General features: G+C 39.5%; 24 non-coding genes across 24 annotated transcripts; 9 read left to right on the forward strand and 15 right to left on the reverse strand.

Annotated features, from left to right (window-relative positions):
• Positions 1-10199: 10199 nt before the first annotated feature.
• TRNAT-CGU lies at positions 10200-10273 on the reverse strand. The gene has a single exon. It is a non-coding gene; the product is annotated as a tRNA-Thr (tRNA).
• A 7971-nt stretch (positions 10274-18244) lies between these two features.
• Positions 18245-18316, reverse strand: TRNAA-AGC. The gene has a single exon. It is a non-coding gene; the product is annotated as a tRNA-Ala (tRNA).
• Positions 18317-24043: 5727 nt separating this feature from the next.
• TRNAA-CGC lies at positions 24044-24115 on the reverse strand. The gene has a single exon. It is a non-coding gene; the product is annotated as a tRNA-Ala (tRNA).
• A 4994-nt stretch (positions 24116-29109) lies between these two features.
• Positions 29110-29182, reverse strand: TRNAK-UUU. Its single transcript has one exon. It is a non-coding gene; the product is annotated as a tRNA-Lys (tRNA).
• A 4037-nt stretch (positions 29183-33219) lies between these two features.
• TRNAA-CGC lies at positions 33220-33291 on the reverse strand. The gene has a single exon. It is a non-coding gene; the product is annotated as a tRNA-Ala (tRNA).
• Positions 33292-37608: 4317 nt separating this feature from the next.
• Positions 37609-37715, reverse strand: LOC118904562. Its single transcript, XR_005022016.1, has one exon. It is a non-coding gene; the product is annotated as a U6 spliceosomal RNA (small nuclear RNA).
• A 731-nt stretch (positions 37716-38446) lies between these two features.
• Positions 38447-38519, reverse strand: TRNAF-GAA. Its single transcript has one exon. It is a non-coding gene; the product is annotated as a tRNA-Phe (tRNA).
• A 2482-nt stretch (positions 38520-41001) lies between these two features.
• TRNAA-AGC lies at positions 41002-41073 on the reverse strand. The gene has a single exon. It is a non-coding gene; the product is annotated as a tRNA-Ala (tRNA).
• Positions 41074-43493: 2420 nt separating this feature from the next.
• TRNAA-AGC lies at positions 43494-43565 on the forward strand. The gene has a single exon. It is a non-coding gene; the product is annotated as a tRNA-Ala (tRNA).
• Positions 43566-45769: 2204 nt separating this feature from the next.
• Positions 45770-45841, forward strand: TRNAA-AGC. Its single transcript has one exon. It is a non-coding gene; the product is annotated as a tRNA-Ala (tRNA).
• Positions 45842-52222: 6381 nt separating this feature from the next.
• Positions 52223-52294, forward strand: TRNAA-AGC. Its single transcript has one exon. It is a non-coding gene; the product is annotated as a tRNA-Ala (tRNA).
• A 5449-nt stretch (positions 52295-57743) lies between these two features.
• TRNAF-GAA lies at positions 57744-57816 on the forward strand. The gene has a single exon. It is a non-coding gene; the product is annotated as a tRNA-Phe (tRNA).
• Positions 57817-58293: 477 nt separating this feature from the next.
• Positions 58294-58405, forward strand: LOC118904648. Its single transcript, XR_005022095.1, has one exon. It is a non-coding gene; the product is annotated as a U6 spliceosomal RNA (small nuclear RNA).
• A 4580-nt stretch (positions 58406-62985) lies between these two features.
• TRNAT-AGU lies at positions 62986-63059 on the forward strand. The gene has a single exon. It is a non-coding gene; the product is annotated as a tRNA-Thr (tRNA).
• A 922-nt stretch (positions 63060-63981) lies between these two features.
• Positions 63982-64054, reverse strand: TRNAF-GAA. Its single transcript has one exon. It is a non-coding gene; the product is annotated as a tRNA-Phe (tRNA).
• A 706-nt stretch (positions 64055-64760) lies between these two features.
• TRNAA-UGC lies at positions 64761-64832 on the forward strand. The gene has a single exon. It is a non-coding gene; the product is annotated as a tRNA-Ala (tRNA).
• A 3981-nt stretch (positions 64833-68813) lies between these two features.
• On the forward strand, positions 68814-68885 carry TRNAA-CGC. The gene has a single exon. It is a non-coding gene; the product is annotated as a tRNA-Ala (tRNA).
• Positions 68886-72450: 3565 nt separating this feature from the next.
• TRNAA-AGC lies at positions 72451-72522 on the reverse strand. Its single transcript has one exon. It is a non-coding gene; the product is annotated as a tRNA-Ala (tRNA).
• A 3790-nt stretch (positions 72523-76312) lies between these two features.
• TRNAR-CCG lies at positions 76313-76385 on the reverse strand. Its single transcript has one exon. It is a non-coding gene; the product is annotated as a tRNA-Arg (tRNA).
• Positions 76386-77570: 1185 nt separating this feature from the next.
• Positions 77571-77643, forward strand: TRNAK-UUU. Its single transcript has one exon. It is a non-coding gene; the product is annotated as a tRNA-Lys (tRNA).
• A 3494-nt stretch (positions 77644-81137) lies between these two features.
• Positions 81138-81209, reverse strand: TRNAA-UGC. The gene has a single exon. It is a non-coding gene; the product is annotated as a tRNA-Ala (tRNA).
• A 3377-nt stretch (positions 81210-84586) lies between these two features.
• Positions 84587-84659, reverse strand: TRNAF-GAA. Its single transcript has one exon. It is a non-coding gene; the product is annotated as a tRNA-Phe (tRNA).
• A 9575-nt stretch (positions 84660-94234) lies between these two features.
• On the reverse strand, positions 94235-94306 carry TRNAA-UGC. Its single transcript has one exon. It is a non-coding gene; the product is annotated as a tRNA-Ala (tRNA).
• Positions 94307-98638: 4332 nt separating this feature from the next.
• TRNAA-AGC lies at positions 98639-98710 on the reverse strand. The gene has a single exon. It is a non-coding gene; the product is annotated as a tRNA-Ala (tRNA).
• Between the last annotated feature and the right edge of the window lie 8127 nt (positions 98711-106837).

The following is a 106837-nucleotide window of genomic DNA, read 5'->3' on the forward strand; positions in this document are numbered from 1 at the left end:
TTTGTTCTCGGAAATCGTATCAGTAGGAATGGAACATCCCACTATTGCCTAGATTATCTGAGCCACGTGCCTCAAAATACTTTGGCCTTGACTAAAACTTTGACTATGACTTTGACATAGAAACTCAGATTTGATTTCCAACAATTTCCAGAGTTTTGGTAAGGGTTTTCAGAAATATCTTCTAATATTTATCTTAACACTGTAGTTTTAAGAAAACAGGATATGATTCCAATTCTCATGCAATGCCTGATACAGCCACTTTATACATAGCCCTTCTTTGCTTTGATTCTCTAAAATGCTGTTTCATTTAAGTTAAATTAAATTAAACTAAATTAAATTAAACTCCACCCCACCTAACAAATCCTATAATAACTCTATCTCTTGCTTTGTTTGGTGAAAGCCTGTATTTCTATTTGAAATCCTCCGTTTCTTTTTTATTTCTTATTTATTTATTTATTTATTTTAATTTTTGAATTTTATTTATTTATCTTTTTATACAGTAGGTTCTTATTAGTCATCAATTTTATAAACATCACTGTATACATGTCAATCCCAATCTCCCAATTAATCACACCACCACCCCCAACCCCCACGGCTTTACCACCTTGGGGTCCATACGTTTGTTCTCTACATCTGTGTCTCTATTTCTGTCCTGCAAACCGGTTCATCTGTACCATTTTTCTAGGTTTCACATATATGCATTAATATACGATATTTGTTTTTCTCTGTCTGACTTACTTCACTCTGTATGACAGTCTCTAGATCTATCCACATCTCTACAAATGACCCAATATCGTTCCTTTTTATGGCTGAATAATATTCCACTGTATATATGTACCACATCTTCTTTATCCATTCGTCTGTTGATGAGCATTTAGGTTGCTTCCATGACCTGGCTATTGTAAACAGTGCTGCAATGAACATTGGGGTGCATGGGGCTTTTTGAATTATGGTTTTCTCTGGGTATATGCCCAGTAGTGGGATTGCTGGGTCATATGGTAATTCTATTTTTAGTTTTTTAAGGAACCTCCATACTGTTCTCCACAGTGGCTGTTTCAATTTACATTCCCACCAACAGTGCAAGAGGGTTCCCTTTTCTCCACACCCTCTCCAGCATTTGTTGTTTGTAGATTTTCTGATGATGCCCATTCTAATTGATGTGAGGTGATACCTCATTGTAGTTTTGATTTGCATTTCTCTAATAATGAGTGATGTTGAGCAGCTTTTCATGTGCTTCTTGGCCATCTGTATGTCTTCTTTGGAGAAATGTCTATTTAGGTCTTCTGCCCATTTTTTGACTGGGTTGTTTTTTTAATATTGAGCTGCATGAGCTGTTTATATATTTTGGAGATTAATCCTTTGTCCGTTGATTTGTTTGCAAATATTTTCTCCCATTCTGAGGGTTGTCTTTTCATCTTGTTTATGGTTTCCTTTGCTGTGCAAAAGCTTTGAAGTTTCATTAGGTCCCATTTGTTTATTTTTGTTTTTATTTCATTACTCTAGGAGGTGGATCAAAAACGACCTTGCTGTGATTTATGTCAAAAAGTGTTCTTCCTATGTTTTCCTCTAAGAGTTTTATAGTGTCCAGTCTTACATTTAGGTCTTTAATCCATTTTGAGTTTATTTTTGTGTATGGTGTTAGGGAGTGTTCTAATTTCATTCTTTTATGTGCAGCTGTCCAGTTTTCCCAGCACCACTGATTGAAGAGACTGTCTTTTCTCCATTGTATATCCTTGCCTCCTTTGTCATAGATTAGTTGACCATAGGTGCGTGGGTTTATCTCTGGGCTTTCTATCTTGTTCCATTGATCTATGTTTCTGTTTTTGTGCCAGTACCATATTGTTTTGATTACTGTAGCTTTATAGTATAGTCTGAAGTCAGGGAGTCTGATTCCTCCAGCTCCGTTTTTTTCCCTCAAGACTGCTTTGGCTATTCGGGGTCTTTTGTGTCTCCATACAAATTTTAAGATTTTTTCTTCTATTCCGTAAAAAATGCCATTGGTAATTTGATAGGGATTGCATTGAATCTGTAGATTGCTTTGGGTAGTAGAGTCATTTTCACAATATTGATTCTTCAAATCCAAGAACATGGTATATCCCTCCATCTGTTGGTATCATCTTTAATTTCTTTCATCAGTGTCTTATAGTTTTCTGCATACAGGTCTTTTGTCTCCCTAGGTAGGTTTATTCCTAGGTATTTTATTATTTTTGTTGCAATGGTAAATGGGAGTGTTTCCTTAATTTCTCTTTCAGATTTTTCATCATTAGTGTATAGGAATGCAAGAGATTTCTGTACATTAATTTTGTATCCTGCAACTTTACCAGATTCATTGATTAGCTCTAGTAATTTTCTGGTGGCATCTTTAGGATTCTCTATGTATAGTATCATGTCATCTGCAAACAGTGACAGTTTTACTTCTTCTTTTCCAATTTGTATTCCTTTTATTTCTTTTTCTTCTCTGATTGCCATGGCTAGGACTTCCAAAACTATGTTGAATAATAGTGGCAAGACATCCTTGTCTTGTTCCTGATCTTAGAGGAAATGCTTTCAGTTTTTCACCATTGAGAATGATGTTTCTGTGGATTTGTCGTATATGGCCTTTATTATGTTGAGGAAAGTTCCCTCTATGCTCATTTCCTGGAGAGTTTTTGTCATAAATGGGTGTTGAATTTTGTCAAAAACTGTTTCTGAATCTATTGAGATGATCATATGGTTTTTATTATTCAATTTGTTAATATGGTGTATCACATTGATTGATTTGCGTATATTGAAGAATCCTTGCATCCCTGGGATAAATCCCACTTGATCATGGTGTATGATCCTTTTAATGTGTTGTTGGATTCTGTTTGCTAGTATTTTGTTGAGGATTTTTGCATCTATATTCATCAGTGATATTGGTCTGTAATTTTCTTTTTTTGTAGTATCTTTGTCTAGTGTTGGTATCAGGGTGATGGTGGCCTCATAGAATGATTTGGGAGTGTTCTTTCCTCCTCAATTTTTTGGAAGAGTTTGAGAAGGATGGGTGTTACCTCTTCTCTAAATGTTTGATAGAATTCACCTGCGAAGCCATCTGGTCCTGGACTTTTGTTTGCTGGAAGATTTTTAATCACAGTTTCAATTTCATTACTTGAGATCGGTCTGTTCATATTTTCTATTTCTTCCTGGTTCAGTCTTGGAAGGTTATACGTTCCTAAGAATTTATCCATTTCTTCCAGGTTTTCCATTTTATTGCCATAGAGTTGCTTGTAGTAGTCTCTTAGGATGCTTTGTATTTCTGCAGTGACTTTTGTAACTTCTCCTTTTTCATTTCTAATTTTATTGATTTGAGTCCTCTCCCTCTTTTTCTTGATGAGTCTGGCTAATGGTTTATCAATTTTGTTTATCTTCTTAAGTAACCAGCTTTTAGTTTTATCGATCTTTGCTATTGTTTTCTTTGTTTCTATTTCAGTTATTTCTGCTCTGATCTTTATGATTTCTTTCCTACTCCTAACTTTGGGTTTTGTTTGTCCTTCTTTCTCTAGTTCCTTTAGGTGTAAGGTTAGATTGTTTATTTGAGATTTTTCTTGTTTCTTGAGGTAGGCTTGTATAGCTATAAACTTCCCTCTTAGAACTGCTTTTGCTGCATCCCATAGGTTCTGGATCGTGGTGTTTTCATTGTCATTTGTCTCTAGGTATTTTTTGATTTCCTCTTTGATTTCTTCAGTGATCTCTTGGTTATTTAGTAACGTATTGTTTAGCCTCCATGTGTTTGTGTTTTTTACGGTTTTTTCCCTATAATTCATTTCTAATCTCATAGCATTGTGGTCAGAAAAGATGCTTGATATGATTTCAATTTTCTTAAATTTACTGAGGCTTGATTTGTGACCCAAGATGTGATCTATCCTGGAGAATGTTCCCTGCGCACTTGAGAAGAAAGTGTAATCTGCTGTTTTTGGATGGAATGTCCTATAAATATCAATTAAATCTATCTGGTCTATTATGTCATTTAAAGCTTCTGTTTCCTTATTTATTTTCATTTTGGATGATCTGTCCATTGGTGTAAGTGAGGTGTTAAAGTCCCCCACTATGACTGTGTTACTGTCGATTTCCTCTTTCATAGCTGTTAGCAGTTGCCTTATGTATTGAGGTGTTCCTATATTGGGTGCATATATATTTATAATTGTTATATCTTCTTCTTGGATTGATCCCTTGATCATTATGTAGTGTCCTTCCTTGTCTCTTGTAACATTCTTTATCTTAAAGTTTATTTTATCTTATATGAGTATTGCTACTCCAGCTTTCTTTTGATTTCCATTTGCATGGAATATCTTTTTCCATCCCCTCACTTTCAGTCTGTATGTGTCCCTAGGTCTGAAGTGGGTCTCTTGTAGACAGCATATATATAGGTCTTGTTTTTGTATCCATTCAGCAAGCCTTTGTCTTTTGGTTGGAGCATTTAATCCATTCACGTTTAAGGTAATTATCGATATGTATGTTCCTATGACCATTTTCTTAATTGTTTTGGGTTTGTTTTTGCAGGTCCTTTTCTTCTCTTGTGTTTCCCACTTAGAGAAGTTCCTTTAGCATTTGTTGTAGAGCTGGTTTTGTGGTGCTGAATTCTCTTAGCTTTTGCTTGTCTGTAAAGCTTTTGATTTCTCCATCGAATTGCTGAATTCTCTTAGCTTTTGTTTCTCTATAAAGCTTTTGATTTCTCCATCGAATCTGAATGAGATCCTTGCTGGGCAGAGTAATCTTGGTTGTAGGTTCTTCCCTTTCATCACTTTAAGTATATCATGCCACTCCCTTCTGGCTTGTAGAGTTTCTGCTGAGAAATCAGCTGTTAACCTTATGGGAGTTCCCTTGTATGTTATTTGTCATTTTTCCCTTGCTGCTTTCAATAATTTTTCTTTGTCTTTAATTTTTGCCAGTTTGATTACTATCTGTCTCGGCATGTTTCTCCTTGGGTTTATCCTGTATGGGACTCTCTGTGCTTCCTGGACTTGGGTGGCTATGTCCCATGTTAGGGAAGTTTTCGACTATAATCTCTTCAAATATTTTCTTGGGTCCTTTCTCCCTCTCTTCTCCTTCTGGGACCCCTATAATGCGAATGTTGTTGCATTTAATGTTGTCCCAGAGGTCTCATAGGCTGTCTTCATTTCTTTTCATTCTTTTTTCTTTATTCTGTTCTGCAGCAGTGGATTCCACCATTCTGTCTTCCAGGTCATTTATCCGTTCTTCTGCCTCAGTTATTCTGCTATTGATTCTTTCTAGTGTAGTTTTCATTTCAGTTATTGTATTGTTCATCTCTGTTTGTTTGTTCTTTAATTCTTCTAGGTCTTTGTTAAACATTTCTTGCATCTTCTCGATCTTTGCCTCCATTCTTTTTCCGAGGTCCTGGATCATCTTCACTATCATTATTTTGAATTCTTTCTCTGGAAGGTTGCCTATCTCCACTTCATTTAGTTGTTTTTCTGGGGTTTTATCTTGTTCCTTCATCTGGTACACAGCCCTCTGCCTTTTCATCTTGTCTATCTTTCTGTGAATGTGGGTTTTGTTCCACAGGCTGCAGGATTTTAGTTCTTCTTGCTTCTGCTGTCTGCCCTCTGGTGGATGAGGCTATCTAAGACGCTTATGCAAGTTTCCTGATGGGAGGGACTGGTGGTGGGTAGAGCTGACTGTTGCTCTGGTGGGCAGAGCTCAGTAAAACTTTAATCCGCTTGACAGCTGATGGGTGGGCTGGGTTCCCTCCCTGTTGGTTGTTTGGCCTGAGGCAACCCAACACTGGAGCCTACCTGGGCTCTTTGGTGGAGCTAATGGCAGACTCTGAGAGGGCTCAGGCCAAGGAGTACTTCCCAGAACTTCTGTTGCCAGTGTCCTTGTCCTCATGATGAGCCACAGCCCCCCCCCCCGCCTCTGCAGCAGACCCTCCAACACTAGCAGGTAGGTCTGGTTCAGTCTCTTATGGGGTCACTGCTCCTTCCCCTGGGTCCCAATGCGCACACTACTTTGTGTGTGCCCTCCAAGAGTGGAGTCTCTGTTTCCCCCAGTTCTGTCAAAGTCCTGCAATCAAATCCCAGTAGCCTTCAAAGTCTGATTCTCTAGGAATTCCTCCTCCCGTTGCCGGACCCCCAGGTTGGGAAGCTTGACGTAGGGCTCAGATCCTTCACTCCAGTGGGTGGACTTCTGTGGTATAAGTGTTTTCCAGTCTATGAGTCACCAACCCAGCAGTTATGGGATTTGATTTCACTGTGATTGCGCCCCTCCTACCATCTCATTGTGGTTTCTCCTTTGTCTTTGGATGTGGGGTATCTTATTTGGTGAGTTCCAGTGTCCTCCTGTTGATGATTTTCCAGTAGCTAGTTGTGATTCTGGTGTTCTTGCAAGAGGGAGTGAGAGCACGTCCTTCTACTCTGCCATCTTGGTTCCAATCTCGCAATCCTCCCTTTCTTGAGCAAGGATTAAATTAGCCTTTTACATGTTAAGATTGAACAATCGTGATTTATTTAACATTTTGAATATAGAAGCTAAAAATAGGTATTGTGAGGTTACGAGGTTAGGAAACAGAAGCTGGTCTTTCAATAAAATAAAATTACAGTTAAAGTTATTGAACTTAGCATAGGGAAGGTCTACTTAAGACACACAAAGAAACCACTACATAAATAAAAATATTGGTTCACTTGCCTAGGTCAAATTTAATGTGACCTTTTGACAAACTGATAAACCGTTTATATTTATATAAGCTACATATGATGAAAATTGTTATTAAAAATAAATAAGAAGGGCTTCCCTGGTGGCGCAGTGGTTGAGAGTCTGCCTGCTAATGCAGGGGACACGGGTTCGAGCCCTGGTCTGGGAAGATCACACATGCCATGGAGTGGCTGGGCCCGTGAGCCACAATTACTGAGCCTGCGCATCTGGAGCCTGTGCCCCGCAACGGGAGGGGCCGCGATAGCGAAAGGCCCGCGCACCGCGATGAAGAGTGGCCCCCGCTTGCCGCAACTGGAGAAAGCCCTCGCACGAACAGAAGACCCAACACAGCCAAAAATAAATAAATAAAGTAGCTATAAAACGCAGCTTTCTTTAAAAAAAAAAAAAAAAAAAAATGGAAACCCTTTGAAAAAAAAAAAAAATAAATAAAAAAAAAAATAAATAAGAAGCTTCTACAAATCAATTTCCAAAGGAAACCAATTAAAAATATATAAAATAGTTTATTTTTTCTTAACTAATCAACAATTCGGATGAAGGTGGAACTTATGTAAGGCAACCTTGATTGTTGAATATATTAACGTGCAGTGAAATATGTAATTGGGTGTGTGTGGTGTCTGTGTTTCAATCTAAAAAGAAATGCAAGTGCCATTTATTTTGACTTAAAATATTTTGGACAAGAGAATTTAATATCTTGTCCCAAAACTCTCCCGTTAGCCAATAGGCACTTATTTTGAATTCAATCTGATAAATTATAGTACCATTTATAGCTTTATACTTCAAGTTAGAAAGAAAGAATGGAAAGATGGAAGGAAGGAAGGAAGGAAGGAAGGAAGGAAGGAAGAAAGGAAGGAAGGAAGGAATTTCATGTTGTGTTTTTGCCAAAACAAAATTTTAAAAAATTTAAAGGACATTACTGGGACAGTTAGCAAAGTCTGAATAAGGCCTGTATATTAGATAACAGTACGATATCAATGTTAATTTCTGATTTTGGTACTGTGGTTATATTAGAGAATACTATTATTAGGAAACATACACTGAAGTAGGTAGAGGTAAAGGATCATCATGTCTGCAATTTACTCTCAATGATTTATATATATACATATATAATAAATTAAATGAGATAAAATATTCATATTTGGGAAATTTGAATGATGATAAATAGGAATTCTTTGTCCTGTTCTTGCAACTTTTCTGTAAAAATAAAATTACTTTAAAAGTAATAGTTAAAAGAAAAAGAAGAATAAAATATAAGTTAGGATAATCAAATCCCTTAACAAAAGCCCACATTTGGTTAATGACAGATCCAGGAAATGGATAGATACTTTATCATCTAAAACTCAATGCTCCTTTCTCTTCTGTGCATGGTCAGTCACTTTATTGCCAGCCTTTTCTCTGCATTCATATATAGACAGATTTTGTTTTTTTACAATAACAATTTGGTCCATTGAATGAATATTGCTTTCTTTAGAGGGAAGAAAACATCTCTGAATTGAATTGAGAGCCACTTCACTTTTTAATCTATGCCCCAGTGCAGAATCTTAGGAGTTTTCTGTTGAGTTTGCACTGTAAGGAGACCAACTCAGTTCTTTGCTGAGTATGAGGAGACTACAAAGCTCCATTAAGCCTCCTTACATAACCCCACTTGGGGTTCAAATAACCTTAGAAGAGTTGACCTCCAATTTCTCTTATTTTGGTAGTTAAGAACTTCCAATAAGAAACAGAATGGAGAGTTAAAATTTTCAAAGAGAACTCCCTGTTAGCACAAATACCTTCTCACTAAAACATTGGTGAATTCATCATCATTAGATAGAGAGAGAAAGGATAGGATTATGTCTTATTGATCTAAAATTAAGGAAAAGGAATGGATGCATTTACTTTATTTCTGTCAAAGTTTTACTCTAAAAATGTCTTGGAAAAAAAGTCACTGTCAGCAATGCTTCCCCTGGAGTTGCAGAAATAGGTTCTTTCTCATTTGGGGTGATTTTCTCCCTAAAACTTGATGCCAGTTCCCTTTTACTATTTTTTACATTTATGTTTTCTGCACCTCTGGTTAACTTGCTTAAAATCTACTCTTTTTCATTTTAAATCTATCTTCCAAAAAGTAAACAATATGCTCTGCCTCTCTTTCCTACATAATTCTTCCCCTTTTTTGCAACTCAAGTGTCCCCCTCTGTGACTTCCCGGATTAAACAGAATTTCTCATATATGTTCTCCTAAATCTCAGTCATTCTTTTTTGTAGCATTTATCATAGTCATGATATTATATTTCTGTCTGTGATTATGTAATTGATTTCTATCTCCTCCTTCCTTCCCACTAAGCTCTTAACTCCTTGGAGGTGGAGACCAGACTTGTTCAGCTCACCTTTCCACATGCTGAATGAGTAGGCATAATTTTTGGAATGAGGGGATGAATGAATATTTCATAGCTATCAGCTAAAATAGATAAAGGTAGATCTTCTGCTGCTTGGGGCCAGCTGTAAGAGTTGTTTGTCTACACAGATTTTCTTTCAGAACTCATTTCAGAGATCTCACATCCAGAAATATAACTTCTTGAAACTGATATGCTGGCCCAGAGTCATGACACTGACGACCAGATGTTTGCCTCTAATGGCCCAATTTTAGTCAGCTTAGGAGAGGGAATAATAGTCCCATAAAAATCAACATCAAGAAGTAAAATATGCCCCTATAACAGCTATGTTTCCTTAATACCCATTTGTGATTTACTTTATTGGTTTATGAAAGTCAAGGATTTTTTTTTTCAGTGGTTCATGGACACCTAAGAGTTTAAGGGGATCAGTGAACACCTTCAAAGAATATAAAAAATTTATCCATATGTCTGTTGGAGCACTTTTTGGTGGTGGTCATTGGCAAGTTTTCATCAGATAATCTAATGCGTTTATGTGCCATACAATTTTAAGAACTATTATTTTAAACCATACTGGATACTGTTTGATTTTATAAATAAGATTATTTGACATTTTAAACCATGACTTTGAACTGGAAAATATTAGGTTTAGACCCTAATTTGGTCATTTATTTCCTAGCTGTGATTTGGGCAAGTTACTTCATTTCTCTCCAATTCTCAGTTTTCTCATCTCTAAAATATGCATAATAATGCTTACTTTCGTGAGTGTTTTTAGGGATTTAAAGGTACGTGAGGAAACACAAAAATGCAACATAGTAAGTGTTCGATAAATTGCAGCCATTTTTCATCTATGTATAACTTAAGTAAGATTGCTTGGAGTTTGAGAAATCAGCAGAATATATTTGTAAATGCTTTGAATAAAAAGTTTTCCAATTTTATTCTGGAAATCTCCATTCATAATTGATCTTGAGCACCTAAGTAGTTAAATTCCAGTACAGTATAACCATATGATAGACCATCAGCAGAGAGCCTGAGGGTCACTGAGAATGCAGGTGTAGTTAGAAGAGCCTCCAACCAGTGGATTTGATACTGTGATTAAAGAAGATATTGGACAAATGACTTTAGGAGGAAAAGCTGACACCTCACCAGGCCCCGCTGGGATTCGAACCCAGGATCTCCTGTTTACGAGACAGGCGCTTTAGCCAACTAAGCCACAGAGCCTGCTGCCCGGAAGTTAAAACCTCCTTTCCAGTCAAATTGTACTCAGTTAGGTGAAAAGCTGAGTTAATTATAGTCACGGCTCACTCTCTTGAGTAAGTCGACCTTGCAGAACAGACAGACCCGCGACGGAGACTCCTGGAACTTAAGACTCCCATCAAGCCTAACAAAACGCATACACGCACTCACACCATAGCAGAGAAAATGTACTTAGAACAACCATGGAATGGGAAAGAGTAGATACGAGCCGAGTGTTCGTTGTGGAAGAGGGGAATTCTCTGAATGAGGCCAGAGAAGTTCTTATATTCCATCCGATTGTAGTAATTTAGAATCCTCAAGTAAGTGGGTATTCTAAAAGTAGAGTGAAAAGCTTTAATAGCAGAATAGGTCAGTTAGAACTTCAGTCAAATTAATGGCATTCCTGGTTGATAGAAGAGGGCACACTTGTGCACTGAAAAACAAACAAAACGGAAACAAACAACCCAAAATTCCAAACACATTCAGAACCTGCTAACAGCTGTCCGCTTGTGCTCTGCTTGAGGAAATAGGAGACGGTCATTCAGGAGGCGGCTCGGTCAGAGTTCACTTAAAGGTTTTATGATTCAAATCCCAGGAGCCTTTGCCTGCCCGCGGCTGGGAAATGACCTCTGTTTCTGCAGCTCTTAGGAAGGTGCACAGATGGAAACCACAGCTCGGTAGGCTCTGGGAGGCGTCGCAGATCGGGAAATTCCTCCTTTTCTATACTACCTTCTTCTTGTTGTTTCTTCAAAAGGATGTTCTTTAGTATTTTCCTCATGGACCCTCAACTTGTAGAAGCTAAACAAACATTTACTGATTGTACAATTACGAAATTAAGAATCTATTCTTAAGCTGTTAACGCTTGCATCCTGGTTTTCTGCCTTTAATTGGAATAAGGCTGGCGCTGAAAAGGGAGTGAGTTCATCAAATGAGCAGATGCCACGGCACATCTACCCAGCTTCTGCTGCCTGGTTAACATACAAAATGTGAGGACTCCAAAATTCTTTATTTAACCAAGTAAAGGCTGAAAGGAGCTCTGGGCCTGATAAGACCTTTGAATCCCAAAGTCTTTTTTAATTCCTTTCTTGGGTCAAATGGTCTGGCACTGTCATTTTCTATCCCATTCAGAATGTTTTTATAGTGAATATAAACTTATTTTCTTGCTAACCAGGATAGTCACTTTTTAATTTAATATATACTAACAAACTTCTATGATAAGACTCACACTACTACTCCATTCACAGTTACTGTATATTTGGAAAATATACAGTTTGGAAAACAACACCTTCAAAATAATAATGGACAAGGAATCATGGTGTTTCTGAATTCTAATTAGCTCAATTGTTTATGATCAGGACGGTATAAATTTCAGTTACAAAAGCACAATTGGGATGACAGCAGTTTTGGCGAAGTATTGTTCAAGTATTGTCCAACAAGAGTGATATTACTGAGTACCTACTATGTGTCAGGGGCTGAAATGAGTTCTATGGATACAACTAGGTACCAGATGGCCAAAGATGATAGAAAATAGAACAAGAAATTTTAATAAAAATTTAATATGATAATAAAAGAAGCACAAGGTGATAGATGAGCACCTAACAGGGCTTGTAATACTCTGTACTATGAACACTGCCCAGTTCAATACATTTTTTGATGATTTCTCTTTAATGTATTTGATTTTTTGTAGAAAAAGTATATTTTTTATATATATATATATAAAATGTATAACTGTACAATTAGTACTTGGAAACATCTTTTAAAACTTTCATGTTAATCCCAGGTATTTAACCAAAATAGGAATCTCTGCCAAGGTGGAATGAAATAAATCTGACCAAGGCCCAATAGTAGGAAGGTCTGCAAGGTACATGAAATAAAATTATCATGAGAGTAGAAAGAGGCAGAATCCATGGAACCTATTCCAATGAGGTCCTCCCGGAAATAGCCTTGCACTCAGGGAAGCAATATGTGTGAGAACTGAAAGAGCAAATAGCATATGAGACCCCAGGACAATTTGATGCACAAGTGCTTGATTAATATTAGACCCAAAATAACTAAATGAGGGATATGAATATAGATAGTGGAACAGGGGATTTTTCATAACTGCAATGATTTCTCATTACCCTAATGAATGCTTCCTCTGTTGAGAATTGGGTGATTCAACATAACACTAGCTAGTAGATGTTATCAGTTGAATTTTGTCCCCCTAAAAATTCATATGTTGAAGTCCTAATCCCCACTGCTTCAGAATGTGACTGTAGAAGTAGTTGAGAAAAAGGGTCATTACTAATGTAATTAGTTAAGACAAAGTCATCCTGGAGTAGGGCAGGCCTCTCTATTACAATATGACTGGGGTTCTTGTAAATGGGGGAAATTTGGAAACAGACATGCACACGTATGAACATGAAAGCAGAGATTGGGGAGGGGGATGCACCTATAAACCAAGGAATACCAAAGATGGTCAGCAAACCATCAGAAGCTATAGGAGAGGCATAAAAAGATTCTCCCCCATAATCCTCAGAAGGAACCACCCTGCCAACACCTTGATTTTGGATTTCTAGCCTCCAGAATCATGAGATGATAAACTTCTATGGTTTAAGCCATGTAGTTTGTGTTATTTTGTTACAGTAGCCCTAGGCATCATCCTCTGAGTATGAGCTAAGTTTTTTCCTAAATTTTGCCCCAAACTTAACTGAAAACAATTTATTTCAAAAAGGGCTGAGAACTATATTCAATTTTCTATGATAAACCATAATGGAAAACAATATATATAAAAGAATATATATATATATATATATATATATACATTCTTATGTAATATATATATATTTCTATATAGATATCTGAATCACTTTTGCTGTACAGCAGTAATTAACAAAACATTGTAAATCAACTGTATTTCAATAAAAAATAAAATAAAAAGAGAGCTAATGAATAAGGGGTGATAGGAGGTAAGTGTGAGAGGCTCATGTACACTAACTAAAAAGCTGAACAAAAATTGCTATAAATTTTTTATAGATATACATACATGTAGTAAAAGATTAAAATGCAGATTGAAAAGATACTAATGGACTTCAGGATGGTGGTTACTTTTATGGAGAGAGGAAGGGGAATGGAAAGTGAGGGGTGATGCTTCAACCATACTTCTAAATTATTTCCTTAGGGAAAAAAAAAAGATCTGGGTAAAGGGTACATGACATCTATTATAATATTCTCTGTATTTATACTTTAATACTTCATAATTAATTTTAAGTTCAATAAAATAAAATATATTTGCATAAACTTTCACATTATCGTATTAGAAAAATAACAAAAGTAAAAGTAAATATTAGTGCACGTGCAAAGCCCCAAGTATTCACATATTAGTTTTACATGTAATAGAGCCTCTTCCCTTAACAGATATTGCCAGAATTTCTATAGTTTCTAGAAAATAACAAAGAGCAGAGACATAGTCTTTGCCATTAAGTTGCTAAAATGTTAGTTGACAAAACAAAATGTATCTACGGGTAATGATACTGTAGCTTTACCTAGGCCACATGGAAATGGGCTTTCCCTGCAGCATAGTGACAGACATAAGTAAAGACAAGCCTTCTAACATTTTATGTCAAACAAACATACCAGAAAGCTAATACAAGGGGAAAAAATAAAGGCAATGACTTGGAATAGCAATCTAAAGCTTCCTCACTTTGTGAAACAACCATTCAAAATAACTTAGAATTTACCCTAAAAGAAAACTTTGGGGGAAAAAAGTAGTAGGACCCCTTAAGGATTAAGCACAGGAAGTTCTATGTGACCAAATTAGCTCTCCCCAGTATAACTTTTTTCTGTCTCTTCAGTTTATTTTCATTTTTAACTTTTATTGGTGAATAGCTTATTTAGAATACCAAAAGATATGAATATTGTATTTTTATGCATCTAGCACATTTGTTACTTTGTTCATTACTAGAAAGTTAATCCTTTTGTTGCCATTTGGTAGCAACTGTGAAATAGCTATTCCAACCCCCTTATCCAACCCTCCTCTCCTTTGATCACCTCACACTATATGAATTCAAAAAATGATCGTCAGATTGCCTTCCCTGAATGTTTAAAATCTCCCAGATTTAGGACATTTTCCTGAGGTCCTGTTGTCTAGAATGCACTCTGGTTATAAATGTCTTTGTGAGGAGAAGCGCTCTAACTGGCTTCTTTCCCCTGATCTGGTTTGTTTTCTCTTTGGATCTGAAGGGCCAATATAGATAAGAAAGAAGAGAGATTAGCTTTCTTTACTACTTACAAACAGGACAAATTTTATTTCAAATTACTGAGAGGTCATTAGTCACAATTTAAGATTAAACTGTGCAAGGACTGCCCTCTGCTACAATGTAGGTCTGTTGGATCTCATTTCTCCTTGAAATGAAAAAAATAAGGTATATTCTTCACTGAATGACCTTGGTTCACATCTACTTTTCTCTAGCCACAAGACTTTGTAGAAACTACTAAATGGAGTCCAACTCAGGGTAGGCTCGGAGGAATTCCATTGGTGGTAAATAAAAGGAGTGTTTTTAGTCTTTTACTTCAATGTTAATGTATAAAGCTCAGCAAATAGAAGACTTTTCCCCAGCTATCTGCTCTCTTATGTTCTTAGAAAAATTTCCTTTTCTTTCTATCTTTGCTCCTCTTAATACTATCTGGGGGACAAAAAACCCTACAGAATATGAGATCTAGTTTTACCTATTTAAAATAGTCATCCCTTGAAATATTGTTAAAAACATTATTACTTTCCTCTTAGGGACCCAGAGTCATATGATAAATTAAAACGAGCCTTTCAAACCATAATTCAAAAAGAGTCATGTACCACAATGCTCATTGCAGCACTATTTACAATAGGCAGGACATGCAAGCAACCTAAGTGTCCAACGACAGATGAATGGATAAAGAAGACATGGCACATATATACAATGGAATATTACTCAGCCATAAAAAGAAACAAAATTGACTTATTTGTAGTGAGGTGGATGGACCTAGAGTCTGTCATACAGAATGAAGTAAGTCAAAAAGAGAAAAACAAATACCATATGCTAACACATATATATGGAATCTAAAAAAAAAAAATGGTTCTGAAGAACCTAGGGGCAGGACAGGAATAAAGACGCAGACGTAGAGAATGGACTTGAGGACATGGGGAGGGGGAAGGGTAAGTTGGGAAGAAGTGAGAGAGTGGCATTGACATATATACACTACCAAATGTAAAATAGATGGCTAGGAGGAAGCAGCCGCATAGCACAGGGAGATCAGCTTGGTGCTTTGTGACCACCTAGAGGGGTGGGATAGGGAGGGTGGGAGGGAGATGCGACAGGGAGGAGATATGGGGATATATGTATATGTATAGCTGATTCACTTTGTTATACAGCAGAAACTAACACAACAATGTAATGCAATTATACTCCAATAAAAATGTTAAAAAGAAAAAAAAAAGCCTTCCATTATAAAGTCTTAGCCCCAAGTTATCAGTATCAAATCCCCTTTTTCATGAGGAAATTTTATTTCAGAAAATGTAGTGTCTTTCCTTGCTTCAAGTCTAGGTCAGAGCCATCTCAAACCACTGATAGATATCACCAAATTTAAATTTTGGCAGGGGGCGGGGCGGGGAAGCTTAGAGTATATTTGTTCTGTCCTGGAAGGCACTGAATTATTAAGTGATCTACTTTCTTCCCAGTGACCAGCTTTGCAAACGCAGGGATCTCAGGAAGTAACAGTTTTCATTTCACAGTCCTTGAACAACTGTGGTAAGATAAAGAGAGAGAGAGAGAGAGAGGTGCTTCTCTTTACTTAGCAAAATGGTATGTGAAATTAAGTTATATCCCATGGATCACCCCTGTCTGCCCTTGACCTGGCCAGTCTGGGGGCTGCTCCTGTATCTGTGACTACCTCAGTCACCAGTGGTGTCTCTAGATAAGCTTAGACTAACTGAGAAAGGGATAAGCCTGCAGGTATACCTCTCTTATGCCTCCTCCTACCTTTGTGGATATTTGGAGATAATTTAAATAGAGAATTTCTAGGCCAGTGGTTCTCAACCTTAGCTGCATATTCAAATCACCTAGGGGGATTTTTAAAACGCTGGTGTCCATTCCACACTCCAGACAAATTAAACTGGAATCTCTCAGAGTGGGATCCAGGCATCAGAAAATTTTAGAGCTCTGCAGGTGATTCCAATGTGCAGCCAAGTTGTAGAACCACTGCTTCACTTTCAAAGAAATTTGGGGCTCAGGGAAACTGTATTGATTTTATCTTTCCCTCCCATCACCCAGTACACACTTTACCTACCAGATAAAATAATTTAGTTAGGACACTGTTCTTGAATTGCACCTAAAACATTTTTATTGGTTAAATTAAGGTGAGTCTTTTCATGTGGTTTGGAATAGAGAAATCTTAAAAACAATCTTTGATGAAGTTGATCATAGTCTGGTGACCTGAAGTGACAAAAAAATCAGGTAGTAAGTCAGAATTACAACTCAAAACTGGTTCCTAGGTAGAACTGTTGGTATCTCACCACTGCTAGACTTGACTGTGGGTAATATGGCACATTGAAAATGGGAGGAAGAAGAAAGGATAAAGTCTGTGAACTATTTCCTTATTAACCGCTCAGCTGGTAGATGCTATGGCTACTATTTTAAGCTTGTTCGAAGTGTTCTAATATCTTTAGAGCTACACCAGAGTTAAACTATTGTAGGTCTGTAATAAATATTGGCAAGACCAATTGTTCAATACATGACAGCACAGGATGATTTAGCTAATAGAATGCAAGCTTCAGCGCACCACACTTTCAAAGGCCCATTTTAAGACCCATACTTTACTTTTGTGGTTTTTCTTAAATAGTCAAGAGGCACAAGCACTAGATCCACCCATGAATGACAGACCAAATCATTAAAGAGTCCAACATAAAGGATCGTAGCCATTATTACTTTTTAACACTGGGCTCTTGTACCTCTAAGAATTTGGTACATTCCATCCCCTAAGGTTCAGGAGCCCTTAACTGCAGCCAGGCAAGGGATGCCTGGAGCTGCTGGAGGCCTTGCTGAGAAATAAACGGAACAACAGAAAACTGTTTTCTAAATTTCCTTCACTTGCTAATGTGACAAGGTGTCACAAATTGGAAGTTGAGACAAAAGCACCAAGATACAGGAGATGCTGCATTCCAAAGGGGAATAGCCCTTCAACAAAACACACAAAGGAGCTAGCCAAAGAAAGTCCTTACCCACATGAATGGTGTAAAAGGGCTAGGTTTAGAAAGAGAAGTGGATTTTTGGAGAGAATTAAAGTCAGTAACTTTAGAATCAGTGAGGCAAATTCAGAGATTACAAAAGAGATCAGTATAGAAGGAATCAAATCCACAGCGATGTGAACGCTGCGAGCTCTGGCAAAACGCACTGAGGGGGAAACATGTCTGCGTCAAAATGTTTCTACTTCACTCCTTTGTGTTCGATTTCTGAGAGAACTGTCACGTTTTAAGAAGCGAAATTTACCCAATACTTCCACAGCCTCCGGCCTGGGAAGAGTGTATTTTCTTTCTAGGGGAGCTTCCCGTGAAATCCATCTTTCTTATTGAGCCTCAGAGTATGAAACCTGAGACAGGAGCTCAGCCTACCGTCCCATCTCCCATTCGAAACGCCGGCAGCAAAATTAAGTGCAAATACTAATCCGTTCGCAAATCTTCCATTTAGAGTTTACATGAATAACTGTCATTTTGTTTTTTCATGGAACAGGGACTAAAGTCACTCTTGATTTCACTTTGTGGAAGACCATCTCTAATCCCTGCTGAGGATGGAAAGGAATAAAATTTTTAAACGGAAAGGTTACTAGCATAACCCGAGCAAACTGTTAAGTACCTGGAGGCAAGATGGTTAATCTTCAGATTCTGCAGGAATGGGCTGTGACCGTAACGCAGAAGAGAATTGTTTCCGGAGCTAGAAAACAAGAGCATGGAGATGCTGGGGATCGAACCCGGGACCTCATGCATGCTAAGCATGCGCTCTACCACTGAGCTACATCCCCAACGCGCTTCCGTAACCTTTTTTAAACTACCTTCATGAAATAAAACAAATTTACATTTTAAAACAAAATTACTTCGTTCTTTTCTAAACGATACAATTCTCACCTTCTATTTCATAGAACTCTGTTACCAAGGAATTCTTATTAACCTGTATCTTGCAAACATTCAGTGACTGATGAGAATACACTGATCTCGGAAATCTGAGTAGGAAACAGTCTCACAGACCCTCCTTTTCTAAGTGCTTTTCTCGTTTGCCAAAAGATATGTGGGACAAAGGAAAATTCCTTACAGGAAGGATTAAAAAAAAATACTTTGCCAATGACTGTCTTTAATTATGAAACCTACCAAACTATCCCCTCCCCAATTCCCCTCCCCAATTCTGCACCCTAGTCCCGGACTCCAGAAACCGCTATGCAACTATTCTTAGAAAACAAGGAGCCAATGAAGGTATTTCTGTTAGAAAAATAAATTCCTTCCACTCTTAGCAACTGGGAGGGCTAAAGGGTAAAGATGTTGGATTGCTTCCTGAGGCCTCTGATCCTCATTTTATCCAAAGAATACAAATCAAATCCAAGGAATACGAATCCTCGGATCTTGTTCTGATTCTCTGGAAAGAAAAGCCAGGAAGTAAGAAACGTGTTACTTTTAAGACTGAGGCAAAACCTCTGCTTCCGGGTTGCTTTATTTTTCTGCAGAGGGAGTGGTCCTTTGGAATTCAGATCACTCCCTCAACAAGGGTCTCAACAAATCAAGAAGGTTTTATCCCTGCCTAGCTCTGGGAAGTCCCCGGATATGGTAACCTGTGAGCAAACCTGGCAGAATGAATAAGAATGTCAAATAGAAAGGAAACGAAAACTGAGGATACAACATGCCTACAGGAGTGGAAGTGTATGTAGTTCAGAACGGTTTGAGTTGGGAGGTGCAAGGTGGAGATGAAGGCAGAGAAATCAGCTTGACCAAGATGACACCAGCATTTCTCATCTTTTCACCTTGCTAAGAGAACCTAAATTTTATTCATGTAGTAGAGATGGTGGTCCCAGACAGTTTACATAAAACATGAGTCATCTAAAATAATTATGGTTTTTCCATTTCTTTTTGCCAGGGATTGTTTTAATGGTAGATCCATGACCCTCTGGTGGATAAGTTACACTAGGCAATCAGCCTAAAATCTTCGGATTTTTTTCAGGATAAAAAGAGAAACACGTGAGGAGAGCCACACATCTTAATTTAGCATTGCTATTTGATTTTCAAATAGTAGTCTGCAAGCTTGAGAGAAACAGATAAAAATTGTATATTTTTTGTAAATAATGATTATTCCTTTAAGAGAAATGTTAAAAAGGCTTGCTGTGAATATTAGTTACCTATTGCTGAATAATACTCCAAAATGTACAGGGTTAAAAAAAATAATATTTATTATCTCAGATTCTGTGGGTCAGGAACTCCAGTGTGGCTTGGCTGGGTAATTCTGGCACCAGGTGTCCCTTGAAGTTGAACTCAGGGTGTCTACTGTGCATGCAGTGCTCTGAAGGTTGGACTGAGTCTGGAGGATCTGCTTCCAAGATGGCTCATTCACATGTGGGTAGGAAGCCTCAGTTCCCCGTCATGTCTTGGTGACTGACTCAAATGGGAGAAGACTGCACTAGGGTGTGATTACCAGGAGGTAAGGATCATAGGGGGTCTTCTTGAAGGTTAGCTAAGACACTGTGTTATCCTTAATTGTATATCAGTACTTATTACAATACCCAGTGTAAGTAAATATTTGAATCATTTTTAAAATGTAAATGAGTGGAGGGATAGAGAGATAGATGCTTGCATAAATGAATAAACAGGAGAATATTTTCAGTGGCTACTTAGGAAATTTTAAAAGTGAGAAATCATGAAATTTGGCTTCAATCCTCTCAATTCCATTCAAAGAAATGGAAAATGTATAAAAATGTATAACTTATCAAAGCTAACATAAAAAGTTATAGAAAATCTGATTTAATATATTACCATTTTAAAAAACTGAATCAGGAATTGAAGCAAAATTTCCATAAAATTTGATTTCCAGTCTGAGATCAATTTACTGGCATGTTCTATGAAATCATAAAGGAAGCATTAACCTCTGTGTTGTACAAAATATTCTGAAAAACAGAAAAACTATAAATTATTTTAGGAGATTAGTATAATATTGATACAAAAACCCAGTGGAGAAAATACAAGAAGGAAAAATTATAGGACCATTTCACTAATAAGTACAGAGACAAAAACGTATAAAAAACTAGCAAACAGACTTCCAGTGTCTGGTTCCATATATAAGGGGCTGGGAAGTCACCACTCCATTCTATCAAGAAGGAAAAAGCTGAGCAGACTGAAAAATCAACACCTCTTCTTGAATCTATAAGAGAGGTGCAGACACAGGGCAAATGGCTGCCCCCAAGATTGGAGAGATAGACAGGTGAGAATAAAGGGAGTGATGACTTACCTGAGCAGTGACTCACAAGTGGAAACCACAGGAAGAACCAAAACAAGAACTGTAATTGATAAATTGCTTAAGGATCCATGTAAGCAAGTCTGATAGTTAAAAACTCCAGGGACCCTGAGTCATGGCCGGGGCAGGGTGGAGGTGGCATCCCCACACTTCTGCGAGTTTTACCCCTAGGAGTTTTACCAGATTCTAACATTAAATATGCAAATATTGGGGGGAAATTCCTTCATGCTTCCAGCAGAGTGGGGAGAAGAGGAACCATGTTGAGGTATGCCAGAGCACTCTGCTGTTCTTAACAAGGCCTGCCTACTAAAGAATCTACTTAACCAGACCCTAACTTGCTGGGGTTTTGTCAGAGCCTAATTGTCCTGAAGGAAGGGAAATACTCAGTTCCAGCTGGCTCTAGACTTTCACATGAGAGAGGGAAAAACCCAACTCCAGCATACTCTAGCTGTGTTGTCCCACCTAAGTCGGGGCATTTGGGGTGGGGGGTACAACTGAGAAACAGTTGTGAAGTTCACGACCCAGAGGTAAAAGATCATTAAAAGACTAAGACCTAATCATTGGACTAGAGAAAGCTTCTCCTCCCCCAACATCTCACCACTACATTACTAAAGTCCTATATATCCTTTTATCAAGTAAACCATGTCAGGCTATACAGAAAAAATTACAAAACATATCAAAAGGCAAAAAACAATTTCAAGAGACAGAGCAAGAAGAGAACCAGACATTGCAGGGATGTTGGAATTATTAGACCAGAAATTTAAAACAACTATGATTAATATGCTAAAGGATCTAATGAATAAAGTAGATAGTATGCAAGGACAGATAGGCAATGTAAGGAGAAAGATGAAAATCCTAAAACAAACAACGAAAAAAGAAATGCGCAAGATTAAAAACACAGTAACAGAAGGAAGAATGCCTTTGTTAGGTTTATTAGTAGAGTGGACATAACTAAGGAAAGACTCTGAACTTGAGGCTATATCAATAGAAACCTCCAAAACTGAAAAACAAAGAAAACAAAGGCTGGGAAAAAAAAAAAGAACAGAATATCCAAGGACTCTAGGACAAGCACAAATAATATAACATATGCATAATGGGAATACCAGAAGGAAAAGAAAGAGGGAAAGGAGCAGAATATTTGAAACAATAATGACTGAGAATTTCCCCAAATTAATGTCAGACAGCAAACCACAGATCTAGGAAGTTCAGAGAGCACCAAGAAGGATAAATGAAAAAAGAAACAGAAAACTATATATAAGGATATCATTTTCAAACTACAGAAGATCAAATGTAAAGAAAATACTCCTGAAAGAAGTCAGAGGAAAAACAAAACAAAACAAAACAAAACATCTAGCCTATAGAGGAACCAAGGTAAGAATTAATTTGACTTCTATTAAGAAACCATGAAAACAAGAATAGATTAGAGTGAAATATTTAAAGTGTTGAGAGAAAAAACCACAGCCTAGAATTCTGTACCCTGCAAAATTTCAAAAGTGAGGGAGAAATAAAAACTTTCTCGAACAAAAATGGAGGGAATGTGTTCCCTGTAGACCAGTCTTGCAAGACGTGTTAAAGGAAGTTTTTTAGAGACAAGGAAAATCATATAGGTCAGAAATTCAAATCTTCATAAGGAAAGGAAGAATATCAAAGAAGGATATGGGAAGGTAAATAAAAACTTTTATTTTTCTTAGTTGATCTCACAGATAACAGTTTGTTCAAAATTATAATAGCAACAATGTATTTGATTATATGGTTATGCAAATATTGTATATATACTTATGTATGCTTATATATAACTGAAATAAATGATAGCAATAGTACAATAGCTAGGAGGGAGGAAAAGTAGGATTTTTTTTATTACAAGGATATTTACACTACCTGTGAAGAAGTATAGGGTTATTGGAAGGTGAACTTGGATTAATTGTAAATGTATACCACAAACTCTAGAGGGACCACTAAAAAAAGTTAAAGAATTATAACTGATAAGCTAAGAAAGGAGAAAAAAAGGTTTTTGGGGTTCCTCAAAAAATTAAAAATAGAACTACCATATGATACAGCAATTTCACATCTGGGTATACATTATTAATATTGTGATTTATAATAAGAAATGTACATTTGGTCTTCAGCCCTGCTGCTGGCACAGAGCTCCTAAAATCCTCAGAATTTCCTAGGTGATGAGAGAGACAAAGGTGTTTTTGTTATGTTAATGAGGTGAGCTTTGGCCTGCTTCTAGAATTAGGGGCTGGTTGCTAGGAGAACAGTCATGCTATTAAGGGTGCCTTCTATTTCCACAGGCTATTCCTAACCTTTACTACATTTCCAGACCTCCTGTACTGGACTGTGACCAGTTTTTCTGCACAGAAGCGTTGAGTAATGCCAAAGATGCAGTGAGAAATAAAATGGTAACTAGGTTAGTAAGTATGCATAAAGAAATTCCTCTACGGTCATAGGGTGTACCCTTGAATACTGATGTGCAACTACCACATCAATACTAAAAAACATGCTACCTTCTCCTCCCCTTAAAAAAAAATTCCTGAGGGCTTCCCTGGTGGCGCAGTGGTTGAGAGTCTGCCTGCTAATGCAGGGGACACGGGTTCGAGCCCTGGTCTGGGAAGATCCCACATGCCGCGGAGCAGCTGGGCCCGTGAGCCACAACTGCTGAGCCTGCGCGTCTGGAGCCTGTGCCCCGCGACGGGAGGGGCCGCGATGGTGAAAGGCCCGCGCACCGCGATGAAGAGCGGTCCCCGCACCGCGATGAAGAGTGGCCCCCGCTTGCCTCAACTAGAGAAAGCCCTCGCATGAACCGAGCACCCAACACAGCCAAAAATAAAATAAAATAAATAAATAAAGTAGCTATAAAAAAAAAAAAAAAAAAAAAAAATTCCTGAGATATTTTATTTTTACTGATTATTTTCCAGTGGATAGTGGGAATGGATAGGACCTCCTTTAATTGAGCTAAATAATTCTTTGATATGCAGCTGTATTCCCTCTTCCTGGGTGCATTCATAGGATGAATTTACTTGTGAATTGTCCCTCTGGCTTTGTACTACTCACTGCATAATAAGACACCCCAAGGAAGTTTCCAGGAAGCAGGGGAAATGGCGGTGGTTATTTAACAAAACGGAAGAGAAATAAGCACATAGATGGAAAATAGCTCGATTTAAAGGGAATGATAATGGGGGGGAAATGAGAAAGAGCTAAAATATTTTATAATGCAAGGCCAAAGGCTGAATTAGACAACGAAAACGAGAGGACCTATTGGAGATGCCGGGGATCGAACCCGGGGCCTCATACATGCGAAGCATGCGCTCTACCACTGAGCTACATCCCCTGCTGAAGGTCAGGGACCGGGCAGCATTCCTGTCCCTTTAAAATCTCAAAGCGTTGTGCACAATTTTGGGTTTTTTTGTTTCCAACTAGAGAGTAGCCGTCATTGAAGACGAATTACACCTAAAGCCTCTTTCAGATTATATCCAAGTAGCCCCCTTCCGAGACCCGCCGACAACATCCAACTCGTATTGTTACTGCGAACAGAGCCCAATTTTAGTAGCTTCACCACAATTATTCTTATTTTAGTAGTTTCAGCACAATTGTTTTCTCTCCCGTCAGTCAAATCGAACCCCCGGTGGAAAGAACTGAGGGATTTTTCAGGACCCTTTGAAAAATGGTCTACGAGCCAAAACAAAGGCTCATGGAAAATGCGACCCAATTTTTTTGCAGCAGAGTAAGTTGAATGGTCAAATGAATCTTTGGAGCTGCGTCTTCCAACTTGATCCCGCTTAGAGGAGACAAAAAAAAGAAAATTGTCCACATAGATGAAATTGCGAAAATCCTGCCCTAATATTTGTCCCCAGAGGCAACGGCTTGTCCCACAGAGACCTTCTAGCCCACCTGACCACAGATAACCGGAGTGGTTATCTGTGAACTTTGGCTTCATGAAGAATCTTAGATTTAAAGAAGCCCTCATTCCCTTGTTTCCCCCTTTCCTTTATCCAGTGGCCAGCTTCTCGTTCCGCAGGCTACTTTACCCCGTGGAAGAATGAACCTGGACAAGACCTCCTAAACCAGCATCCGGGTTCGGAGCGCTTCTGCACCGCAGCCCCGCTGCACTACTACAATCTACTGAAAGGGCTTTTCTGACCCCAGACCCAGCTGCAGTGATTTTTGTCTCTCACTTCAGAAGTCATACAGCAGAGAACAGAAACTCTTCAATAGTGAAAATGTCACTACCAAAGGCACGATTCATGATGATAAATTGGACTTCATTAAAATTAAAAATTACTGCTGCTCTGCGAAAGACACTCTTAAGCCATGGGCTGGGAGAAAATATTTGCAAAACACGTATCTGATAAAGGGATGGGATCTAAAATATACAAAGAACTCTAAAAACTCAACAAGAAAATGAAAAGCCGATTATAAATCAGGCAACGTATCTGAACAGATACGTCATCAAAGAAGAAACACAGATGACAGATAACCATATAAAATGATGCTCCACGTCGTACATCATCAGGGAATTGTAAATTAAAGCAACAATGAGATACTACTACACACCTACTGGAATAGCCAAAATTCAGAACACTGACAACACCAAATGCTAGGGAGTTGTACAAACCCTACTCCATTAGTTTCCCTCAGATATTTACCTTCCCACAGTTTTCTGCCCTCAAAAGCCTTTAAAACCCTTTTCCTTTATCTCATCACTTCTCTACAAATTTATTTTTCTTTCCGAAGACACTATAAAAGCTCAGGGCTAACTACCCCTTTGAGTCATTTATCACTGAATCCTCCCATGTGTATGCATGATTCATGCATTAATAAACTTCTGTTTCTCTCTTCTTAATCTGTTTTTTGTCGGTTTAATTTGCACAGTTCCAATCAACGAAGCAAAGATGGGTAGAGGAAAAGATGTTTTTTCCCCTCTCCTACACTACTTTATCATCCTAAATCCCAGCTCGAGAATATTGAAGAGCCAACAGCCAACCAATGAGGGAAAATATACAATGTGCCTTTATTGTTTAAGCCACTGAGATTTTGTGGATGTTTTCTTTTACATCATGATCAAGCCTAAGCTGAGTGACACGGGGAAATTATGCCTTTTGTTATATGAATAGCAATTCTATTTTCCCAGTCTGAATTTTTCATTGACTTTGCTTGTGGCTTTTTACTTTGTTTTACAGGAGGCTTTGTTTTGTTCTGTTTTACTCTATTATTATTCAAATTACACATATTTATTGCAGAAAATTTGGAAAGTAAGAAAAGGATAAAACTACTAAACAAACTCTACTTACACTCTTACCACTCTTTCAGAAGCTCTCTTGAAATCAAATTTGTCAAAATTTTCCTTTAAATAATTTTGGAGTTTTGAATCACAATTGATTCAGTAGCCTTCCCCACTCCAAAGTTATTAAAAATTTCACATGTGTTTTTGAAGTACTTGTTTTCATAAATCTCAAACACCATTTAGAATTCATCCTGCTGTGAGTTGTGGGATATGGAGTCAAAACTTTTTTTCCAGGTAACTACCCAGTTTTTGCCACACCAATTATTAAATAGTCCATTTTTATCCATAATGGGGGATTATAACCCATTGTGCTCAGTAATTACCGTCAGAAATAAAGTATGGATACATAATATTTGAATTGTGCAATTTATCTAACAGACACACACAGAACTCCTGATGAGAACACAGTTCCCTCATAATCAAAATAACATTATACCAATTAGAAGACTCTAAAGCCCAACTAATATTCTTTGTTTTACTCTCCTCCCTCCTTTTTTTTCCCTGAAAGATATTGTAACTCTCTTTCTTTTCAAATGTGTATCTGAATTTCCTTTCAGATGTAAATTTTACCTTGTTTATGATAAAGTCCTTTGTTGAAAATATGTATATCTGAATCTCTTTTCAAATATATATTTTATCTTTTTACTGTGACACACTGTTTTCAAAGCATATACGTACTTGAATAGCTTTTTTAAAGTATATATCAACCTTTTGAAGTTGACTTTCTTGTGAACAGAAGGATCTCTCTCCCCAGTGGCTCCCAAAGTAATTCTTGAAAACTGAGGGATTCAGAGTCTTGTGGAAATGTGACCACTGACTTAGAAATTTTAAATATGGCTTTCTGTATACAGGAAGTAATGGGGGGAATATCCACTGGCAGAAATATCCAATGGCATGTTTCCTCTCAAGTCTTAACACATGCATTTTTATGAGTGAATGATTTGGGTAGAAGACAATCTCTGTCATTCACAGGAAAACATATATTAGTCTTTAGGTATAGGAAAGATAAAGGATGGTAAAAGGATATTAAATATTAGCACTTTATCAGAAGGAATTCAGGTAACCTTACAGAGTGGCAATTTACCAGTATTTGCACATAGCCACTCCTGGACTGTAGTCCTCAATAAGTTCCCAAATAAAACTGAAACTCATAGCTCCCGCATTGTGCATTTTTATTTCAGTTGACACATGTCGACTGGAAAAAAAAAAAAAAACACACAATGTGAGAGTTGTGAGTTAAGTTTTATTTGGGGCAAAGTGAGGACTATAGCCCAGGAGACAGTGTCTCAGATAGCTCTGAGGAACGGCTCCAAAGACGTAGGGGGGAAGGTCAGTATTATATAAGATTTTGGTGAAGGGGGTATGTGCAGTTAAGTACACATTTTGGCAGAGGTTTGCTGCTAGTCAGGAGGAGCAGATGTCACCATTAATGATTTTAGTGCTTTTCTAGATATGACAAGATGTAAGAATTTGGGCTCATAAAATCTCCTGAAAATATCTAACTATTTGAAGGCCTGTTGTGCCAGTTTTTCCCAGAGCACCGAGTGCGTCATTTCTGATCTCCACTCCAAACTCCTTTCAGGGTGTGTTGAAGGTCAGTGGCTGCAGTGGCTAGTGATTTAATCCTTGTAGAGACAGACGGCAAGTGCCAATTTTTAGTTGGCACACCTCACAAATATGAGTGAAATTTTGCATATAGATTTTGAGTTGAGTTACAAAACTGCTCTAATTTGCACATCTATATATTTTCTTCTGTTTATTCAAATGCATTAATCCTTAGAACTCTGGTGTCCAATATGGTAGCCACTAGCACATGTGATTCTTGAGTACTTGAAATATGACCAGTCCAACTTGAGATGTACTGTAACTGTAAAGTACACAGCAGATTTCAAAGACTTAGTAAGAAAAAAAAAGAATGTAAATTATCTAGGTAATATGCCTTCATATGGATTATTTATTGAGATGATAATATTTTAGATATAGTGAATTAAATAAAATATGTTTTTAACTTCACTTTTTTTTCCACTGTGACTACTAGAAAATTTTAAATTATATATGTGGTTGGCATTTGTGGCTCATATTATATTGGGCAGTGCTTCCCAATTTACCGTGCTTTTGCTTATATCAGGAATGTACAAGACCCCACTTGGAATCCAGTTTGCTTCTGTCACAATGTAATGATTTACCAGGGACAATGGACATGATCCTAGTTGTGCTTTACACCAAGACGCAGAGGCAAATTAAAGACAGCCCCATTTCCCCACCCCACACATTTCTCTCCCTCATTGAGACCTGTCACTTTTCTGTTTCCTATTCTTTATTCTGGCAGTCAGATGAATCTATTGGACAAACTGAGAGACAAGTTCTTCCCAACAAATGGGGTCCTTCCAAGTTCAAATTCTACTTCATGGGATTTCTGTGAACATGAACAAAACTCTCATATGGTCAGAAGCGGGCAAAAAGGAGATGAGATACCAATCACCTCACCTAGATTTCTAAGCATTTCCCGGGATTTCTAAGGAAGTTCAAGGAACATTATACTATCTGGAGTCCAAGATCAGTCTAGCTTAATACACATTTTTTCTGGGAATACCGTTAATGAGTTCCCAATCTTCAAATCACAATAAGCCCTTTTACATTCTCGCTCTACATACTGTCTCTCTTTTCCATAATAATAAAACCCCTCCCAATCACAGATTGCTGCAGAGTTGCCATCTTAGGGATCACTGTGGTTGCCAAATACCTCCACAAGACTCCATCTTAAATTTGCAGGCATCTTAATCGTGTCCAAACCCAAGCTACTACTCGTTCCAAGCTCGATCTAACACCCACAAAGCAAAAGCACAACAGACTGCAAACATGCAGAAGGGGATTCATTATTCTCCGCGCACATTCCATGATCAGAACCCCCATCCCCACTGCCTTTCCTGTTTACTTGGGCGAAGGTATCAAACATTTAAGATTAATCCGCTTGTTTCTGGCAGTTCACAGCCCAGAGAAAGGACACTTTTTGGGGATGTTAGGGAAGAAAAGCTCACTTTCGCCCGAACAGGGACTTGAACCCTGGACCCTCAGATTAAAAGTCTGATGCTCTACCGACTGAGCTACCCGGGCCCACAGGCGGTAAAATCTCTCACGGCCTAGTAAAGGTAAGTTCGTTAGGTTAGTTTCAATTTTGAGTTCTCAAAGCGTTAAAAAAAAGTCGCCGGCACAAGTACCTCACATACTCAAGCCAAAAGCAGCAGGCAGATCTCACTTCTACACTAACTTGCTGCCACCACAACAGACAACAAGTTTGAAACAATTTGACTTCCCTCAAAAATCCAGCGCTCTGAGGAGCTACCTCAGCTATGGAAAGAGCCCCACGATGCTCTCAAAAGCCAACAGTTTGGGTAAAAATGAGTGGGATCTTCTTGTGGGACAAAAGTTTGCTGCTCACTTCCCTAAAATCACGTAAAGCCAACATTTTCTTATACCTATAGGATGCAAAGAAGAGAGGTGGAGCTTGGACACGTCCTTCCTACCCATCTACCCAAATCCTATTCATGTTTAGAGATCCATATTCAAGCCTTCTTCTCCCTACTTTGCTAACTCCAACCTCGCCTCCTCCCTCTTCCCATTCACGCACTGCTTCGCCTTTCCGCTCTGGTCCACTCTGACACCTCCTGCGTGAGATCTTCCCAATAACTCAGTCCACTCCATCCAGGTTCCGGGTTTTTGACACTCCAGTCAGGGTTTCCCAAACCTGCCAGATTTTGAGTCTGCGGAGCTTTCTAATAGTATAAATTACTGTCCGGCCTCTTCTAAAATATGCTTTCGGACTTCATCCAAAATTCATATCTGGGTTACCTGTCGGACAAAATAGGCGGAAAGTGTTTTTGCGCCTGAGTGCCTGAGGTGTGAGATGCTCTCTAGGCATACAAAGTGCTAGTTCCTTTCCCAGCCCACACATTTCCCTGCTCTCTCACATTCCGGAGAGAATTCCGTCCGAAAGAGGTTGTGTATTCTGTTTCTTCCTCCCTCTTCCCTCCTCCTTCTGTCTTTCAAAACAGAACCTCAATAAGGAAAGCAGTTGCCGGGTCCCGATCGTGTTGCTGCCCTAGGTTTGCTAGACACACTCTGTCGCTCTGCATTTCTTGGTAGGTTTTGTGAATTCTTTCCGCTCTGTCATCTCTTTCCTTCCGGAAGGACCTAAATCCCCTTCTATCCGCCCCATCCCTACCCCACTCCCGCAATATTAACGTTGAGGACTTCTCTGGTGGCGCAGTGGTTAAGAATCCGCCTGCCAAAGCTGATCAGAAGAGTTCGAGCCCTGGTTCGGGCAGATCGCACATGCCGCGGAGCAACTAAGCGCGAGCGCTACAATTAGCCTGCGCTCTAAAGCCCGCGAGCCACAACTACTGAGCCCACGTGCTACAAATACTGAAGCCCAACAGATAAAATACTTAACTTTTCTTCTTTGTTTTCTTCTGCATTATCTCTGTGGTCTTTTAGGCAGCTTTGGAGGCACAGGAGGATGAAGTTGGGGGAAAAGAGGAATTTGAAGAGAAGGAAAATGCCCCATTCCTGGGACTTTCCTTGGTGAGGGAATGGAAATGCCTTCCTGAGAGCTAGCTGTGGAGCAGACTTTGAAGCAAGCTGAGAGAAGTAGGGAAGATACCCGAAGCAGAAACAAAGAGCCGCAAGGTCCGAAATCAATCTAAAGCCAGCCATTCTTTTGTTTTCCTGCAATGTATACCAATGACTCCTAATTCTCCAATTCCAATGGGTCTCTTTCAGTCCGTGTGCTACTCTCATCTCAGGGGACTTCTCTTCCATAGCCACGTGAAAATCCAGGTCTCTAGATGAAAGCTATCTGCTGAATTATAGACTCAGGTATGACCTTGCTTACCAGACATCTTCATCATCATGAAGTTGCTTCCTACACATTCAAATTCATCTCATGTTCAAACAGTGCCAGAACCAGTGATTATCTGTGGCAGACACTTACCCCTTTTCCTTTAGTAGCTGAAGGTTTTCTGTCTTCTCTTTCCATCTGGACCTATATTTCCAGAGGTAACTTTTTGAGTGCTCTTCTTTGTACTCACTGCCCTGAATTTTTTGCTAGGTCTCTGGCAGTCAGGAGCAGTGGAGGTACAGTCCCCTGCTGTGATGATGTGGGAAACTGGTGGTACCATGGAGATGACCAGAGAAGGAGTAACAAATCCCAAGGTCCAAGCTGAAGCCACTTGAGGCACACCGACCATCAGGGAGCCAAAGGTGAACCTTAGAGGTCCTAGGTATTAGTTATTTCCTTTCCCTGGGAAAAGTGCCCAGAATATGGATTCCCTTGGGGGCTACAGTGTCTACAGTCCCAGTGCCCTTCAGAGACTTTCTGTCTTTCATGATTCTGCCCACTGCCTTCATTTATCTGAGACCGTATGGAGGCTCCATGTTTAATCCAGTGAGTATGAAGAGGAAGACAGAGAAGATGCATCAGTGTTCCTGGCACGGAAAACACCAAGGGCAAGCTTTTGTTCTCTGCCAGGAGCTGCTAGGAGCCACTGGAAGGAAAATAAAGAGGACAACAGATAATTCACTCAAAAAGGAATTTAAAAGCAGTCTCTACTTGGCATCTGCCCTAAAATAGACACTGCTTTGTAAAAGCATTTCTCAACTGGGAGGGTCCAAAAACGATGCCCTTGGATGTCTGTGCTTTAGGTGTTTTTAGCAGCTGCTGGGTAAACTGGGCATCCTAAGGTCCAGTGTCTGTGGAGTCCTGTCTTCTTCATCTTCCTCTGTGAGTTGCTAATCCTACCCTCTCAGCCCTCCTAGCCTTTGAGAGGCTAAATGGAAATCTTTTTTGTTTGTACACACGAACAAGCTTCCCTCCCTCCGCAAAATTCAGCTTTTACATTATTCTACTCCTTTGATACACAAACTAGCATCCAAAAAAAAAAATTGAAAATGGAACTGATTTTGATATATTCACCTAATGTAGAATTATGTATAGCAACAAAGTTGTTCTATAATTTTAATTAGCTCTTTGTTTATACCAATAGTGTTTATTTTAGGAAACACAAGAAATTTATGCATCCATCTGTTTTTATCCCTCCCTCTTCATCTCCCCAACCCTGCACACACTACCCCTTTGGTTGCATCTCAGAAATCTTTGGTGTGATGTTAAATCACGTATTCCACCTTATGACTTTATTTAAAATTCTAAAAACAAGAAACTGGAATTCAGTGGGCAAATGTAGGAAATGTAGAAGGGAAGACATTTTAATTCATTACTCGCCAAAATCCTTGCGGTTTTATTTCAGCCAGGAGTGTGTGTATGGGGTTGGGTGTTTTCTACTACATGGCCCGTGAAAATCTCCAGTGAGACCCAATTTATCATCTGCCAAAATCCAGCTTCTAACAAAAAATTTTAACGCCTTAAGCCTAATTTCCACCCAAATCAAACTATTCCTGCCACCTAATAGCTTCCAACCCTGAAACTTCCAACAATGTTCCCAGTGTTCACGTTGACAGTCTCGTCATTCCTTAGCGCTGCTGTTTGGGTTGTTCAATGTTCTCTCAGTCACTCACTCAGAAAGATTTGGGATCCACTTCCCCCACCTCAACTGCTTGCGTCCAGTAATGGATGGAGGGGTGGAGGGAAAGGAGGTGGGGATGAGAAGGGGGAGGCAGGGCAGTCAGGTGAAAGCTTTTCTCTTGTCTGTTAGATGATGCAGATCTGACTGCTCATACAACTAAAAGAACTAAAAGAATAGGGCTGTTTATCTTCCCCTTTATTCTGTCCTTTTTCTGTCCTGTCTTTATTTGCATATGCCAGTTGTGGTGGCAGGCTTCTTGCTTTGGAAGTGAAATGTCTGATGGGAATGTCTTTCTTTTCCTTTCTTCCCTTCTTCCCTCCTTCCCTCTCTTCCTTCCTTTCTTTCTTCCTTCCTTCCTCCCTCCCTTCTTTCCTTCCTTCCTCCCTCCCTCCCTCCCTTCCTTCCTTCCTTCCTCTCTTCCTCTCTTTCTCTCTCCTTCTTCTTGTCTTCATTTTGCTGATGCCCCGCCCTGGGAGGTGGTAAGCCAGAGGCAGTAAAAATGGGAAAACTATAAAAGCAATCCACTGCCCTTTTTCGCAGAGGATATGAGAAAAGGGGTTGATAAAACCTAAGTGGAGGTGCCAGGGATTGAACCAGGGACCTCGTACATGCGAAGCACACGCTCTACCACTGAGCTACACCCCCCTACTTCTATTTTCTTCTGGCTGTTTCATAAAATGTTACTTCTCCGTCTTTTTTTTTTTTTGTAAGCTAAGAGTTGGCTGGAGAAAGTCTACCAGGTTAAATTACACTATTTCTGAAATTACTAAACTGGATACAGTCTAGTGGCTTCTCCCTGGACTGCAGTTATTTAATTAACCCAGGAACAGTTGAAAGAATAATGCTTTCTAAGAGATAATTGACTGAGAATGTCTTACTTTTTTTTTTCTTCTCTCTTTCTGTTCTTTTTCCTTCATGCTCCTCAATAATACTACCAATGGATTTGATTGCTCAAGCTTGATGATGTGAATCTGCCATGTTTGTCGTTTTGGGTTCAGGAAATCCTGAATGAGCCAGATCTTTCTTTTTTGTTTCCTTCAATTAAATGTTCCTTGGGAAGACAGACATCACCAATGATGATGAGGCCTTAGAGTGGAAAGGGATCAGGAGCAAATGGGTATGAAGTTAATTTTGCTATGAGCAAGAAAAAGTGAGTTAGGGAATATAAAGAGGAAAGTGGGAAACGTTTGTGCCAACATGGTTTAAGAGAATAAAAGAAAAGGGCAGGAATAAAGGTGCTAGAAACCGAACCCAGTACTTCATTTCGTGCACTCTATTCTCACATAATCCAAGAAATTCGGAAAAATACCTGTCCCTACTGATTTCCATTATTTGCTACTGGTTCTCCAAGAATAAGTCTAGAAATGAAAAGCAAGGATTTAGAAATTTTAGAGGATCTTGTAATTGCTTTCAATCCCAAGTGCGTGATCAGAGGACTTGACTCATTTTAATAGTGTGTAGCTCTAATGGGGTGCTGTCCAACTTGCTTGGTGTATAGAATGTGGAGAGGGAAGCATACTACAACGGGAGAGACAACACTTTATTCAACTTAGGCTTTCAGCTGGCACTCTTACACATAAAGGTAGGTTAACAAGAGAAAAACAGAGCTTGTTAATGTGTGCAACAGGCATCACGCAGAAGAAACCTAAACAAAAAGTAACTCAAAGTGGCGGCTTAGCACCGCCGCTAATGAAGTATATTCAACAAAGAACAGTAAATTTGTAGACAAATGACAGGATCGAGGAATGCTGTTTTCATCTTCCAAGGGCAGAAAACTGTGGGAAATTAAATATATGGGAGAAAACTAGTGGAGTAAGATTTGTTTGCAGATTCCTCTGGTGTGTCTCTGGGCTGATAAGAGTTTGTCTCCAGTAAAAGGAGAATTTATATCCTGCCTTTGGGCGGATATGGGAGGGTAGAGAGAGCTTTTTTGTATGTTTTTTTGCATCTTAATTAACTTCAGCCCAAAATAATTTTCATGTCAAAGAGGCATATTTTGCATGACATATTCTGGTTTCATACATAGTCATGTGCAGAGGGAGCATGTTACAGTGTGTGATATATTAGAGCTAATTTGTCACTTCGACTCAAAAGTGCATGAAGATCTGAGAAATTATGAGTATGTTTTCTATATCTTATCATATTTAAATCCTTTTAAGTTGCTTTTTAAATTTACAGTTTGATGTTATTAGTTTAAAAAGCCATTTAAAATTACATTATTTCTACTTAAACTAACTTACTGAATGCTAAACTAGATGTATTTCACTTTATTTTATTTTATTTTTTAATTTTCTGGCGGCGGCGCGCGGCTTGCAGGATCTTAATTCCCCAACCAGGGATTTAACCCAAGACCTCAGCAGCGAAAGCGCTGGACCGCCAGGGAATTCCCATATTTCACTTCTTTTTTTTTTTTTTCCCCCCGCAAAATAAGGAGGTAGCTCAATATGGTGAGGATAGAAGTGATTCCAAAAAGCGAAGGCCAGTTTTAGGTAGAAATACGAACACTAGAGCGCGTGCTTAGCATGCTCGAGGCCCCGGGTTCAATCCCCGGCACCTCCAATCGCAGGCGAGTGTTTCTCCTTCCACGTAAGGAGACCAAGGAACCCGGGGCCTCGAGCATGCTAAGCACGCGCTCTACCACTGAGCTACACCCCCTTACTCTTTGTACTTTTGGAATAAAATTTAATGGCAATATTTATCTATCTTTAATGGCAATACCGCCTTGTGTTTCCAGAACCTGAAATTGTTAGTACAAAAATCCCTTATGTACGATTCCATTATTTCTGAAATTCCTTTATTGCATTCTCTTCCCAGGCTACATGAAGAGAAAGGTATCTTCATGCTAGGCAGAAAGGTACATTCCTAGGATCTATTCACACCTGTCAACCTACAAGAGGTGAATAGAAGAAGGAAAAGAAGAGCCTAGAATCAGTGACACTCAAGGAACAACTGGGAGAACTAGCCCCACAACTTAATTTCTTCATACAGATCCCCATTGTAAGAATATGCTGTCACCTAGAATATCATTGTGTCAGAATATAAGAAAGTGCTTAAAGATGATAGAATGCTCAACAGATTATAGTATCTTTGAGACAATCTTGGAAACACTGAGCATTAAAATGAATAAGAAACAATAAAGGAATACAACGTAGTGGATGAAATAAGACTGCTAGACCAGAGAGTTGACTGAAATACTAGGTCTGAGTGAGGAGATGGCCAGCGTCAAAGGATCCTCAACTTTTGCTCTGAGGATGGTAAGAATGACTCTGTTGTCTGTTACAGAACATGGGGACTTCAAAATTTCAGCCTGAATTGAGAGGCCAGTGGCTCAAACAGATTACTCAGACACTTGTTGAATTAAAGTTCTAAAATCACATGTATTTTGGCTAGAGTAAGATTCCATAAGTTCATTGTGGGTTCATTCATAGAAAAATCTAGAGCAATTTTGTGACCTTCAGTGTTGCCTAAAGGATTAGTGGGCTAGAAGACATAAGAAACCCCAAAACCCTTGAAATAAGGCAATTATAACTTTCTCTCTAGATTTCTGTCGTGGCTCCATTACTTGAATAGACAGGAAGCTCTGGGAGCAGCAGTATTTTCCCAGCACACACCAGGCACTGATCGCTAGCTTATCACCTTCTAGAATATGGTGGAGGAAAAGCTAAGGAAACAAAAATGTGGCTCATGTTTTTAGTAGGATGATGTTTCCTTTAAGTGAAATTACCTGTAAGTCCCATGTTCTTCACTATAGAAAATGTACATTGCTTCCCCCACCCTCACCAAACTTGAGGAATTGGGGATGGGTCTTTCCACTTTTTAATTTTTCATATTTATGCCCTTTAATTTATTGATTTCAAACTTTTCCCAAATCTAAGAGCAAGTGCACTTGAACTGAATCAAGAAGCCTCTTCCCAGTGAGTGATAGATGATGAGCATCACTTACTGCCAGGTGTTGGAGAGTTTGAGTTTTGAGGCATTGAAACTTGCTGGGTTTCCCAAGGGCAAGTTGAAATCCTGCTCACAGAATTCTCGGTTGAGTTCTGACTGTGGTCAATATGACACATTTATTTTTTCAAACTTTCAAAATAAAAAACAGTGCTTGTTTAATGTAGCTGGAGGTAACAAGTGGATAATAGTAATAACAATGGGTTACATTAAATGATTATATCACCTCCTTGATAAACAGACTCCCTAAGAGGTGAAGTAATTAGTTGGCCACTAGTTCACAGCCAACATGTAACAGGGCAAGTTTCAAAGCCAAGCAGATTTCCTAGAACACCTGCTCCAGATCCTTCTTTACAGTCAGGAATCCTGAAGTCAAAAGACAGATAGAATGACTTTTGGATTCATTTCCATTTGAAAATGTCATTATCACTCACAGGGAAAGGGGTGGCCCTACATAATTTCTTAATGTTGAGCAGCTCTCAATGCTGTGGGGAAATTAGAAAGAAGGGAATGAATTCATAATATGTACCACGAAATAAAACACCTTAAATGCAGCAATATGGCCTGCAAACCCTGCTGTGACTTTTTGTAGGGGACGCTACAGTTCTGGTTCTGGACGCCTCAAGGAACGGAGGACAGAAAGACAGGAGAGAGGAAAACAAAGTATTCCTGAGAGTGAGGCATTATAGCATCTCTTTCAAATGGAATTTTCTCTGCAATAAAGAGAATGCCAAGGAGTTTGCGACTAGGACAATATCTACCAAATAAATTAGTTGAATACATGTCCACTAGCTAGACCTGTAGATTCGGGTAGTTCACTGGGTAAGTTTCAGAATTTTTAATCTGGGGAAACAAAGTTTGAATCCCTAGGGGTTCAGGTCCCGTGTGTTTACATTTATTCTCCAGTTATTTCTAATTGGCAAAAGGCTACTGAAATCTTGTCTGCTTGATGTTCTGTGTATTTATAATGGACTCTTCTACCCTAGTGGCTGGTAAACTGTTGCGTTCCAGCTCAGAATGGTTTTGGAAAGTTTCATGGATGTGCATGTCATCCTTGCGCAGAGGCCATGGGAATTTTCTCTGTATCTTTCCAGTTTTAGTATAAGTGCTGCCGAAAGGAGTACCGTTTTTTATTTTTAAAGGTGAAAAATAAAACGAAAAATAGTATTGCGTGACACGTGAAGTTTATATGAAATTCAAATTTCGGTGTCCATATATAAAGTTTTATTCGAACACAGCCACTTTATTTACACATGGTCTACGGCTACTTTCGGGCTCTCAGGGAGAGTAATTGCAACAGAGGCCGCACGTGGCACCCTTTTCCCTTCCCACTGCTGCTGTGCGCACTACGCATTGCAGCGACTCAGTGATCTTTCCACAAGTTTTTCAGTGTCCCGTGCATCTCTGAACCATAACATTTTATTGTTCTTACTTTTATTAGTAGTGCTTGCACATCATGTGAAAACAAAACAAAACAAAACAAAAAGTGTGAACTGTGGCGCAACCTTGTTTTTATTGTGCAATTAGGCTTTAGCATGCTAAAGGAATTCAACATTCGTGGGCATCATCCGAGTGAATAGGTACCGGTCCGCGGCCTGTTACGTACCAGGCCGCACAGAAGGAGGTGAGCGGCCGGCGAGCGAGCGAAACTTCATCTGTCGCTGCCCGTCGCTCCCCACCGCTCTCCATCGCTCGCAGTACCGCCTGAACCATCCACACCCCCGTCCGTGGAAAAATTGTCTTCCACGAAACCGGTCCCTGATGCCAAAAATGTTGGAGGCTGCTGCATTACGACATTCCTTATTAATGCCCAGGAAGGAAACTCACCCTTGGCATCAACTAAAAACCCTTAATATGCCGAAACCCGGGATCGAACCAGGGACCTTTAGATCTTCAGTCTAACGCTCTCCCAACTGAGCTATTTCGGCCACCGGGAAAGTCTTTGTTCCTGACATTTCTTTTTTAATATTTAGATTGTTTTCAACTTCCGTTTTTAGACGTTTTCAGATTCCTTAAGCATGGCTGCCTAATTGTCCAATATACTTGCCTATCCGGAAAGACCTGGAATCTATTGCCTTCCACGTATGCCAGTTGCATCCAATTCCTGGCAGTATTGGATGAACACGTAAAGGTGGGAGAATTTGAAAAGAGGTAATAATGAGGGATTCAATAGAAAGCCTTTCCGCTCCTTCACATCCTGTCAGTTGACCCAGGTACGGCTCAGAAACTAAAGAAAATATTATGGGGCGGGTCCCTTATTTTTCTCTTCTTTTCTTTCATCTCTCACAATCTCCAAAAATGCTGAGAAGTGGAGTCCAATGATGCTGTGAATTTGCTAAAAGAATACCATATACATAAATATTACCAGACTAAACACTCGAGACAATATTCCCAAACTGACAGGAAAGCAACTGTCACAAAATTTAGAAAATTTGAAACGGCATATCTCATCATAACAGAATTTCTTCACAAAAATTCCTTCAAAAATGAAAATGAGACTACAACCAAATCAGCTTTCGATTGGCTCCTTCGTTAGCCAGGCAAGGAAATCATTTAGCACTGTGAGGTAATAAACAGTGCACAGCATCATTTCATATTCAAGTATAAATAGAATATATGAGCAGGGCCTACACACATGAGTAATTTGCATGAGAAAGTAGCTTATGTTCCCATGGCTCCTACACTTGGTACAATCCTCCATTCTTCAATCTACCTCTATAGCTTCATAGGGAGTTCCTACAACTAAAGAAGAAGAAGAAGAAAAAAAAAAGAACCAGACCTGGTTTATAGGTGGTTCTGCTCATATACTGGGACCACACAAAGGTGAGCAGCTTCCATAGTACCTGAATGTTGGTGGTGAAGGTAAACTCTCTCAGTGGGCGTTACTTCAAGCAGGGCACATGACTGTTCATTTTGCTTGTAGGGTAGGGATCTACACTAATTCATGAGAGGTGGCTAATAGTTTGGCTGGTGATTAGGGGCTTGGAAAGAAAATTATTGAAAAAGTGGTGACAGAGAGGTCTGGGAAAGAGGCGGGTAGATAGAATTCCCCAAATGTGCAGAGTCTAAGGATATTTGTTTCCATGTAAATGCCCTCCAGAGACCAACCTCCTCAGAGGGGATCTAATAGGCAGTTGGACACGATGACCCATTCTGTTGATGTCTGGAAGCTTCTCTTTAGCCACCATTCTACTTGCCCAGTGAGCTTATGGACAAACTGGCCATGATGACAGGAACAGAGGTCATACACAGGCTCAGTAACATGCACCTCTATGCACCGAAATGATGTAGTTCAAACCACTGCTAAGTGACTAAACTACCAGTATCACAGACAAACTTTGAGCCGTCACAAGCTATCATTCCATGGGGGAAGCAGCTAAACCCCTGGTGTCAGGTTCATTATATTTGACCAATTCTGTATTAGGGGGACAGTGTATATCTCACTGGAATAAATATTTATTCTGGATGTGGATTTTCCTTCACCTCCCACAATGCTTCTGCAAAACCACCAACCATGGATTTACTGAATGTCATATTCAACAGCATCCACAGCATTGTTTCTGAGACAAGAAGCCAGTTTATAGCAAATAAAATTTGGCAATGGGCTAATGTTCTGGAATTCACTGGCCTCACCATAAGCCCCTAACCCTGAAGCAGCTGGCCTGATAGGATGGTGGAATGACCTTTTGAATACTTGGTTATTGTATGAGCTGAGAGACAATACTTTTTGGGGTTGGGGGCTGTGTAATGATATCCAGGATATGGTGAATACTCTTAATCAGTGACTTATAATGGGAATGTGTCTCTCTCATCAGGACTCATGGATGCATGAATCAGAGTGGAAGTGGTCTTTTCACTGTTATGGCTAACAGACACAGGGGCATTTTGCTTCCTCTCTATTCCACTGATAACTTTTATTTGGACTCCAAAGTCTTTAGGTGATTTTTCTGGTGTTTCTTTGTGATTGGAACTTAGGAATAAAAGGCATGATTTTATTTAAAAAGATAAAAACAGTGTGGAAAGGGTGTTTATTGAGTGATGTCAAGGAAAGCTTGACAGCGTAAAATCCCTAATTTCCCTAAATCAGTAGTCTGAAGGATTCACTTTAGGAACTGAAGGGAGGAATGTGTGGTCAGGTAATTTGTGTGAATTACTGAGAGGGGAATAATTCCTCATGACAAAAATCTGACCTCCTTTCATAATCCCAATAAGGATACGTGACTCCTCATGACAAAAATCTGACCTCCTTTCATAATCCCAATAAGGATAGGTAACACTATTTTGACTAGATCAGAACACTTGTGGATTCACTTAACTTCTGCACTTTTCTCAACCCTGGGAGCTGCTGAGCCACTGTAAAGAATAATTAATGTTATTCTGTAGTGGTTCCCAACAAAGAGACTCCTTAAGTGGAGGTGCTGGGGATTGAACCCGGGGCCTCGTGCATGCTAAGCACGCGCTCTACCACTGAGCTACACCCCCGCGGCATATAGTTCATCTCATTCATATTAGAAATTAGTGAGGGCTTCCCTGGGGGCACAGTGGTTGAGAATCTGCCTGCCAATGCAGGGGACACGGGTTCAAGCCCTGGTTTGGGAAGATCCCATATGCCGCGGAGCAACTAGGCCCGTGAGCCACAATTACTGAGCCTGCGCGTCTGGAGCCTGTGCTTGGCAACAAGAGAGGCCGCGATAGCGAGAGGCCTGCGCACCGCGATGAAGAGTGGCCCCCGCTTGCTGCAACTAGAGAAAGCCCTCGCACAGAAACGAAGACCCAACACAGCCAAAAATAAATAAATAAATAAAATTAAAAAAAAAAAAAAAAAAGAAATTAGTGAGGATTTGGTGAGTCTCGCAAAATCACCAATTGTTCTGTGAGTTACCTTAACGAGCTCTAGCGGGTTCACTCCACCCAAAGTAAATGTCTTAACACCAGATTACTTGCTCAGAAAGACTGATGATCCATTGCCCCCTATTTCTGCTGACTATAGAAGATAATCATGCTTGGAGGTAGAAGAGTAGAGAAGCACAGAGAAGGGATCATCACTGGGCAGATTTGCTTCTCCTTAGCCCACAGCTATTTCATTGACCAAGGCACAGTTGAAAGAATAATGCCTTCTAAAAGATAATCGACCGAGAACGTCTTACTTTTTTTCCTCTTTCTGTTCTTTTTCTTTCATGCTCCTCAATGGTACTGCCAATGGCACTGAGTCCTCAAACTTGATGATGTGAATCTGTTGTGTTTGTTGCCTCAGGTTCAAGAGATCCTACATGAACCAGATTTTTCTTTTTTGTTTCTTTCAATCAAATGTTCGTTGGGAAGACAGACTTCAACAGTGATGATGAGGCCCTTGGAGTGGAGTAAAGGGTTATGAATTTAACTTTGCTATTGAGCGGGAAAAGGTAAGTAAGGTAATATAGAGAGGAAAGTGGGAAAAGTCTGTGCAAGCATGGTTTAAGAGTGAAATAGGACAGTAATGGAGGTGCTAGAAATGAAAGGTTGCATCAAAGATGCTGGCTTGGAAATGTTGGATGAATATATGGCAAAATTAAGTTAAATGAAGCGATTTAGTATCCATATCAAGGAATATCAAGAAAGAAGTTATTGATTTAGAGAAGAATCGGATTGTCAAACCTGACTCTTTATGACCCTATTCTTTCATCTGCTTTCAGTTTTCAGTACTCTAATCTGATTGGTGAACTTATCCTTCATTTAATTCATTTAAGAACGCTTAATACTATCTCCTGGACATTCCAGACAAAGGGCAAAACTCTACCAGTGATGGCATGCCAGCTGCAGGGATGTTTTGTCAGTAAGGAAAATGAGAAGGCTCAAGTAATTGTTAAAATGTCCAGTGATGTTCATCTCTTTCCCTCATGTCACTGGTTAATTAAGCAGTGAAATCAAGATACGAAATGTCACATAAATTCTCACACATATATGTCATACATATAGCACTGATACACACACAATAAAGAGATTATTCTTTTATGGGTCATTTCACAGTGACTAAACCTCACAATACTCCCCAATGCACACACACACATAAAACCTCAAAGTAAAATGAAATTAAAAGTGTGATGCTGAGTAGCAAGTATATTGGAATTTCTTATCCTGCAACTTTCCTAGATTTTTCCAAGTAAACTTTATATTTTTATTTTAAAACTGTAAATGAAATCACAACCAAAATAGGTCAGTTAACAAAGCACAATTGTTGGATTATGATAGTTCCATTTGGATTCCAAAGGTTTGATATAAAATTCCTGTAAGAAAATGGGATGTATTAAGAAATCTGGGAGACCAGTTAGTTTTGATGTCACTCCCATGATTACATATGTGTTGTGTGTGCGTGTGTTCAAAACAGAATAACAGCAAAAACGCCTAATCATTGATAACAATGACGGCATTTGGACTGGAGAAGCCTGAGCCGGAGGCTAAATTCTGCAGTGAAGGGGAAGGAAATGATGATGAGAGATGACAGGACTAGGGGAAAATAGAGCGCCAGAAGATAGTATATTAGGAAGGTTTGCCTATCAGAGGAAAGAACCTCCAGAAAGGACCTCTAAGCAGCAACTGGCATCTGTACCAGAAGGAAAAAAAAAAAGTCTTTAATACAATTCACTTACACTGTAGATTTCAAGAACGTGATCCTACAACATATGCTTGGCTGAATCACCAGATGTTAAGGATGGGTAGGCATAGTGCGTCTCAAATCTGAGTGGAAGGAGCGTCTTCTTGGGAGACCGTGACTTTGATGCTATGTCAAGCACAGTGGCACGGAATAGCTTGGCGGAGCTCTTCTTGCAAGAGACATTTACGTTGGGTGGAGTGCGCTCCCTAGAGCGCATGTAAGTTAATTCATGGAACAATTTCTAGTATGAATGAAATAGCTCGACTACGTCGGGGGTGTAGCTCAGTGGTAGAGCGCGTGCTTAGCATGCACGAGGCCCCGGGTTCAATCCCCGGCACCTCCAGTTGGGCATCTCTCTTTACTGAGAACCGCGACAAGCAAACCAGGAGTGTCTTAGGCTTTCTTAGTGAGAGAATATTCAAGTTTCCTGCCTTGTCGTGATGCCACAATCTTCTTTGTCACTGTGGAATACAACGATGCTCGTGTTGAGTTACTCAAACCGTTTATTCATGTTCTTATTAGCCATCTGCTCTCTAGCCATTTTGAACAATCACAGCTGTGCCGTGGGGTACCCACAGCGTAAGGGATGCCTGCCCCCTCCCTTACTATTCTTAGGTATTGTGTGATGACTTCTGAAATAGCCGAAATGAAGCCAGGTACTTCTGATCCTCATGTGTCTTTGGTGGAAATAGCATTGGGCTTAAAGCAAAGATCCACAGGAGAGGAACAGAGAAAGTCTGTTCAAACTATTGCTCTTCAGACTCCCGCTGGGAGAAGTGTAGAATATAAGCAGTAAAGGAGAACACTGAAAATGTCCTAAAAGATATCTAGAAGAAAACTGGGTTTCAGAGGACTGACTTCTGCGTATGAGTAAGAAGCAAGAATGTAAGAACTAAAGAACCTGCTCTCAGAGACTTAAACGGTCGACTTTCAGGTCGAAAGTTTGATGCGCTATCCGAGGTGCTGACACTTGTATTCTTGGACATCTATTCAAAAGCATTCGTTTGTTGTCCGGCTTACCTTTCTTTCTCATTTGTCCCTCATATTCCAAGCCCAATGCGCTAAAAATCAGTTGTTGCCTCAGACACGTAAGCCCAAAGCCACCGGCGGACCCTGCTTCTACGCTCAACATTGCTCCCACTACAGTCACACGGGAATCCAGGTGTGGCTTTCCAGCTGCTCTTTATAAAGCTATCAATTCCAGCAGTACTGCACCGCAAACAAAAATTCAACCACACGAGCGCCCTACAAAGTGCTCAACTTGTTTAACCAGCGAGGAAAAGAGCAACTAGTAGCTCTCAAACTACGATAACTGGAACAAAACAAACTGGATTCTTGTGGGACATAACGTTTTCACCTACTTCGCTTAGAATAATGGCGCCTTCTCTTGCGGTGGACCTGTAGAAATGCAGAAGAGATAAAGACCTTGGATACATCCATATTCTCCCTCATCCAAATATTACTGGTGTTTAATTCTCATTCCCAAACTTTCTTCTAGCGTCCTCGTTCTCTTGCTCCTCCTTGGCTGCTTCTTCTCCCCCTCAACTGTCTCCCCCTCCCCACAGGACACTCTCCGCTCTTCATCCCCTCTCTTCTCCGTCCCCCTTCAACTCTCCCGTTCTCAGCATTAGTCTAGGAACAACCGAACCTTGCTGACCTTTCAGAGTCATTTGGGGGAGTTTTAAAATTACATAATTTCCTGCCCCTCCCCTCCTCCATCTATGACAGGATTTCCTCAAAAAACCAAACCAAACCAAAACCAAACCAACCAATCAAAAAACACACAAAAAACCACGTGTGTCTGCGTTGACAGCGGTACACATTTGAATAAAGGCAGGAAACTTCTACTTTTTTGTGCCCCAGGGACAGATAGGTTTTGAGGACCTGCCCAGATGTGAGGAGGTCTTATAAATAACGAATTTATTTCTTTTGCTTCCTTCGTGTTCGCCTTATTGTGGAAAACATTCTGTCTGAAAGAGGCGCAATATCGACGGGAGCGTCTTTTCTAATCCTCTTTCCTGTCTTCTGTCCTTAGGGGTCTCAAAGCTAGAGACGCAGCGTCCTGGGCAGAATGCTGCTTCCCGCGTTTCCAGACAAAGATGTTGGGCGCAGCGGTTTAGTAAAGTAGTGACTGACTTCGCTCTTCATTTCATGCCCATATTGTGAGTTAATTACACTTCACTCTTATCTCCCTAGTGGACCTAAATTTCCTGAGCAGTTCTCATGGCACCGGTCTTTGTATTTCCCTGCACTATCTTTTATAGTTTTCTGAGAGCGCTGTAGACAGAAAAGAAAGAAGTTGAAGACACAAAAGAATATTCCGTCCGACACTCCCCTTGGTGGTGGATAGGAACTGCCACTCAGGAAGCAGCCCTTGGAGGGTCCGATACTTATGAAAGATTCTACCTGTATTTAGACACCTTTCAGTTCAGAATGCAATGTCTCTTCTCTTGAGGGTTTCAGAAAGAGCAGGGTAGCTTCAATCTTGGAATACCTGCAGGTAATAGTGGCAACCTGCTATATAGAATATTTTAAGTACCCTCAGTAGGGGGTGTAGCTCAGTGGTAGACAGTGTGCTTAGCATGCATGAGGCCCTGGGTTCAATTCCCAGCACCTCCAGGGAGTTAATCTCAGCCCTAAACTAAGGCTCACAATTTATGAAGTCACTGTCAAGTGACTTCATCTTACATTCCCAATAAATTTGCAAAAATGGCAATGGTTGATTCCACTGATATCTCATTGTTCAATGACCTGTGACATTCAAATGTTTACCACAAGTATCTGCAAAAAACCACAGGTTTACATTTTCCACAAGTTTTAAACTTGTTTAACTAAGCCTTTTTTTTTTTTTTTCTGCCACCAGTTCTAACATATTGTAGCAGATTTCACTTCCGGTTGTAATGAATTGTTTGTTCAACTTCCCACAAAATATTCTCACCTGGAGTTTTACACGTAGACTATTCATGCAGGTTATTTCTTTAGTTACTTCAAATGGGCACTGACTCCTTGAATAAACAACTGCGTAATATTGGTAACACCTGTGGACTCATCAGGAGTCAAAAGAAATGATGCCAAATCATTTGTCTTATTTTAAAATTCAACTATTGATGCTGCCTCACAGATGTAGAGAACAAACTATGGTTACCAGTGGAGGGGAAGGGCAATAGAGGGGTTGGGGAGTGGGAGGAACAAACTTGGGTGTAAGATAGGCTCAAGGGGAACAAAGCCAATATTTTGTAATAACTGTAAATGGAAAGTAACCTTTAAAATTGTGTAAAATTTTTAAAATTAAAAATAAATTAAAATTAAAAATTTAACTTGATTTTTTTTGTGAAGAAAGTCTGTTGTAATAAGATATGCCATTTTAAATTTTCTAATTTTTGTGACAGCTTTCCTGTCAGTTGAGAATATTGTGATGAGTGTTTAGTCTGGTAACATTCATGTATATGAATGAGTTCTGTTCCAAGAGTGAGTTCATAAGTCCAATTTGTTCATAAGTCCAACAAATTTAGCCTAGGTACGCAACTAACACAATCGGCTATATAGTACTGTACTGTAATAGGTTTATAATACTTTTCACACAAATAATACATTAAAAAACACAAAAAAATTTTTAATCTTACAGAACAGTAGTACAGTATAACAGCTGGCATACAGGGGCTGGCATCGAGTGAACAGGCAAGAAGAGATACTGACTGGAGGGGGGAGAGGAGGTTGGAGATGGAAGAGCTGAAGAATCGTGAACAATAGGAGACAGAGGGCAAGCTGCAATTTCACTCTCACCTGACATTGATGGGCCGCATGGTCACATTTTTGAAAGTTCGCAACTTGAAGATTCCTACGTAGGGGAGTTACTGTATATACGTACAGTAAGTATATATATATTTTGCAAATTTATAGCATTATTGGATTCCATTTCTCAGCATTTTTGGAGATTGTAAGAGAGGAAGAATCAAGAAGAAGAGAAAAATATGTTGTATTCCATTAGCATGTTAAAAGCTGTGCCATAGTTCAGCCATGAAGGAGCTCACAGCTGAAGCACACTTTTATTGTTTTCAAATGGTTTTGGTTTTGTTTTTAACCAAAGTAATAAGTGCATTTTATGATTTCTTTGAGTTTACATGGTGCTCCAACATATTAATACCCTGTGAGCAGTAAGCACTGCTGATTTTTATTATTTTAAAATAATAAAATATTATGCACGTGACATTGAAAAACTTGGGGAATGGTCACTGAGCCACTGTGATGTGTAGTGTGCACAGCAGAAGTGGGAAGGGAAAAGGGTGACACGTACCGTCTATGTTGCAACCACTCTCTGTTGTAGCCCAAAAGCAGCCACAGACGATGTGTATGTAAATGAATGAAGTGGCTGTGTTCGAATAAAACTTTATATATGGGCACTGAAATTCGAATTTCATATAATCTTCACATGTCAACTAATACTATTTGTTGTTTTATTTTTTCAAACTTTTAACGTTCCCAAACCATTCTTAGCTTGCAGGCAATAGTTTACCAACCACAAAGTATAGGGTCTCAGAACTTGTAAATACTCAAACTTTAAGAACAGGCAAGCTTTCAGTAGCCTTTTGCCAGTTAGAAATAATGGGAGAATAAATTCGAACAGAAGGACCTGAGCCCCTAGGGATTCAAACTTTGTTTCCCTGGTTTAAAAATTCCAAAAGTTTACCTAGTAAGCTACCCAAATCTATAAATCTATTTACTGGACATACATTCAGCTAATTCATTTGGTAGATATTATCCTAGTTGCAAATCTCCTTTGCATTCTCTTTATTGCAAAGAAAATTCCATTTGAAAGAGATGCTGTAATCACTAGCTCTCAGGATTACTTTGTTTTCCTCCCTCTTTTCTGTCTTCCATTCCTTTAGGTGTCCAAAACCAGAGCTGTAGCGTCCCCTACAAAATGTCACAGCAGGGTTTGCAGACCATGTTGCTGGACTTAAGGTATTTTATTTCATGGTGAGTATTATGAGTTCATTCGTTTCTCTCTTCTCAATTTCCCCAAAGAATTGAAAACTGCTCAACATTATATGATTATGTAGCACCACTTCTTTTCCTATGAGTGATAATGACATTTTCAAAGAGGAATAAATCCAAAAGCCACTAATCTCAAGTGGTCTTTTGACTTCAGGATTTCCATCTCTAAAGAAAAGACCTGGAGTAGGTGTTCTAAAGGAAATCTGCCTAGCATTGAAACTTGCCCTGTTACATGTTGGCTGTGAACTGGTGGCCAAGTAATTACTTCATCTTTGAGGGAGTCTGTTTATCAAGGAGGTGATATAATCATTTAATGTAACCCATTGTTATTACTATTATCCGCTTCTTACCCTTAGCTACATTAAACAAGCACCTTATTTTTTTATTATTTTGCAAGTATGAAAAAATAATGTGTCATATTGGCCACAGTCTGAACTCAACCTAGGGTTCTGTGAGCAGGATTTCAACTTGCCCTTGGGAAACCCACCAAGTTTCAATGCTCAAAACTCAAACTTTCCTACACCTGGCAGTAAATGATGCTCATCATCTATCACACAGTGGGAAAAGGCATCTTGATTCAGTTCAAGTGCACTTGTTCCTAGATTTGGGGAAAGTTTGAAACCAATTAATTAAAGGGCATTCAACAAGAAAAAAAGTAGAAATACCCACCCCAATTTCTCTAGTTTGAGGGGTAAAACAATGTATGTTCTCTATAGTGAAGAACATGGAACTTTGAGGTAATTTCAACTAAAGGAAACATCCTACTAAAAACATGAGCCACATTTTTGTTCTCTCAACTTTTCTCCCACCGTATTCTAGAAGGCAGAGAAGCTGATATCAGTTCCTGGCGTGCTCTGGAAAAAAAAGTTGCTCCTCCCAGAGCTTCCTGCCTATTCAAACAATGGAGCCATGACAGAAATCAAGAGATAATTGCCCTATTTTCAAGATTTTGTGGTTTCTTGTGTCTTCTAGCTCACCAGTCTTTTAGGCAACATTGATGATCACAAAATGGCTCTAGATTTTTCTATGAATGAACTCACAATGAATGTATGGAGTCTCACTCTAGCCAAAATACATGAGATTTTAGAACTTTAATTCAACAAGTGTCTGAGTAATCTGTTTGAGCCACTGGCCTCTCAATTCAAACTGAAGTTCTGGAAGTCCTCAAGTTCTTTGACAAGACACCATAACCATTCTTACCATCCTCAGAGAAAAAGTTGGGGATCCTTTGACACTGGCCACCTCCTCACTCACACCCAGTAATCCAGTCAATCATCTTGTCTAGGAAGAAGTTGTTCAAATTTCTAATTTATCAATGATTTGTAAAATAAAAATCTTACCGGCATTTTCCAGTTTACAGGCCATATCTTTTCCCCCCTAGTTACTTTCTACATTTCTCTAAATTTGTAACCTTAAAAGCAATACTTAAGTTTCTTTTTTAATGTTGTAAGGAACCTTCCTTAAATCAACAATATCCCTACAGTAGAACAGAATAAACCACTGCAAGTCAATAGATGTTTGTCTGGTTTCTAGCTCTTCATACTCCTGTTGAGCCAAGAGCTCCATGTGAGGAGGGTAAATGCATGGACAAGATTCTCCAGAACAAAGCCGGGTTGTACTAGTCTTGGCTCATATCTAAGTAAGGGAAACAAACAAATAAACAAAAAACTACCAGGCTCTAAAACGAGACCTAAATCCTGAACCATCAAATTGAAAGTTTAATTTTCTATCAAATTATCCAGGATTAAAGACATTTTGTTATGAAACTCTCTGCAATTCAAAAAATTTAGGTTTCTGCCTAACCTATATATTTTATCCTTTCGTTTGCTTTATAAACCCCATGTGCTAACAAATAGTCACTCCAGACAAATCTTAGGTACAGAAGCTCAAAACTGTCAGCAGATTCCATTTCTAAAACAAACGGGTCTCCTCACAGCTACAATGGGTCGAGAAAATGTGGTTTCTTACTGCTCTCTTTAGAGCCACAAATACCAGTGACTATTTGCCAAAACCAAAAACTCAACTGCACGCATGCCCTCCTATGTACTGTTTGTCTTTTTTTGAAAGAAAGAGCAGTGAGAGATTCTGCAAACCTTGACATGCTTAGAAAAAACAAGCCAAGTCTTAACGTGGAACAAACACTTTCAGGCTACTTCACTTAGGTTAAAGGGAACTTGTTTCCTGTTTACCTAAAGGAAGAGTCAAAGAGAATGCACCCACCAAAATCCTATGCCAACACGAAGTGTTCTTCATCTTCCCTCCTCCGCATTTTGGGTCAGATATTGTAAATTCATTCCCATCTCCCCATCAAGGTCTAAACTCCCAGAGGTAGCACACACAGTACTATGGTTTAAATCACTATGCGTTACCTTTTATGTCTTTCTGGCAGCATTTTGGCACAATGAGGAAGGAAGTTGTAAAAAGGAGGAATATTTAAAACTTTTTTTGGTGATAATTTCAAACATAAAATACAGGTGCAAAAAATATCTTATATATCCAGATTCATCTATTGTAACATTTTGCCACATTCATTGGTTCTCTTTCTCTCTCTCTCACTTGCTCTCTCTCTCCACACATAAATTTTTTCCTAAACCATTTGACAGTGTTGGCAAACATATCCTTTTACCCCAACATACTTCATTGTATTCTTTCAGGGCACTCCCTTATGTAAGCACAGTAAAATTGTCAAATGTAGAGAATTTAATATTGATACAAAACTATACCCCTCATACTCAAATTTTGCTAATTGTCCCGATACTATCCTTTACTCCATTTTTTTTTTTTCTAAATCCAGGACCTCTCCATGGTGACACATTTCATTTATGTTAATGTATTTTTAGTCTCCTTTAATTTGGGACCATTTCTCAACTTTTCTTTGTCTTTCATGACATTTTCATTCATTGACATTTTTAAAGAGCATGTTACAGTTGGTTTGTATAATGTGTTTCAATTTCAGTTTGACTGCCTGATTAGATTCAGATGATGATGCATTTTGGTCAGAATACAATAGGAGTGTTGCTGTGTCCTTCTCAGTTTATCTCATAAGAGGTACATGATGTCAGTGTCCCTATTATGATGAAGTTAATCTGATAATTTGGGGTAAGGTTTTCTCTGCTGAGTTTTTTAAAGGTCAAGTTACCATTTTCATAAGAAATATGTGAGGATAAATACACTTTGATAAATACATCTTTCTTTATCAAACTGTCACCCATAGCTTGGGCACTGATTGATGAATTTTGCCTGAATCAATCATCACAGGACAGTGGAAAATGATGATGCTGTCATTTCTTCCACACTATAATTGGCATACTATGTAGGGTAAACTTTCTTTTCTTTCCTTCCTTCCTTTCTTTCTCTTTCATTTCCTTTTTTCTTTCTTTCTCTTTCCCTTTATCAGTATGAACTCAAGTATTCTTATTTTATCCATCCAGACTATATTCTTTTTGTTTATTACTCATTTTAATGCTCAGTGTTTCCAAGATTTGACTCATAGATACTGTGCTCAATTATCCTTGAGTACTTTCTTACATACTGGCTCAGAAAGATATTCTAGGCTCATCTTGTACTTTTCCTGTCCCAGCCCTCTGGTGACAACAAGTTCTTCCAGGAGCTTTGGTTCCTTCTAGTGGAAATCTGTATTAAGAAATTAAGATATGGGACTAGCTCCTCTCATTGTTCTTTGAGTGTCATTGATTCTAGGCTCTTCCGGGAGACAGGGCCAGGAAAGGGCTCTTCTTTGCCTTCCTCTATTCAAGTTTTGTGTAGCCGGGTCTTTGGGGGTAGGTTGACAAGCGTGAATCGGTCCTAGGAACGGTGACTTTCTGCCTAGCATGAAATTGCTTTTCTCCTCATGTCACCGCGAAAGAGAATGAAAGAAAGGACTTTCAGAAATAATGGAGCTGTACATAAAGGATCTTTGTGCTAACGATTTCAAGTTCACAAAAAAAAGCAATGCAGATAGATATTGCCATTAAATTTTCTTCAGCCAACCTGACAAACGTGTAAGGGGGTGTAGCTCAGTGGTAGAGCGCGTGCTTAGCATGCACGAGGCCCCGGGTTCGATCCCTGGCACCTCCAGCGGGAATACCTTACATCTCGTTCAGCGTTCCTTTGGTCCTTGGCTTCCTTCTTACTCTCCGGTTTTCTTACGTGTTGAAACTTCTTCGTCTCTCGTAATTCAAGCCGATTTGCTCAAACTTATTTGTCCACCTTTAAAAGCCATCCACTCTAGTCACTGAGCAGCCACTCCTATGTTGGCTAAAGTCTGTACTACACAAAAATTAACTACTGGGGAAAATTAGAGTTCTGAGAGCAGGAAAATCACTTTGACCATACCCCCACCTCATCTTTCATCAAACTAGCATCAGGAATCAGTTCAACGGGGTTTTTTCCTGGATTTGGAGAAAGTTTAAAATTAAGAGGCTAGAAAGTCTGAAGTCAACCTGCTCTAGTACTTTGGGGAACAAAGTTCCTTCTCTGGCATGAAGAGCACAGGATTCTCCGGTAGTGAGACGTAGGACAGACTGGCTGCATAATGTGCTGGCCACAAGGCTCTCTGAAATGCACTGGTCACAGACACATGAGGCTGGCCATGATGACAGCTATAGGAGAGAACGCTCCAGCCAAAGAAGCAAGCCACTCTCTTGAGTCCTTGCCCTCTCTTAAAAGCTTGAGACCACTGGATGTTCACCAGTGCCAGGTTTGAGCTGAGAAGGCAGGAGATACTCATTCACCACACAGACTTGCTGGTCTGTCCTGTCCTGTTTGGATCCCAAAAGGAAAGAAGTAAAAAGAGTACAGGAAAACTTCTTTTCTCCTTCTACTTGTCCTGAACTCTCACTCTGGGTATGCTTGGGAGAGCATCACCTCTTGAAAAGGCTGCTAAAGGAGATACACAGTTGAAGCCCTAAGCACTTATGGAAACATCAAAGAACACAGATTTAGGACACTGGTCTCCAGAGATTTGGGATAGTTGCTTGGTACTTGTGGGACGATTCCACCTTTTCCTACAAGTAGTTTAACTTCGCGGTCCTATTAATAACAATGATTTTGATGAATCAACATGAATTTGATTATACAATCCAGTTTACGAAGTAAAAAGTTTTTGTGTCTCACCTAAACCAGGGGAAAATGTTGTAGAGGGAGACCTGAATGCAAAGCAAGAGGTTTGAGGGAAAGAGAAAAGCTATTCTTGGTCACAGAAGAGGTGAATGGTTTGATTTGTGTTAGTTTATTGTTTGTTGCAAACAATTGGCCACTTTCAAGAAGCCAAGTCACATAAAGTGATTGGCCCTTGTAAAAGTTTCATTTCAGCAGTTTGGGAACATTGCATCTCTCTTACCTTATAAATTTGGTTGACTAGACGCGCAAAATCTCCAGTAGTTCTTTGAAATTAACCTACATGCACTCTAGGGGGCGCACTCCACCCAAGGTAAATGTCTCGTAAAAGAAGCGCCCCACCAAGCTATTCCGTGCCATTGTGAAGTCGAGTTCTCCACGGAAGACACTCCTTCCACTCTCTCAGAGAGACTTGAGACCCACTACGTCTGCCCATCCCTTGTATCTGGTGATTCAGCCAAACATGTTCTAGGATCACGTTCTTGAAATCTACAGTATAATTGAATTGTATTAAAGACTTTTTTCCTTCCGGTAGAGGAGTCAGTTGCAGCTTACAGATCCTCCCTGGAGCGTCCTCACTCTGATACGCAAACCTTCCTAACATACCTTCCTCTGGCGCTCTATTTTCCCCTGTTCCTGTCATTCCCCCATCGTCATTTCCTTCCCCTTCACTGCAGCATTTAGTCTCTGGCTCAGGCTTCTCAACCTTAATTGCCCTCACTATCATCAATGATTTCAGCGTTTTAGCTGTTGTTCTGTTTTGAATACACACACACATAATCATGAGGGTGTCAGCAAAATAAGCTGGTTTCCCAGATTTTAAATATATCCCCTTTTCTTATAAAAAAATGTTCGTTTTCGTTTTGTTTTTCCAACCTTGGAATCCAAATGGAAATATCATAATCAACTCTGCTTTGTTAACTGATCTATTCTGGTTGTGATTTAATTTACAGATTTAAATATGAAAATCTAAAGTTCACTTGGAAAAATCTAGGAATGTTGGAGGGTAAGAAATTTCAACACACTACTTAGCAACACATTTTTAATTCACTCCTACTTTGAGATTTTCTTTGTGTGTCTGTGCATTGGGGGGAGGGATGAGTATTGTTACGGTCAGTCACAAGACACTGTCACAAGACAAGACACAAGTCACAAGACAAAATGACCCATAAAGGAAGAACTTCTCTACTGTGTGTGTGTCAATGTGCTATGTATGCTGTATATGTATGAGACTCTATTTGACATTAGGCGATCTTTATTTCACTGCTTTATTAACCTGGTGACATGAGGAAAATACCTGAACATCACTGGACATTTTAATAACTACCCGAGCCTTCTCATTTTCCTTACTGACAAAATACCCTTGCAGCTGGCATACCATCACTGGTAGAGTTTTGCCTTTGTCTGGAATGTCCATATGTTAAGGGCTCCAGAAAGAACAATATTAAGCATTCTTAAATGAAGGATTAGTTCACCACTGAGATTAGAATACTGAAAACTGAAAGGAGAAGAAAAGCAAGGTCATAAAGATTCAGGTATGACAATCCAATTTCTTCTTAATGTCGAAACTTCTTTCTTGATATTCCTTGATCTCAATACTGAATCACTTTATTTTTATTTTATTTTGCCATATATTCGTGCAACAGGTTCAAGCTAGTATCTTTGATGCAACCTTTCATAATGCCTTGGCAGTCATAGTTTTTTAAATTAAGTGCCATTTTATAAAAATCCCCTGGATCACTAATGAAATTATGAAAAATATTAAACATCTACTCCTATTGACCTTTTAATTCAATCTTCCTTTCAAAGAACTCTTTTTATTTTGAATTTATTTCATGTTATGATGTTAATGTTACTTATGTTTTAAGTATGTTGGTAGTTTAGTCATTTTGCAGTGTTTCAATCTGATCTATTTTGGTATACAGAAGTCTATGTTACTGAGCTATATATGACTTCCATTTATGTCACCGTGGCCACTATTTTCATAATCCCATTGGACAAGGACAGTGATGGCTAAGGAGAAGCTTCCAAACATCAAGAGAATGGGTCATCTTGTCAACTGCCTATTAAGATCCCCCTCTTAGGAGGTTGCTCTTTGGAGAGCATCTACATTGAAAATAATCCTTAGATTATTTAGTAATCTATCCCTCTGCCCATTTAGTAAAATCTATCCCTCTGTTTCTTTCCCAGACCTCTCTGTCATCACTTTTCAGCAATTTTCCCTCCAAGTACTAATCATCCAGCCAAACTATTAGTCACTTGTCTTGAATTAGTGTGGATCCCTATGCTCTATCTGTCCTTCCAAGTAAAATGAACAATCACGTGCCCTGCATGAAGTCATGCCCACTGGGGGGATTTACCTTCACCACTGGCCTTCAGGTGCTATGGTAGCTGCTTACTTTTGTGTGGTGCCAGCATAGGGTGCAGAATTATTAATAAACCAGTCCTGTTTTGTTTTTTGTTTTTTTCTTCCTCAGTTACAGGGAACTCACTATGAGGCTATGAATGGGGGTTGAAGAGATAGAGAAAAAGTACCAAGTGTAGGAGCCATGGGAATATAAGCCACTTTTCCATGCAAATGACTCATGTGTGTCGGCCCTGCTCATATATTCTGTTTATACTTAATAATGAAATGATGCTGTGCATGCACAACTTTATGGCTAGATGGATTAGAGAACAAGTAGGTCACGATTGGAAGTTCAAGTCTCATAGTGACTCATGCCCAAGCATTTATTCTCTCTCATAACATAGACCAAAAACGATTTTTTAACAAGAGAATAAAAATTTGAGGAGGATGTCATAGTTTTGCACCAAATCCCAAAGGTTTGTCCTGTGATTCACTAATAGAAGAATGCCAAAAACTCCAAATACCATCTCTGTCTTACATAGACATTTGAGTACTCTGCTGGGTCAATACAGGTAAAGTGATAGTGTAGCTTTCGTACAGCCTGGACCTATTGCAGAACTTTCTCTTGTTCTGGGCTTTAAATAAAACTGGTAGCTTTACAGGCTACTTGTTAAGACCATCACATTATTAGGTCTGAAAGACTCTATATTGCCTCCAAAATTCAAAGAGGTCCTCTAGGCTTACCTTTCTCACAAGTTTTAAAATTTGTTCAACTAAGTCTTTTTCTGTTCCCTTCATAATTTTACCACCACCAGTTGTAACATATTGTGGCAGGTTGTAATGAATTGCTCTTTGTTCAACTTCTCACAAAATAGTCTCACCTGGAGTTTTTCCATGCAGACTATTCATGTAGGTTATTTCTTCAGTCACTTCAAACTGACATTGACTCCTTGAATAAACTACTGAATAATGTCAGTAACATCTGTGAGACTGACTCATCAAGAGTCAAAGAAAATGATGCCAGATCATTTGTTTTATTTTTAAAATCAACTCAATGTTGCTCCTGATGTCCTCAAGGCTCAGTCAGTGGGGTCTTAGATTTCTTTTCTCTAGACTTTTTTTTTTTTTTGGCCACACCCTGTGGCTTGTAGGGTCTCAGTTCCCTGACCAGGTACTGAAACCTGGACTACAGCAGTGAAAACTTGGATTCCTAACCATTAGGCCACCAGGGAACTCCCTGGATGTATTTCTTTGGCTACTACAAGTAAACACTCTGTAATTACTTCTCCGTGATAAATGGTTTCCTTGCACAACTTACAGAGGAGCCAATTATAGAATGACTTGGTTGCAACCTCATCTTCATTAAAAACATTTTTGTGTGTGTGAATGTGAAGAAATTCTGTTGCAATGAGATATGCCATTTCAAAATTTCTAACTTTTGTGACAGTTGCTGTCCTGCCAGTTGGAGTACTGTGACGAGTGGTTATGAACCTGTATATACACTGGTAATGAACCTGTATATTGCATTCTGGTAATGAACGTGTATATTGCATTCTTTTAGCAAATTTATAGCGTTATTGGATTCCATTCCTCAGCATTTTTGGAGATTGTGAGAGAGGAAGGATCAAAAAGAAGAGATAAATAGGGATCCCCAAAAATATTGCCTTTAAGTTCCCTTACTTTCTCAACAATGTCCTGGGTCAAGTGACAGGATGCAGGGGAGCAGAAAGGCTTTCCCTTGAATCCCTCATTATCACCTCTCTTTAAAATCTGCTTTATATCACTTTGTTATAAAGCAGAAACTAACACACCATTGTAAAGCAATTATACTACAATAAAGATGTTAAAAAAAAATCTGCTTTATACCTGTCCATCCCGCGCTGCCAGGAATTGGATCCAACTGGCATACATGGAAAACAATATATTCCAAGTCTTCCTAGGTGGGCAAATATATTGGCCAACTAGATAGCCATACTTAAGGAACCTGAAACCATCCAAAGACCGAAGTTGAAAATAATCTAAATATTAAAAAGAAAAGTCAAGAAATCATTTCTTCAGGTAGCTGAAATAGCTCAGCTGGGAGAGCGTTAGACTGAAGATCTAAAGGTCCCTGGTTCAATCCCGGGTTTCGGCAAGCTCAACATTTTAGTGAATACGAAATGATGCTCACGATACACCATACTTCTTTAGCATGTTAAAGCCTAATTGCAGAATAAACACAATGCTGTGGCCATAGTTCAGCCATGCAGGAGCTCGCAGTTGAGGCCCACGTTTATTGTTTTTAAATGATGTGTAAGCACTGCTACTTTAAAAAATAATAATAAAATATTATGTGTGCGACACTGAAAAACGAGGAACGATCACTGAGTCACTGCGATGTGTACTGCGCACAGCAGCAGTGGGAAGGGAAAAGGCTGCCACGTACCGTCTCTGTCACAAGTACTCTCTGTTGTAGCCCGACAGCAGCCATAGATGATGTGTAAATAATTGAGGTTGCTGTGTTCGAATAAAACTTTATACATGGACACCGAAATTTGAATTTCATATAAATTTCACGTGTCACGAAATACTATTCTTCGTTTTATTTTTCAACCTTTTAAAATAAAAAACGGTGCTCACATACTTCGGCAGCACATATACTAAAATTGGAAAGATACAGAGAAGGTGAGCATGACCCATTGCGCAAGGATGACACGCAAATTCGTGAAACGTTCCAAAATCATTCTTAGCTCGCAGGCAAGGATCCCATTGCAAATACTCAGAACGTTAAGAGCAGGCAAGATTTCAGTTGCTTTCTGCCAGTTAAAAATAACTGGAGTCATATCCCTGCCGCCCCGCCTTCCCCAATAACTAGAGAACAAGTGCGAACATTGCAATACTAAACTGCTAGGGGTTCGAACGTTGTTTCCCCAGCTAAAAATTTGAAAGCTTAACTAGCGAACTACCCAAACCTATAGATCTAGGTACTGCACATATAATCAACTAATTCATTTGGTAGATCTTGTCCTAGTGGAAATCTCCTCTGCATTCTCTTCATTGCAGAGAAAACTCCATTTGAAAAAACTCTATAATAGCTAGCTCTCTGGAATACTTTGTTTTCCTCCTCCTTTCTTTCTGTCTTCTGTGTCTTTAAGAACCAGAGCTGTAGCATCCACTAGAAAATGTCACTGCAAGGTTTGCAGACCATACTGCTGGAACGGAGGTGTTTCATTTCGCTGTAAGTATTGTGAATTCATCCTTTGTCTCTAATTTCCCCACATGCAGTTAAATTCTCGAGGAAGCACGCTACTCTTCCTCACATCCCTCTGCATTATGTTTTTCATTTTTCTTCCCATCTGTGTAAGCAGAGGGGAAGAAAATTGAAGGAGTGAGCATTTGAAGATACAAGGGTAGGTTCCATAATGGGCTTTTCTCTTTGGGTGGATGGAACTGCTACTCAGGCAGTCCCTTGGCAAGCAGACCTCAGAGACCGCTAACTTTGGGAAGACCGTGTGTCTTTTCATCTGGGCTGCAGTGCCCCTTCTCTTGATGTAGCCGCAAGACCAGATTCAGAGTAGGAGCTTCACAAAATAAAGGAGCTGAACAGATTAAACTCTTCTGCCAACTATTAGATCCTCGAAGACATCCAGAAAAGGAAGGTAATTAGTCAAAAACTTTTTCTCAGCAGCCACATGTCTGGGTGGATGTAGCTGAGTTGTGGCGAGATTACGGAGCATGGAAGAAGTCCTAGGTTTAATCTTCCATATTTCCATACTCGCACTTCACAGCTGTAGTTTCCTAACCATGTCAGAACCTCTTCTCTTTTTCTCTCTTTTTTTTTGGTTTTTTCTTACTTTTATTTTGCATTTCTCTACTCATCTTTTCCTGCTCACATTCAAGCGAGACTACTTATCTAATTTAGTTGGTTGCTTTAAGCACTCAAGCATTTCTACTCCAAGGGCTTTGGAGTCCATTACCGAACCTGATTGCGTCAGAACAAGGAAGGCTGCGTGGAGTGGGATAACAAAGGAAGATACTGTTTACCCAGGGCAGTAAACATACCAAATGCACATTCGCGAGCCAGTAAATGATTCATTTGCAAAAATAATTGAGGATGGGGGGAGGGGGGAAGAATGGGAAGAGAAAAAAATAAGAAGACCATGCACAACTTCCTACCCCTATTTTCTCAACTGTGCCTTTCTTGAGAGACAGGTTTCTGAGGAGCAGAAGGCCTGCCCACTAATTTTCTTCCACTCCCTCCTTATCTCCCAGGCTCCACTGAGGGCAACTCAGTGCAGTCACCAGACATTGAAGTCGACAGATCTCAGTTCTATCTGCATGGGTAGACGTTGCACAATAAATCCACTTCTCATAAGAATGCTGTTGTTATCCAAACCTCAATTCGTTAAAATGAATATTTGAGTCAGTGAGTGTAGAGTTTTCTAGTGCGACTGAAATAGCTAGATTGAAAGATCCTTTAGCATAAGAGTACCCGTATCTTTTCCCATAGTTTGGTGGCGATGGTTATGTTTAGTCAATAATTCTTTCCCAATTCGCATGTAGAAGCTTCCTGACCACAGACACCCTCCTCCATCCTTGAAGTGAATTGTCTAGGGGGCTGAAATGGGGGTGGGTTCGAAATTCCATGCTTTGCCATCATATATAGATATATTAAGGAAACCCTGCCTGGTACATGTCAGAAAATCACACAGAAAACACTGGAGAAGCCAGCAGCTAAAGTTGAAAGGCTTTGGGGGGGAAATGGCCATCATCAGCTGCATAGACAGAAGTGATCCCATCTCAGAGGTTTCAGCTATTTAATTTTATTCTTTTGAATTTCTGTGCCAATCTTTCCTGTCAGTCATTGCATTCTCGGAGGGAAAGGAATGTGAGGGCTTTGTTCTCTCTGCTACTCTTACTCTGCTGCCCCGTGTCTGTTCTTAAAAATTGCCCTCCTTCAAACGAAAATGAAGAGTAGGTGCATTTCTGAAGTTTTGTTCTGATGCTATTTGGAACAAAACTCACAAGATGAAGTGTGTAGTAAGAACTGAGAACAATCTCAGAATGTGATAGTGCATGCGCAACAGCCGGAACTTCTGATTCAGCATAGGTGGGGCTCCACTCCAGGCTGCCCAATGGGGTTGAGTTCATGCATTCATGTCGTGGCATTAAATTGTTGAAAACTAACCTTTCTGTTACAAAATTTTAAGACAACAAATCAGCTAGCTTTTTTTATCATTGATAATTCTTTGGCCAGATAAGGAAGATGCCAACAGAATGTATTGTAAAACCCTGCTGACAATATTAGAATCTGGTATCTGGGTAACAGACCCAAAATAAAAGGAGTTTTACGGAACCATTAACAAGCTTTGAAGACTGGTGGTTACTTTCCAAGGAAGTCAGCATTAAACTTTTGGAATCAAAGCTCATTAGTTCATTTTCTTTTTATCATGTGCAAATAATCATCATTTTCCCCCCTTCCCAAAATTTTATAATTCTCTCTTTTTTAAAACTGTCTCATTACTATTGTTTCTAAGCCAAGCCTGATTATTTTAAAAAGTGAGTTACTATGGTAAATCCCTCAACCTCTGTTGCCTACCTTTCTTCAAGAACCCAGGAATCATTCTGCCCACCCCTCTCCCTCCCTAACCACCACTTCCAGATGAAGTTTGTCACCAGATTGTCTTACTTCCACTCACTTAACTTTCTAGACCGATGGTGGTTCTCTAACCTGGCTGGCCATCTGTAAAATCTGAAGAGGATTTTAAATTATAAAGATTCCTGCCTTATTTTTAATTCATTTACGAGTTGTGTGGTGGGCCCAGCAATCTATACTTTCATCAAGTTCTCAAGCCATTCTCCAGGTCGGGGTACTACTGACATTCGTCTACAGCATTTATGTACCTTTTTCTCTCTACCTTGGAAGGTTGCTTGTGGTTGACTTTGCTATTTATCATAACATTAATGTTAATATATTTAAATTTTTATTTAATATATTAAGTGTATATTAAGAAATATTGATATATTTTCATATATATTTCCAGTGACATCCCCAGAGCCAGCTGAGTTTCTGTCTTGTTAATGGGCAGAGAGGGGAACTGACTTGTGGTACAGAGGAACTGGAGAGTTAGTTATGTTATTTCTGTTCTCAGAAAGATAGGACCTCACACTGGTAAGAGAGGTCGGAATGAAACTTCAAAGTAAGACAGAAGATGAAATGATTTAGGATTACCTTAAAATTTAAAAAAAATCTTAAATTCGTATCTGGGTTGACTGACAGGTCAAAATTTGGCTAAAGACAATAGCGTCTACTTTGAGTTTCATTGGTTTTAAGGTTTGGGGACTTGTTCAGTTGCATGAAGGGTGTGACAAAAAGTTAATTTGCTTTTCATTTTCAGGTCATGTCCCCAAGCCATGTATCATCCCCCTCCTGTTGTCTTCTTTTGGTAGAAGACTGCTTAACACAGTCGCAGTATTTGATGGGAGGGTCTATTCTGAGGTTTTCAGAACCAAGTCCTTAAGATCCCGCCGCAGGGTTCCCGATCACCTGCTGGGCCAAGAGATTTGCGAGCAGGGACTGTCTTGCCTTGTCTTCATTTAGCTCCTGGCCGTTTTGTGTCCTCTCTCCAACTGGACCTTTATTTCCTGAGGCAACTTTATTTTCCTCTTCGAAGTTTCTGCCCAGCTTTGTCAGCCGCGGTTCTGCCAGTCAGGAGCAGTGGAGGGGCAGGGATACCGGTGTAAAGATGTGGGAAACGCCTGGTAGCGCAGGGCCTTTTCCAGAGAAGGAGCAACCAACCCAGATGCCCGCGGCGAAGCGTGGGGACTCAGGCGCCAGCACGGAGAGGTTGAGGTAACCCTGACCACAAGTGGACGAGGTAGATTTTGAGGCCTTTATGGTTTTGCTAGTTTCGTCTCCTGGAGAAAATGGTCCACTCGTAATATTGATTTCCTTGCAGTTTACCAAAGTCAGTGTCCCAGTGCTTTCTGAGGAAACCTACGCATAGTCCCTGCCCTTCTATCTTGCTTGAACTTTTCTGCCTGAGTTTCCCTGAGGCAGTATCGAGGCTCCACGCCAAATACAGTGAGGTCATGCAGAGCGAAAGGAAAAAAAGACAGATGAATAACGCTTGGGTCAAAGCTGTTATTCATTGTTTGGGTGGCTCTGACCCCAGTCAAAAGCCAAGGGTATGAAAGTTCACGAAAAGATGACTTATTATTAAAAAGAGATGAATATATAGTTCCCGTCTCAGGCCCTATTCTGAAATACATCAATACAGAAGCATTCTCTGACAGAAGAAAACCGAAACAGGGTCACACCGTGGGCTCCGTGGCTTAGTTGGTTAAAGCGCCTGTCTAGTAAACAGGAGATCCTGGGTTCGAATCCCAGCGGGGCCTCTCTAGGTGTGACCTGTCTGGTTCTCCAAGTGCATCTTTTGCTCTCTTAAAATTCGACTTTGGCGGGGTTTTTCCTACCAGCAGCCTACCAGCCACCCATTAATAGGTAGTTTCCAAAGGCTTTGGAAACAAAATGGAACTGATTTTATTACACCCGCACAACGCAGGACCATGTTAAGAAAGCAAAGAGCAGGGCTGTGATTTTAGTGTACTGCCTATTTTCTTAATGTTTCCTTTTGGAAATACAAACCACATCTTCCCTTGGGATTTTCCTTGCAATGTTATCTCAGGTATTCCAATCCTAATTTCATGTAAAGAATTAAGAACAACGAATTGAAATTCAGAGAGGGATTGTAGACTCTGGGCGTGGATTTTAATACGAAGCTCGCCAGTGCTCGAGATTATAATTCAATGGTAGGTGTGTGGGAAGACTGAGAGTGGGTGTGGAGGTAGATGTAATTAGCCCAAGAAATTTGTGAAAGCATAGAATGTCGATTTAATGTTGGTCAGGGCCGGCTGCATAATATACGGGACCAGAGCAAAATGAAAATGTAGGGTCCCTTACCCAAAAAACAGGGAAAGATGCCGGTAAAGATAATAAAACGTTAATTTAGCTTTTTTTCCTCCTCGCTCTCTCGACCTGTTATGGTATTTCTTAATTTGCTATTTGATGTCATTATTATTAAGGGAAAATAGCATCGTAAATTATAAGAACGAATTTTACTATTCATTAAAGATGAATCAAAAATCACAGGGCATTGCAATCGCACGCATACGGGAGAAGCAAGGAATGCCGGACATTTCCTTCGCTCATGTGACATCAATTACAAGACCTCAATTCAAAGGTTGGAGTGTCAAGGACTATGTCGCGGGGGTTACTAAAATTGCTCCTCCTACCGACTGTAGGCTGAACCACTCAGCTTGCTGAGACCCGCGATTGAACCAGGGACCTTTAGATCTTCAGTCTAACGCTCTCCCAGCTGAGCTATTTCGGCTCCTTAAAAGTAAGTTTCTCTGACACATATTTCAAAACTGAGATTGTTTTCAACCCGTTTTTAGAATGTTTCAGACTCTGCAAGTGTTGCTGTCTAATTGTCCAATATATTTACCCACCACAAAAAGTTTGGAATGTCTTCCATGTATGGTGCTTGCATCCAATTCCTGGCAATGTGCGACGGTAGGAGAGAGAAGAGAAGTAATAGGGATTCATTGGAAAGCCTCTCTGCTACTCCGACACAGCTCAGAAAATTACAGTAAAAAAATTTAATTTCTTAGAGTCCCTTATTTTTTCTTCTTTTTGTTTGTTCTTGCATAATCTTCAAAGATGCTGAGAAACAGATTAATTTTTGTGAATGTGGGATCAGTTTTCTGTTTCCTGGTGATGATTTCGAGTGATGATGAAAGGTGATGATTTCCTTTCTTTTATGCTCTTCCATCTACTCTGTCTTTTGGCCCAGGTGAGAAGGTCTTGGAGAGGACTGACCCGGCTGAGAAGAAACCACGAGCAGGAAAGGTAAAAATTTGGGTTTAGAATTTACTATTCTTGAGCATAGACAGCCACCAAAAAAAAATCTAATTTAAAAACTGTAGAAATAGTGGAGTTAACAGAATAAATTTTCTGACAAAAGAAAATAGCTTTGCCAAAGAATACAGAAAATGGGCATATTTCCTAATATATCGGGAAAAAAGCCACTATTATGCGGGGGTGTAGCTCAGTGGTAGAGCGCATGCTTTGCATGTATGAGGCCCCGGGTTCAATCCCCGGCACCTCCATAAGTACTTCGTTTTCTGGTCTCCAATATATTTTATATTTTTACATTCCTTCAGTCCCGCGGAATCTGCTCTTCTACTTTTCCACCTTTCGTCACTTTTTTCCCCCTGCTCACATGGAAAGTAAACATGATTGCTGGGACAGCAGAAGGAATAAACAAGAGAAGGAAAATAAATAAATAAATAACAGGCTTATTCCACATCCGCGAATGTTCCCAATTTAACCAGCTTTTTCACCTGAACTACCATTTTACAATACTACTTAAGAGAAGAAAGATCCAAAGTAAGACGGGAGAAAAGAAAAAGAAAGAAACCCGTGTGCAATTTCTTTGGCCAGAATAACTAATCCTAAAGACAGTAGCCACGTGAAAAATTAGGGTGCTGTGAGCAGGATTCCAACCGTCCCTGGAAAAACACTTTGAACTGCAAACCAAATGCCTTAGACACACAACTATTCATGAACTTTTATCACATACCTGGAATAGAACACATGAATTCGAACAAGGACTTCTGTTTCTCCAGTAAGAGCCCAGAAAAAGACAAAATAAAGAAAGCCCCACCACCAACCTGCTTTAATTTTGGAGACAAAGTGATGTTCATCCCTTGCCCTAGAGAACACTTGACTTTCAAATAAATTCAAGTAATGGAGAGGTCTTGGTTTCTAAAAAGTCAGCCATCTCTTTGTTTCCGTCCCATCCTTTCCACTGAATTCTCAAAACGTTGAGAAGCAGATACTCAGCAGCAAGTGGGTGCGGTGGAGGCAGGAGATGTTCCTTTTCAATAAACCAGACCCCGTGGACAGTATTTCTGCTCAAAGGTTGTCCTTTGGGGACTGGTGGAATTGATGCTGTTTCCTTTTACAGACAGCTTAAGAGATCTGCAATTTCTGCAGAGATAATCATTTTACGTGGAAGCTGATGGCAGAAAATGGGACTTTTATTGGTCTTCTAAGGAAACTTTAGGACCATAACAATAACCAGTATAAATCAAAGAAGAATGAGATCAGCCTGGGAGCAATCTCATTTCTTTGTTTTTCACAAGTACTAACAATAACCTCCTTATCTATTCGTCTTTTTTTTTTTTTTTTTTTGTCCGCGCCACGCAGCATTTTAATCCCGCGATGAGGGACTGAACCCGTGACTCCTGCAGCGGAAACACCGAGTCTTACCCACTGGACCGCCAGGGAAGTCCCATTATCTACACGTCTGAACGCATAACTTTAAGTTCTCACTCTACCTACTCTTCGGAGGCTTTCTACTCCTAGCCACATACATGTCCAAACTTGAGGTTCGGAGATGTCCACAGAATTCCAGATTCAGGTTATAATGTGTGTAGGTAGACATCCTCAAGAGGCTATCTTGTAGGCATTTAAAATATGTCATACCGAAACCCAAACTCAACGTTACCCCTTTATTACCCCGCCTTATGCTCCCGACACAAAAATAAATCAACAAACCAATAACAACAACAAACAGAATTCCCACCACTTCCCCTGTTTTTATTAGCTTTGCGAAAGGCATCACTGTCTGCATAATCCAATCTACCTGTAAGTCTTCCTAAGTATTAGGTATTGGACTCCAGTAAGAGTCCAAATCCTGTGTTATTCTACCACGTTACATCAAATTTCTCCCTTGCCTTTCCTCGTTCGATTCACTGTTTTATTTGTCTAGCAGACCCTTGAAAGCACCTCCGAAGTTGTCTTTCAGTCTAGATTAAGACAGAGCAAAACATCACTGGATTGTATACATTTATGACTTTCTCATTCTATTGCTGCCCTGGATTTGCCCCTCAATATCCTGCTTTTCAGAAGCTAGTTGAAGCCAATGGCAGGATATGAGAAGTGAAGGAACACCCTAACATGCTCTAAAGACCTTCCTAGAAGAAAGCCAAGTTCCATCTGGCTTCCAAATAAAAGTTGGATACAATGTAGGGGAAAAGGAAAAATGACTCCTCAATAAGAATCAGGGCAATCATCAGTTATAGATTTACTGAAGTATAGGGTCTATCTGGTTGTGTAGCTCACTGGTAGAGCATAAGCTAAGCATGCAGGAGAATCCAGGTAATCTTGGACTCCATTATTGCTTTTCCCTTTCCTCACGAATACTGTATTTCAAGAACACATCCAAATTTCCCCATTAAAAAAAATTCTTTTGTCATTTTTTTCCCCCTGCTCACATCCAAAGTAAATCCATTACCCAAAAGATTGCTTTTAAGCGGATCTATTTCAACTCTATGACTCTGGCATCTACCAACCTAACTGCATCAGCACAAGTAAGATAAGAAATAAGAGAGTGAGCCCATGCTCCCTTTTGTTCCATATCACAGTTTACACAGGAAAAGGAAAGAAAAAGATACAAAAGAAAGGAAAAGAGGCTCATAGTCAACTTTTGTTAAAGGATTCCTTTGTGTTCTGGGCTCTGCCTGTGTCAATTAAAAGACTGAAGACTGAGGAACAGAAAACCTACCCACTGATTTTCTCTCCTCCCACTCCCTTCCCACACCCATTGTTGCTAGTAGTTGAAACATTACCAAATGTGGCAGGATATCAAACACCAACTTTCTCAAAGTGAGGGAAAAAGGGAACAACATCTCTCAAGGATTGCTGTGCTTTCCAAACTTGAAAGTGGAGAAAATTATTATTGCTGATGACAGTAGAGATTTGGTCAACATAGCTTAGTCGGAAGAGCTCTAAAAGGCTGGACTAAAATCAGGATTCCCTCCCCATGATTTGAAAAGCCCACAGTTTGTGTCAAAACAAATTCTCCTTCCTGTAACATGTCACCCTAATACAAATGCTTCTGAATTCACTTTCTCAAGAAAAGGGCTTAGAGGGCTAAGGCAAGAAGAATTGGAATTCAGTCGTCCCTGCCTTCACAAGTAAACACTTATGTCCGGTATTTTCAAGCCATTAAATGAAAAGCTTCCTGGATTACTTCCATCAATATCATATGAAGATCATGATAAAGAAGTATAGTTTAGGGCTTTGGACTCATGGAGGTCATTGGTCTTACACAAAGCTGAAAGCATCGCAGTGAGAAAAGAGCTATTACCTCTGCTCTTTCCCACACGGCCAATACTATCAGCTTTGAGTCACCCAGGACCTCCTCGAATTTTCATGTTCTGAAGAATTGCAGGTTTTCCCACTGTGATAATGGGTTCCTTCAGGGAAAGCATTTTGACAGTTTGCTAGGTTCCCCAATCCTGTTTTTCTGCCCTGTGTTTGTCCTTTCATTGCCCCAGTCTAGAAAAATGTCACTTTTTTCTTTTCTTTTTTCTTTTTCTTTTTTTTTTCTTTTGCTGTGCTGCGTGGCTTGCAGGATCCTAACTCCCCCACCAAGGACTGAAACCGCGCCCTCGGCAGCGAAATCGTGAAGTCCTAACCACTGGACCACCAAGGGAATTCCCATGACAGCTTTTTTCTTTTTTTTTTTAAGTTGATAGAACTTTAGATTTTTTTTAGTTGATAGAACTAAAGATTTTTTTTCCCCCTGAAATCCTTTGTAGACATAACCTTCAAGATGTGGGGGAATGTGGAACCAGAACTGAAGACAATCTCAGAACATGTGGTGATGCGTGAGCAAACAATGAGTGTCAGCTGGATAAAGGATGTTTGTTGGCCGTCATCCGACCCAACCTGGTGTGGAGTTCAATTCGGCTGCCTCTGGACTGAAAAGCACTTCATCTGAGCCAGTACTGCTGGAGATTTGTGTTGGAAATCCGTGACTTTTCCAGGCGAAAGAAAGTAATTTTCACGTAGTTTCTTCTGAGTGGACCTTGCAGCGGGCTAACAGAAGTAGGAAAGTCCTAGAATCAGAGACTGTGTCAGTCGGACTGTAACCTGAGTGAAGCAGCTAGACAATATCCAGTTTAGTAATTTCACAAATGGTGGAATTTAACCCAGTGGATTTTCTCCATCAGAAAATAAAGCTAATCTCAAAATAAAAGTAGTATTTTATAAATGATCCCCAAAGACTCCTTGAAGCAGGGGGTGTAGCTCAGTGGTAGAGTGCGTGCTTCGCATGCATGAGGTCCTGGGTTCAGCTCCCGGCTCCTCCATCTGGGTTTTTGCCTCATACGCCCCTTTCATTTTTGTCATACATTTTGCCACGTTTCCTCTGCTCCCATTTTAAAAAATATGTAGTCCAATGGATTCCCTTCGATATTATACCATTTCTACTCCACGGGTCTTGGAGCAGGGAATCCGAGATAAGCCACGGAGGTGCAGGGCACAGACCCCAAGTATTTTTTGGTGAGTGAGTGGGTGGACGTTGGCCCAAGGTAAGGTGACATTTAGCAAAGGCTTTGCCACGCGAACGTTTAAAACATGATTTGGAAGCCTGAAGAGCTAGCTCACGCTCACCGGAATAGCTTAGACGAGCAAGCGACCAACGGATTTTAAAGGTTAGATCCTAGGTTTGGGCAGCACAGTCATTTTTATTCCATATTAAATCAACTTCCACAGGAAATTTACACAAAATATATACTAGAAGACACCCACTAACTCCCCACCATCCCCTCAACCAAAACACCTAGCTGAAGTAAATCTCAGAAACCCTGCAAACAGCAGATTTAGATTCCTTACCTTCTACATTTCCTCACTGAACTTCACTTTTCTGTTCTTAAATCATTAAATGAATTAACAACACCTCATGCAACACCACACTGATGTCCCAGAGGAAGATGTGGCCAAAGGTGTTTGGGTGGAAATAAGAATAGATATATAATTTGCTTGTATTTAACAAAACAAGACAAAAGAAGCAAACAAACAGAAACAACAAACAGAAACAACTTGTTTAAGAATCAGTACAAACTACAGAATATCACTGCTCTGCACTTTGTTCTCTGTGCAAGTCGAGTGTTGGGTGAATGCACAAAAACTGTTCCATTTTTCTTTACCAAAACCTTTGCATGATAACTTTTGTATTTGAAAAGGATGTTTTAAAACGTGAAGTCAAAATTTTTTAAATGACATCTATTTTCCCTCATTTGGAGAAACTAAAATCACGTTTCTCCTAGTTCCTTCAAGATCACGAGAAAGCAGGGATCAGTCACAAGCTCAGCTTCCTCTGGGACTCAAACCCTGGACAGACGCTCAAATCAGCCAAGCCACTAAGCTCCCTTCCTACCAGGGCCATCTCTGGGCTGTCTCCATCCAAGTATGTTGTTGTCAAGCTGCTCTCTAAACCATTTCAGGGCAAAGATTAAGTGGATGAGTTTTCCTTCTCTTTGACTCTCATTCTCTAGACTTCTGACATGGGAGAGTAGACAAAGCAGTGAAAAACAGCTTAGACCACCTTTTTCCATTTTGCCAAACACGGATTCTCAGGACATTATTCCTTTTGCTCTTTACAGCCTCACTGTATTTAGCATGGAGCCCTCCTTCTGCCTTAGGAATCTCTCAGGCAGCTGTCAAAAGCCATGACACATAAGAAGTCCCCATAAAGAACAGTACTCTGGCCACTGTAACCCGTGAGGGAATCCATATTTTGGATCCGTTTTTCCAGGAGAAGGGAGTATCTAAACCCTAGCTAGGGCTGTGAAGCCTCAGCCATGGCCATGCATGGCCCATGTTAACTCAAGTGGCTTCAGGCTGGAACCCTGAATACGTTGCTCCTTCTCCCGGTGGCCTCCACCAGAGGGCAGATCCCACACCATCACATCGGGGGGCCCTGCACCTCCAGTGCTTCTGGCTGTCAACCCCAGCTGGAAATGCTAGAACAAAGGTGCAAAGGAGCAGAACCTGAAAAGTTCCCTGGGGAATTTAGATCCAGCTGGAAAGAGAAAACAGGTCACTCTAGCAAACTCTGGAGCCCAGCGAAACTCCAAACTCTGGAGCCCTGAACCTCAGTGGCTTTGTCTTGGGGACTGTGCAGTTCTGTTTCTGAGATCCACAATGACGCTTAAGGGAGACACTTTGGAGGCTGAGCAAGAACAGCGAAGCGAATTAAACTTTTATAACAACCTTCCCACTCCAACCCGATGCTCTTGGACAAATACTCAAACCTCAGCCATCACAGAGATGCAAGGAATAGACACTTTCCTCCTGTTGCCAAAATCTGTGATGACCAAAGGTGAGTTTTAGGAGTAATCCTAAATCATTGTATCTTCTCTTTTACTTTTTCTCACGAGTGGGAAATCTGTATTTTCCTGAATATCGTAATCAATTACATATATATCAACTCTTCCATTCCTCCTCTGCTCCTCCCCTTCAAAAAAAAGCCCAAATGAGGCTTAGTTGGCTCTGGAAAGTCCCTGAAATGGGCGCTTAGAGGCGAAACGACTTTTAAAAGTAACTTGGTGAATAATATAGGCAGCCTGAAGTGACTCACTAACACAGAGATAAAAGGTTTTAGACTAGAATGCAATGTTCCCGAACCTGGGGAACCGTCGGATAACTTTATAAATATACGTATGCCCATTTCTACCTTGTAGCTCCTGAGTGCACTCAGAATCACGGGATGGGGGTGGGGTGGAGATCTATAGGATGGAAATGCCTCCCCAGATGATTTTGTTGATCATCCAGGTTTGAGAACTGTTAATCAAGAAAGTGGAGCTGCGGGAACTGAAGTGAGCTGCTAGGAAACAACTAGCCTGGAGGAAGCGGTGAAACGGAATGAAAGGAGAAAGGAGAGACGGGAAGAGAAAGTGAAGGAGAAGGTGAAGCAGCAGGTGATGAAGAAAGTGGATGGGGGCGGGTAGGTGGAGGCAGGTGGCTGCGGTTGGGGAGGAGGAACTAAAAGAGGAAAGGACGAAAGAAGGCTTGGGACTAGGTCTTTACGATGCCCACTGTTTGGTTGGCCCGGGAGGTAATTTGCGCCCGCGTTGCCTCTGTCTCCTCTGCTGGGATGCTCCCATCCATCCTGCTGGATGCAGGAAACCAGAAGGTTATCTTCCTCCTAAGGGAAGCGGGATTAAAAGCGTTTGTGCCACAGGAATGCGCAACCCTTTTTTCCCGAGTCTGGCTTTGAGAGAGACTAGCTGCTCTTTCCAACACCGGAAATAAATTTTTCAACTACGGATTTTGGAAGCCTCTGAGTTTCGTGAGAAGCGTCTTTCCCATGGACAGTATCTTAAACGCTCCTTCACCGGGAAAAACCTGGGAACACAGCGCTCCATGGCTGGTGATTGGACCGACCTCTTGCTGCCCAACCAAGGTTCAGTGTGTGGTGAAAGCGCAGGGGCGAGTGGGGAAAGGAAAAGGAGAAGGAAAACTTTCTCTGGAGCCCGCAGCCTGTCCATTGACACAAACCAGCTGAGAGGAAGACGTGGTGGGAGGTGGGAGGGGTAATCTAAAAGAATTTTCCCAAAGGCCCCCTTCCCCTTTTTCTCTTTCAGTCTGTCTTTTTCTTCCCTGCTTCTTAATAATAATGAAAAAAATGCAGCAAAGGAGAATGGACCCTACATGGCGTACTCGGTGCTCCGCCTTCAGGAGACTGATTCTGAGCGAGCAGTTTCTATACTTTACTTGGTTCCCGGCTTTATTGTACTAAAGTAGTCAGGTTGGGAGGTCCAAGGAATGTCAAGGCCCATAGTTACATGATTAACTGAAGGATACACAAGTTAAGGTCTACAGAAAGAAAACAGAGAAGGATCTCAGCTGTGAGGGAGTTAAGAGGACAAATGGAGGTGCTGGGGATTGAACCCAGGGCCTCGTGCATGCTAAGCACGCGCTCTACCACTGAGCTACACCCCCCCGCGTGGTTGTTTATTTATTGTCCCATGTTATTTATTTATCACTGTATGACGGTGTTGGCAAGCCAAAGTCCATTATGTTCAGTTCCTCTGTTTCTGAAACCTCTGGCGTGACTCCTGTCTCACAGCTAGGGCAGGAAAAGGAGAAATGGATTCTGGACCGAAAAACCCTTAGGTCTTCCCACAATCCTCCCCATCACGGACTTTCAGCCAACTGCCTCTTGCGTCAGTTCTAGTCCACCACGAGGGACAGTCCCAGAACTGAATCTTCTGTTAAGTCTTCAGATTCTCCCTTCTTTAGAAAGTCCTCCTCTGCCCACGAAGCTGCCAAAAAATGCAAAACGTAGTGCTGGGGATACAAAGGCGCGCTCCGTGAGTACAGCCGAGGGAACGTAGGTCCAGATGTGAAGTTAAGACAAGAGGTGAATTAATTCACAATACTTGACCGAAACAAAGAGCGACAAGTATGTGTCTCAGGCAGTCTTGCGTGCTCTTGCAAACCACTGCATTCGGCATCTGGACTCGGGACGTGACAGCGGCTTTGTTACGGCGACGCTGTCGCTCTGGTTTTGCAGGCAACGCAAGAGTGGCGGCAGACAGAGGCAAGAGTAGAAATGTGGGCGCTCCTGTTGTTACAGCATCACTTTCAGATCAAATTATTTGCGCAAGGAGGAGAGCGCAAGGGAAGCTGCGCGCAACCTGCGAAACCAATTCGCCCTCTGTAAACCTTCCCTATGCCTGGACAAGTCTACAAATTTCATCAGTACCCAGGGCGCAGAACGTCGACACCTCCCACCTTTAGGCAAACGTTGGTGCGACTGTTAAGCTAGGTAAGATTTTTGGATAAAATCCTAAACCTTCTGGCAGGAGAGAGAATGGGGAGGAGAGGACAGGTACCGACCGGGATGGGTTATATTATCACCATACTAGAAAGACGAGCAGCTGGGAAGTGGAATAAGCAGAAGAGGTGTTGGAGAAGGGAGAGTGGCCTGGTTCTTGGAAGGGAAAAGGATGAAGCCAATGAAGGGGAAGAAAAGAGGCAGCAGAAGAAGAGGATAGAAGAGGACTAGTTTGGAGATGGGTCTCAATGGAGAGGCTCGGAGGTAGAAAGTGACCAAGCCCAGCATTTCTGCTACACTTTCTGCAGGCCCTCGGGAAGAGAAGAAGGCTCCTTCCTAAGGTAAGTGATTTGAAAGCGTGTGTCCCACAAAAAGATACGTCCCGTTTTGCCCAAGATTTTGTGACTCTGAGAGTGCCTTGCTCCACTTTCTGTCACAGAAAACACAGGCTGAGCATTTTCAAGGGCGCACCTGTGGTTGCATATCTCTGGAGCAGTAGAACCCGGTATTCGAGATTTTAGAAAGGCGACGTTATACGTATCCCGATGCAGCGTTGAGTTTAGAAACAAATTCCAACCGCAGTTTTGTGTTTGGGCATTTCAACTGCCATCAACTAGTTTTTAGCATGTTTGGCTTTAAAATACAAGGGAAAGAGTGGAAGGAAAAGGTTAAGCAGTGACTAAACGTTTTTGATTTGAATAGATTCTCACTGAAACCGTCGTAATCTTGGGTAGCTCAGTTGGACCTGCATCAGGCCCTTAGTCTGAGGACCCAGGATTCATGACCCGGTTCTGGTGTAGACTCTTTCACTTTCCCCATAACTTCATGTATACATACATACACAAAAGGCTACTGAAGCCAGCTTCCGTTTGGAGCACATTACTAATCACATGCTTATTCTTTTGTTTTAGCCTCTGTTGAATGTTATTTAAAATCATCATAGAAATCAGACAGTGGCATAGGTCCTATAAGTCACCCTCCTGTTGAATGTGGGTGCTAACCGGTACAAGAGCCCTGTTAGAAATGCATTCACTCTCTGCAGCAAACCTTTGCTCTAAATCCTTTGAAACGCTCTCTTCTCTTGTATATCTAAAAGAGAGATCATTTTTATTTTATAAAAAGAGTTTAACTTTAGAACAGTTGTAGATATAGAGAAAAATGGAGAGGACTTTACAGAGAGTTCCCCTATACCCTGCACTCAGTTTCCCATATTGTTAACAGCTTACAGTAGGATGATACATTTGCCAAGTTAATGAACTCAAATTGATACATTTTAAAAAACAGAATCTACAATCTATTCAGATTTCCTTAGTTTTGCCTAATATACTTTTTCTGTTCCAGAATACTGAGCCAGAGATGCAACAGAGGATCTAGTTTAATGATTTTTACATTGGTGAAATTTATCTCAGTGCACTTTCCCTTGCCAACTTTGAGGTTTCTCAAAACCATCCAAAAATGGCACTGATATGTTATGAAGAATTTCTAGGGCAAGCTGATTTTTAGTGTTGAGCAGGTGCCTTCCACATACAAGGTCTTGAGTAAAACCCCTGTAACTCCATGTGTGTTCTTTACTCTGTAACCAAATCCTTCTTGCACCTTTTCATTCATTTTCTCCTGATTTCCCCGCTCATACGACAAGAAAACCAATGATTCAGTGCATTGCCTTTGCAGCTGTTCCAGTTCTATTCCATAGACCTTGGTTCCACATAGGGTGGCTGTTTTGGCAAAAGGAAGATGGGATGGGAGAGGAAAAGTTGGGGGGGGGGGGTCCATCCTAAATCTCCACCAGAAAAAAAAAAGAGGCCCAGGGAATTCCCTGGCGGTCCAGTGGTTAGGACTCTGAACTTTCACTGCTGAGGACGCAGGGTCAATCCCTGCAATCCACACTGTGAAGCCAAAAAAGAAAAAGAAAGAAAAAAAAAAAACAGTTAAGAAAAAGAGGCCTACCCCAACATTAAGAGGAAGTTCGCTTTCAGTACAGGGAAAAAAGATGGAAAGAAGAGGAAAAATAAAGAACCTGACAGACATTTTTGTTGAGTCTCATAATTTTTGAGTCATGAAATAGACAGTAGATGGAGGAACAGAGATGCTTCCCACTGAAATTCCCTACCCCTCTTCCTTAATTACTTTCAGCAATGTTTTATTGTTTTCAGTGTACAAGTCTTTCACCTCTTTGATTAAATTTTTCCTAGGTGTTTTAGTTTTTCAGATGCTATTGTAAATGGAATTGTTTTTTAAATTTCCTTTTCAGATTGTTCATTGCTAGTGTAGGGAAAAACAACTTACTTTTTTGTGTTGATCTTATGTCTTGCAATTTAGCTGAATGTGCCTGTGCTCCTGGACTTTTCTTTGTTGGAAGGTTTTTGAATACTGATTCAATCTCTACCTGTTACAAGTTTGTTCAGACTTTCTAAGTAGGAAGCTATCCTGAATGTAGAAAGAGGATCCCTCTGCCAGGTGAATTTCTCAGATATTGGTGCCCTGTATTTATAACGAAGGCAAATAGTAGAAAGGTTAGAGAATAATCCACTTATTAGCTTTGAATAAATTCTCAGGATAAGTTGAATTCCTGAGCTGGATAGTTCAGTTGACAAGCATCAGACAAGCATAGAAACTCTTTGAAACCCAGCTTTCTCCAGAGAAATGTTTGCAGTCAACTTTTCTTCCCCTTCCTATCCTTTTCTTGGCCACTGTCTACCAGTTCTAGAGAAGGATTCTGAGCCAGAAAATCCAGGGTCATTACAGTATCAATAACTATACATGCACTAGTATTTCACTACTGGGTATTATCTGGTGATTAGATGCCAATGACAAAACGCAAGGTATCGGTAATCAGTGGGCATACTAATTTTGCTTTTTTAAGACTCTTGCCTCATTTCAGGTTTTCTTCTTAAGTTCAGCGATAGAAAGTCAAATGAAAAGGATTCCGTTTCTTGCCTAGCAATAAGCGAACGACCACGAAGGGACTCGAACCCTCAATCTTCTGATCCGGAATCAGATGCCTTATCCATTAGGCCACGTAGCCAGTTGGTGAATATATGCATTCAAACGTGAAAGCTGAAACGTGGTAGGTTTCTGTTCTCAAATTTCTAACTTCAATGGAAAGAAGATCTCATTAATAACATTCCTGCCCCAAAAGGAATAAAACTGCATCAAGTTCCTGACAACAATTACTTAAAATTAATAAACGGTGAGGCGATCAGAAGTGACACAGCCTTTGAAGGCTTTCTTACCTAAGTCTGATGCAAGTTAATGATGATGCAAGTTCAGTGGAGAAATATGAGCCAAGAACTAAAGTCTGCAATGAAGGGATGATGATAGTGTAAGGAGAGGGAGCTTCAGAGTTTGGTGTGTTCTGACCTGTTCCATCTCAAAGATACAATGGCGCCTCCTCCAGGGAGAAAATTCTGTAAGCTCAAACAGGAGCAGCGGAGGGTAAGAGCTAGGGCCTGGACTGAATGAGTCGGGTTAGACCAAGGAAATGCCTTCTGCTGTTTCCTACGAAATTGTTTTAGTTAAATCCCTTTCCTTCTCGAAATGGGTTCAATGAGAAGCATTAGATTGGATAATGGTCCCTTGTTGTTTTCCTGTTTGGAGAGCTACTGGCTCCAGTAGAAGCTGAAGACTGTAAATCCACACCACATTGGGCAGAATGTCTGGCCAGCATGAGCTGTTCCACATGGTTCCCACCCTCCCATCAGCCAGCTCCAAGACTCCCTTGCCAAAGGAATGTTTGGGGGCAATTTCATCCATCAACAGAAAGGGACCCATTATGGAACACTTTCTTGCATCTTCAAATTCCTCCTCCTTCAACTCTCTTTGCCTCTGTCTACAAAGGCTGCAAGAAATATGTACAAGACAATGCAGAGAGAGAGAAACAGAAATAGTGTGAGTGTTGCCTGGAGAAATTTAGGTGAGGTACTTGGCAAGAAATGAAACCCTCTTTGTCTAGCAATGTAGTCTGAAACCTGGCAATGCTTTGTCTAGGGGACGCAGCATCTCTGGTTCTGAAAACCTAGAGAAGGAAGACAAAGAAGAGAAAAGGAAGGAAAATGTTCCTAACGATTATAACATCTCTCTCAAACAGAATCTTCTTAGCAATGAGGAAAATTCAAGAAATCTGACTTGGGAACTAATACATGAAAGATAAAACGAACTGTCCAAATGTGTGAAGATAGATAAGATACTAAGGGAAAACCTGGTTCCTAGGGCCTGGATAGCTCAGTCGGGAGAGCATCAGACTTTTAATCTGAGGGTCCAGGGTTCAAGTCCCTGTTCAGGCGTACTCCCATCTGTTTTATCTTTATTCATACAGGAAGAGTTAGGGGGAAATGATATCCTGCTTTACACTGATTGAAACTTTGCTCATTGCTTTATAGGTGTGAAATGATTACATGATAAATTTACCAACCCCAAGGGACAGTCTTGGGAAGTCATTTGGAATAGGGATTGCTGACCTGAAGATTTGGATTTTATGTGGTTTTTAGAAGAGAGTCTCTTTAATCAGTTGACTGGGAAAAAAATCAACCAAGACTTCTGAATTCTTAAAAACAAAGGGAAAAAAAAGTCTTGAAACCAGAGATACATGACACTTTACCCGTATAGAGAAACAATTCAAATGACAGCGGCTGTCTATCTCAGCAGAAACCATAGAGGTCGGAAAGAGTGGCACAACATTTTCCAAGTGCTTAAAGAACAGAATTATCAATCCAGAATACAATATCCAGAGAAAATATCCTTCAGGAATGAAGAGAAAATCAAGATATTCTCAGATAAAGGAAAACTAAGATAATTTGCTGCCAGCGAACTACCTTAAAAGAATGGCTACAGTAAGTTCTCCAAATAGAAGGGAAATGATAAGAGAAGGAATATTGAATATCAGGAAGGAAGAAAAAAACATGGTAAGCAAAAAAACATGGTAAGTACCATAAACTTTCCTTGTCTTGAGCTTTTAAAATTATGTTTGAAAGTTGAAGCAAAAGTATAACACTGTCTGATGTGGTTCTAAATGTATGTGAAAGAAATAGTTAAGACAATTATATTACAAGTGAGGAACAGTAAAGTGACAGAAAGGGAGGTAAGGTTGCTACATTACACTTGAACTGGTAAAATGGTGACACCAGTACAGTCTAAGTTAAATATCTATAATGGAATTCTTACAGTAACAACTTTTTAAAATCTATACAAAAGGATACAATAAAAAATAGTATAGATAAATGAATATGGAATTCCAAAATATGTACAAGTAGTCCATAAAAAGGCAACAAAAAAAGAGAAGAGAACAATAAGAATAACAGATAACAAACAGAAAACAAAAAAAATAAAATGCCAGACTTAAGCCCTACATACCAATAATAACATTAAATGTAAATAGTCTAAGTGCACCAATTAAACCCACAGGGTAGATTAGAAAACATGACCAAACTATATGCTGTCTGTCTACAAAAAAATTCACCTCAAATATAACCTGTAAATATATAGGCAGTTTGAAGTTAAGAGGATAAAAAAAAAGGAATGTCATGCAAACATCAATCAAAAGACAGCAGGAGTAGCTATATTAATGTCAGATAAAGTCAGTTTCATAACAAAGAAAATTATCAGAGGCAGAGAAGGACATCATATAATGATACAAGTGCCCATCTACCAAGAAGGGCATAGTAATCCAAAATATGTATGCACCAAACAACAGAGCTGCAAAATATGTGAAGGAAAAAAAACACCTGATAAAACTGAAAGATAAAATATGCAAATCCACTATTATAGTTGGAGACTTCAACGTCTCTCTCAGAATAACTGATGGAACAACTAAACAGAAAATGATCAAGGATATAGAAAAACTTGAAAATGCCGTCAGCCACTAGAATCCAATCAACATAGAACAGTTCATCCAATACAAGCAGAGTACAGATTCTTTTCAAATCCATCAGAAGGTATTCCAAGATAGAACATATCCTGGGATATAGAATAAACCTCAACAAATCTAATAGAATTGAAATATACAGTGTGTTCTCTGACCACAGTGCAAATTAGTCACAGAAAGATAAGAGGCAGATATTCAAACATTTGGAAACTAAACAGCACAGTTCTAAATAACCCACGGAACAAACAGGAATCTCAATGGAGATTTAAAAAGAAATAGAATGAAATAAAAATGAAAATACAATGTATCAAAATTTCTGATACACTAAGACAGCACTAAAAATTTCGGATACATATTAAAACAGCACTGAGAAGGAAATTTATAGCCCTCAGTGCATACAAGAAAAGAAAAATCACAAGTTAGTCATCTAAGTTTTCACTGAGATAAGCCAAGGGAAAAAAGAGCAGAAGAAACCTAAGGCAAACAGAAGGAAGAAACTAATAACAACAATACGCTTGTCAACGCCTGGGCCAGCACCACGGTTGGGAAATCCGGCATCGGTTTGTCTCCCGGGCTCTTGCAGCTCTGGTTCTGAGACGCACAGACAGCAGGACGCTGCATCGGTTTTTGCCCCTCTTAGTATATACGGAACCCTTTTCTGGATGAAAGAACACCAGGGGGGAGGTTCAGCCGCTGGGCCCGACGTGCAAAACGAACTCGCCGGTTGCCAAATTAGTTCTTGAGATCCCATTGTCCCTGTGGAAAGGGGAGACGCTTCCCACCTTCAGCCAAAATTTGTTCGACAGTCAACTCAGGTACTAGGTTTGGAGGAAATTCTAAATTATCTCTGATGGGCTAAGCCAGAAATCGACCTTGTTTAAAAGTTCCCCCGATGATTCTGAAAGTCAGCCAGGTTTGGCAGTTCTCGGCCTTAGAGACTCCCAGACGAGTGAGCTGATAATGTTCGGGAAAGTTAAAACCAGGAGGGAGATCAGTGCGTCAAGGGGAAAGAACGAGAGCAGAATACAGGTAACGATAACGAAAGGCAGGCGTGGAGTCCGCGGCTTCAGCGGCCACAGGAAGGTGGAGGAGGAAAAAAGTGGACGAGTGCTTAGGTTGGCATCAGTTTCGGATGGGCGGAGAGGCGGTTAGTTACGCGTCTCTGTTGCGCTTCCTCTGGGTACGTGGGGAACAAGCAGGCCCATTCCCGGTAAAACAAGTGAGCTGAGAGCGCTTTCCCGAAGGAAGATCCCCTTCGTTTTGTACGACTGTCGCGGTTTTCAGAGAGCCTCGCTGCTCTTTCCGTCGTTGGAGCACTTGAGAGAAGTCCTGCGGTTGAGTTTCCGTTTTTAGTGTATCCCGGTAGTATTGGAGGTTTCAGACCGCGCGGCAGGGACGTCACAGTGTCCGGATCCCCACGTGCTAGGGGTAGGAGAAGAGCGCAAGGTAGAAACAGGGACCGCCTTTGTCTTTAGACTTCACCATCTGAGCTATACGTAGGAGTGAGTGTTTTTGTTGTTGCTGTTGTTTGTTTAATGTGTTGAGCTTGGAATGCAAGACATTGAAGATAAGAAAGGTAAGGCAATAACCAAGTATTTTTAATTTGAAATGGTTTTCAGAGGCTGAACTCTAGATAGTTCGGTGTGTAGGTTGTCATGACTTTAATCTCAGGGCCAAGATTTCGAGACTGTTCCTGTTGGCATCCCGTTCTTTCTCCCACTTCCTTTTCGTCTTTCTTCTGCTTGTTGAAGTCATCTTGGTGAGGTCGCGGCTCACAGCAAGAGACGAGGGATTTCACTGGAATCCATTGGGTTATGTTTTTACTTTGTATATGTACAGGACTATAACGGGGAAAAAAGGGTTAGGAGAACTAAACCTGTATTCCTTGAGGTTTGAGGGAAAAGTGAAACTAAGGCCTGGAGATGCCGGGGATCGAACCCGGGGCCTCATACCTGCAAAGCATGCGCTCTACCACTGAGCTACACCCCCTCGCGGGTAGTGTCCCTGATAATGCTTCTTTGGGAATAAATTTTATTTCCTGAGGCTCTGGATCCTTGTGTGTCTTGGCAGTAGAGGAACCAAAGAAGGATACTGATGCTTTAGAGTATAGAACTTGAAGTGGAAGGCAAAAGATTGGAAACATGTGTCAGATAACCAAAAGAAGTTGCCACCATAGCTTTAAAACATAGTTGGGGTCTCCTATTATGCTTGGCAAGAGATCAAATCAAGTCCCAGTTTTTGGACCTTTTGATTTCCTCCAGATATGTCTTAACCTGAGACACAAGGCCATTGAAATTCAGCTTCTTTCTTGCCTAAAACGCTTCATGGTATTTGTTGTTTGCTCCATCGGAATATTAAGGACCAGATTTGATGGAGGAAAGCCACAGGCAGTAAAAAACCCTAGAGCGATGCATTCAACATTGCAATGTAAGGGGCTTTTTTTCTCTTCTAATCTAGGCACCAGGCTAATTTAGCAGGCCCCGCCAATAATCTGAAATCTCTTCTTCATAAGCATTCATAAGGCATGAATGAAACAACAGCTTCAGGGATGGAGAGGAATATTAAATTATGAGAGCGAGACCAAAGACAAATAGCCTCAAGACATTAGGGATAAAGGGGAAAAAAAGTATTTATTTATGTTTGTTTGTTTGTTCATTCATTTATTTAGGGAGGGGAAAAAGCCATGTCATTACCAAACAGAAGAAAGTGCAGAAAAGGGGGAGGTTTTAAAAATTCTTTTGGAAATGGGAGGAAGTTTGGAAGACGGAGAAGATGAGCAAGCTTTGCTCACGTTAAATTCAAGATCTATGTGGTGCACACTTGTGAGAATGTTACATGGTGAACTCAGACAATTACCCCTGCATCCAGCTTTGGATTTGTGAGTAATCAGTAGATACAACTATGTGGAGGATGGATAACGACAGAAAAGTATTCTCATTAGTGATATTCGTAGGAAAATAAATTTGCTCCCAGACATTTCTTGAACCCTGGGATTTATTGTGGTTAAGGCTGTGTTCTTTGAAATATATAAAAGACTGCAAGAGAACCCATTTCCTGGCACCAGATATCCAGTGGCTAACCCTTTCTCCTTCTGGTTTGCTCATTTATGGACTTTTGCCAATATTCATAAAATAACATTGAGTTCCTTTTGAAGTTGGAAGAATATGGTTTGTCTGACAGATTTGTTCTTTCAGTTGGCTCATGAAATTTTTAGCCCATGAAGTGCTGAGGAGGATTATCTTAACTGTTTGATGTTGTAAAATATTAGGTTTATGATGCTTTCCAATATTAGGAAAGTTTGCAGAAACACTGCTGGGTCATAATTTTGTGTTACACCTGGTGAAAACTGCATGTCTATTGGGGTCTCAGGAATTCATAATAATAAGGTATGCCTTTTTTTTTTCTTTTTGCCCCAAGAACAAAGTGGGGATTTTTTAAATTAAATATTTAGAGTTATAAAAATTGTTAACTATGTTGTACACCTGAAACTAATGATATTGTAAATCAACTATACTTCAATTTTTTAAAAATCTATAGCCATCTTCAGACTATGGATTCATTTAATACACGATTCTTATCAGGAATTAAACTTCTAAATTGAGAGAAAGAACACACTCATGCCATATACACTCAATTCAGAAAATCTGAAAACCTATGACGTGTATGTTTAACCCTGCACTGTCCAAAATGGTAGCCACTAGCCACTTTGAGTATTGAACACTTAAAAATTGAGATGTGCTGTAAGTGTAAAATATATATCAGGCCTCAAAGACTTAATATGATATTTAAAATGTAAACTATATCACTAATAATTTTTTGATTGACTATTTATTTAAATGATGTTTTTGATATACCAAGTTATTTAAATATTCTTCTTCAGTTAAGACCACTTATTTTTATTTTTTATGTGACTACTAGAAAATGTAAAGTTACAAAAGTGACTCATTTATGGCTTTATTATATTGCTATTGGACAGCCCTAGCTACAGAAGACATGACATGTTTAGATGCTGTTCTGGGAGAACACCAGAACCAAGGAATATGGAGCACAGTCTACCAGTTTCCTACTATGTGTGGACATGACACAAGGCATTCACTTGCATGATCTCCTTTGGTATTTACAGTATCCCTTTGTACATAGACATCATTAGCCTCATTTTTTAGATGTTGAATGTGAGGCTAATTATGTTTTGTGAATTACCCTAGACCTCCCACTTCAACAGAATGTAAAGGAATCATTACTGTGTTAGGCAATACAATACTCAATGATGCTGTTTGTCCAATCAAATACTTCTTAATGAAATAAAATGCAAGCTTCTTAATTGAGGAGGGATAGATTGTTAATGGATAAGTTTCTAATGCTAAGTTCCTGTACAGCGAATGTCCCTACCTTGACGTTGCTTCTCAGTTTGTACCAATTTTCCATTTGCATCTTGATGCCGTTCTGATGTTGAAATAGTGTTGGTTATTTTCTTCTGACAAAGTGTCCAAGAGTTGTCGGTGGAAAACAGACACTATGAAACTGACACAGAAATTTGAAAAGAAGAAAACAGTTCAAAATGACACAAGAGTGACCTATTATCCCTAACAAAGAGTTTCAAGAAATAAAGTCAAAATTAAAAGGAAAAAATGGAGTATTGGTACCTGAGTCTTGACGACTTTACTTTCCATTTGCTTTCATTTTTCAGTATTCTAGGTCCCCTTGTGAAAATTCAACAGAATAATTCTTAAAGAAGTGCTTATTTTCATTCTTTCCTGGATAACAAAACAGAAATAACTTAAGATGTGCAAATTCTAGACAGGGGTGGAAGGCTGAAGGAATGAATGTCTTGTCAAAAAGAAAACTCTGCATGTTCTTGTAATTGTTTAAAAGCTCAATGATGTTCAACAAAGCTCCTTATTCTAGCAGTTTAAAAACAGGGTGGACTCAAGATACAAACCCATATTTTCTGATTGGAAAATTTTCCTTGCATATACCATACCCACATACATACACTTACACAGTGTAGTAGTTCTTTTTCCTGCAGGTTTCCCCACCACCACCAACAACAATTCTTGTGATTAAAAAGATCACACGCACACACACAACAAAAAGCAGAAATGAATTGTAAGTGCAAGGGCATGTAGCATATTGGAATTTCCTAGCTCCTAGGAAAATAATTTCCTAGGTTTTGAAACTTTAAATAAAATATCACTGTCAGTAAACATTTCGTGGAAGACACATCACACACAGACACACACACACACACACACATCCCTTGATTGCGCTTGCAAAAAGCCGTAAAAATTGTAGTTATATATAGATTTTGGGATTGGGGCATAACTGTCTTGTAACGGGTTAATAATTACACCAAAGTAAAACGCTACTGCCGAAACCCGGGATCGAACCAGGGACCTTTAGATCTTCAGTCTAACGCTCTCCCAACTGAGCTATTTCGGCCACCTGAGAACGCTCCCCTTAGCTGTTCTCCCAAAATTTAAAGTTTTCATTTGTGGGGGCCAGTCTAATCTTATTTTGTTCAACATCACCCATTCGTTCGCCCCAAAATATATGGGCTCCCCTGAAATCCATGTCTAAAAATAGGATCCAGTTTTAGGAGACTGGATGGGTTGGTAGAGGAGGAGGGAAGTATAGGGGGAGAAATGGATTCGGCTACTCCACTACTCAAAGACGGCTCAGAAAACTAAGGCAATTCAAAATGAAATTATCGAGCCTCGTCTTTCGGTTCTTTTTCTGTCTCGCTCTTCAATGACAAGGCTAAAAGGATTATTGGGCACGTTAATATGGAGACGGGCTTCTTGCTTTGGCTTGAGGAAATCCGGAAGGAGCCAATTCTTTTCTTCTAGTCACTTCCTTTCCCTTGTCTTCCTTGTGCTGACACGTGGTTGTTAGTGCGGAGACACAGTAGAAACCGGAAGCATTTAAAGGCAATCCATTGGATAATGTGTCTATTTCCGTGTGAGCAAGCAAAGCGTAAAGGGAGAAAAAGAGATGCACGTGTATGGTTTCCAGCCCTCTCGTAAGGAAAGGATAAACCACCACTGAACTACACGTCTCACGACAGAAAGGTCGTGAAGATCATCTTTGAAATAGTAACCATATTTCTGAGGGGGGTCTTCAAAGATACCGTAGTTGGCCAGATAGAAGAGCCACTGTCTCAAATCCTATTTCTTAAACCTCTAAACTGTATCCTCTTAAGCTGCTACACTAGGAGAAATGTAAGGGTCGCAAACCAAATAGCACCGTTTCTGCTCTTAACACATTTCATCCTATCAGCTCTTTCCGAGGTTCCCGCCCCAGAAAACTGCCTGGCGGCGTTTTTTCTGCAACCACCAGGAAAGATTTCCAGATGGAACTTTTTTTTTTTCTGACTTCAATCTCTCTCTCTTTTTCTCTTTCCTATTCTTACAAAATTTTTCAAGTCCTCTCCTTCTTAAGAAGAGATGAACTACAGTCTGAGAGAAGATATTTCAACACTTATGTTTTACAAAAGACCATTATCTGTGAAGAACTTCTACAAAACACTAAGAAAAAGACTAAAATCTCACTAAGAAAGAGCAAATTAACATGCACTTCACAAAAAGAGGATACCCAAAATAGCCAATAAGCAATTTAAAAGGTGCCCAACATAATTTGCTATGAGGGAAATGCAAATTTAAAAACCAAATGAAATAATACTTCTCTTCACCAGAATCAATTACCTTAAGAGAACTGACAATATCAAGTGCTGCTGAGCATGTGGAGCAACTGGAATACTCACTCACACACTGCTGATGAGACTGTAAACTGGTGCACACATATCGGGAAACTATTTGGAAATATTGACTAAATCTAAATATACATGTAAGCTATGCCCCCAAAACGCCACAGCTGTATTTATACCCAAGGGAAATGCATGAGTATTTCCCTTGAAAGACAAATATAGGAATGCTAGTGACCACATTAGACATTTCAGCCCCAAACTGGAAGCACTCTAAATGTACATTGACAGTAAAATGAATTTAAAAGTTGTGATGCACAATATTCATACAATGGAATATTACCAAGCAATGAAAAAGAACTGCTGCTACTAGCAACAATATGGATGTATCCAACTTTTTAAAAATTGAGTGAAAGAATCCACACTCAAATGAGTACATATTGGATGATTCTATTTATATCATTTCAAAATGCAAGAAAAACTAATCTATGGTGATAGAGGTCAGAGAGTCACATTGATTGGGATGAGGCACAAGGAAGCAGCTGGGGGCTGAAAAATCATGTATCTTTGCCAGAGCTGTTGGTTACATGGGTGTATGCATATGTAATAACCCATCAAGCTGAATCATTAAATTTCATGCACTTTTGTTTATATTAATTAAGCCTCAATTTAGATAACAAGAAAAGAAGAAAAAGGATCTCCTTGGATACCTCATCACCTCCAGTACATCTTATCTCTTCATTAGTGCTTTTCAGATTGTGGTCTGCAGACTGGTGCCTGGCTAAGAATTGTTTTTTACCTATCTGTGAGCATTAGGGACTTTTTATAAGACGTGAACAGTGCCAGGACATAGGACTCCTTTTGTTAAATAAAATAGAAACAATTTCAGGGCCTTTCAGGATTTCAGAAATAATAATCTCTGGAATGAGGAAAGGGCAGCACCCAAGAACCACCTGCTAAGTGGATTGTAATAAACCCCTGTGTATATCTGGACAGGTTCTCAAATCTCAATCTCCGTCCGTGGCTTTGTCAGGGTATGAGGGAAGAGATGAGATCTTTTTCTCTCAAGGGAGGTAGGCTTGTCCCAGAAAAGGATTTGGCTCTTTATGTCGAAGACTGTTCTGGCTTCGGGAGCACCTAACAACTCTCCATCGCTGGATAAACAGGCTGAGCGCTTTGGGGGACGAACGTGAGGGTGAGATTTCGTTTGAAGTTCAGGAACCTCTGGGACTGGTAGCTTAGGAGCTGCAGGGATGCCCTGGTTTGGGGGCGTGGATGCGGTGGGAGCAGAATCGACAGTAGAAGCGGCAGTTTTGAGGTTGAACACAACTGAGACCGTGGAAGCGTCTTATTTTTTTAAGGTTTTGCTTGAAAAGCAAAAAATTGAGAAAGTTCCTGTTTGCTTGCTGCACATATTTCTAACTCTTAGAAGCTTATTGAAACACAACTTTGTCCTGAAGAAACTCTTCCTGGCATTTGCAACAGGCTCCTTTACTCCTCACACGATGCTCTTGCCTCAAAAGGAGTCTGAAGAGTGGAACAGGGTCTGAAGACTCTGGTCGTGGAAAGCCACAGTCACTGAACAGTCGGTGATACCTACAGACGAAGCCATGGTCTCTTCACTCCTAGTACAGGCACAGAACAATATAGATGAGTCCCTCACAAGTCAAGTGGATGACCTCAAGATTGGCTGTACAGCTGGTTTGTGACTGCCTGGTGGACAGTTACAGCTTCTGGAGAATAAGAAAAGGGGAGGATGCATTATGGAAGACCTCCAGGTTTCTTGGCTTCTGTAGATGGAGAAAGAGACTGCTTTTATGCTTTCTGAATGTTTAGCAGTTTGCTGGCTTGGTTTTCCCTTTGGTGGCTGAAAACAAGAATAGATTAAAAAAAAAAAATCCCTATCAAGCTACCAATGGCATTTTTCAGAGGACTAGAACAAAAAATTTCACAATTTGTATGGAAACACAAAAGACCCCAAATAGCCAAAGCAATCTTGAGAAAGAAAAACGGAGCTGGAGGAATCAGGCTCCCAGACTTCAGACTATACTACAAACCTACAGTAATCAAGACAGTATGGTACTGGCACAAAAACAGAAATATAGATCAATGAAACAGGATAGAAAGCCCAGAGATAAACCCACGCACATATGGTCACCTTATTTTTGATAAAGGAGGCAAGAATATACAATGGAGAAAAGACAGCCTCTTCAATAAGTGGTGCTGGGAAAACTGGACAGCTACATGTAAAAGAATGAAATTAGAACACTCCCTAACACCATACACAAAAGTAAACTCAAAATGGATTAAAGACCTAAACGTAAGGCCAGACACTATAAAACTCTTAGAGGAAAACATAGGCAGAACACTCTATGACAAATCACAGCAAGATCCTTTTCGACCCACCTCCTAGAGAAATGGAAATAAAAACAAAAATAAACAAATGGGACCCAATGAAACTTAAAAGCTGTTGCACAGTGAAGGAAAACATAAACAAGATGAAAAGACAACCCTCAGAATGGGAGAAAATATTTGCAAACGAAGCAACTGACAAAGGATTAATCTCCAAAATTTACAAGCAGCTCATGCAGCTCAGTATCAAAAAAACAAACAACACAATCCAAAAATGGGCAGAAGACCAAAATAGACATTTCTCCAAAGATCATATACAGATTGCCAACAAACACATGAAAGGATACTCAACATCACTAATCATTAGAGAAATGTAAATCAAAACTACAATGAGGTATCACCTCACACTGGTCAGAATGGCCATCATCAAAAAATCTACAAACAATAAATGCTGGAGAGCGTGTGGAGAAAAGGGAACACTCTTGCACTGTTGGTGGGAATGTAAATTGATACAGCCACTATGGAGAACAGTATGGAGGTTGCTTAAAACACTAAAAATAGAACTACCATACGACCCAGCAATCCCACTACTGGGCATATACCCTGAGAAAACCATAATTCAAAAAGAGTCATGTACCACAATGTTCACTGAAGCTCTATTTACAATAGCCAGGACATAGAAGCAACCTAATTGTCCATAGACAGATGAATGGACAAAGAAGATGTGGCACATATATACAATGGAATATTACTCAGCCATAAAAAGAAACGAAATTGAGTTATTTGTAGTGAGGTGGATGGACCTAGAGTCTGTCATACAGAGTGAAGTAAGTCAGAAGGAGAAAAACAAATACCGTATGCTAACACATATATATGGAATCTAAAAAAAATGGCTGTGACGAACCTAGGGGCAGGACAGGAATAAAGATGCAGATGTAGAGAATGGACCTGAAGACATGGGGAGGGGAAGGGTAAGCTGTGACAAAGTGAGAGAGTGGCATGGACATATCTACACTACCAAATGTAAAATAGATAGCTCATGGGAAGCAGCCACATAGCACAGGGAGATCATCTCGGTGCTTTGTGACCACCTAGAGGGGTGGGATAGGGAGGGTGGGAGGGAGACGCAAGAGGGAGGAGATATGGGGATATATGTATGTGTATAGCTGCTTCACTTTGTTATAAAGCAGAAACTCACACCATTGTAAAGCAATTATACTCCAATAAAGATGGTTTAAAAAAAAAAGACGGTGTATCCCGTGGATTTCTGCTTAGGCATTGTGATACCAGAATCTGAAGCTGTGCAAAGAGCTCTGATCTGGAGATATGGGTTGTTCAGTAGTTTGGAAGGAGGGTGTCCCTGGAGAGTAAGTAGAGTAAGGTTGGAAATGATCTATTGGGATTGGGAGAATAAGAACTGTTTCTCTATTTGTGGGAAACAAAGAAATGAACTTTCCCCTAGATTGATCTTGGACCCCAGAGTTCAGAATGTTTGCTATTTCAGACTGGAAACTTTCTTCGAACACTCAGAGAAGTACTATTTCCCTTTACAGATTTCTGCTGAGGTGACTGCTATCTTTTCCTTGTTTGCCATTTGTTTGTAGTTAAATGATTTCTATGTAAGCTCCAGAGTTTGAGGGGCTCTGAGCCAAAAAGTGCCCACCAGCACACCGTCATCAACCACTCGCAGTGAAATCTAGTGAAATATTTTAGTGAAATCTTCTCAGCCTCCTGCATCCTGGTTAGGAAGGAGCTAGAATAAAAGAACCACAGAAGAACTTAAGTGATTAACTTTCTGACAAGGAATCAAATGGCTTGTCCATTAGGCCACACAGACCCGCGTTTGCTAATGCTTTCAGATTCCATACAACTGGAAATTAGGTGGTTGGGAAAACTGCTACTTGCTTTTTATAACCTATTGACAGTGGCCCACGTGCTAGTGATTGCTGAGAGTGCTTGGAGAGATGCAGTCAATAATAGAGCAAACAACAGATAACTTTAGTGAAGGAGCACAATTCCTCCCTGTGTCCCAAAACGGTTAAGAAAGAATTGCCATAGCCAAGACGACTGAGTTTGACAAAGATATTTCAGGAAGCAAGAGTTCTTAGAGTAAGTGGGTAAGAAGAAAATACAGAAGTGGAGGTCCTACGGATTGAACCCAGGACCTCGTACATGCTAAGCCCACACCCTACCACTGAGCTATACCCCCTCACTCTTATCAGCTTCTCAGAAGACTTTCTGTGACCTTCTAGTGACCAGCATTGCATCTTTGAAGACCAAGTTATCAAAATAAGCCACCTTAAGTTCAATTCTGCTATTTCTAAACTCCTTACACTTTATCCTCTCTCAGGCATGGCTACTCCAGGAGAAAGGAACCTTAATGGTAGAAAGAAAGGCACTGTTCTTGATTTGTGGTCAACTTGTGATCAGAATCTGATCACAAAGTTGGGTTCCCATCAGATTAGATTGCTTGGATTGTGCTTCCATTCCATCACTTGGGTGAGTCACAGGACACAACATTCTCCCACAATTTATCTGAATATTACTCTCTGAATACTTTTGACTCTTGGAAACATTAATGTTTTACATAGTCAAAAAATAAAACTGACTCAAGTGTGTGTGAAACTACTGCAAAATTGAATATGAATAGAAAAAAATCTAACTGCATTTCAAAAGGATAACATAACCTCATTCAAGAGAAAAAGAACACATCCAAATAAATGTTTACACAGTACTTTATCCCAATTGTAAAGACAAGAAAAAAAAAAAAGCAAACAAATCATAACCTCTATGTAGCAGGGTTATTTTTTGTAGTGTTAAGGGTATGTCAATTCTGATATTTTGTGTGAATTTTATTTATTTTTATGCGTGTGTGTGTGTGTGTGAATTTAGTTTTGTGTGGTTGGGAAAATGAACACATACAGTGTTGCTGGAATTCAGGGCTCTCACTGTAAGAGAAGGAGGTAAGTAACGAATAGCCCTGTTGGCTCTGGATATGAAATGTGTGTGTGTGTGTGTGTGTGTGCACGTGTGTCTGTTTGTATATCTGTCATTTTCCCTCCAGATCTGTCTGCTAACAGGGCCTAGAAAAACTAATACCTCAGTAGCAATAAGCAATGCTAGTCCCATATCTTGATTTTTGAATACCAATCCCCACTAAAAGGAAACAGAGCTACTTGTAGGATTCACAGACTCTAAGACTGGATGAGGGAGAGTACAAGATGATCCTAAGTTATCTTTCTGTGCTAGAATATAACTGCTCAAAAATCATGAGGACAATTCAAAAGGATCCAGAAACCAACTTGAAGGGCCTCTCACTGGTCAAATCTGGGGCAGTTTGAGATGAATAATGACAATAAATGATTATAATCCTTGGATACTTAAATGAATAAATCTGGAAGAAGAGAAATTTTTCCTTACAGTGGAATGCCAACTAATAAATGCAGAGGTAATAACAAAGTTATAAAATTACCATCAGAATAATAATAGACTCTGACAAAATTCATAGATCAGTGCTAAAAGCATAGGTAAACTTTTGATGAGGATCGGAATATCTATATAGTCTCAGAGTATCCCTTACTGATTACTTATTAATTATTGGGGAAAGAAACCTATTAGACACAACTTTAACCAAGTAATCAAAGCTGACATCACTAACAATGGGAGAAACTGACATCACATGCTCCTTGGTGTGATAGAGGGAAACATAATTTCTGTGATATTCCTCCCAATTATTCATAACCTGAACTTAGTCTAATCAAAACATAAATTGAAAAATATTCTACAAAATCATTGGCATGTGCTCTTCAAAAACATGTCAATCTCACAAAAGACAAGAATGAGAAACCATTCCAGATTAAAGGAGACTAAGGAGTAACTAAATTCATATGTGACTCTGGAATGGACCTTAGTTTGGGAGAGAAATTTCTATAAAGTATTTTATTGGTAAAATTAGTTAAATATGCACTGTATATTAGAAAAGACTTCTTATCAGTGTTAAATTTCCTGAATTTGATCATTGTGCTGTGGTAAGGAAATGCCCTTACTCTTAAGAAATATATACTGATGTATAAAATATAAAGATTATGATGGAAGTGTATAATAAGAAGATCTGTGGAGAAAAAGATATAATATCTGCAAGTTGTTCTCAAATAGTTTAGAAAAATATTGTTTGTCCAAGTAATTATATATTCCGCAGTTTTTGGTTATCGAGGGAGAGGCAACCCAGTGTTCTGAAATGATCCCAAGATTTGGACAGTAGGTGCTCTCAAATTGTTTCCATCATATTGATAACATTGCTAAGCAGAGACAAAGATGCAAATTTCCCAATTTATATTAGAATTTAGCGGTGTTTTGCTCTCTTTTCCTTTCACACTCCTTGCTTGTGAATTAATCAACTAAGGACATTTGAAAGAGATTGAATTTCTTTCTCAGAGCTGAGAGGTGAGGAGGGAAAGAAAGAGTAAAGTTGTGGTATGGAAAGAAAGAGTAAAGTTGGGAGACAGAATTCCCTTCCCTCTCTAATATTCAGCGGTGAGGATGGGCAGAGATAGTGATGGATTTGTAACCATAATGGCCCTTTAACGGGGCCATCAATGGACTAGAAATTTTGAGGAGTGCCTGGAAAATACAAAGCAGAAGTGATTATATGGGCAGGAAACAGTAGAGGAAATGGCTGGGTTTTCGCTACAGTGAAAATGTCTTAGACATTTGTGAACTACATGTCTTCTTGTTTTGGCAGCTAATAATTTCTATTTTGACATACATACCAAAAAAATTTTTTTCTTGCCACTTCTTCATGGTAGCATATTTGTTGTTAACTGACATTTCCAGGCATAATCTTATTTAGAGATTTGAAAAGAAGGAACAATGGATGAGTGATAAAATAAAAGGAAATTGGATAGTACAAAATAGCAATTTGGCGTGTGTAAGCTGAGTCGTGTAAAGCCGATTCTTTTTTTTTTTTTTCATGTTTCGCAGGACTCTAGCTTCTTGACAGCTGTCCTTTCCAGTAGCATCATCCACTCATTCAACTAGTATTCTCTGGTTTATTTTTGGACTAAACTTTTGGTGATGGAGAGACTAATCAGAGGGAAGACTTTCTGTTTCTCATCCTAAAACTTCACATAAAACAAAGGAAACTAAAGCAATTTTTCCTCAAGCCTCTTATTTTCTTCTCCTTTTTCTCTTCTCTCAGTAATAGTGGGAAATAGAAGCCAAGGTGAAAAGTTATGACGGCACACTTGTTTTGGGTTTAGGGGATCCTATGAATAGTAGGCTGAATAATTGCTCCCAAAGATAGCAGGTCCCAATCCCCAGAACCTGTGAATGTTATCTTATATAGAAAAAGGTCTTTGCAGATGTAATTACATTAAGGATCTTGAAATGGAGAGATTACTTTGGATTATCCGGGTAGGCCTGATGTAATCACAAGTGTCCTTAAAAGAGAGAGGCAGAGGGAGATTTCACACACACAGAGGAGAAGGCAGTGTGACCACGGAGACAGAGATTGGGGTATTGCTGCCACAAGCCAAGGAATGCCAGCCTCCACCAGAAGCTGGAAGAGGCAAGAACGGATTCTCCTCCTAGAGCCTCTGGAGGTAGCAGCACTCTGCCAACACCCTGATGTCGGTCTAGTGATATTAATTTTGGACTTCTGGCCTCCAGAAGGGTAAAGAATAAATTTCTGTTATTTTAAACCACCGAGTTTGTGGTAATTTGTTACAGCCTCCGTAGGAAAGCAATAGACATCTACTCTCTCAGCTGACTTGAGTGGTTTTGAGGCTCATGAAGCCTAAATAGCGCAACATTAAAGTGAATGTCTTAGATCATATGTTTACTTTTCTTGTGAGCAGGCATTTGGTAGACCATATGTTTACTTTTCTTGTGAGCAGGCAGGCAATGGGTAAAGGAATCAAGGAAAAGAGAACTTAAATCTCACAGCTTCCTGAAAGCCAACAGCTGGAGGTGCCGGGGATTGAACCCGGGGCCTCGTACATGCAAAGCACGCGCTCTACCACTGAGCTACACCCCCTTCCTAAAGCACTGCTGGAGGTCCTTCAAGAAATATCTCACCGTATTCTGTGGGCCCGTCTCCTCACTTGCTGTGTTTGTTGTTTTAGCAGTACTGTGTGTCGGAGCAGGATATGTGACTACTTTAAGATAGAGAAGGCCAGGGAGCTGTGGGTGATACTGATTCTTTACCAAATAAAACTTGAAGTGGAACGAAAAATATTGAAAACGTGTGTCAGAAAATTGACGAACTTTTCCTTGGATAAAACACTTCTTGCTATTTGCTGTTTGCTCCACAGGAATGTTAAGGGCAAGATTTTAATGGGAAAACCCCAGGTGAAAATAAAAACCACCGGCAATTCGTTCAGCGATTCATTCCCAACAGTCTATTCATCTTTATTACATCCTCATGGTAAGTAAGAAGGTTCATAGAATAGTCTAGGAGAATAGTGCTCAAGGCACGCACTAAACAGCAGATTCAGGGATGGAAAGAAGTGTTGATTAAAAGCAAGTTAATAGGTATCTAGACACAGGTTGGAGATACCTACTGGGTTTACAGAGCAAGAAACAAAGTGGGAGGCACATAAAAGAGAACCCAGTCATCCAAGAAACAGGAAGAAAAGCAAAAAAGAGATCTATTGTTCTTTTGCGCCCTCGGCAGCGAAAGCTCGGAGTCCTAACCACTGGACCAGGCCGTTACCCTGGGGAGCTCCTCCTCCTCCCCCTCATCTTCTCCCTTCTCCTCCCCTCCTCTTCCTCCTTCTTCTTCAGAATGGAAGAGAGATTATGCGGAGGAAATGGCGTTGGTTTTGGACATGCTGAATTTAACAGATCCATCCATAGGTTCCCGCCTGTCAGTGTAGCGCAGTGAACTCAACTCAGCGCTCTGATATGAATACACGGGAGTGGGAGTGCTCAGAAGGCACAGCGTACAGAGATTGAGCAGAATGAGAACTGGAAACGTCCTTTGAGATTTAGCGATCAGGAACTCTTTTACTGATAGTTGTGCAAAGCCAAAAAACAAAAACAAAAGCAAACGAACAAACAAACAAAAATGCTTCTTAGTCTGATCTTGAACCCTAGCAGCCACACTGGTTAGCATCATGGCCTTGAAACTTCCATAGAAGACCCAGAAGGACTCGTTTTCTGGTACGACTCCTAGTATGTGTTATATCTTCCTCATTCATCTTATGTCTTTGCCTATATTAGTAAATATATCATTGAATATCTTTTGGAATTGAGAGGACATTATTGGTTTGGCAGAATTTCTCTCTCAACTCGCTCATGGGGCTGGTAGAATAGATAGGAGGAGACAGAAGTGGCAGGTTTCGCTGAAATTGAGCGCTAGAGAAGAGGCACCCACAAAATTCTGCAAGCTCTAGTGTATGAGTGTGTGTGTGTGTGTGTGTGTGTGTGTGTGTGAGAGAGAGAGAGAGAGAGAGTCCAGGAGGATGAGTGGGAAATTATCTAGGCTGTTTGAGGGTGAAAGCACAAATATGAAAGTTTCCAGAGTCATTGAAATTGGAGAAGCCTAACTACCAGTTACATTACCAGAAGTTCCTCACAAGGAGTTTTGGCTTCATTTTGTCTTTTTCTGTTTACTCCAACATACACTGAACACCAAAATTGTTTATCAATTTTCTGTGAAAATAATCAGCAATTAGCAGATGTATGAAGTGCTTTTCTAATGCATCTAAAACCAGGGAGAAAATTGTAACTGGTTGGGTGCCATTTTTTAATGACAGACCAGGATGAAAGGATAAAGATGTTATATATGAGAAACATGGATGGGTCTTGAAGACATTGTGTTAAGTGAGATGTCAGACAGAGAAAGACAAATACTATATGATAGCCCTTATATGTGGAATCTTAAAAACAAACAAACAAACGAAAAAAACAGAGTAGAATGGTGGTTACCAAAGCCTGAGGGGTGGGGAATTGGAGAGATGTTGTTTAAGGGTACATACTTGCAACTAGTAGACAAATAAGTCCTGGAGATCTAATACACAGTCCAGGGATTACAGACCACAAAACTGTGTTGTAAACATTTAACTTGCTAAGAGACTAGATCTTAATTGTTCCCACCACTAGAAGAATAATTATGTGACACAGTAGAGGTGTTAGCTAACACACACACACAAAGTTGACAGGGCAAAAGGGATAAAGTATTCATGTAAAAAGGTTTTATGTAATGCTCTGGAATTTGAATTAACACTCATGATGTTTGGTGTTTACAACATCTCGATTTGTTGACCTGGACAGAGAGGTTTAGTCATATTGCTCTAAGTTTCCCACTGTGATTGAATATGAAGAAACTGTGCCTAGAGTAGGCAGTAAAGGATTAGGTATTCTTTTTTCTCCTATTAAATATGTCTTTGAAAAAAATAAATCACTGCCTTTTGAGTCAGAGTGACTGCATGGCCTAGTGGATATTGTCTGCTTCCATATTCCTATGCAGCCAATGGTCCTGCCCAACTGTGACCTCTCACACATTCACAGAGGGTGTCACACACATGGCCACCTCCCCTTTCCTCTCAGAGGTCCTTAATCTTTAATTCCTCCCCAAAGAAAGCTAAACAAAAGCTTGTTGAAGGATAGAGCCCCCAAATAAAACATAGTTGAATTTCCAGAATTCATCTACAACGTACTTTAAAATGAGCCCTTTTTGTCCTGGGCCAAAGTTAGACACAGCTAGCCTTCAAAGAAGTACCTCCATTTGTCATATGTTGCTTTTATTGGCATATAATTTTTTTGAAATTTCCACTCTATATTTCCTATGGTTTTCTCATACTAAGTTCCTGGCTTTTCCACTCTATCCTCTTCTCCCTTAAATTTCAGAGGTGAACTTCCTTGGAGAAGTCTATGGTTGGAAGGGAAAAAAAATTTCCATTTGGACCTGAGCCCTAATATAATACATAAAAGCAATGGTAAGAATTCATGATATTCTTTTTCAAGTTTAGTCTATTTGCCTTTTGCAACTTGATGAATTCCTATTGTTGGAGCATGTGAATACATTTCTCCTGACACAGTAGATACAAGTGGCAAAAAGACATTGTAAAATTGTACTTTGAAAACAAGAGAGAAAAATATGTCAACAGAACCGAAAATGACCTATTACTCCTATTAAAGAAAATCTGGCTCCTGAGTGCTAGCTCTTATTCTTCCTTTGAAGAGGTAAATTCCAAAGTGAAGGCATTTTAACTTGAGAAAGATCTTATCCTATTTAAGATGTTGCCGAGCAGAAACAAAGATACAAACTTCCTAGTTTATACTGGAAGTTAGCATCGTCTTGATTGCAAAACTTGCAAAACTTTTATTAAAAAGAAACTTCACATCTAATTCAATTATGTATATTGATTCAAAAAATTAATATTAATAAATATCATATTACCATGAGAGGGGGAAACAGTGTCAATTATTAGAATACAAAAATTGTTCAACAATAGAAATACATTTTTTGCAATTGTTTTTTCTACATTAGAGTAGGAAGTTGCAAACAATTATAATACAGCCATATATTTATAATATATACCCTTTAAATCCACGTCACAGCACTCAAACCAGTAATTCTCAAACTTTCACGTGCAAAGGACACACTTGGGGATCCTGTCGAAATGCTGATTCTAGTTCAGTAAGTCTGGGGTGGAACTGACATCCTGCATTTCTAACAAGCTCTCAGGTACCACTAACTCCTTTGGCTCAAGGACCACACTGACCCTGGGTCTGGAAAATTCCTTTCCGATAGAGGGTGCAACAATCTCATATAAAATTACTTCTGTATATCATCTAAATTATCCAGTTAAATCCTATTCTCGGGTAAGAGTAAAGACAGAACAAAACTGGAAATTAATCTGTGACTTCTGAAACCTTCAGCCCAAGGTATTGCTCAATGTATTCCCAATGGAGCTATTGCTGCCTAAGTGTGACTTCTCCACATCCACTGATGAAAATAAATTTCTCGATTTCCCATTTTGGAACGCTCTCTTCTTGCTCAACCTGCAGTCTGATCATGGCCAAAACGGCTCAGAAAACAAAAGAAACTAAGAAAAATTGGCTTGCGACCATGTGTTTCCTTTGTTAAATTTTCCCATCCTTATCTCTTCTTTCCTGCTTTATTAATAATACTGTGACGTGCTTTTTGTTCCGGAATCTCGAGCTGCTGAATGAGCCCACGCTTTGTCTTCTCGTTCCATCTTTTCCTCCTTTCGCAGCCACCCTGGGTGTTGCCAAACCCGAGAAGTAGTAACAGGGCAGCGCCAATACTCATAGCAAATAGTCCTGAAATCGGTTTACTTTCTTTTTGAGCAGGGAAAAAAAGTAAAATGGGGAAAGAGACAAGAACAACTTTCAAAAGTGGAGGTGCCGGGGATTGAACCCGGGGCCTCGTGCATGCTAAGCACGCGCTCTACCACTGAGCTACACCCCCTCCCTCAAACTGTGCCCTCGGGAATATATTCAAAACAGAAAATAGCCATTTTGAGTAGGTTTTACAAGAATTAATATCAAGCTAAAGTCCAATCTGCCTAATTTCGCTTATTTCCGAAATCTTAAATTTGGAACCTAAATCTAGGTCCTATGACATGCTTTGCTAAAAGAAGAGTAAGTTGCATTCTAGACAGAAAGCCCTTATTGGTGGTCCTGGGACCTTTTCGCTCCAATCAGTCTGGAGTCACTTCCTTGACGCCTCTAGAAGACCACGGGATGAAATATTTTCTCTCCTTTTTTCACTCCCTCCTTTCCTCTTTCCTTGCCGCTTGAAAGGGCTGCCAGTAAGCCACAAAGTATAATGCGGGGGATGCAAAAATAGAGACCATGTGAGCTCCAGAGGGGAGAGAAGACAGTAGGACAAATGGAGAGCTGCTTGTTTTGGTCGCCGAGGAGAGAGGGCGCATGGGCTATGATCGCGCCCCCCTTGGGGGTGGAATTGAAGGTCATTAAGAAGGCTACACCTGTGATGCACATTCACCCTTTGTAAAGCCTTCCGCACGGTGGGACTGGTTCACTAACCACATCCTTCTCTGAGGCTCTGAGCCTCTCGCTTTCAGCCCCACAAACCGACAGAGCCTCAGATAAGATTGGAGAAGTGGCTTATATGGGCAAAAGACATAATAAGGTAATGCGGTAAATAATACTTCTCCAATCAGAGATGAAAAGGACGTTAATGAAATGACAAATAACGAATCAAACACTCAGTTCAAGATGTTAGAAAATGAACAAAATAAGCCAAAAAAGAATGAAGAAGGAAGGGTTGATAAAGACAAACTCAGAAAATGAGTTTTTTAGAAGTACAACTAATAAAGAAAAAAGCTGGTTATTTGAAAAGTCAACAAAATAGACAAACCTCTAACCATCCTAATCAAGAAGAGTGAAAATAAGTGCAAATACACAAAATTAGAACTGACAGGAGAAAATAACGATCAAAACAGAAAAACCTTTTAAAAATCATAAGACACAACTCAGCAAATGATTTAAAAACTTTAGATGAAGTGTATTTTATAAATGCATTATACCCAAATTACTTCTTGTAGAGACAGAAAGTCTAAACAGACCATTACTATAGAAAAATAGAAAAACAGTTGAATAAGTATGTCCCCCAAAAGGGCACCAAGCACAAATACTTTCACAAAGAAATTTTACCGAACTGCTAAATATCAGAGAATCATGATGCAACTTAAATTTTCAAAGCACAGAAAAAGGAGCCCTTCCAATTCATTTTATAAAGTGAGTATAGCGTTCATCACAAACTTTTTAAGTTCACACAGAAAATGAAAACTATAGTCTAATTTCACATAATACAGAATATCCAAGTGGGGTTTATTCCAGAAATGCAAAGATCACTCATTATTAAGGAAGACATTAACAAAGATTCTCTCCCCTACCAATCTCTACTCAGGGTTCCCTGAACTCTTTTTCAAATAGGCCTTGACTTTTGGATTTCTGTTTTCATCCCTGTGTTGTCCAATTTTAGCAAGAATCCTGTTAGGTTGGTTTGGATAGAATCCTCTATCCTCCATGTCTGGTCACCCTTGATATCTAATTGTGTTCCTCATCCGCTGCCATCCCCTGGGTGATGTCTGATCACCTTGGCCTACTTTCAACAAGAATCCTGTTTGGTTGGTTTAGCCAGAATTCTTCCGTACCTCTGATGTTTCTTCTTAGTAATTTTCTATCCACTGACCCTCACCCCCACTCCACCCTTCTCCTTAGTTATAAATTCCCACTTGGCTATGCTGTATTTGGAATTGATCCTGGTTCCATATTGAGGCCTTTTGCCCATTGCAATATTCCTGAATGAAATCTGTTTTTACCACTCTAGCTACTGTCCAGCTCTGGTTTATCTTTAACAATATTAATATAATACATCAAATTGATAAAGGTAAGGAGAAAAACCATACATGATCATCTCCAAGAGCTGCACAATAGACATTGACAAAAGCCAACATACATTTCACATTGTAGTGGGTTGAATAGTGTCCTCCAAAAATTCATGTGGACTCAGAACTTGAAAATGTGACTTTATTTAGTAATAGGGTCTTTGAAGATGTAATTAGTTAAAAAAACATCGTACTGGATTAGGGTGAGCCCTAAATCCAATGACTGACGTCCTTACAAGAGGAGAACATGCAGAGACAGAGATATACAAAGAGAAAAAGGCCATGTGACGATGGAGGCAGAGATTAGAGTGATGCAGCTACAATCCAAGGATTGCCAGGAGCCACCAGAAACTAACATGAGGCAAAAAAGCATTCTTCACTAGAGACCTCAGAGGGAGCATGGCCCTACTGACACCTTGCTTTTGGACTTCTGGGCTAGAGAACTATGAGAGAATAAATTCCTATTGTTCTAAGCCACCCAGTTAGTGGTACCTTGTTACGACAGCCTTAAGAAATTAATACAAATGTGCCAAAAGCACTCAATAAAATAAGAATTGATGGACATTTCTCAACATGATAAAATACTTCAGGCCCAAAACTAGCATTTTAGTTAACTGAGCAGCACTAGAGGCTTTGCGGGCAGGAAAAAATAATATTCAGTATTTCTACTGCTATTTAATATTAAGTTGGAGACAGTTGTCAAAGCAATTAACAAGACAATTAAAGGCATAAGAATTGAAAGAAGTAGGGAAAACGATGTTATGATTCAGTTATAATTATGTATCTGAAAAATCAAAAAAAACAAAAGAAAAACTATGAAACAATAAGAGATTTTAGTGAAGTGGTAGGTTAGAAAAATAACACACAAAAAATCAATACCCTTCACGTATACCAAAAAAAAAGACCAAAAAAAAAAAAAAAAAAAAAAAAATATATATATATATATATAAAACACAATAGACGAAGCCATTAACAACAGCAAAGAAAGGGAAAAGGGGGTGGGAGGAAGGAAGCAGGGAGGGTGGGGAGGCGAGTAAAGGGAAAAGGAAATAAAATTTTAAAAGAAAAAAAATCCTGGGTATAAACTTTAAAAATTTCCAAAATCTATATGAATAAAACTCTAATACACTCCTTGAAGTCACAAAAATATACTTGAACATTGTAAAAATATATAATATTCTAATAGAAAAAGACACAACTTCATATAATTGTCATTTATTCCTAAGATAATTTATTAATTTAATGCAATCCCAATAAAAATGCCATCACATTTTTCTGCAACTGAGTAATTTTTATAAAGTTTACTTAGAAAAACAAGCCATCAATAATAGCCAGGAAACCCCTAAAATAATAAGAGCAAAAGCAAGGAGGGAGAGCTAGCCCAACAGGCTTAAAACATACCAAAACCCTCTGTAACTGGAATTGTTTGTTATTGACACAGAGAATAGAAAATCCTATAACAAAACCAGTTGCAAATAAAAATTAGTTTACAATAAAGGCAGTAACTCATATCAACAAAGGAAAGATGAACTTCTAAATTTGTAGCACTGAGATAATTGAATAGTCACATGAATAAGGATTAAATTGAATACATTTCTCACCCTGCATACCAGGATAAGTTCCATATGTATTAAAAATTTTAATGTTAAAAAAATGAAACTATAAAAATACAAAAAGAAAACATATGTGAACTCCTCTATAATCTAAGGAGTAGCAAAATTACCTAATATGGCCCCAAATCTAAAAGCAGTATTCTAAATATTTATAAATATGATTATACAAACATTAAAGGAAAACTTTTTGCATTGCAAAAAAACACCATAATCAAAGAAACAAATGATAATAGGCTGAAAAAATTATTAGCAATTTATATCATGATAAATGGTTACTATTCTTTCTATATAAATAAAATTTTTAAAAGGAGTAAAAGGCCAACAAATCCGTAGAAAAAATAGTTTAGAGATATGAATAAAGAGTTAAGAGTAGGAAACACAAATGGTTCTTAACTATATGAAAAAAATGCTCAATTTTACTCATAATAAGGGAAATACAACTAAGTTAACACTATGATACAATTTTTTCGCCTATCAGATTGGCAAAAATCTACAGGTTGGATAGCATATTCTGTTGTTCAAGGCTGCAGAGACATTACTCCATCTGTGGATTGCTGGTAGGAATACAATCCTAAGGGAAGGAGATTTGCAGTATCTAGAAAAATTACATATTTATTTACCCTTTGACCCATAAATCTCTCTTCTAGGAAGCTATCCAAAGATATACTGGCAAAAGTAAAAAATAAAAAGGTAAGTAGATGCTTAGGACTATTTATCACATCACTATTTATAAAGCAAAAGATGAGAAATGATCCAAATATCCATCAAAAGGAAAAACTGAGATAACTATGGCACATCAATATAATGCCACTGTAAAATGGAATACAGAAGGACAAACTAAATTTTATTTCTCAAAACAATCAAACAAACAAACAAAAAACAACCCAAAAAAACCTTACTTACATGTAGAGAAAGGTAATACCTTAAGGACAAAAAGAAGTGAAAAAAAAATGATTACTACACTATTTTAAGTAATCATTTGTTAATTGTGATTTTGGTATTGTAATTATGACCTCTTTGTGTTTATGTAATTAATCAAATAAGTAGTTATGTTGCTGTCATTAATACACTAGAAGGAATCAATAGCAGAATAACTGAGGCGGAAGAACGGATAAGTGACCTAGAAGACAGAATGGTGGGATTCACTGCTGTGGAACAGAATAAAGAAAAAAGAATGAAAAGAAATGAAGACAGCCTAAGAGACTTCTGGGACAATGTTAAACGCACCAACATTCACATTATAGGGGTCCCAGAAGGAGGAGAGAGAGAGAAAGGACCCGAGATAATATTTGAAGAGATTATAGTCAAAAACTTCCCTAACACGGGAAAGGAAATAGCCACCCAGGTCCAGGAAGTGCAGAGAGTACCAGGCAGGATAAACCCAAGGAGAAACACACCGAGACACATAGTAATCAAATTGACAAAAATTAAAGACAAAGAAAAATTATTAAAAGCAACAAGGGAAAAATGACAAATAACATACAAGGGAACTCCCATAAGGTTAACAGCTGATTTCTCAGCAGAAACTCTACAAGCCAGAAGGCAGTGGCAGGACATATTTAAAGTGATGAAAGGGAAGAACCAACAAACAAGATTACTCTACCCAGCAAGGATCTCATTCAGATTCGACGGAGAAATCAAAAGCTTTACAGACAAGCAAAAGCTAAGAGAATTCAGCATCACAAAACCAGCTCTACAACAAATGCTAAAGGAACTTCTCTAACTGGGAAACACAAGAGAAGAAAAGGACCTACAAAAACAAACCCATAACAATTAAGAAAATGGTAATAGGAACATACATATCAAAAATTACCTTAAATGTGAATGGATTAAATGCTCCAACCAAAAGACAAAGGCTTGCTGAATGGATACAAAAACAAGACCCATATATATGCTGTCTACAAGAGACCCACTTCAGACCTAGGGACACATACAGACTGAAAGTGAGGGGATGGAAAAAGATATTCCATGCAAATGGAAATCAAAAGAAAGCTGGAGTAGCAATACTCATATCAGATAAAATAGACTTTAAAATAAAGAATGTTACAAGAGACAAGGAAGGACCCTACATAATGATCCAGGGATCAATCTAAGAAGAAGATATAACAATTATAAATATATATGCACCCAACATAGGAGCACCTCAATACATAAGGCAACTGCTAACAGCTATGAAAGAGGAAATCGACAGTAACACAATAATAGTGGGGGACTTTAACATCTCACTTATACCAATGGACAGATCATCCAGACAGAAAATTAATAAGGAAACACAAGCTTTAAATGACACAAAAGACCAGATCGATTTAATTGATATTTACAGGGCATTCCACCCAAAAACAGCAGAATACACTTTCTTCTCAAGTGCACACGGAACATTCTCCAGGATAGATCACATCTTGGGTCACAAATCAAGCCTCGGTAAATTTAAGAAAATTGAAATCATTTCAAGCATCTTTTCCGACCACAACGCTATGAGATTAGAACTCAATTACAGGGGGGAAAACGTAAAAAACACCAACACATGGAGGCTAAACAATACATTACTAAATAACCAAGAGATCATTGAAGAAATCAAAGAGGAAATCAAAAAATACCTAGAGACAAATGACAACAAAAACACGATGATCCAAAACCTATGGGATGCAGCAAAAGCAGTTCCAAGAGGGAAGTTTATAGCAATACAAGCCTACCTCAAGAAACAAGAAAAATCTCAAATAAACAATCTAACTTTACACCTAAAGGAAGTAGAGAAAGAAGAACAAACAAAACCCAAAGTTAGTAGAAGGAAAGAAATCATAAAGATCAGAGCAGAAATAAATGAAATAGAAACAAAGAAAACAATAGCAAAGGTCAATAAAACTAAAACTGGTTCTTTGAGAAGATAAACAAAATTGATAAACCTTTAGTCAGACTCATCAAGAAAAAGAGGAAGAGGACTCAAATCAATAAAATTAGAAATGAAAAAGGAGAAGTTACAACAGACACCGCAGAAATACAAAGCATCATAAGAGACTACTACAAGCAACTCTATGCCAATAAAAAGGACAACATGGAAGAAATGGCCAAATTCTTAGAAAGATACAAACTTACAAGACTGAAGCAGAAAGAAATAGAAAATATAAACAGACCAATCACAAGCACTGAAATTGAAACTGTGATTAAGAATCTTCCAACAAACAAAAGTCCAGGACCAGATGGCTTCACAGGTGAATTCTATCAAACATCTAGAGAAGAGCTAACACCTATCCTTCTCAAACTCTTCCAAAAAATTGCAGAGGAAGAAACACTCCCAAACTCATTCTATGAGGCCACCATCACCCTGATACCAAAACCAGACAGAGGTACTACAAAAAAAGAAAATTACAGACCAATATCACTGATGAATATAGATGCAAAAATCCTCAAAAAATACTAGCAAACAGAATCCAACAGCACATTAAAAGGATCATTCACCATGATCAAGTGGGATTTATCCCAGGGATGCAAGGATTCTTCAATATATGCAAATCAATCAATGTGATACACCATATTAACAGATTGAAGAATAAAAACCATATGATCATCTCAATAGATGCAGAAAAAGCTTTTGACAAAATTCAACACCCATCTATGATAAATACGCTCCAGAAAGTGGGCATAGAGGGAACCTACCTCAACATAATAAAGGCCATATATGACAAACCCACAGCAAACATCATTCTCAATGGTGAAAAACTGAAAGCATTTCCTCTAAGATCAGGAACAAGACAAGGATGTCCACTCTCACCACTATGATTCAGCATAGTTTTGGAAGTCCTAGCCACGGCAATCAGAGAAGAAAAAGAAATAAAATGAATACAAATTGGAAAAGAAGAAGTAAAACTGTCACTGTTTGCAGATGACATGATACTATACATAGAGAATCCTAAAGATGCCACCAGAAAACTACTAGAGCTAATCAATGAATTTGGTAAAGTTGCAGGATACAAAATTAATGCACAGAAATCTCTTGCATTCCTGTACACTAACAATGAAAGACCAGAAAGAGAAATTAAGGAAACAATCCCATTCACCACTGCAACAAAAAGAATAAAATACCTAGGAATAAACCTACCTAAAGAGGTAAAAGACCTGTACTCAGAAAACTATAAGACACTGATGAAAGAAATCAAAGGCGACACAAACAGATGGAGAGATATACCATGTTCTTGGATTGGAAGAATCAATATTGTGAAAATCACTGTACTACCCAAAGCAATCTACAGATTCAACACAATCCCTATCAAATTACCAATGGCATTTTTTACAGAACTAGAACAAAAAATCTTAAAATTTGTATGGAGACACAAAAGACCCCGAATAGCCAAAGCAGTCTTGAGGGAAAAAAACGGAGCTGGAGGAATCAGACTCCCTGACTTCAGACTATACTACAAAGCTACAGTAATCAAGACAATAGGATACTGGCACAAAAACAGAAATATAGATCAATGGAACAGGATAGAAAGCCCAGAGATAAACCCACGCACCTATGGTCAACTAATCTATGACAAAGGAGGCAAGGATATACAATGGAGAAAAGACAGT

The sequence above is a fragment of the Balaenoptera musculus genome, chromosome 11 (genome assembly GCF_009873245.2).
Source record: "Balaenoptera musculus isolate JJ_BM4_2016_0621 chromosome 11, mBalMus1.pri.v3, whole genome shotgun sequence".
In the NCBI taxonomy this organism is placed as follows: domain Eukaryota; kingdom Metazoa; phylum Chordata; class Mammalia; order Artiodactyla; family Balaenopteridae; genus Balaenoptera; species Balaenoptera musculus.